General features: G+C 32.8%; 17 protein-coding genes, 1 long non-coding RNA gene and 1 other non-coding gene across 27 annotated transcripts; 4 read left to right on the forward strand and 15 right to left on the reverse strand.

The window, feature by feature from the left end:
• Positions 1-4,553: 4,553 nt before the first annotated feature.
• Positions 4,554-13,529, forward strand: LOC114718207 (protein NARROW LEAF 1). 4 transcript variants are annotated; one of them, XM_028903463.1, is made up of 6 exons: positions 4,554-4,946; positions 5,873-6,407; positions 7,211-7,354; positions 9,633-9,873; positions 11,079-11,579; positions 12,728-13,529. In XM_028903463.1, the coding sequence occupies exons 2-6, from the start codon at positions 5,883-5,885 to the stop codon at positions 13,132-13,134; spliced, it is 1,818 nt and encodes a 605-aa protein (XP_028759296.1). In that variant the 5' UTR covers positions 4,554-4,946; positions 5,873-5,882; the 3' UTR covers positions 13,135-13,529. The 4 variants fall into 4 exon arrangements, with proteins under 4 accessions (XP_028759296.1, XP_028759297.1, XP_028759295.1 ...); XM_028903464.1 differs by having other exon boundaries at positions 4,554-4,942; positions 5,859-6,407; XM_028903462.1 differs by having other exon boundaries at positions 4,556-4,942.
• Positions 13,530-15,352: 1,823 nt separating this feature from the next.
• LOC114718208 (uncharacterized) lies at positions 15,353-17,669 on the reverse strand. Its single transcript, XR_003737798.1, has 2 exons — positions 16,965-17,669; positions 15,353-15,671 (listed from the first exon to the last, which is right to left on the reverse strand). It is a non-coding gene; the product is annotated as an uncharacterized LOC114718208 (long non-coding RNA).
• Positions 17,670-20,541: 2,872 nt separating this feature from the next.
• On the reverse strand, positions 20,542-23,608 carry LOC114718200 (cytochrome c6, chloroplastic). Its single transcript, XM_028903454.1, has 6 exons — positions 23,471-23,608; positions 23,277-23,391; positions 21,905-22,002; positions 21,787-21,818; positions 21,150-21,213; positions 20,542-20,854 (listed from the first exon to the last, which is right to left on the reverse strand). Exons 1-6 carry the CDS (start codon positions 23,528-23,530, stop codon positions 20,714-20,716), a joined length of 510 nt encoding a protein of 169 aa, XP_028759287.1. The 5' UTR covers positions 23,531-23,608; the 3' UTR covers positions 20,542-20,713.
• A 764-nt stretch (positions 23,609-24,372) lies between these two features.
• Positions 24,373-29,904, forward strand: LOC114718194 (phosphatase IMPL1, chloroplastic). Its single transcript, XM_028903447.1, has 10 exons — positions 24,373-24,799; positions 25,256-25,323; positions 25,580-25,713; positions 26,176-26,264; positions 27,477-27,534; positions 27,655-27,707; positions 28,455-28,553; positions 28,653-28,766; positions 29,039-29,140; positions 29,562-29,904. Exons 1-10 carry the CDS (start codon positions 24,530-24,532, stop codon positions 29,658-29,660), a joined length of 1,086 nt encoding a protein of 361 aa, XP_028759280.1. The 5' UTR covers positions 24,373-24,529; the 3' UTR covers positions 29,661-29,904.
• A 139-nt stretch (positions 29,905-30,043) lies between these two features.
• Positions 30,044-31,699, reverse strand: LOC114718195 (uncharacterized protein PHLOEM PROTEIN 2-LIKE A4). 2 transcript variants are annotated; one of them, XM_028903449.1, is made up of 4 exons: positions 31,578-31,699; positions 31,246-31,403; positions 30,977-31,095; positions 30,044-30,589 (listed from the first exon to the last, which is right to left on the reverse strand). In XM_028903449.1, the coding sequence occupies exons 1-4, from the start codon at positions 31,663-31,665 to the stop codon at positions 30,193-30,195; spliced, it is 762 nt and encodes a 253-aa protein (XP_028759282.1). In that variant the 5' UTR covers positions 31,666-31,699; the 3' UTR covers positions 30,044-30,192. The 2 variants fall into 2 exon arrangements, with proteins under 2 accessions (XP_028759282.1, XP_028759281.1); XM_028903448.1 differs by having other exon boundaries at positions 31,246-31,699.
• A 6,267-nt stretch (positions 31,700-37,966) lies between these two features.
• LOC114718185 (protein PHLOEM PROTEIN 2-LIKE A1) lies at positions 37,967-39,564 on the reverse strand. The gene is made up of 3 exons (XM_028903437.1): positions 39,172-39,564; positions 38,903-39,021; positions 37,967-38,511 (listed from the first exon to the last, which is right to left on the reverse strand). The coding sequence occupies exons 1-3, from the start codon at positions 39,562-39,564 to the stop codon at positions 38,115-38,117; spliced, it is 909 nt and encodes a 302-aa protein (XP_028759270.1). The 3' UTR covers positions 37,967-38,114.
• Positions 39,565-45,160: 5,596 nt separating this feature from the next.
• On the reverse strand, positions 45,161-46,716 carry LOC114718186 (protein PHLOEM PROTEIN 2-LIKE A1-like). The gene is made up of 3 exons (XM_028903438.1): positions 46,324-46,716; positions 46,055-46,173; positions 45,161-45,666 (listed from the first exon to the last, which is right to left on the reverse strand). Exons 1-3 carry the CDS (start codon positions 46,714-46,716, stop codon positions 45,270-45,272), a joined length of 909 nt encoding a protein of 302 aa, XP_028759271.1. The 3' UTR covers positions 45,161-45,269.
• Positions 46,717-52,366: 5,650 nt separating this feature from the next.
• On the reverse strand, positions 52,367-53,922 carry LOC114718187 (protein PHLOEM PROTEIN 2-LIKE A1-like). Its single transcript, XM_028903440.1, has 3 exons — positions 53,530-53,922; positions 53,261-53,379; positions 52,367-52,872 (listed from the first exon to the last, which is right to left on the reverse strand). The coding sequence occupies exons 1-3, from the start codon at positions 53,920-53,922 to the stop codon at positions 52,476-52,478; spliced, it is 909 nt and encodes a 302-aa protein (XP_028759273.1). The 3' UTR covers positions 52,367-52,475.
• Positions 53,923-59,392: 5,470 nt separating this feature from the next.
• On the reverse strand, positions 59,393-60,975 carry LOC114718196 (uncharacterized protein PHLOEM PROTEIN 2-LIKE A4). Of its 2 annotated transcripts, XR_003737797.1 has the most exons (4): positions 60,736-60,975; positions 60,467-60,585; positions 59,616-60,078; positions 59,393-59,544 (listed from the first exon to the last, which is right to left on the reverse strand). XR_003737797.1 is itself a non-coding variant. In XM_028903450.1 (3 exons), exons 1-3 carry the CDS (start codon positions 60,958-60,960, stop codon positions 59,682-59,684), a joined length of 741 nt encoding a protein of 246 aa, XP_028759283.1. In that variant the 5' UTR covers positions 60,961-60,975; the 3' UTR covers positions 59,574-59,681. The 2 variants fall into 2 exon arrangements, 1 of the variants encoding a protein (XP_028759283.1); XM_028903450.1 differs by lacking the exon at positions 59,393-59,544 and having other exon boundaries at positions 59,574-60,078.
• Positions 60,976-66,501: 5,526 nt separating this feature from the next.
• Positions 66,502-67,905, reverse strand: LOC114718188 (uncharacterized protein PHLOEM PROTEIN 2-LIKE A4-like). Its single transcript, XM_028903441.1, has 3 exons — positions 67,594-67,905; positions 67,387-67,505; positions 66,502-66,991 (listed from the first exon to the last, which is right to left on the reverse strand). Exons 1-3 carry the CDS (start codon positions 67,903-67,905, stop codon positions 66,595-66,597), a joined length of 828 nt encoding a protein of 275 aa, XP_028759274.1. The 3' UTR covers positions 66,502-66,594.
• A 2,961-nt stretch (positions 67,906-70,866) lies between these two features.
• On the reverse strand, positions 70,867-71,825 carry LOC114718201 (protein PHLOEM PROTEIN 2-LIKE A1-like). The gene is made up of 2 exons (XM_028903455.1): positions 71,693-71,825; positions 70,867-71,293 (listed from the first exon to the last, which is right to left on the reverse strand). Exons 1-2 carry the CDS (start codon positions 71,800-71,802, stop codon positions 70,897-70,899), a joined length of 507 nt encoding a protein of 168 aa, XP_028759288.1. The 5' UTR covers positions 71,803-71,825; the 3' UTR covers positions 70,867-70,896.
• Positions 71,826-74,773: 2,948 nt separating this feature from the next.
• Positions 74,774-76,884, reverse strand: LOC114718197 (F-box protein PP2-B11-like). Of its 2 annotated transcripts, none has more exons than XM_028903451.1 (3): positions 76,615-76,884; positions 75,939-76,063; positions 74,774-75,466 (listed from the first exon to the last, which is right to left on the reverse strand). In XM_028903451.1, the coding sequence occupies exons 1-3, from the start codon at positions 76,720-76,722 to the stop codon at positions 75,019-75,021; spliced, it is 681 nt and encodes a 226-aa protein (XP_028759284.1). In that variant the 5' UTR covers positions 76,723-76,884; the 3' UTR covers positions 74,774-75,018. The 2 variants fall into 2 exon arrangements, with proteins under 2 accessions (XP_028759284.1, XP_028759285.1); XM_028903452.1 differs by having other exon boundaries at positions 76,678-76,875.
• A 2,488-nt stretch (positions 76,885-79,372) lies between these two features.
• On the reverse strand, positions 79,373-81,369 carry LOC114718202 (ribonuclease H2 subunit C-like). Its single transcript, XM_028903456.1, has 4 exons — positions 81,065-81,369; positions 80,892-80,984; positions 80,330-80,514; positions 79,373-79,608 (listed from the first exon to the last, which is right to left on the reverse strand). Exons 1-4 carry the CDS (start codon positions 81,231-81,233, stop codon positions 79,555-79,557), a joined length of 501 nt encoding a protein of 166 aa, XP_028759289.1. The 5' UTR covers positions 81,234-81,369; the 3' UTR covers positions 79,373-79,554.
• Positions 81,370-82,491: 1,122 nt separating this feature from the next.
• Positions 82,492-92,312, reverse strand: LOC114718193 (zinc finger protein ZPR1). The gene is made up of 16 exons (XM_028903446.1): positions 92,030-92,312; positions 91,383-91,427; positions 91,131-91,171; positions 90,946-91,027; positions 88,655-88,699; positions 88,460-88,516; positions 86,876-86,935; positions 86,662-86,789; positions 86,088-86,346; positions 85,897-85,963; positions 84,907-84,977; positions 84,740-84,829; positions 84,243-84,351; positions 83,885-83,976; positions 83,278-83,383; positions 82,492-82,830 (listed from the first exon to the last, which is right to left on the reverse strand). The coding sequence occupies exons 1-16, from the start codon at positions 92,156-92,158 to the stop codon at positions 82,718-82,720; spliced, it is 1,494 nt and encodes a 497-aa protein (XP_028759279.1). The 5' UTR covers positions 92,159-92,312; the 3' UTR covers positions 82,492-82,717.
• On the reverse strand, positions 90,578-90,651 carry TRNAT-AGU (transfer RNA threonine (anticodon AGU)). The gene has a single exon. It is a non-coding gene; the product is annotated as a tRNA-Thr (tRNA).
• A 3,685-nt stretch (positions 92,313-95,997) lies between the features above and the next one.
• LOC114718198 (vesicle-associated membrane protein 721-like) lies at positions 95,998-101,252 on the forward strand. Its single transcript, XM_028903453.1, has 5 exons — positions 95,998-96,325; positions 98,131-98,272; positions 98,360-98,480; positions 99,625-99,687; positions 100,893-101,252. Exons 1-5 carry the CDS (start codon positions 96,136-96,138, stop codon positions 101,040-101,042), a joined length of 666 nt encoding a protein of 221 aa, XP_028759286.1. The 5' UTR covers positions 95,998-96,135; the 3' UTR covers positions 101,043-101,252.
• Positions 101,253-117,637: 16,385 nt separating this feature from the next.
• LOC114718218 (BOI-related E3 ubiquitin-protein ligase 1) lies at positions 117,638-119,185 on the forward strand. The gene is made up of 3 exons (XM_028903476.1): positions 117,638-117,849; positions 117,998-118,355; positions 118,452-119,185. The coding sequence occupies exons 1-3, from the start codon at positions 117,794-117,796 to the stop codon at positions 118,998-119,000; spliced, it is 963 nt and encodes a 320-aa protein (XP_028759309.1). The 5' UTR covers positions 117,638-117,793; the 3' UTR covers positions 119,001-119,185.
• Positions 119,186-124,807: 5,622 nt separating this feature from the next.
• On the reverse strand, positions 124,808-129,468 carry LOC114718221 (uncharacterized). Of its 3 annotated transcripts, none has more exons than XM_028903483.1 (4): positions 129,384-129,468; positions 128,503-129,097; positions 127,040-127,794; positions 124,808-125,857 (listed from the first exon to the last, which is right to left on the reverse strand). In XM_028903483.1, exons 2-4 carry the CDS (start codon positions 128,914-128,916, stop codon positions 125,476-125,478), a joined length of 1,551 nt encoding a protein of 516 aa, XP_028759316.1. In that variant the 5' UTR covers positions 128,917-129,097; positions 129,384-129,468; the 3' UTR covers positions 124,808-125,475. The 3 variants fall into 3 exon arrangements, with proteins under 3 accessions (XP_028759316.1, XP_028759315.1, XP_028759318.1); XM_028903482.1 differs by lacking the exon at positions 129,384-129,468 and adding an exon at positions 129,206-129,351; XM_028903485.1 differs by lacking the exon at positions 129,384-129,468 and adding an exon at positions 129,206-129,351 and having other exon boundaries at positions 128,503-129,102.
• A 5,774-nt stretch (positions 129,469-135,242) lies between these two features.
• Positions 135,243-137,708, reverse strand: LOC114718222 (O-fucosyltransferase 23). The gene is given in 4 exon segments (XM_028903486.1): positions 135,243-135,668; positions 135,671-135,712; positions 135,715-136,948; positions 137,337-137,708. Coding segments are annotated over 3 exon segments (1,323 nt in total). The 5' UTR covers positions 136,829-136,948; positions 137,337-137,708; the 3' UTR covers positions 135,243-135,501.
• Positions 137,709-140,425: the final 2,717 nt, after the last annotated feature.

The raw sequence follows: 140,425 nt of genomic DNA on the forward strand, positions 1-140,425 counted from the left end.
ATTCTGAGAAGTGAGAGTGTTTGGATAGTTGTTATCAAAAGCACTTTTTATATATACAAATTACTAAAAAAAAGCATAAGTTAATATAATAATTACATAAAAGATAGATTTTATGAAATTTTTTAATTTGAAGGAATAAAATTGTCAATGATATATTTTTTTTTACCAACATAATTAATAATACATAAGATAATGTAATTAATAAATAATTAATATGTATATATATTTATAAGATATAAGATTAAATACGTTTATAAAAAATAATTGAGGATGTTAAAGTCATATTATTGTTGAGATCTACTCTGACAGGCACAATCATACTCTCCAATTTGAGTCAAAAGCAGAATAAATTCATTTCTCCTGAAAATCATGGTTTTGGCCCAAACCATGATTTCATATTATTGGCCCAAAATTGATGATGTTTGGGTGACATCTCACCCAAACCATGGTTTTGAGAGGCATCCAAACAGGCCTTAAATCCAAGTATTTAACACTTGAATTTACAGTGTATGTATCTATTTTGATTTTTGACACCCAAGGTCCTTAAGAATAAGTAGTTTTTTTTGAATTTGATTCTTGTAAAAGTATAATAAATTAAATTTCTGTATATAATTTGGAAATCTTTTCTATATTTATTTTATGGCATCCCTTCAAGTAAACATGTGGCCATGTGGTGGGGAGCGTGCGCTAAGGATAACAGCAGCCATTTGAGACTAAGCAGTGGTGGGGTCCACCACCATGTCAATAATTGCTTTTCTTGACAAAAACAGCTTTTCCTTTCTTTCTTTATTTCCTCCAATTTTTGAAATTAAATAATAAAAATTGATATTTTTGTCTGAAAATGACCCTGGGGCTTGCTTTGCTTTGTTTTGGAGGATCTTTAATTTCGTCTTGATGATGCTTTCACTAAGCATTCACAAGTCCACAAAATATTTCACAAAAAAAAAAAATTGTTATCAATCATGGCTTTTATGGGAAGGTGGTGAAATGGAGTGAGATATTGAGAGTATTCTCTCAAACTAAATCATCGTTATTGTTAAGAGCATTTGGTTCAAGTGATACCCACACCCCCAGTTCAATCAGAGTGGTTTGTATGGGAAAATGGCGTGTGTGAATCATTCTTCCCTATGAAAAAGAATTGGGATAGAGAAAGGGGGAAAAAAAAAAAAAAATAAATCACCATCGTTGTGTGGACTAGAAGCAAATTTTACCAACATGTGGTCAGGATGAGGAATAAGCTACATAATTAATTCAGCATCGAACGATGTAAAAAATATGCTGACAAAAAAAGTTACAGAGGAAAAATATAAAAATAATTGGTTCAGTCAACATAACTTGCTTGTTAAAATATAGCACACGAATTATTTACCAATATTATCTCCACCTTAATAAGAAAAGAAGCATTGAATCCACACCCTTATAATGTAGGATACCACTATCTTTACCAATTAGATCGATCTTCGTCCTTTTAAAGAATGCTTCTTTGTATTGTAGAATTTGATACTAGATCCTAATAAAGATTCATTAATAAATTTGATCCACTCAAAATAATTATATCATTGTGATTCTTACCTAATACTAGATGGTTACTTAATATAATAACTAGTTGATTTATTTGGAGAGATTAAGAAAGTTAATAAATTATATCTATCATTTTTCTTCAAACTAATTTGTCATACTTATAAATTGATACATAATCTAATGATACATATTAATATTTGAGAGAGATCATGTAATATATGTTATAATTAAATGCTCCTTTGGTCTTATTTATAGGGCAGAAAGAAAAAATATTTTTTGGTCCTATTTATAGGATATTCAGAAATTTTTTGTATGGATGTACAATTTTACTCTTTATTTATTTAAATAGGGATAAAATTGAAAAATTGTTGAATTTTAAATGAAAGTTAATGAAATTTAAAATTTTTTTAATTTGTATAAAATATGATTATTAGATAGGCTGAAAAAAGTAATCTGATAACTTTTTTAATTTTTTTAGATTAGTCAACTGGTTTTTATATTAAAGATCGGGGTAGTATTTATAGAATAAAATGTTTAGATTTCGTGTTTTTTTTAAGGGTTAACAAAGTGAATAAAATATTATTTTAGATTTAATAAATATTACATGAGATTCATAGTCTACTTAAATTCACATATAGTAGTGTTACTAAAAAAATGTTAACTTTTTCCCTAGTCTCTCTTTTATTCTTTCCGCATACTTGAAAAATGAGGAAATCTTGCTGAGCCAAAAAGATGAAATACTTTTATTTCGATAAAGATGATTAAGATGGATATCTCTTTTCTCTTTTCTCTTTTCTCTTTTCTCTTTTCATCCATTTATTTATTTATTTATTTATATAATTAAATATCCTAATGGCTGAAATTGCAGAGCGAAATTGATTCTTGATTATGTAAGCAAGCGCACCACGTATATAATAATTTAAGTGCTTTCAGTCTTTGCATTTATGATTTAATATTTCATAAGTTGAATGGTATCATGATTTGATGATTGAAAATTTGACAAAAGATAATGTGACTATTTTATTAAATTAATTAATTAATAAAAAGTAGAAGATAATGTTGGATTAGACTAGGGAGAGAGAGAGGGTTGTTGTTGAGTTTCTAGAAATAATAATAATAAAAAAAAGGGATTATCTCCATTTGTGTACAAGATCTTCCTTCCATTTTCATTTGATTTTATTACTTGCAATGGCGTTTATTTTATGGAACAAATTAATTAATTGACCAACACATTACGGCATCGCTTTAATTTTATAAACGCATGTACCATCATATATGATATCACTCTACATATCTATTTATCTCTAAGGTCAAACTTGATATTGTATTTTATTTTTTGTTTGGTTGTTAGGGAATTATTTAAATTATGTGGCATCAAAGTTAACTCCTCAAAGTAATTTCCATCAAGTGATTTAAATAGTAACCCCATTGGTAAAGGTAATAAAGCTCATATATACTAAAATAAAAAGAGGTGTGTGCTTTAATACTTTTAAATGACCTGTGTTATGTGAAGTAAGTATATGAGAAAGATTTTGTAAAAGTACTAAAAAAAGTTGAACAAGCCCTAAAATCAGATTTTGTGTGCAAATATTGTTAATAAAAAAAATCATGTTAAGAGAACTACTAATTTCACACTTATTATGTTTGTGGAGGCTGTGTAACCCAATTAACAGTAAGCACTTTTTTTTTAAATTTTTTTTCAAGTATAAAATTGAGATTTGAGCTTTTGGTAGAAAATATGATCGGTGTGTAAATTATGACAAAAAAAGTCATCATATTTGATTTTGATTAGTGTAATTAAAGGAAAAGACAAAAATATCCCTAACATAAAGGTATAAAACCATTTTTATAATTTTTACACAATGAGTAATTAGAGATATTGTTGCCTTTCATCAACATATTTCTGCCTAATTCCCATCAAAACAATAACTTAGTTTAAAATCAATAAGAAAAAGATGTGGAAGCTATAGATTCTCTCAAGAACGGAAAAAGTAATTTGATGTAACCCTTTATCTGCATTTTAAAACATGACTGAAGAAGGCGAGAGAGCAGAGTAAATGGAAAATAGATGACAGAGCAAGTGAGAAAATGATAGAAATTGGGAAAAACAAGTGAATTGTTGTTGTTGTTGTTATTAAAATTAAAATGAAAAGACTGTGCTCCTTTTAGGGAGCAAACAAGGATGGCCCCTCCCCCTCCAAAGGGCACCCACAAAATAATACAAATTAATAAATCCATTCATATTATTATCATTATTATGAGATCCCATCCCCATCCCCATCTTCATCTTATCGTCATCCAAACATTCACTATTCCTTTTCCTCCCTGGTGCCCCCATCTCCTTCCTCCAAATTTCTATCCCCTCCCCCACTCATTATTGTCGCAATCCATTTCTCTAAAACCCCAACAAAATCATTATTTCTACTTCTATCTCCTTTTCCTTCCCTAAATATTTTTTAGCAAGGACAACTATATAAATATATATATATATATATATCTCAAACATGTAAGCACTACTTTGCAGGTTTGAATCTACGATCGCCTAGGTTTGAGGAGGATTTTCTTGCTACCGTGACACAGTCATTAGACTAATCTCCAGTTGTTCTGTTTGGTCATGTTTGAAAGCTCTGATTTTTTGCATCAAAAAGCTTATGGACTTATCTGAAAATGGCTAGAAAATTGTGTTCGTGTAACAAGGTTAGTATAAATTTTCGATCTTGATATGAATGACTGCTCAAATGTAAGAATATTGGTGGGAGCTGGACAAGGGACAGAGATCAAATTGATTTGGGTACTTTTAACTATGCTTTACATAAATTCCAAAAGAAGCAAAAAATTTTATTGCCAATGACCACGGCAAAAATCTGATTTTGTAAGTATCCATCTTGTCATTAGAAAAGAAGGATACATCAAATTTTCTCTAAATAAACATACGGTGCCCCAACATTACTAGATTTGCAATTTACAATTAAAGTGGGGTGCTCAAATAGATAGCAAATATATCTTCAGTATTTATTTATTTACAAAAATCATTGCTTTCCCACGAAATTGAAATCCGATTCAGTATTAATATGGGAAAGATTGTGGAAGGCTGATATAAAATACTCACTGAGAGCGATCCATAAAGTATATTGCTCTTTCTGGAGCTCCATTAGTATTATTTTCTCGTACGTGCATACAGTTTGAGGCTTTCTCTTCTGTGAGCAGGAGGGGAAGCTTGGCCAAACTCTTGCCTCTATTCACATGACGCGGCCTATCGAACTTGTTCTTCTCAGAAAGTAGAAATCTTTTGCAATCTTAATCTGAGAGACGATTGGTGGTGTTGATGCGGTATAGAGATTCTTCTACATGTACTAGGGCATGATTACCTCTAAGCACCTCTGTTTTGAGTCTATTTCCATAGCTCCAACATTGCTGATCGGTGAGTTTTGTTTGGATAAGCTTGTGAAATTGTACCTCGTTAGACCCCTTTTCACTTGGCTGCGTCTCGTTTTTCCTTAGATTCTGCTCAGGATGAGAGCTTTTTGTGTTGTCGTTTTGTTAGGAGTATATGTCCATTGGTCCATTCTATGCTTACCCATTTCTTAGAATGATTTTTTTGGTTTTGTTCTGTTCCAATCTTGTTCTCTCTTTCTGGTATTAAAGGGTCCGGCTTCCGATATACTTCAGTCTTCTAGGCTGTTCGTGCTGGTAAAGACCTATACTTTTCCTGTCGAGAGTGCCTGATTATTATAAATCTGATTATCTTCTAATCCTTTTCTAGCTTCCTCCTCCTCCTCCTTCTTTTATTCTTTTTTGCATATGACATATGAATTTGTTATAGTTTTTGGACTTATGCACGTTATTGTCATAGTTTCTGATTGCTTGTTGTTGATCTTTGCTATAAATTTTTTATTTTCTGCCATATTTGAAAGCTTATATTTCACATCCTATTTTAGAGTGGCGGTGCTCTTTGTAATGGGATAAGTTGTTAACTAATCTCTTCGCACAATTGTTAGCATTAGCCTGCCTAATAACTTTTTATATGGGAAGTTTTGTTTAGGATTTTCTAGTGACTTACTTTGCACAAACGAATTGTCCAGTTCAGATGTTATGGGACTTACCTGTCGTTGTCTTTAATATGCGCTTATAATTAATTATTCATGTCAGTTTTAATTTGTGCGAATGAATTTACTGTGCGTAAATCTATTCTTTTGATGGATAGACCTATACTTAATTTTGTACATTTTTGCTTTTCTGAAAAATTTGCTCGTTGAAGCTTCTGTTAATTGAAAAATATTTAAAGATCGTGGAGCATAAAAGGCACTGGAGGTTTGTTATATCTTACTTAGCTGCAGTAATTTTGATGTAGGAGCTGAGAGATGGACCGGACTTACTTGGACTTAACAATTCATCACTCTGGGTCAACACAATCAGAGGAGTCATCCCTGGACCTAGAAAGGAACTACTATGGTCATCCTAATCCCTCTTCAAGTCCATTGTCCTTGCAACCTTTTGCATCAGGTGCTCAGCATTCTGAGAGCAATGCTGCCTACTTTTCTTGGCCTACATTGAGTAGGTTAAATGACACTGCAGAAGACAGGGCCAATTATTTTGGAAACCTTCAAAAGGGAGTACTACCTGAAACCTTGGGTGGATTGCCAACAGGACAGCAAGCTACTACCTTGCTTGAACTGATGACTATTAGGGCTTTCCATAGCAAGATCCTGCGTCGATTTAGTCTTGGGACTGCAATTGGCTTTCGGATGAGAGGGGGTGTCTTGACTAATATTCCAGCTATCCTTGTATTCGTTGCCCGTAAAGTTAACAGGCAATGGCTCAGCCATCTCCAATGCCTACCTACTGCACTTGAGGTGGGGACTTTGGTTCTTCTGGCTACGTTGCAGGTTTCTACATGGCTTTAGTGGGTCTTTTTACAATTCATTTGTTTGATTCGGTGCTGGTTGTTTTTGCATTTTCATCTAGGCATATTGCTGCTGTGTTTTGGCTTTATACATTGGAATAGGTGATAAGGGAACTCCTTAACATTCTGGATTGCTTATTTAATTGCTCATTTCTGTGCTTAGTTGATAATAGATCCGTGATTGGCATATGAGCCATGTGCTAGTTTTCTTAAAACTAAATTATGCTTTGTATTTTGGTGGGACTTATGGCAGTGGACAATAAATCAAAATAAAAACGAAATTCCTACCATGCAAAAGTGTGAATCCCTCGAATTTATGGCTACCTTTTCTTTGATCTTTTCTTTCTAACTTAATAATAATCAGTTTGATGCGCCAAATAAGAAAGATTCTATGTTTTATTGTTGCCAAATGCCAACAGTGGTTAGGCTTGTTGGCCTATTTACGATGGTTTCCTTGTTCAATTCAATCATTTTTCTTTTTTTAGGTTGGTGAGCTCGAGTTGTCATCAAAGTAGAACTACATGACATGATGCAATGTGTCTTCTTTTTATTAATAGTATTTTTTTTAAATGAAAAAGTAATTGGACTGGTTGTTCTTTTATGATTATGTGGGAGATAGAACAAATGGTTGTTGTGATAATATGAAAGTAATTACAAAATTATTTTTTATCGAAAAAAAATATTGTCCTAAACTACAAAAAAATATTTCAGTACTCCTTGTGATATAAAAGGTCGTTATAGTCTTTACCTGCAATAATAAAATTGAATATTTAATTTGTAAAGCAGGGGCCTGGGGGTGTTTGGTGTGATGTGGATGTTGTTGAGTTCTCTTATTATGGTGCTCCTGCAGCAACTCCTAAAGAACAATTATACACAGAGCTTGCTGATGGCTTACGGGGAAGTGATCCAATCATTGGCTCTGGGTCTCAGGTACTTTTCCCTGCAGCATTAATATCGTTTATGTTACTTTATGCAAGAGAATGGAAGATAGATTTTCAAACAGGTATTTACTTGATACTAGAATGTTGAGACATATCATATTTGTTTTAATGTTCACCATTCTTATCACTGTTATGGATTTGACTTTAGTCAAATAGGTTATGTTGAAAGTCGGGCGCCTCTCAACTTCTCTGTATTCATTCAGTATTTTAGTTGTTCTTTTTATTTCCTTTCTTTGTCAATGTTACCTTTCTATTTCTGTTTGTCCTTATTTTGATAAATTTATTATCTTTTACCTCACAGTTATGTGGCTGATTTTATGGGATTGAATGGTGGACATGTTGCTTTCCCTCCCTTAATGTATTTGTCCTTTCTTTCATGAATAAATAAGCAATCAGATGCATTACTCTCTGATTTTCCTCTGGTGATATCATTGTCTTCTTGCTGAATAGGTTTGTTTATAAGTTGCAGTTATCTAGTGGGAAATCAAGGCTTTTTGAGATATATTAAATTATCTCGGGTGGTTAAATTTGGGTGTTTAATAGTTTTGTTGTAAACTTGATGTTTTTGTTTGGTTCCATTAATTCATCTGGCATTATATTATATATTACGGAGACATGTTAATTCTAAATAATATCATTCTTCTGTTATTACTTAACTGGTAATTCAATAGGAGGTGAATGGGTTACAAAAATTTTTACCTGCAAACTACATTTATTGCCTATCTGACTTGTGCTCTTTTCATTAAGGGACCAACATAAAAACTTGACTTTATATGCTCAGTAGAATTTCATCCCAACTGTTTTTGGTGCATTTTGGAAGAGTTAATAATAAATGATAAATGATACTACCTCTAATCCTTAGTATAAGACCTTGTTTGACTTTTATTTTGGTCCTAAATACAAGATCCTAATCTACTTTGTCTCTTATATTTATATATTTTTTTTTCCTAAGGTGGTCTTTCTAACAATGATAGTTCTAGCCAATACATTTGATTAGTAAAAATATTTTGGGAAAGACAATACCTATTTACTACAAATAACTAACTTAATTTCTTTCCTTAATCTTCTCAAATTAGTCAACTAGTTTTCATAATTAGGACCGGAGGTAGTATTAAATAATTGGCTTTGAAGATTACGAATAGAAGCTGCAGACCTGCAGTTATGAGGACATTAGATTATGCAGAAGCTGTTAATTTTTTAATCAGCAACTGATAAATTACCAATCATAGTTTGGCTTATGAATGGGAGTTTTCCTTTTATCTTGTAACTGCACCAATTTATTGCATGTAGACTTTATCCCAGCTTAATATGCAAAGCTTTCACGTTGTCATCCTAAGTAATCTCCAATGCCATTTACCAAATGAAATTCTTCAAAACTGAAAGATAAGAATTTGAGATATGCCAAGTTATTTGTTTTCTATTGCTTAAGATGATGCAATAGGTGACTTCTTGCTCTAGTTCTGTAGAATTCAAGCTTTTTTCTTTTATCGTTATGAATATTGTTCCATATGACATATTATTTTAATGACTTTTAAACTACTTGATCTGGAGATGATTTTGTTAAATTATTGATTCACTTGGTAGAGCAATGCTGGCTGATCATTCAATTAGATGCTGATTATTTCACCAAAACAGTTTTGAATGATATATTAAAACACTGATATTCATTAGTTCAATATAAGCATTTCCAGTGAAGTAGTGAATGACCCCTCATATTTTCTTCTGTGACTGGATCTCTTGTACTAAAAAGTTTGTACAGGGGACAAAGACAGGAAATATTCCTTTTTAAAAAGATGGATCAGGTAGTAGCATTTATGATCCATTATTAAAATTTGTTCAGATACTGATTTGAATGCGACTGGTTCTTAATCTCCCTATATTTTCTGTCTCATCTGAAGTCTGATCTAATGCTGCTATCTCTCTGAATGCTTGATAATTTGTCTCTCTATATTCAACATATTTTTCTTACAGTGTGAGATGATAGAATGATTAATTTTTTTTTAACAATGTAACAATGTTATTTGATTTAGGAATCAGGGTTTGTTATTGGGCAGTTCGGGTAATCTAAGATTCAATTAGGCATTTGAATCCTTTTGGGCCTTGGATTATATTAACCCATTTTTTTCTCAAATGTGGGCCTTGTGAGTTGTAGTCAGTACTCATATTATTGATCTTTGAGTCTTGAAATCCTGTTAATTTTGTTTTGTTTTATTTCAACCCATACTGTCGTGCATAATTTTTTCCCTTTAATTGTTTCTTCTCGAAAGGTTGCAAGCCAAGAGACATATGGAACCTTGGGAGCTATTGTAAAAAGCCGAACAGGAAATAAACAGGTTGGTTTCCTTACAAATCGACATGTAGCTGTTGATTTGGACTACCCAAATCAGAAAATGTTTCATCCGTTGCCACCCAGCCTTGGACCAGGTGTTTATCTTGGTGCAGTTGAGAGGGCAACATCATTTATCACTGATGACCTTTGGTATGGCATTTTTGCTGGAACAAACCCAGGTAGCCTAGTCCCATTTGCATTTATCATGAACCAACGGTTGAAAGTTTTCAGTCATGAGTGTTTTTTTTTTTTTTTGGTCGATTTTCAAAATTTTCTCTGGATTTCAAGTTTTTAGTGTTATGAAATAGGTGCTATGTTTCTTTAGTAGGTTACTTGAAGGGGAAATGCACAGTATTGAAAATTTTGAACGCTAAGTCCTATGCCAGGGCTTTAATTCAGTAAGAGGTCTTTGTTTGGAGGATTATCTTAATTGTGATTAATAATCAAAATTATATATCTGGTGCTTTCTCTACAGCGACGGGTAAGTTACCAAACTTTCCCCTTGCGACAAAATTTTTCCGATACTATGTCACTTTTTTTTTTTTAAAAGAAGTTCTGATCTGTTTACCAAAAGATGAAAACTTCCATAGCTGCAGCTACTAGAACTTGAAAATTGTTGAGGAAGAACTATATATATCTCTAGTGATTTCTGTCCAGTTGAGTAAAATCTGTGCTTTTGTTTTTGAAGATAAATAAGGAATTATAGATCAGCTATAAGCTTTGGCCCGCATAATGTCCACCTTCATGATAACAGCATGACCCCAGTTCCATTGCCCTGCCTATGCAAGTTCCATCACCCCATGGGTAACCCATCCTCCGGCAATGAAGCCACCACGGTCACTCCACCACTACCATGATCTCCATTGCCCCATCACATGCCATCAATTTGTAGTCATTTCCAATTAACTTCCATTTTTGTGATTCTCGATTCCCTTGCATACACTGCTACACTGGTCACCATCCTCCCAAGCACACAGCCCCCAATCGCTACCTTTCTGTCATGGTTCTAAGACAAGAAAAATATTTTATAAAAGAACACTTTTATCAATAGTTAATGACCTAGTAAATTTGAAAATGCAAGAATAGAAACTTGCTTCCTGATTGATCTGAACACACAATGAACTGCTTTTTTGCAGTAATGATTTTTCACTAAAACTGATTTTTTTTTTAGGATAAAAAAAAACCGTTTCTTGTGAAAACAACATAATTTTACATTATGGCCAAACAGACATTAAGTTCTCATAACGTGTAAAGATCATACTTGATATGGATGACCGTCTTCCAAGAATGCTTGCAAAGCTCATGATATCTATCACTTCAGATTTGTTGATCATAGTTTTATGTTTTGGTGTATCTCATTTTATCCTGACTTGTAATACTGCAGAGACATTTGTGCGAGCTGATGGAGCCTTCATCCCATTTGCTGAGGATTTCAATATGAATAATGTTACAACATCTATAAAAGGTGTGGGTGAGATTGGCGATGTCAATATCATAGACTTGCAGTCACCAATAAACAGTCTTATTGGAAGGCAGGTGATTAAAGTCGGAAGAAGTTCTGGTTTGACTACAGGGACTATAATGGCCTATGCCCTGGAGTACAATGATGAGAAAGGGATTTGTTTTCTCACCGATTTTCTTGTTGTTGGTGAGAACCAGCAGACATTTGACCTTGAAGGTGACAGTGGAAGCCTCATTCTCTTGACTGGTCAGAATGAGGAGAAGCCACAGCCTGTGGGCATCATCTGGGGTGGGACAGCTAACAGGGGACGTTTGAAATTAAAAGTTGGCCAATCACCAGAGAATTGGACCAGTGGAGTTGATCTCGGTCGACTTCTCGATCTCCTGGAACTTAAACTTATTACAACAAATGAAGCACTTCAAGGTTCGTGTTTTGAAGGATTCAGTTGTTAATCTTTCAATCACTCTAGTCTCTTTCTTTCCAGAATTGTTAGCATCATTATCCTGCAATTTGGTACTATATTGTTTTACAAACAGTGCTGAGGGATGGGTGAAATTTGCTGGCATGCAAACATAGCAAATTCCTGTCTTAGACTACTGATGATCTATTAGATATATGAAAATCGTCTCGAATACTTGATATAGGGATCTAGGGAGGGATGGGGAGTTACTAAATGATGGACCTTGAAGGAATATGTTTAGTTTGATGTGATAGCAGTTCAGCCCAATGTCGTTAAAGGCACTCAGCTTACCGCCTAAGCATATAATTTCTTTATCTTCATATTTTTAATTTTTAGTTTGATATAATAGCAGTTCAGCCCAATGTTGTTGGTTTGGTTGCAGCAACAAGAAGAAACTGTTTTGGCTAGCAGTCTAGGGTAACTAACCCATCATGTTTCAGCCCAAAAATATAGGACCTTAACATTTAAACCTGAGTTAGGGAAAAAGCATCTGGGCGGCTATTAACATGACTAATGCTGATGGATGTTATATTATACCTTGTTAAAGGGTTTCAAAATCCTGCTACATTTATAATAGATAAACTCCACTGGTCTGTTTGTATGGCATGAGTCATGCCTTCTTCAGTGACCTACTCCAATATGATCTGTGGATTTGCAACTGTTGGGCATGGGCCTTTAAGAAGGTTGACTTGTGTTAGGAAGAAGGCCAAGGATTTAGCAAAGCATAATTGAAGTATTTTCTGCATGATCATTGGGGGAAAGAGTGTGTGGAAGGTGTAAAGGCGGTGTTGGTTAGAGGGAGAGGGGTAAGAAAGGTTTTAATAGTGTGTTGGGAGACCCAGTGTCTCTCGAATACGCAGTAGTTGTATCTAGCTGTTTCCAGTTCTCTTTGCCTGGAGTAGTTTCCCTCCATTAGGCCTAAATTCTGGAGGATTTGTGACTGAATAACACAGTTCTGAGATTGTTTTTATCAGGAACACGCGCGCACTCTAAGTGTATTCTTATATATCCGTATTTGGCACAATTATATTTGCAAAAAAATTAGCTGAATATTCAGATGTAAAGCTAAGTTACAGCTGACAAGCCTTTTGTTGTTATTTTGCTTTTATAGCCGCGATCCAGGAACAAAAGAGTGGCTCTACGGTTGGAAATGATTCTACAGTTGGAGAATCCTCTTCCACTGTGCTTACAAAAGATAGGCTTGAAAAGAGTTTTGAGCCTTTTCGCTTTAACAACCAGGGAGTTCCTGTTGAGGACGAACCTTCCCGTGGACTCAACCCCGCATTAAGGCCAAATGAGTTTCATGGGAGAAATGTAGAACACCAGTTCATTCCTAGTTATGGAGGCAAGTCTCCAGTACATAAAAGCTACCAAGAACGAGACCACCTAGACTTAAAAAGTCTTTCAGCATTACGAAACGGCCCGGATGAAGATAGTTTTGTTTCCTTGCGTTTGGGAGAGCCTGAAGCAAAGAGAAGAAAGCAATCAAGCTCTTCTTTTACCATTGAAGAATTATAATCAAGCAATAAGAAATATTACAGTATATTGACTCATTGAAGCAACCGCATGGCTGTAGTCCATCATGCTATAGAAATCACCTTCAACTAGGATGGAGGTGGTTTTTGAAAAGAGAGATTAAATTATCAGCTAATGTCCTTCTGGATAATTCTTATTCTTTTTTCATGTTCTTGCCTAGTGATGATAATAGGTAACATGAGAATTACTATATAATATTTTATAGCGGAGATTTAGCTAGCACTATGTAAGCTGTGATATCTATCTACGCTACTGCTGTAGCATTTGTATCATTAGAACTCCTGAAGGGGAAGAACTATAACCCCTATTGTAATTGTAAGTTAAAGGACTGTAAAATATATCCTTGCCCCTAGCAGCATCATTTTCTTCAGGGTCAATCCTATTCTTGCACTTGGTTTGGTAACAATATGTTCTGTACAAGATTTACTCTGTTCACGTTGTATTACTTCCGATTCTAAATATAAGAGGTTATATTATATAGTGCAATGGTTTTTATATTTAAGATCAGAAGTAGTAAGATTTACTAGTGGCTGCAAATGGGAGTTCCAATTTGTCGATGATGATGAATCGATATTCAATATAAAATTTGGCGCAAGCATATTATTTATAAGTCGTAATTAAAGCATGATAATTTGTGTATTTTAATTATGGAACAGCAAAAATGGATCTAAGTAATCATTTGATGCTACTATTTTGAGGTCAATAAATTGATTGGGTACTCACTTGCCCATTTCTCCATGGTCTGAGGGGGAAAAAGGGATATCAAAGTCAGGAATAAATTATATAATGTTTTTTAGGTTTATTAAAATTACATATTATTTCTAAATTTTACATGGCTATAAAGCTAAAAATATTTCACTTGAGTGAAAATCACTTGTAAACCATGTACCTACTTATTATATATATTCTGCAGTCTTAACCTTGTACTACCTCCGGTCCTTAATATAAGACCCCGTTTGACTTTTTGTTTGGTCCTAATTATAAGATCTCAATCCATTTTGTCTCTCATATTTATACATTTTTTTTCCAAGATAGTCCTTCTAACAATGATAGTTCTAGCCAATACACTTAATTAGCAAGGATATTTTAGGAATGACAACACTTATTTATTACAAATAACGAACTTAACTTACTTCCTTAATCTCCTCAAATAAGTCAACTGGGTCTTATAATTAGGACCGGAAGTAGTATTTTTTATTTAATGCTACCTTTGGCCAATCTAGTTTGTAGTCTATAAATGAGGTTTTATAAATAAGATTGGAAATAGTATTAGAATTGCATGTGAGAGAGGGATGGCTTAATTAATTGGTAAATTAGTGTTGATACAAATGATTATCATTTACAGCATATAATTAAGTCAACAAATGCTTGCATCAATCATAATAAGTTGTGAGCTAACAGTTAGGCAATGAGCTATATTATTTATGATTTAAGAAGATTTTATATACTCCTCCAGGCCTAAATATAAGACCCATAAGGGTCTTATATTTAAGACTGGAGGAGTATATATAAGGATCTTATATTTATGACCGGAGGAGTAATATTTTAACTGAAGAATGTATTATCAGCCCTAATACTTGACAAAGGAGGACTTTAGATTAACCAACAATAATACTCTCTTTTCAAAGTTTAGACTCTGCCTAATAATTGTATCCTTTATTTTTATAAAAATACATGTGCACTAAGAAACAGTTGAAAAAATAAAGATGATGATATTTTTTTGATCTTTTTTTCTCAGTAAATGCATGAATGTATATACTTCATATAATTCTCCCTAATGCCCATATTTTCTTCTTTGTTTAATTGTGCATTAAAAGAAGTCTAGACCTAAATAGAATTCATTAAAATATTTATAAAAAAGAGGGTCAAATTAAGTCGTGCACATGAACAAGCATAATTAAGGCACTAAATCAATAGCCAAATTTTCTCAGTAAGGGAATATGCATGCATATGTGATACTATTAACTGATGAATTTAATATCAGCTAGTACTTCAATTTAATATCCAGTCTGATTTTAAACCGCAGAGAGATGAACATGAACTAACTAGCCTCATACTTGTTTGATAAAATGGAATCTTTCGTGCTTATCTCTTATCTCTTTCAGCTACACACACACACACACACACACACATATTTCAATATGCATGTCTCATATCTTTAATTTTATTTAGCCACTAAACAATAATAATTAATTGTACATATCACACACAAAAAATTAACTTGTGCCTTAATTATTATCTGGTTTTACACTGAAAAATGCCTTGTACAAATCCTTTTCTTCATTAAACAAACTCTTAAACTAATCATTGTCTTCTACTTACACACGTTTTAAGTAATATAAACTTGTGCATCGAGCGAAACAGTTTGAATTTTAATTTTCTTTCTGATTTTTCCCTTTGGACGATCTTTCTTCATTCCTTCAGCTCAAAAAAGGAAAAAAAAAAAAGGACCTTTCTTCATTCCAAGTTATCTCTATATCAGCAAACCAAACTTGCCTCTGCATGCAGCAGAAATCAATCTGCACAAAACTTCAGCTTAAAATGACAAATGTTTAGGAATGTGTTTGGTATTGAGATGATCAAACTATATCAAGTTTAGCTAGGTTCCCCAACAATCGAACCATATGTATACTTTAGGAAGATTAGGTTTTTATCTATATATTTTACTTTTCATTTTAACACATACATATATATGTGGGCAAACTTATTTTCAATAACTTTAATCAAACAAAGTATTTAGTCCTACCTCCAGTCTTAATTATAAGAGCTAATTGACTAATTTGAGGAGATTAAAAAAAGAAATTAAGATAGTTATTTGTAATAAATAAGTGTTGTTTTTTTTAAAATATCCTTACTAATAAAGTGTATTGATTAAAACTACTATTGTTAGAAGAACTACATTGAGAAAAAATGTATAGATATGAGAGACAAAGTGGATTGAGGTTTTATATTTAAGACCAAAATAAAAATCAAATAAGGTCTTATATTAAGGATCGGAGGTAGTAGTATCTTTAAGCCTGTTTATAAGAAACAAATGATAGTTAAATTTTAGCTATCATTCGTTATAATAAGTACACCTGGAGGTAGCATTTGATAGTAACTAATTCAAAATCATCAATTCAAAAAAAGTAATAATCACCCAAGTTTAGCGAAATATACCACACCCAACCCTAAGTTTTCGCTGAACTTGGATGTTAAGGAATTTTGAAATGATAAAAAACTGGCCAAAAACAATGATCGCCATTAATTATTGATAATTGCAAAAGAGAAATTAAAGTAGAATTTTTATTTTTAATTTTTAAGTGATAGGGTAGTGGACCACAAATAATGTAGTTGTACCCAATAAGCGGCTACCAAATTCAAGGTGTCATCTGCGATGAAACAGTTCCTAAAATAGTTAAATAAAGGGTTACTTGAAATCAACAAATATATATATATTTACACACAAACACACATGTGTATCTCTTCTTTGGCTCCCAATTTGTCCTACATATTCTTTTCTCATGCACACACACATATATATCCTCATAATTAATTCTTCAATATATTCTTCTTCGTCAACTAACATTCATCACTTTTCCCCTCAAAAGCATATCGTCTGCTATATATCTAAGTCCGGGTAAAGTACTGCTAAACAGTACTGCAAAAACATGGACACATGAGAAAAGAAGATATATATATATATATATATATGTAAATGTATACAAGCACAGTTCATGGATCTGTGTGCATATATGTCTTCAATCATATATTGCAGAAATTAAAATTTGCTTATAGGAAAAACAATGGCTTGAAGAAGGCATAGTACGTACCTTGAATCTGTAAATTAAACATATATAACCCTGAACAATTCCAGAGTCGGGAGAGAATTGAAATTGGCTGCCTGTTGGTGATTGGGTGATTGAAGCTGCAGGATGATCTGATATATCTGTATGTATCAATGTATATGAAGGTGTGTATCTAATAAGATCTAAAATCCAATTGTTTTCCTGATAGAATTCTATATTTCCAGTTTCAATAACCAGTAAGAAGCCTAATTAAAAGGATTTTTCAGTTTCAGCAACATATGTTCAAGAACCACACCACTATTTTGTTTCTTTCCCACCCATATATATGTATATACACCCACACAAACTCTATAATTTGATTCTAATTGAATTAGAGGCCCCCATGAACTGATGTATAACTCGTGTAGCTACCACCAACATGAGTATTTAGGATTGAAAAAAGGAGCTTTAATTTTGTGCTTGTGTGTGTGTGTGTAGAGGGATGAAAAAAAATGGATGGAGCATATATATATATATATATGTATATATAGAGGAGCTGGTTTGTAATTTACCAGATCATGCTGGCAGCTTCAACCTCTCAAACCAACATATATACTTTCGAGAGTTGTGATGAACATACAGAGAGAGAGAGAGATTGAACTCAGAAACCCTAGTTTGTTGGGAATTCCCATAGAGGTAGATATCCGCAAGCTAGCACACATTTGAACTAGTGCAGAAGGGGATTCGGTTTATATGTAAAAGGACTCATGCATCCATATATATATATATATAGAGAGAGAGAGAGAGAGAGAGAGAGAGCTAAACAGATATGTGTGTGAGCGATATGATAGGATAAAGAGGAAGAGAGGATTAGGAAGAGTTGACAAATAATTAATTAATTAATAATTTAATTATGGCTTTTGGTCCCTCCCTTGCAGGTTACAGCTATTGACAATGACTTGGTAATTGCCCTTCTCTCTCTCTAGGGTTTTCAGTCATTTGCATGGCACATTATACGATAGGGACCACGTATCCTTGAAGAAATAAAAAAGATAAGCAGGAAATTGCCAGAAATTGCACATGTCGGGAACAAGTTGTTACTTGTTAATTGGCCCCGTTTAATTTACTATTTATTTCTTCCTTAAAATATGAAATTACTATAAATTCTTATGCTTTTGCAGTTAGATTCCTCTTTTGATGAAGCAAATTAGTAATCAATCATTCTTCAGTACCAAATAACTTAATGATCCTGCATTAATTGATTGTGAAGTCAATAATTTATAATAGATTCACACCCGATTATCCTGCCATGCTATCTTATACATTTGTGCTCATTTCACCTTGATCCTTTAAATTACAGCCACTTAACGTTGATCTAATATTAGCTAATTTGATTAGATTAAGAAAGTTAGGTAAATTAGTTAATTATAAGAAATATAATATGTTTTTCCTAAAAAACTATAATCATTTTTCTTAATATTCTTTCTCTTTTATTTATTTGATTATGACAGAGAGAGTATTCATAAGGATAATTTAAAAAAATTGTTAAATATGATAAATAGGTTTTATATTTAGTATCAAAATTAACTTAACAAATTAGGTCATATATTAAGGACCAGAGGACTATAAAAAATGCGTAATTTAATAATGTTCTTTTGAAACGATAATATTTAATTACTAACCTACTAATAATTAACAATGTCGAGCTACCAAGGTAAAATTGATTGGCAGCATCATGTGCTACAACTTTCATATATATATATATATTTATATATATATGGTCCTCCTTAGAAAAGATATAATAATTAATTAATGAATTAAAAAACCTATGTCATAATATTTTGGGGCCAATTAACAAAAGAGTCTTGTTGAGATGATCAATCTTACTATAAACAGCTAATGAAGATACTGTTCCCATGTGCTTTAGATAGAGACCGCTTGGTCCCCGCAATCACCCAACCATATAATATTATTCACAATTATTCTTCTGATTTCACGTCATCTTATTTTTTTTGTCCCGTAGACAAAATAATAAGTCATTTCAAAATGTAAATCAAAATCAATATTAACCATCTAATTAATCTGAAGTTTTTAATTTTAATAAATGTTACATAATCTCCTAAATACACTCCTTTTTTTTAATATTAGATTATATCTCAACTTATGAGTTAAATAAATTACTTTAAAAATAATAAACATAAAAGATAAAATAAATTAAATATTTATTATCAAAATTAATTTTCTAACCACCACTTATATTTAGGATCAATATTTATAAGGAAAATACATGTGTAAATATATCTGCTCGTGTATGTGTGTGGATATTCCTATCACTTCATGATGAGATCATCCACGAATCTTGGTAGATGCGTTATGTAAAAGATAATGAATAGGCAGTGCAAGGAGAAGGGCACAAGGCTCAGTTTTGTCTTTAGATTTGGTTGGATTCTGGATGGCAGGGGCCACCTTTATAGACAGATTCCTTATCATAGATTTCTTCTTTCTTTGCCTTCTTTCCTGTGTATGGTTATATATGAATGAAATAAACATTTTTCTGGCAAAAAAGAAGCTTAATGATATAGACTACTTAATTAGATGTCTTTAACCTTGGAAATTGACAGTTCATGTCAAAAGGGCATGTTTTGATCCATGAATGTTTGGAGAACTAAAGTCCGAGGAGATTGATACAATGTTTTGTCTAAAAACAGATTTCTGAGAGATTTATTCCAAGATTAAATTGGGAGGTTTTGCTTTTACCGAACAAGTTAGTTAATTGTGAAGTAACCTTTCACTAATTAAGTCATTACTTTAGTCGTGATTAAATTAATAACTTTTTCCCACTTAATATATAATCTTCGTCTCAATGTTAATGAAATTAGTTTTTTGCAAATGAAAAATGTATGGCATCATTTTTATTTTTTTTCACATAAGGAATTTGACTGTTGATTTTTCAAGTCATTTGGTCAAAACTTTGATCTATCCTCAATATTTAAATATGTTGCAAGTTTGCAACTTTTGGATAATCGCAATAAAAATTGCTCAGCAATACATAGTGGGAAATGATATTTACGTATCTCTTTAGATATGTCGGATTCTTGGTTTTGACAAATGATATTTATAGTTCACACAAAAACATCTAGACTTCTCAGATTTAAATCTACCTACACAGTTAGAATATATTAAAAAAATTAATACCGTTGTTAATCTTTATAATTTGATCAAATTTTGATTTTGATCCTCATACTTTGGAGTTGTCAGTTTCAGTCCTTATAGTTTCATAATTTTTTGGTATGAATTAATGAATGATTCTCATATTTTTAACAAGTTTTGGTTTTGATTCATGTACTTAAATTCACATTGAGTTCTCATGAAATTATAGGGATCAAAACCAAAATTGGACCAAATTGTTAGGAGTTAGGACCAACAATAATGATATTAGACCTTGAAAATTTTTTCAAAAGATTTGTCCAGCAAGTCCCATGCCGACAAAGGCTTGAGTTTGAGTCTTATTATTGGTAAGATGATTTTGGCAACAAGTTATTTATAAATGTTATTCTAAGATCAGCATCTAAAATCTACCTTAACGAAACTTTTAAATAAAAAAAAAAGAAGAAGAGGAAGATAATTCTTCCAAGTAACACATAGGATGTCAAAATACCATAATATGAGAAGAAAGGAAGCAGAATCAGGCAGTAGCATTAAGTAGAGCCTCAAATGAATGAACTTGATAGAATCACTACGCATCTATTTGTTATGATACAGTAAATGAATGCATACATAGGCTAGTATCTGAATCAATCTTGTGGATTTTGTATAGTTGGCCATCCTTGGTCAGCCTGCATCCTCACAAACTCAGCTAAGATCTTTATGTCATCATCGTCCAAACGAGCTCCAAATGTGCACTGGCCTCGGGGCATACATTCCTTACCAAATCCCTGTATATATAAGTATGCAACTATGTACATATCAGACATTCCCAAAATAGAAATTTAGTTTACACAAAACTTAGAATAGTGAAGGACAAATCCGTAAGTGGGCCTATCCCCTTAGAGTTACCCAAAAGAAAAGGACAAATCTGTAAGTGGGGAACGATCAATTTACTGAGACTCCATTCTTTTGTTGAGTATTTGTCAGTTCCCTTTCAGTTCTATTATTAACAGAGACACAAATTTTCATTTTTGTTTCCTTGTCTCAGATTTAGCAAGTCCTGGACTCCACGGGAGAACGCACCGGCATTCTTCCCTTGCCATAGTATGTGATTCGGTAGATCTCTTCTTCTGTGTCAACTCCATTTCTGCAGGGCCAACATTAAAGTTATTTTTAACGAAAGATGGAATCTAAGAAGTATTCTTCAAAACTAGCATGAACAAAATAACTACATGTATAAGACAGCAATTTATCATAAAGATCTAGAACACGAGTCCCAAACTTGACATCATTACTTTTCCTTCAAAATTTGAGCTACGCCAATTGGTCCTCGAATTACTCAAACTTCTTTACTGTAGTCCTTTGTTTTTTAAACCCCCCCCCCAATTTACTTCCTCTGTCTGCTCAAATTAATGTTTTATTTGCCAAATTACTCAAAAAGTCTTTTTCAGCGTATTAATTACTGGACAGTTAGAACAAACACATTGTTTCACTTTTGTCAATAATTTAGCTATGAAAACGAAAATTAAAGATAGCATTGATGAAGAATTAATAAGCGAAATACTATATTTCAAGAGTACCAAAATATTAATTTACCCCATAATTTGTCAAAAATGTGTCCTGAAAATTCAACAATGACTTAGATTTGTAAATCCTTTTGAAATCTTGACGTTTCTATGTTTATCTACATCATAAGAATGCTCAAGAAGTTGTTCATTACCTCTGTAAATCCTTTAGAAATAGTGTTGCTCCCTGGAAGAGAAAGGAATATGAATCAGAGAAATGACATGAAAGAACATACATGTACAACCAGATGTCTTGTGCAAATGGAAGCTCACTGGCTGTATTATGTTCCCACCAGCATCATGGCAACCAATACAAGCTTGACGAAACAATGAGCCTCCTCTCTGGATATCTATCATTTGGCCATTTGAAACTGTGGCATATATTGTAAGAAGTCAACAAGAGTACAAACTGCATGGTTCTGCTGCATTCAGAACAATTGACACGTCTAGAAGTTCTCATTTGTTTGTCAAAATCCTTTTTTCCCCTTAGTAATGAAAATAAGTGTGAAACAAGACCAAGCAAAGGGAAAATTTTGCATTACAATACATTGTAGGCATCCGTGTGCCAACTGGCTCTGTCAAAAACCGTTTCCTCACAAACTTCAACATGTTAAGTGAAGGTCCATCTTGGCTTAATCAAATCTCTAATACATCCTTTTGAAAGAAAGTCCTTCAGACTTGAAAGGTGGGCAATGAATTAATCTGCCATGCCTTGTACCAAAACTTACTTTTAATGAAGAGAATAGGATGAGCAATAATTGAACTCACTGCTTAAAGTGGGAATAGAAAAAAAAATCAAACTCCTGTTCACTTGGTTAGTGAGGCTTAAGGTCGCATGCCAAGTCAATGATCAGTTCATTGAAAGAGTTCAATCTGTTATGCAACATGTTTTATGAGTATTTTTAAAATCACATCAATATGAATTGAACATCAAACATTTTAGTCTGGGCCACATTTTTTCTGGAACAAAAAGCTCGAGTGCAAAAATTAAAAAAGAAAAAGGGAAAAGAAATGCCGAAGTAGAATCCTCAAGAACAGTTTTTTAATCATATTTTCACTATTTAACCTTGTATTCCCTTTCCGTTTCCTTACCAATTCTAACCAGACATAGAAATTCTGCTAATTTTCTCTTCAACCTCTTCTAGAAGAATTTCGTCTCCTTGTATCAAGGCATTTTCATACCTGCATGACTAAAAGTCAAGTGTTGGATTGTTTATCTCCTGTTCAGCATTGGCCATGCCAAGATAAGTCGCATTGGTTTATGATATTCAATTAGAAATTAGATGCTTATAACAGCCTTTTCAAGATTCTATTCATACTTGGCCTAAGAATTAAAGCTCTTAAGACTTAAAGCCCTCCTCTAACAAAACATTCATCATTTAGCGACTCACTCAAAACTAGACGTTAACTAGTAGATGAAATTTAACCAATTTCAGGACCAATGTGATAGAATATGCCAACGTAAGAAAAGACTGAAAGGGAGTTATACCTTTTCTGGTTAACATAGAGGCGAGTAGAAAACGAGGTAAGAAAACAAGCAATGGCATTTATGGAAGTTTGAACCGAAAGCAGGGGCACTTTAGTATTTCAGGAAAAAAAACAAGTGGCGATTCCTCAAAATTCAGATTAGGCTTGAGTGGCTAACCTGGAGTACAGCACAACGGAGATAAGGCCACGAGCGCAGCCACTAAAGGCGGAGCCAAGCTCTTGAAAGAAAACTTCACATTTTCTGCTTTTGCAGGAATGAGATTCTGTTCTCCCTTCACAATTGAATTTTTCCTCAGTCTCGAAAACTGCAGAATGATAAGACAAGAACAGTGTGAGATACAAGAGGCCTACCTTAATCGAGAGGGGATGAGCATAGTTGCTGCAACTAGAAATTAGCGACGCGAGCTTCATCTTCTTTCAGCAAATGTGAACTGAATTATCCCACTCGAGTGAAAGTTCGAACTTCGGATGCCAGCAACAAGGAGTAAACTAAATTTTGATATGTGAAAAAAACTATGAATTTATCCAGTATAGGAAAAAGAAACTTGCGGCAAAAAAAAAGCATTAAAATTAAAACTACTTTTTTCAACATTATATATTTAGGAAAATTTTCAGAAAAAACCCTTAGAATATAAGAAATTCTAGATTGGGTCCTGAATAAAAATATATAAATTATAATTGTATATTATATATAAATATATAAATTAAATATATAGATCCAGAATAAAAAAATAAAGATAATTATCCTATTTAGAAATTACAAATAATATTATCTCATATTCAATGACTTGATTAATCTAAATGTTTTAAAATCATATAATTTATTCACTATTTTCAAATCATAGTGCTTGCCGTCGGCCAAAAGGAAAAATCGAAGTGGCTTCCCTAAATTCTTTTTGATTTGTTGGGATCAACATAAATATCCTATTAATTACATAATTATTAAAGGATAAAATAAATCTAATTTCAGTTACTATTTATAATATTATCCGTTAATTACATTTAAGCATTACAATTACCGATTCAATTATTCAAATGTAGTAGCTTGGTAGTACATATTATCGTTTGCGCGCTCCCGCCCAAAAATAACAATACCAACATAAAACATTTATTTGGCGGGGAAAATATAAAGTAACAGTAATTAAATACGAGCGTTGCATTGCATCCAAAAAAACCCCGAGGGCTGCTTGGCAGAATTCGTACAAGGAGTTGAAGGAGACTGCAAAATCTCGGCCCGAGCTGGTTTTTAATTATTTCAGTCAAAAAAACTATTTTTTCAACTGTTCATTTAATATTGTATATTGGCAATGCATAGTTTTTCATCGAGTCTCCTTCGTTCTCATTTCCCACTTCACAATCTCAAAGCAGAGGTTCACAGCAGAAGAAAGGACGCATTTTGAACTTACATCAATGGTCTTCTCGGCTAGCTTAAACCTTCAACCCGTGTTTTCTGTGGTACCCAGGTCGTCGCTATGCATCCGAAACCAATTTTGTCGGACTTTCCCTCAAGGATTCGGAAAATTCCAACGAAATTGGAGCTCAATATCAACGAGACCCCACTTCATAACAAAATCTTTGATGTCTGAAAGGTTTCCGAAAGTGGGTGCCCAATCAACTGGACCCATTGATCCTGCTGAGCTCATTGAAGTGGTCAAATCAGCTGCTCAGACTGGTGCTGAGGTTTGTCATTTCCTTTACCGCATTTTGAGGCTTTGCATGATCGCCACTTCAATGGCTTATTTTTGTTTTCCCCCCAAATTAGCTTTAGACGAAAAGGAAAAAGGAATTTTTTCTTCTTCTGAGATTTCAAAATGCAAGAGCTTCTATTTTGTAATTAGAAGTCTCACTCTAATCTTTGTGAGCCTTTGATTATCTGCGACAACTCTCAATAAGGGATATCTCCTAACGTATGCAGTGAAATATAATGAAATATTGGTAATTCTTGTGAAAAAATTAATTAACTCGAAGTGAAAACACTGGAAACTGGAATAATGCCGTTGTGGGAAAAGTAGAGTTTCGTTTGATGCATAGAAGCGGAAATAGAGAGGTGATAGATATTAGAAACGGTTGAGTGAATTATCATATTTTTTAACTACATTACCATTTTTTTTATAATATCTATTTTGTTATTTCCAGGTTGTGATGGATGCTGTCAATAAGCCACGGAATATTACGTATAAAGGATTAACTGACTTGGTGACCGAGTAAGGTCTCATTGAATCTCTAATCATGTGGGCTTGGGTATTATATCTCTTTTTCTACAGAAAAGTACCTTTTCTGTCGAGTGTTATTAACTTCAGACATCGATTTTCTTTGAATGTATATAATCTTCAAAGCCTGAACTCCAAGTCTTTTTCCATGGTTGAGCTTCAACTATTTTTTGTTGAATTATTGCATTAACAGATGAAGATTTCTTTGTCTTTCAATCTTATTCTCAGATAAGTTTGTTATTATCTACAGGACAGATAAAACGAGTGAAGCTGCCATATTGCAAGTGGTGAAAAAGCATTTTAAAGATCATCTTATTCTTGGAGAAGAGGGTGGAGTTATAGGAGATTCAGCGTCTGATTATCTCTGGTGCATTGATCCTTTAGGTTTGAAATTTCAGTCCAAACTCATTTTTGCTTGTCATTGTTGAGACAATAAGAAGAGCAAAAGTGAGGTCGGGAAGGGATGGTGAACAAAATATATTAATGAAAGATTCAATGAGTGGATGAATAACCCAATGACTGTCAGCCTCTTCTTTGCTAATAATATAACTAAACAAAGGCACTATGCCTTTTACTATGGGGCCATTACAAGCAAATATTTCCTTAGCCTGGAAGTTTTTCCTAAATTTTCAATACCTCCTTACGCCTATTTTTAAAAGGATGATATCAATGCCCTTCATATGGTTCTCTGTTTTTAATGAAGTTTCTTCTAAAAAAGAGCCCTTTATGTATGCTTGCGTTTATGCACGTCAGACAGCATGTTTGTCAAGCTTTTTTACTTTTTATTGAAATTTATATAGATTTGATACTCAGATAATTCACCTACAATCTTTGATATGTATGTAGATGGGACAACAAACTTTGCACACGGCTATCCTAGCTTTGCAGTGTCTGTTGGAGTTCTCTATCGAGGGAATCCTGCAGCTGCTGCTGTGGTACTTTAACCGTATCTTTAATTTTAATTTTTTGTTATTTGCATGTCTGTTTATGTAATGATGGGATGAAATAAACAAGAATAACTTCAGTACTAATTGACTCTCTAAAAGTTCTTTTTTTTAAAATACTGATATGTAGAAACGAAAACTTGGCTATTGCTTGAATTTGATGAAAACAGGACAGAAAAATTGTTTCTGTTCGATGTACTTAATCTCTACTCTTGTGATTTAAAAGTGGTTTCTCTCAAGTCTAAGTATTGAAATGATGCATGATGTGTGTAGCTATGATTGAATGAAATTTACATATAAGACAACACTTTTTGGATGTTTCTAGTAATGGATTAAAAAAGGATCATTTTCAATTAATTGATTGTGAACGAATCATATACATTGAAACTTATTGAAGGTGTATCAAATGCCATCGTCCATGTAGTCAGAATTGGCAAGTTCAGTAAGTTAAAGCTCCAGTGGTATTTTCTTTGCATGTCGAGAAGAGCTCAAATATAGTTTTAGTGTAATTTTAGTATTACAAATGGCACCATCAAAGGCTTTGAAATTTTTTTTTCCGGTTATAATTTGATTGAACTGTTGATAATGAGGTTTTTGGATTCAAGTTCATGTATGTGATAGTTGCTAGATCTGTAGTAACTTATGTCACCCTGTGGCTTGGAGCTTGTCATGTAGACTTTATGGTTTATGTCAACAAGTTTGGTTGTGCGTCACATTTGAAGGATTTCTGGAACATAACACTGACTGGTTCTAGCAAGAAAAATCGAGTTCCATTGAGATTTTTACATTTGCTGTTGTAAATTATTTTTGTTAATTTACCTTATGGTGGATAGGAGTGTTCGTACTTCTCCATGCTTTTGATCTCATGGTTTATGTAGAAGATTCCTCATGCATTTTGAAAGAGATGGAGGGTGGCATACTGGCTTAACATTTTTCATTTTGTGACGTTTTTTGGTTGTAATGTTGTCTTCTTTTCTTCATTTTTTTTCCAATTTTTATTGCCTTGGAATTCACATCCTTGCTTAGAGTTTGTCTTTTCTTAGTGATATTTTTATTTTGTTTTACAGAAGCATATGGTTTTAGGTTCATAACTGCTCATCAGATATGGAACATCAATCAATCCTTTATTATAGCTTCTACCATGCTGGATAAAACTGGAAGAAATGTCGTTGATTTATTAATATAAATTTTTATCTATTTCAGGTTGAGTTTGTAGGAGGTCCTATGTGTTGGAATACCCGCACTTTCTCTGCAGCTGCTGGTGAAGATTATTTTATTTTAACTTCTATTTGCACCAAAAAGAAATTGAAAATTATTTATCTAATTTATTTGTTTATAAACTTCATATCATTACTCTGCAACCAGTACTTTTACCTTATAGGTGGGGGAGCATTCTGCAACGGACAAAGGATCCACGTTAGTACAAATGATCAGGTGAGTAACACTAGAAGCTACCTTTGATGTGCGATATAGGCTAAAATGGATAAGCGGCTGCAGTAGATGGTCACTGGAGTCTGGAATCTCTTACTGTAGTTTTGTGTAATACTAATGTTGCACAAATCAAGTATTTTTGCTGATGTGTTATGATAATTTTTTAGTATTTTTTGGATTCCATTTTTTGTTTTCTACTTTTCTCATTTGGTGATTAGTGAACTTTTCTCTTCTAACGATGGATTTTCTATATCATTTTCTGTGTCTCACAAGGCTTTGTAATTACTATTGTTGAAGAGTTATCAAAAATTGTTGCAGTAAGTGTCGCAACTTACGAGGAATGGATTATTTAAACTTTCATAATGGATAGTGCTAAGCCAATTAACATGACATGTGATGCTTGGTTTGGTCTTGAGAGTTTGTTCAAGGATATTGTAATTATCCTTGACATAATAGTTTTTTGTCCCCGTTAAGTTTGTCTTTTCAGTTTTATGTTAGTAATGGAGGGTTTTCTACATTATATGTTTATATTCATTCATTCATCTTATTTGATAAGATATTCATTCTTCTTTAATATGTAAACACACTTTGCCCATAATTATTATTTTTGACAAGTTGCGGTTGATTGATTTGGATTTACCAAATATTATTTAATGCTTCATTGTCATTGTAATTTTTAATTTATTCGGGGAAAGTAATCCAATTTCCCCACTGTTCTGTGTAAACTAATCTTCATTTTCCTTTTTTCAGGTGGAGCGATCTCTTCTGGTTACAGGATTTGGGTATGACCACGATGATGCATGGTCTACAAACATAGAATTATTCAAAGAATTTACTGATGTCAGCAGGGTAATCACCTAAATTCTACTCATGTACTCCTCAAGAGTTTGTTCCTCGTTTCTCTGCCTTTCACTTCTCTCTCTCAATTTTTGAATATTTGATGTTCAGGGAGTTAGGCGACTTGGTGCTGCTGCAGTGGATATGTGTCATGTAGCTTTAGGGATTGTAGAAGCATACTGGGAATATCGTCTAAAGCCCTGGGACATGGCTGCTGGCGTGTTGGTAAGCTTTATGAGTTGTACACACTGACCCTCGTTATCACAAGTTAGCCAGCACTGCACCTTTGACTGAGTGTCCCCTAGACAGCAAGGGTGAAATTGTGGTCTAAAATCCACTTGAGTGACTTCAGAGTGAGAAAACAACAAGTACTTCTTATTCCTCAAGCATTTCTTGCATCCAAATTTGTCTTTGACCAACTTGTGGAAGAGCTCAGTCTCCCATGGCCCTAATGAACGTTGTTTACTAGAAGTTCGATTCTATTTTCCTTCTTGTAGATGGTTGAAGAAGCTGGTGGGAGAGTTACTCGGATGGACGGTGGACAATTTTGCGTATTCGATAGATCTGTTTTGGTTTCCAATGGTGTGATCCATACAAAGGTTAGTGCCCTGATTGTTTCGCTCTTAACTTGCTTGATAATTTATTTGCTATGCCTATGTACATTCTCCTAGTACGATATAAATATCTGAAAATAATGAACTGCAAGTTGCATATACCTGGGCCTATTTTCTTTTTCAGCCTTCATTTGGGGGCATCCTTTCTGATCTCGCAAATACCCTGAAGTGTGAAGTTATCTTTAATAGTTGATTATTCCTTATAACCTTCGTGTATATCGCATGCAAGCCTATCGAATTGCTTGTCCTTGAACTTTTGCCACGATATGGAACAAAATGAATGAATTACTTAAGGTTCGTTGAGATTGATCATCATAATTTAGCCAGAATTCTTACATGTTGACATCCTTTTCTTTTATGATTATGATTTTTTTTTTTTTTTTTTTTTTTGCCTTGACGAGTTCAGCTGCTGGAGAAAATTGGACCTGCCACAGAGAAATTAATAAGCAAAGGGATTGATTTTTCATTGTGGTATAAACCTGATGGATACAGAGCAGATGTTTAAAGCACCGACAAATTGCTTTTTCCTATGGAGACGCCGCCACAATTTGAGCATCAATCGAATAAAAGCCATAGATCATTTTTCTTTTCTTTTTCTTGTTTCTTTCATATCTACGAACCTTCCAGCATTTTTGTAAAATTAATAATTACTAGTATGCCTGAATAAACATACTTCTGCTCCAAAAGCAAATATTTGTGAGATGTACTGACATTTGAGTTTCATAAAATTTCTGCACAGATGCATTGAATCAGGGTTTACCTAGTCAAATTAGAATCACAACACTAATTTTGTGAGCCATGCTGCAATCTGCTTTGTTCCATACTAGTCCATAAGCATCTCTCTCTCTCTCTCTCTCTATATATATATATATATATATAAGCTGAAACTAGTACATAAAACTCTACGATCAGTTTTATTATACTCTAGAACAGTACCAGATTATATATAAGCTGAAACTAGTACATAAAACTCCACGATCAGTTTTTATTTTACTCTAGAACATTACCAGATGACCTGTCATAGTGCATGATTTGCATCAATCCGAAGAAATTCTGTAGTCATTGGGATTAGGTTTGATGGAGACTCCTTTGATGACAAGGCCTTGTTTCCAAGCCCCACCTTCAATTTCATACAGAGAGAATTCCATTTCTCCTCCTTCATCATGAGTTGGTGCTACAAATTGCCCTACTGGAATCTCCATCCACTGCACTCTCATCTTGCTGATCAAATTCTCCTTGTGTTCTTGCCTCTTCCCTCCTGGCAGCACAAGCCTGACATTCACAGGAACCTCCCAGCCCTGTGCTGGGTCTTTCAGCATCACATGAAAGCAGACTTGATACATAACTCCTGGTGTCAGCTTCCTTGTGTCTAACCTCCCATGCACTTCTAGCCAACACACTCTTTTCAATTCAGCTGCCTCTATCATTGTCCCACTGCAACACCACACCTCATTGCTCTCATTACTTAAATCAGGGCCTTTTTTCTTTTGCCAACTAAATCAGGGTTTATTTATATTATATAGTTGGTGCATATATTTTAAAAGGTTAGGGTGTTTTTTTCCCTTGAAACATTTGTCAGCAATGTTACACTCTACCGTTAAAAAATTAACGTTGACGATTAAAATAATGACATTGACTGTTAAAATTTAATGGTGGAAGACAATATTGTTGCTATTTTAAATTTTCAGGACAAATTTGCATTAAAAAAACTTAGTTGCCTAACGTGTCTGATTGAAAACTTCCAGAATAAATTTGTACTTTGACCCTGTTTTAAACTGTCTGTGGGAGAGAGAAATATGCTTGTTTGTGTATTGTGTGTACCTTGATTCTTGGATTTGTAACCATTTCCAATAGCGATGATCTTCTCCCCAAGTGATTGAAAGTGCCCTTGCATACAGCATGAAACAGTTGCAATTCGACTTCTTGTTCATCCAGAATTTCTGCAAATCATCATGTTTGTGTGTGTGTATCAGTGTAGTAAGTTGTTTTTTGGGTGAAATTAACCAGACATTCAAGTTCTAAAGAAACTAGCTGGAACTGAGACAACGAATTTATAATTGAAGTCATCGATTAGGTGGGCAGGGACTTGCCTTGGTCTTGTGGGATAAAAAGAGGCCAGAAGAATAAAGCTGGTCGTAGAGCTTGACCGTGGAAGACTTGTCGATGGGAAAGTCAGCTTCCTTCAGTATGTCTTGAAGGTTTTTTGGGAGACTCCCAGCTTCAGGTGGCTTTAAGTTTTGATGATGACCTTGTTTCCCATCTTTCGTGTTCTTTTCAGCTTCTTTTTCCCTCTTGTTCTCTATTTCTGAGGGTTTTCTCTCTCTTACTTGAGTGGCCGCTTGTGGCGGTGGTGGTGGAGTAGCTTCTCTTCTTTGACTGGCCACTGCAGCTGGAGGTGGTGGAGGAGCTTCTCTTCTCTGACCGGCCACTGCTGGTGGAGGTGGTGGCAAAGATGATGGTGGTAGGGGTCGTGGCTGCGGTGGGGCTGGGGTGGAGTTTTCATTCCCCATTATTTCTATGCGTACACTGTAGGCTCACAATTCCACAACGCGCTCATTATACTTATATATGCACAGGTCCTTCAAATCGAAGTGAACTAAACGGATCTCATTTATCAAATTTTTTACATTTAAAAAAAAAATCAAATTCTATGGATTTTATCTATTTTAAATTCTAGATGTCTTTGTTGAAAATGAATAGTAAATTACATCACACTTAAATTTTTTTACAAGACACCTCTATTAAATTTCAATAAAATTACATAGACATCTTTTCTATTTTTAATATGTAGATTTTAAGAATCAAGGACGAATATACTAATGTCAACAAAATTTGTAAAAAAATTGTACAATTCACTCTATTGTTTTATTTTGTGATTTCTTTGTCTCTCCTCCATATCTGTGCACGGGAGAACAGTTAAGTGAGATTTTTCACTCATTTGAATCTAAAAAGAATACTAAATTTAGCTAGTGATGAATTCTGATTCCTGAAGGATGGACAAGGAAAAAAAGTTAAAGTGCATGCTGTATTTTTATATATTAATTAATTAATTAACAGGATAAACACATTGATCTTGTGTATAATGGATTTCTAGCCTCGTGAAAACGTACATGTTCGAGAAAGTGATTATTCTCAAATTTGATTAAGTTCAAGCATGCATCATACATACATACATACATACATATATATTAATGGAATACTATCTTTAGTCCTTAATATAGAATCTCATTTGACTTTTATTTTGGTCCTAAATATAAGACCCAATTCCACCTTGTCTTTAATATTTATGTATTTTTTCGAAAATAGTCCTTATAATAATGGCAGTTTTAGCCACTATTATCAAACTCGCTAGTTGACTTTCTGAGTTTAATATTTTTACGTTTTCAGCCAATAAAATTGTATCGATTCACTCTTAAACTCGTGATAACTGTAAATTTGATTAAACTTATGAGTTCACTTATCGAGTTTATCGTTTTTACGTTTTAAACTTACAAAATCATGTTAACTCGTTCTTAAACTCGTACTAAATTTTTGAATTTGATTATATTTAGTGACTTTATATATGAATTTTATAGAAATTTTTTGGTTGAATGTGATAAATTATAAACATTGATGGATATAATTTCAATTATTTAAATTTAAAATATATTTAAATGAAACTGTGCTCATTTTTTATATATTAATTATTTGATTATATACTTTTAATACTAGTTTATTAATAAAAGTAAATTCTTACTATTCGAGTTTACGATTCGAGTTTATATCATTCTCACGAGTTTGTTTAAACTCGCGAGTTTGACAACCTTGGTTTTAGCTAATACACTTGATTAGTAAGGATATTTTAAGAAAGATAACACCTATTTATGACAAATAACTAACTTAACTTCTTTCCTTAATCTCTTCAAATTGGTCAACTAGCTCTTATAATTAGGACCAGAGGTAATATATTTTTATATATTAATTGTGTGTGTGTGTAGGGAATGTATTTAGAAGAATATGGAGGGAAAAAAGATAAGGGAATATATTCCATAAGAAAAAGTTTTGCAAGATGAAGAGCAAGTGGTGATGTGATTAAATGGGAGGTACACAACTAAAGAAATAGAATTATACGATTATTATTTATAAGGCATCTGGTTCTGCTGCCATTCATAACCTATCATTGTTTTCTTTATTCCTTATCTCCCAAGTTTAAAAGGTGCTCTGAATTCAAAAGTTTTAATTCCATCGCGAGTATATTTTATTATCACTTGATATAAAATATAAAAGATATAGAAAGTAATATTACTTTCAGTCCTAAATATAAAAGATATAGAACAGTATCAATCAACCATATTCTTGAAAACTTGCAATACCCGATTCATTTTAAAATGAGTCAGGTATGACATTATGAGATCCAAATATATTTAATTAATTAGATTTAAATAATATTTTGATTGAGATTTGGGCATATTGAATTAAATGGATAGCATCATTATTAAATGAGATTTTAATTGGAGACTCAAAAGAAATAATTAATAATTAATTTTGAATTTGAATAATATTTTAATTGAAATTTGAATATATTGAATTAAATGGAAAGCATCATTATTAAATAGTATGTCAATTGGAGGCTTAAATAGAAAAATAATTAATTAATTTTGAATTTTGAATTTTCACATGTTCACCCTAAATTCCACACCTCTAATTTAAATCTCATTTGAATAAATAAAAAATAATAATATTACTATAAAAAAAAAGACTTTCAGCTATCTAAAATAATGTAATTTATTAGAATTTAATATCTAATCAAATGCTCTGGTCTGTGCATCGCATGGGCGAAAATTTTCTAATTATTTACAAGTTACGTGACTTTGTTCTATTCTTTCTTTTCTTCTTCTTGTTTCTTTCGTATTTACAAACCCTCCAGCTTTTCTGTAAAATTAGTAATTACTAGTACGCCTGAATGAACATACTTCCGCTCCAAAAGAAAAATTTTGTGAGATCTGCTGAAATTTGAGTTTCATAAAATCTCTGCACAGGTGTACTGTATTGAATCAGGGTTTATCTGGCCAAATTAGAATCACAACACTAATTTTGTGAGCCATGCTGCAATCCACTTTGTTCTGTACTATTCCATAAGCATCTCAACACACACACACACACATATAAGCTGAAACTGGTACATAAAACTCTACGATCAGTTTTATTATACTCTAGAGCAGTACCAGATGACCTATCAAAGTGTGTGATTTGCATCAATCCAGAGAAATTCTGTAGTCATTGGGATTAGGTTTGATGGAGACTCCTTTGATGACAAGGCCTTGTTTCCAAGCCCCACCTTCAATTTCATATAAAAGCTGGTGGTGGTGGTAATTGTTCGGGTGGGGGCAGGGCAGCGGCAGCGGCAGCGGCAGAGGCAGAGGCGGAGGCGGAGGCGGAGGCGGAGGTGAAGGTGGAGGCGACGATGGCGGTGATGGTGTAGAATTAAACAGCCCCATTATTTCAGTGTTTCTACGCACACATTATAGGCTCACAATCCCACATCGCACTCTTTATATATGCACGAGTCCTTGAAATTGAAGTGAACAAAAAGGATCTAATTCATAAAATTTTTACATTAAAAAAAACAAAACTAAATTCTATGGATTTTATCTATTTTCAAGTCAAGATGTCATTGAAAATGAATAGTGAATTACACCATGCTTAGTTTTTTTTTGTTGCAAGACACCTCTATTAAATTTTAATAAAATTACATAGACATCTTTTCTATTTTTAATACTCCTCCGGTCCTTAATATAGGACCCAATTCTTGAGTTGGTTTTGGTCCTAAATATAAGACTCATTTCTCATATTTATCAATTTTCTCTAAATTACCCCTATAGATACTCCCTCAACCATAATCAAATAGAAGAGGGAGATGAGGTATTAAAAAAGATGATCATGGTGTTTTAGGAAAAATGTGTCACTTTTCTTATAATTAACTAACTTCCTTAATCTAATCAAATTAGTTAAACGAGTCCTATATTAAGGACCGGAGGAGTATGTAGATTTTAAGAATCAAGGATGAATATACCAATGTCAACAAAATTTGTAAAAACAATTGCATAATTTACTCTTTTGTTTTATTTTGTGATTTCTTCGTCTCTCCCCCATATATGTTCACCGAAGAACAGTTAAGTGAGATTTTTCACTCATTTGAATCTGGAAAAATAATAAATTTAGTTAATGATGAATTCTGATTACTGAAGGATGTACAAGGGAAAAAAAAAAGTTCAAGTGCATGCTGTATTTTTTTATATTAATTAATTAATTAATGGGATAAACACCTTGATCTTGTGTATAATGGATTTCTAGCCTCATGAAAACGTACATGTTCGAGAAAGTGATTATTCTCAAATTTGATAAGTTCAACCACACACACATACACACATATACATACATCAATGGAATATATTTTTATATATTAATTGTGCGTGTGTAGGGAATTTATTTAGAAGAATATGGAGGGAAAAAAGATAAAGGAATATATTCCATAAGAAAAAGTTTTGAGAGATGAAGAGCAAGTGGTGGTGTGACTAAATGGGAGATATGCAACTAAAGAAATAAAATTATATTATTTATAAGGCATCTGGTTCTGCTGCCATTCATAACCTATTATTGTTCTCTTTATTCCTTATCTCCCGAGTTTAAATGATGCTCGGAATTCATAAGTTTTAATTCCATCGTCGATATATTTTATTATCACTTGATATAAAATATAAAAGATATCGAAAGTAATACTCCCTCTGCCCATATTATAAACAACATTGGAATTCATCACATGGACCAAAATATTAGTTAAAATTTGTTAAAGACAATAAATGTGTAAAAATTAGAAGTTCTTTCACTAAAATGTCTTTATTTATGAGGGGGGAGAATATAAGAGAGATAATAAGAAAATTATTATAATAAAAAGAATTATGTAAGACAAAGAATGTGTGATGGAAAGATGATATTTTGAAAAATGAGATAATAAATATATTGAGTATGAATAAGTAATTAATAGGGGTAAAATAGGAAATTTGCTACAAAAATTTAAGACAACTTGCCAATGTTGCTTATATTTAGAAAGAAGATGGAGATGGAAGTTGTTGCTTATAAAATGAGACGAAAGGAGTACTATTTTCGGTCCTAATTATAAACCTCATTTATAATTTAAAAACGAGGTTTTATAATTAGAACAGTATCAATCAACTATATTTTTGAAAAACTTGCAATGTCCTATTCATTTTAAAATGAGTCAGGTGTGACATTATGAGATCCAAATATATTCAATTAATTAGATTTGAATAATATTTGATTGAGATTTGGATATATTGAATTAAATGGAGAGCATCATTATTAAATGAGATTTTAATTAGAGACTCAAAAGAAATAATTAATAATTAATTTTGAATTTGAATTTGAATAAAATCTTAATTGAAATTTGAATATATTAAATTAAATAGAAAGTATCATTATTAAATAGTATGTCAATTAGGGGCTTAAATCAAAAATAATTAATTAATTTTGAATTTTCACATGTTCACCCTAAATTCCGCACCTTTAATTTAAATCCCATTTAAATGAATAAAAATAATAATATTCTTATAAAAAAAATGACCTTCAGCTATCTTAAATAATGTAATTTATTAGAATTTTAAATCTAATCAAATACCCTGGTCTATGCACCGCATGGGGAAATTTTCTAATTATTTATAAGTTACGTGATTTTGTAGGGCATAATGTATCATAATTTGATAAAGCTTGGGGGAAGAGGTGACGGATACTGGTAATCAAAAAGACAAAAACACTATATTACATACTTCCAATTCTACATATAAAATTCACTTTGTATTTTGTATTACTTACTAAGGGTAGAATTAAGAAAAATCAATTGCCTATTGATATTATAAAATGATAGAACAAAATTTTCAGACTTCGGGTACTTTCTGTGTTGAGCAAAATGATGAATTACTCAAGGTTCGTTGAGATGGATCATCATAATTTAGCCACAATTCTTACATGTTGACATCCTTTTCTTTTATGATTATCATTTTATTTTTGCCTTGATGAGTTCAGCTGCTGGAGAGAATTGGAGCTGCCACAGAGAAATTAATAAGCAAAGGGACTGATTTTTCAATGTGGTATAAACCTGATGGATTCAGAGCTGAAGTTTAAAGCACCGACAAATTGCTTTTTCCTATAGAGACGCTGCCACAATCTGACCATTAATCGAATAAAAGTCATAGATCATTTTTCTTTTCTTCTTCTTGTTTCTTTCATATTTACAAACCTTCCAGCATTTCTGTAAAATTAGTAGTTACTAGTATGCCAGAATGAACATACTTCTGCTCCAAAAGAAAATACTTATGAGATCTACTGAAATTTGAGTTTCATAGAATCTCTGCACAGATGTACTGTATTGAATCAGGGTTTATCTAGCCAAATTAGAATCACAACACTAATTTTGTGAGCCATGCTGCAATCCACTTTGTTCTATACTGTTACTCCCGGTCCTTAATATAAGATCCTGTTTGACTTTTATTTTAGACCTAAATATAAGACCCCAATCTATTTTGTCTCTCATATTTATACATTTTTTTCCAAATAGCTCTTTTAACAATGATAGTTCTAGTCAATACACTTGATTAGCAATGATATTTTAGGAAAGACAACACCTACTTAGGACAAATAACTAACTCAACTTACTTTCTTAATCTTTTCAAACTAGTCAACTAGCTCTTATAATTAGGATCGGAGGTAGTATTCCATAAGCATCTCAATATATATATATATATATATAGCTGAAACTAGTACATAAAACTCTACGATCAGTTTTATTATACTCTAGAACAGTACCAGATTATATATAAGCTGAAACTAGTACATAAAACTCCACGATCAGTTTTATTTTACTCTAGAACAGTACCAGATGACCTGTCATAGTGCATGATTTGCATCAATCCGAAGAAATTCTGTAGTCATTGGGATTAGGTTTGATGGAGACTCCTTTGATGACAAGGCCTTGTTTCCAAGCCCCACCTTCAATTTCATACAGAGAGAATTCCATTTCTCCTCCTTCATCATGAGTTGGTGCTACAAATTGCCCTACTGGAATCTCCATCCACTGCACTCTCATCTTGCTGATCAAATTCTCCTTGTGTTCTTGCCTCTTCCCTCCTGGCAGCACAAGCCTGACATTCACAGGAACCTCCCAGCCCTGTGCTGGGTCTTTCAGCATCACATGAAAGCAGACTTGATACATAACTCCTGGTGTCAGCTTCCTTGTGTCTAACCTCCCATGCACTTCTAGCCAACACACTCTTTTCAATTCAGCTGCCTCTATCATTGTCCCACTGCAACACCACACCTCATTGCTCTCATTACTTAAATCAGGGCCTTTTTTCTTTTGCCAACTAAATCAGGGTTTATTTATATTATATAGTTGGTGCATATATTTTAAAAGGTTAGGGTGTTTTTTCCCTTGAAACATTTGTCAGCAATGTTACACTCTACCGTTAAAAAATTAACGTTGACGATTAAAATAATGACATTGACTGTTAAAATTTAATGGTGGAAGACAATATTGTTGCTATTTTAAATTTTCAGGACAAATTTGCATTCAAAAAAACTTTTAGTTGCCTAACGTGTCTGATTGAAAACTTCCAGAATAAATTTGTACTTTGACCCTGTTTTAAACTGTGCCTGTGGGAGAGAGAAATATGCTTGTTTGTGTATTGTGTGTACCTTGATTCTTGGAGTTGTATCCATTTCCAATAGCGATGATCTTCTCCCCAAGTGATTGAAAGTGCCCTTGCATACAGCATGAAACAGTTGCAATTCGACTTCTTGTTCATCCAGAATTTCTGCAAATCATCATGTTTGTGTGTGTGTATCAGTGTAGTAAGTTGTTTTTTGGGTGAAATTAACCAGACATTCAAGTTCTAAAGAAACTAGCTGGAACTGAGACAACGAATTTATAATTGAAGTCATCGATTAGGTGGGCAGGGACTTGCCTTGGTCTTGTGGGATAAAAAGAGGCCAGAAGAATAAAGCTGGTCGTAGAGCTTGACCGTGGAAGACTTGTCGATGGGAAAGTCAGCTTCCTTCAGTATGTCTTGAAGGTTTTTTGGGAGACTCCCAGCTTCAGGTGGCTTTAAGTTTTGATGATGACCTTGTTTCCCATCTTTCGTGTTCTTTTCAGCTTCTTTTTCCCTCTTGTTCTCTATTTCTGAGGGTTTTCTCTCTCTTACTTGAGTGGCCGCTTGTGGCGATGGTGGTGGAGGAGCTTCTCTTCTTTGACTGGCCACTGCAGCTGTAGGTGGTGGAGGAGCTTCTCTTCTCTGACCGGCCACAGCTGGTGGAGGTGGTGGCTGCGGTGGAGCTGGGATGAAGTTTTTATTCCCCATTATTTCTATGCGTACACTATAGGCTCACTATTCCACAACGCGCTCGTTATATATGCACAGGTCCTTCAAATCGAAGTGAACTAAACGGATCTCATTTATCAAATTTTTTACATTTAAAAAAAATCAAATTCTATGGATTTTATCTATTTTAAATTCTAGATGTCTTTGTTGAAAATGAATAGTAAATTACATCACACTTAAATTTTTTTTGCAAGACACCTCTATTAAATTTCAATGAAATTACATAGGCATCTTTTCTATTTTTAATATGTAGATTTTAAGAATCAAGGACGAATATACTAATGTCAGCAAAATTTGTAAAAAAATTGTATAATTCACTCTATTGTTTTATTTTGTGATTTCTTTGTCTCTCCTCCATATCTGTGCACGGGAGAATAGTTAAGTGAGATTTTTCACTCATTTGAATCTAAAAAAAATACTAAATTTAGCTAGTGATGAATTCTGATTCCTGAAGGATGGGCAAGGAAAAAAAGTTAAAGTGCATGCTGTATTTTTATATATTAATTAATTAATTAACAAACACCTTGATCTTGTGTATAATAGATTTCTAGCCCAGTAAAAACGTACATGTTCGAGAAAGTGATTATTCTTAAATTTGATTAAGTTCAAGCATGCATCATACATACATACATACATATTGTTCAAGCATGCATCATACATACATACATATATATATATATATATTAATGGAATACTACCTTTGGTCCTTAATATAGGATCTCGTTTGACTTTTATTTTGATCCTAAATATAAGACCCAATTCTACCTTGTCTTTAATATTTATGTATTTTTTCGAAAATAGTCCTTATAATAATGGTAGTTTTAGCCACTATTATCAAACTCGCTAGTTGACTTTCTGAGTTTAATATTTTTACGTTTTCAGCCAACAAAATTGTATCGATTCATTTTTAAACTCGTGATAACTGTAAATTTGATTAAACTTATGAGTTCACTTATCGAGTTTGTTGTTTTTACGTTTTAAAATTACAAAATCATGTTAACTCGTTCTTAAACTCGTACTAAATTTTTGAATTTGATTATATTTAGTGACTTTATATATGAATTTTATAGAAATTTTTAAATTTAAAATATATTTAAATGAAACTATTCTCATTTTTTATATATTAATTATTTGATTATATACTTTTAATACTAGTTTATTAATAAAAGTAAATTCTTACGATTTGAGTTTACGATCCGAGTTTATATCATTCTCACGAATTTGTTTAAACTCGCGAGTTTGACAACCTTGGTTTTAGCTAATACACTTGATTAGTAAGGATATTTTAAGAAAGATAACACCTATTTATGACAAATAACTAACTTAACTTCTTTCCTTAATCTCTTCAAATTAGTCAACTAGCTCTTATAATTAGGACCAGAGGTAGTATATTTTTATACATTAATTGTGTGTGTGTAGGGAATTTATTTAGAAGAATATGGAGGGAAAAAAGATAAGGGAATATATTCCATAAGAAAAAGTTTTGCAAGATGAAGAGCAAGTGGTGATGTGATTAAATGGGAGGTACACAACTAAAGAAATAGAATTATACGATTATTATTTATAAGGCATCTGGTTCTGCTGCCATTCATAACCTATCATTGTTTTCTTTATTCCTTATCTCCCAAGTTTAAAAGGTGCTCTCAATTCAAAAGTTTTAATTCCATCGCGAGTATATTTTATTATCACTTGATATAAAATATAAAAGATATAGAAAGTAATATTACTTTCAGTCCTAATTATAAAACATCAATTGTAGTTTACAAACGAGATTTTATAATTAGAACAGTATCAATCAACTATATTCTTGAAAACTTGCAATACCCGATTCATTTTAAAATGAGTCGGGTATGACATTATAAGATCTAAATATATTTAATTAATTAGATTTAAATAATATTTTGATTGAGATTTGGGCATATTGAATTAAATGGATAGCATCATTATTAAATGAGATTTCAATTAGAGGCTCAAATGAAGAAATTAATGATTAATTTTAAATTTGAATAATATTTTAATTGAAATTTGAATATATTGAATTAAATGGAAAGCATCATTATTAAATAGTATGTCAATTGGAGACTTAAATAGAAAAATAATTAATTAATTTTGAATTTTGAGTTTTCACATGTTCACCCTAAATTCCACACCTCTAATTTAAATCTCATTTGAATAAATAAAAAATAATAATATTACTATAAAAAAAAAAGACTTTCAGCTATCTAAAATAATGTAATTTATTAGAATTTAATATCTAATCAAATGCTCTGGTCTGTGCATCGCATGGGCGAAAATTTTCTAATTATTTACAAGTTACGTGACTTTGTTCTATTCTTTCTTTTCTTCTTCTTGTTTCTTTCGTATTTACAAACCCTCCAGCTTTTCTGTAAAATTAGTAATTACTAGTACGCCTGAATGAACATACTTCCGCTCCAAAAGAAAAATTTTGTGAGATCTGCTGAAATTTGAGTTTCATAAAATCTCTGCACAGGTGTACTGTATTGAATCAGGGTTTATCTGGCCAAATTAGAATCACAACACTAATTTTGTGAGCCATGCTGCAATCCACTTTGTTCTGTACTATTCCATAAGCATCTCGACACACACACACACATACATGTAAGCTGAAACTGGTACATAAAACTCTACGATCAGTTTTATTATACTCTAGAGCAGTACCAGATGACCTGTCAAAGTGCGTGATTTACATCAATCCAGAGAAATTCTGTAGTCATTGGGATTAGGTTTGATGGAGACTCCTTTGATGACAAGGCCTTGTTTCCAAGCCCTACCTTCAATTTCATATAAAAGCTGGTGGTGGTGGTAATTGTTCGGGTGGCAGCGGTGGAGGCGGCGGGGGCGGCGGTGGCGTTGGCCGTGACCGCGGCGGTGATGATGAACCAAACATATTCCCCATTATTGCAGTTTTTCTATGCGTAAAATATAGGCTCACAATTCCATATCGCACTCCTCATATATGCGCAAGTCCTTGAAATCGAAGTGAACTAAACGGATCTAATTTACAAAATTTTTACATTAAAAAAAACAAAACTAAATTCTATGGATTTTATCTATTTTCAAGTCAAGATGTCATTGAAAATGAATAGTAAATTACACCACGCTTAGTTTTTTTATTTTTTTGCAAGACACCTCTATTAAATTTTAATAAAATTACATAGACATCTTTTCTATTTTTAATATGTAGATTTTAAGAATCAAGGACAAATATACTGATGTCAACAAAATTTGTAAAAAAAATCGTATAATTTACTCTTTTGTTTTATTTTGTGATTTCTTCGTCTCTCCCCCATATATGTTCACGGGAGAACAGTTAAGTGAGATTTTTCACTTATTTGAATCTGAAAAAATAATAAATTTAGTTAATGATGAATTCTGATTACTGAAGGATGTACAAGGAAAAAAAAAGTTCAAGTGCATGCTGTATTTCTTTTATATTAATTAATTAATTAATGGGATAAACACCTTGATCTTGTGTATAATGGACTTCTAGCCTCATGAAAACGTACATGTTCGAGAAAGTGATTCTTCTCAAATGTATATCAATGGAATATATTTTTATATATTAATTGTGCGTGTGTAGGGAATTTATTTAGAAGAATATGGAGGGAAAAGAGATAAAGGAATATATTCCGAAAGAAAAAGTTTTGAGAGATGAAGAGCAAGTGGTGGTGTGACTAAATGGGAGATATGCAACTAAAGAAATAAAATTATATTATTTATAAGGTATCTGGTTTTACTGCCATTCATAACCTATTATTGTTCTCTTTATTCCTTATCTCCCAAGTTTAAATGGTGCTCGGAATTCATATGTTTTAATTCCATCGTCAATATATTTTATTATCACTTGATATAAATTATAAAAGTTATGGAAAGTAATACTCCCTCCGTCCCATATTATAAACAATATTGGAGTTCATCACATATATCAAAATGTTAGTTAAAATTTGTTAAAGACAATAAATGTGTAAAAATTAGAAGTTCTTTCACTAAAATGTCCTTATTTACTGGGGGAGAAAATATAAAAGAGATAATAAGAAAATTATTATAATAAAAAGAATTATGTAAGACAAAGAATGTGTGCTGGAAAGATGATATTTTGAAAAATGAGATAATAAATAGATTGAGTATGAATAAGTAATTAATAGGGGTAAAATATGAAATTTGCTGCAAAAATTTAAGACAACTTGTAAATGTTGCTTATATTTAGGGAGAAGAGGGAGATAGCAGTTGTTGCTTATAAAATGGGACGAAGGGAGTACTACTTTCGGTCCTAATTATAAAACCTCATTTATAATTTAAAAACGAGGTCTTATAATTAGAACAGTATCAATCAACTATATTTTTGAAAACTTGCAATGTCCTATTCATTTTAAATTGATGGGATGTACAAGGAAAAAAAAAGTTCAAGTGCATGCTGTATTTTTTTTATATTAATTAATTAATTGATGGGATAAACACCTTGATCTTGTGTATAATGGATTTCTAGCCTCATGAAAACGTACATGTTCGAGAAAGTAATTATTCTCAAATTTGACAAGTTCAAGCATGCGTCACACACACACAAAATATATATATATATATATATATCAATGGAATATATTTTTGTATATTAATTGTGCGTGTGTGTAGGGAATTTAGAAGAATATGGAGGGAAAAAAGATAAAGGAATATATTCCGTAAGAACAAGTTTTGAAAGATGAAGAGCAAGTGGTGGTGTGATTAAATGGGAGATACACAACTAAAGAAATAAAATTATATTATTTATAAGGCATCTGGTTCTACTGCCATTCATAATCTATCATTGTTATCTTTATTCCTTATCTCCCCAAGTTTAAATGGTGCTCGGAATTCATAAGTTTTAATTCCATCGTCAATATATTTTATTAATACTTGATATAAAATATAAAAGATATCAAAAGTAATACTCCCTCCGCCCATATTATAAACAACATTGGAATTCATCACATAGACCAAAACATTAGTTAAAATTTGAATCAGGGTTTACCTAGCCAAATTAGAATCACAACACTAATTTTGTGAGCCATGCTGCAATCCACTTTGTTCTATACTGTTACCTCCGATTTTTAATATAAGATTCTGTTTGACTTTTGTTTTAGACCTAAATATAAGATCCCAAAATATTTTGTCTCTCATATTTATAAATTTTTTTCCAAAGTAGCTCTTTTAACAATAATAGTTCTAGTCAATACACTTGATTAGCAAGGATATTTTAGGAAAGACAACACCTACTTAGGACAAATAACTAACTCAACTTACTTTCTTAATCTTTTCAAACTAGTCAACTGGCTCTTATAATTAGGATCGGAGGTAGTATTCCATAAGCATCTCAATATATATATATATAAGCTGAAACTAGTACATAAAACTCTACGATCAGTTTTATTATACTCTAGAACAGTACCAGATTATATATAAGCTGAAACTAGTACATAAACTCCACGATCAATTTTTATTTTACTCTAGAACAGTACCAGATTATATATAAGCTGAAACTAGTACATAAAACTCTACGATGAGTTTTATGATACTCTAGAACAGTACCAAATTATATATAAGCTAAAACTAGTACATAAAACTCCACGATCAGTTTTTATTTTACTCTAGAACAGTACCAGATGACCTGTCATAGTGCATGATTTGCATCAATCCGGAGAAATTCTGTAGTCATTGGGATTAGGTTTGATGGAGACTCCTTTGATGACAAGGCCTTGTTTCCAAGCCCCACCTTCAATTTCATACAAAGAGAATTCCATTTCTCCTCCTTCATCATGAGTTGGTGCTACAAATTGCCCTACTGGAATCTCCATCCACTGCACTCTCATCTTGCTGATCAAATTCTCCTTGTGTTCTTGCCTCTTCCCTCCTGGCAGCACAAGCCTGACATTCACAGGAACCTCCCAGCCCTGTGCTGGGTCTTTCAGCATCACATGAAAGCATACTTGATACATAACTCCTGGTGTCAGCTTCCTTGTGTCTAACCTCCCATGCACTTCTAGCCAACACACTCTTTTCAATTCAGCTGCCTCTATCATTGTCCCACTGCAACACCACACCTCATTGCTCTCATTACTTAAATCAGGGCCTTTTTTCTTTTGCCAACTAAATCAGGGTTTATTTATATTATATAGTTGGTGCATATATTTTAAAAGGTTAGGGTGTTTTTTCCCTTGAAACATTTGTCAGCAATGTTACACTCTACCGTTAAAAAATTAACGTTGACGATTAAAATAATGACATTGACTGTTAAAATTTAATGGTGGAAGACAATATTGTTGCTATTTTAAATTTTCAGGACAAATTTGCATTAAAAAAACTTAGTTGCCTAACGTGTCTGATTGAAAACTTCCAGAATAAATTTGTACTTTGACCCTGTTTTAAACTGTGCCTGTGGGAGAGAGAAATATGCTTGTTTGTGTATTGTGTGTACCTTGATTCTTGGAGTTGTATCCATTTCCAATAGCGATGATCTTCTCCCCAAGTGATTGAAAGTGCCCTTGCATACAGCATGAAACAGTTGCAATTCGACTTCTTGTTCATCCAGAATTTCTGCAAATCATCATGTTTGTGTGTGTGTATCAGTGTAGTAAGTTGTTTTTTGGGTGAAATTAACCAGACATTCAAGTTCTAAAGAAACTAGCTGGAACTGAGACAACGAATTTATAATTGAAGTCATCGATTAGGTGGGCAGGGACTTGCCTTGGTCTTGTGGGATAAAAAGAGGCCAGAAGAATAAAGCTGGTCGTAGAGCTTGACCGTGGAAGACTTGTCGATGGGAAAGTCAGCTTCCTTCAGTATGTCTTGAAGGTTTTTTGGGAGACTCCCAGCTTCAGGTGGCTTTAAGTTTTGATGATGACCTTGTTTCCCATCTTTCGTGTTCTTTTCAGCTTCTTTTTCCCTCTTGTTCTCTATTTCTGAGGGTTTTCTCTCTCTTACTTGAGTGGCCGCTTGTGGCGATGGTGGTGGAGGAGCTTCTCTTCTTTGACTGGCCACTGCAGCTGGAGGTGGTGGAGGAGCTTCTCTTCTCTGACCGGCCACAGCTGGTGGAGGTGGTGGCTGCGGTGGAGCTGGGATGAAGTTTTTATTCCCCATTATTTCTATGCGTACACTATAGGCTCACTATTCCACAACGCGCTCGTTATATATGCACAGGTCCTTCAAATCGAAGTGAACTAAACGGATCTCATTTATCAAATTTTTTACATTTAAAAAAAAATCAAATTCTATGGATTTTATCTATTTTAAATTCTAGATGTCTTTGTTGAAAATGAATAGTAAATTACATCACACTTAAATTTTTTTTGCAAGACACCTCTATTAAATTTCAATGAAATTACATAGGCATCTTTTCTATTTTTAATATGTAGATTTTAAGAATCAAGGACGAATATACTAATGTCAGCAAAATTTGTAAAAAAATTGTATAATTCACTCTATTGTTTTATTTTGTGATTTCTTTGTCTCTCCTCCATATCTGTGCACGGGAGAATAGTTAAGTGAGATTTTTCACTCATTTGAATCTAAAAAAAATACTAAATTTAGCTAGTGATGAATTCTGATTCCTGAAGGATGGGCAAGGAAAAAAAGTTAAAGTGCATGCTGTATTTTTATATATTAATTAATTAATTAACAAACACCTTGATCTTGTGTATAATAGATTTCTAGCCCAGTGAAAACGTACATGTTCGAGAAAGTGATTATTCTTAAATTTGATTAAGTTCAAGCATGCATCATACATACATACATACATACATATTGTTCAAGCATGCATCATACATACATACATATATATATATATATATATTAATGGAATACTACCTTTGGTCCTTAATATAGGATCTCGTTTGACTTTTATTTTGATCCTAAATATAAGACCCAATTCTACCTTGTCTTTAATATTTATGTATTTTTTTCGAAAATAGTCCTTATAATAATGGTAGTTTTAGCCACTATTATCAAACTCGCTAGTTGACTTTCTGAGTTTAATATTTTTACATTTTCAGCCAACAAAATTGTATCGATTCATTTTTAAACTCGTGATAACTGTAAATTTGATTAAACTTATGAGTTCACTTATCGAGTTTGTTGTTTTTACGTTTTAAAATTACAAAATCATGTTAACTCGTTCTTAAACTCGTACTAAATTTTTGAATTTGATTATATTTAGTGACTTTATATATGAATTTTATAGAAATTTTTGGTTGAATGTGATAAATTATAAACATTGATGGATATAATTTCAATTATTTAAATTTAAAATATATTTAAATGAAACTATTCTCATTTTTTATATATTAATTATTTGATTATATACTTTTAATACTAGTTTATTAATAAAAGTAAATTCTTACGATTTGAGTTTACGATCCGAGTTTATATCATTCTCACGAATTTGTTTAAACTCGCGAGTTTGACAACCTTGGTTTTAGCTAATACACTTGATTAGTAAGGATATTTTAAGAAAGATAACACCTATTTATGACAAATAACTAACTTAACTTCTTTCCTTAATCTCTTCAAATTAGTCAACTAGCTCTTATAATTAGGACCAGAGGTAGTATATTTTTATACATTAATTGTGTGTGTGTAGGGAATTTATTTAGAAGAATATGGAGGGAAAAAAGATAAGGGAATATATTCCATAAGAAAAAGTTTTGCAAGATGAAGAGCAAGTGGTGATGTGATTAAATGGGAGGTACACAACTAAAGAAATAGAATTATACGATTATTATTTATAAGGCATCTGGTTCTGCTGCCATTCATAACCTATCATTGTTTTCTTTATTCCTTATCTCCCAAGTTTAAAAGGTGCTCTCAATTCAAAAGTTTTAATTCCATCGCGAGTATATTTTATTATCACTTGATATAAAATATAAAAGATATAGAAAGTAATATTACTTTCAGTCCTAATTATAAAACATCAATTGTAGTTTACAAACGAGATTTTATAATTAGAACAGTATCAATCAACTATATTCTTGAAAACTTGCAATACCCGATTCATTTTAAAATGAGTCGGGTATGACATTATAAGATCTAAATATATTTAATTAATTAGATTTAAATAATATTTTGATTGAGATTTGGGCATATTGAATTAAATGGATAGCATCATTATTAAATGAGATTTCAATTAGAGGCTCAAATGAAGAAATTAATGATTAATTTTAAATTTGAATAATATTTTAATTGAAATTTGAATATATTGAATTAAATGGAAAGCATCATTATTAAATAGTATGTCAATTGGAGACTTAAATAGAAAAATAATTAATTAATTTTGAATTTTGAGTTTTCACATGTTCACCCTAAATTCCACACCTCTAATTTAAATCTCATTTGAATAAATAAAAAATAATAATATTACTATAAAAAAAAAAGACTTTCAGCTATCTAAAATAATGTAATTTATTAGAATTTAATATCTAATCAAATGCTCTGGTCTGTGCATCGCATGGGCGAAAATTTTCTAATTATTTACAAGTTACGTGACTTTGTTCTATTCTTTCTTTTCTTCTTCTTGTTTCTTTCGTATTTACAAACCCTCCAGCTTTTCTGTAAAATTAGTAATTACTAGTACGCCTGAATGAACATACTTCCGCTCCAAAAGAAAAATTTTGTGAGATCTGCTGAAATTTGAGTTTCATAAAATCTCTGCACAGGTGTACTGTATTGAATCAGGGTTTATCTGGCCAAATTAGAATCACAACACTAATTTTGTGAGCCATGCTGCAATCCACTTTGTTCTGTACTATTCCATAAGCATCTCGACACACACACACACATACATGTAAGCTGAAACTGGTACATAAAACTCTACGATCAGTTTTATTATACTCTAGAGCAGTACCAGATGACCTGTCAAAGTGCGTGATTTACATCAATCCAGAGAAATTCTGTAGTCATTGGGATTAGGTTTGATGGAGACTCCTTTGATGACAAGGCCTTGTTTCCAAGCCCTACCTTCAATTTCATATAAAAGCTGGTGGTGGTGGTAATTGTTCGGGTGGCAGCGGTGGAGGCGGCGGGGGCGGCGGTGGCGTTGGCCGTGACCGCGGCGGTGATGATGAACCAAACATATTCCCCATTATTGCAGTTTTTCTATGCGTAAAATATAGGCTCACAATTCCATATCGCACTCCTCATATATGCGCAAGTCCTTGAAATCGAAGTGAACTAAACGGATCTAATTTACAAAATTTTTACATTAAAAAAAAACAAAACTAAATTCTATGGATTTTATCTATTTTCAAGTCAAGATGTCATTGAAAATGAATAGTAAATTACACCACGCTTAGTTTTTTTATTTTTTTGCAAGACACCTCTATTAAATTTTAATAAAATTACATAGACATCTTTTCTATTTTTAATATGTAGATTTTAAGAATCAAGGACAAATATACTGATGTCAACAAAATTTGTAAAAAAAATCGTATAATTTACTCTTTTGTTTTATTTTGTGATTTCTTCGTCTCTCCCCCATATATGTTCACGGGAGAACAGTTAAGTGAGATTTTTCACTTATTTGAATCTGAAAAAATAATAAATTTAGTTAATGATGAATTCTGATTACTGAAGGATGTACAAGGAAAAAAAAGTTCAAGTGCATGCTGTATTTCTTTTATATTAATTAATTAATTAATGGGATAAACACCTTGATCTTGTGTATAATGGACTTCTAGCCTCATGAAAACGTACATGTTCGAGAAAGTGATTCTTCTCAAATGTATATCAATGGAATATATTTTTATATATTAATTGTGCGTGTGTAGGGAATTTATTTAGAAGAATATGGAGGGAAAAGAGATAAAGGAATATATTCCGAAAGAAAAAGTTTTGAGAGATGAAGAGCAAGTGGTGGTGTGACTAAATGGGAGATATGCAACTAAAGAAATAAAATTATATTATTTATAAGGTATCTGGTTTTACTGCCATTCATAACCTATTATTGTTCTCTTTATTCCTTATCTCCCAAGTTTAAATGGTGCTCGGAATTCATATGTTTTAATTCCATCGTCAATATATTTTATTATCACTTGATATAAATTATAAAAGTTATGGAAAGTAATACTCCCTCCGTCCCATATTATAAACAATATTGGAGTTCATCACATATATCAAAATGTTAGTTAAAATTTGTTAAGACAATAAATGTGTAAAATTAGAAGTTCTTTCACTAAAATGTCCTTATTTACTGGGGAGAAAATATAAAAGAGATAATAAGAAAATTATTATAATAAAAAGAATTATGTAAGACAAAGAATGTGTGCTGGAAAGATGATATTTTGAAAAATGAGATAATAAATAGATTGAGTATGAATAAGTAATTAATAGGGGTAAAATATGAAATTTGCTGCAAAAATTTAAGACAACTTGTAAATGTTGCTTATATTTAGGGAGAAGAGGGAGATAGCAGTTGTTGCTTATAAAATGGGACGAAGGGAGTACTACTTTCGGTCCTAATTATAAAACCTCATTTATAATTTAAAAACGAGGTCTTATAATTAGAACAGTATCAATCAACTATATTTTTGAAAACTTGCAATGTCCTATTCATTTTAAATTGATGGGATGTACAAGGAAAAAAAAAGTTCAAGTGCATGCTGTATTTTTTTTATATTAATTAATTAATTGATGGGATAAACACCTTGATCTTGTGTATAATGGATTTCTAGCCTCATGAAAACGTACATGTTCGAGAAAGTAATTATTCTCAAATTTGACAAGTTCAAGCATGCGTCACACACACACAAAATATATATATATATATATATATCAATGGAATATATTTTTGTATATTAATTGTGCGTGTGTGTAGGGAATTTAGAAGAATATGGAGGGAAAAAAGATAAAGGAATATATTCCGTAAGAACAAGTTTTGAAAGATGAAGAGCAAGTGGTGGTGTGATTAAATGGGAGATACACAACTAAAGAAATAAAATTATATTATTTATAAGGCATCTGGTTCTACTGCCATTCATAATCTATCATTGTTATCTTTATTCCTTATCTCCCCAAGTTTAAATGGTGCTCGGAATTCATAAGTTTTAATTCCATCGTCAATATATTTTATTAATACTTGATATAAAATATAAAAGATATCAAAAGTAATACTCCCTCCGCCCATATTATAAACAACATTGGAATTCATCACATAGACCAAAACATTAGTTAAAATTTGAATCAGGGTTTACCTAGCCAAATTAGAATCACAACACTAATTTTGTGAGCCATGCTGCAATCCACTTTGTTCTATACTGTTACCTCCGATTTTTAATATAAGATTCTGTTTGACTTTTGTTTTAGACCTAAATATAAGATCCCAAAATATTTTGTCTCTCATATTTATAAATTTTTTTCCAAAGTAGCTCTTTTAACAATAATAGTTCTAGTCAATACACTTGATTAGCAAGGATATTTTAGGAAAGACAACACCTACTTAGGACAAATAACTAACTCAACTTACTTTCTTAATCTTTTCAAACTAGTCAACTGGCTCTTATAATTAGGATCGGAGGTAGTATTCCATAAGCATCTCAATATATATATATATAAGCTGAAACTAGTACATAAAACTCTACGATCAGTTTTATTATACTCTAGAACAGTACCAGATTATATATAAGCTGAACTAGTACATAAACTCCACGATCAATTTTTATTTTACTCTAGAACAGTACCAGATTATATATAAGCTGAAACTAGTACATAAAACTCTACGATGAGTTTTATGATACTCTAGAACAGTACCAAATTATATATAAGCTAAAACTAGTACATAAAACTCCACGATCAGTTTTTATTTTACTCTAGAACAGTACCAGATGACCTGTCATAGTGCATGATTTGCATCAATCCGGAGAAATTCTGTAGTCATTGGGATTAGGTTTGATGGAGACTCCTTTGATGACAAGGCCTTGTTTCCAAGCCCCACCTTCAATTTCATACAAAGAGAATTCCATTTCTCCTCCTTCATCATGAGTTGGTGCTACAAATTGCCCTACTGGAATCTCCATCCACTGCACTCTCATCTTGCTGATCAAATTCTCCTTGTGTTCTTGCCTCTTCCCTCCTGGCAGCACAAGCCTGACATTCACAGGAACCTCCCAGCCCTGTGCTGGGTCTTTCAGCATCACATGAAAGCATACTTGATACATAACTCCTGGTGTCAGCTTCCTTGTGTCTAACCTCCCATGCACTTCTAGCCAACACACTCTTTTCAATTCAGCTGCCTCTATCATTGTCCCACTGCAACACCACACCTCATTGCTCTCATTACTTAAATCAGGGCCTTTTTTCTTTTGCCAACTAAATCAGGGTTTATTTATATTATATAGTTGGTGCATATATTTTAAAAGGTTAGGGTGTTTTTTCCCTTGAAACATTTGTCAGCAATGTTACACTCTACCGTTAAAAAATTAACGTTGACGATTAAAATAATGACATTGACTGTTAAAATTTAATGGTGGAAGACAATATTGTTGCTATTTTAAATTTTCAGGACAAATTTGCATTAAAAAAACTTAGTTGCCTAACGTGTCTGATTGAAAACTTCCAGAATAAATTTGTACTTTGACCCTGTTTTAAACTGTGCCTGTGGGAGAGAGAAATATGCTTGTTTGTGTATTGTGTGTACCTTGATTCTTGGAGTTGTATCCATTTCCAATAGCGATGATCTTCTCCCCAAGTGATTGAAAGTGCCCTTGCATACAGCATGAAACAGTTGCAATTCGACTTCTTGTTCATCCAGAATTTCTGCAAATCATCATGTTTGTGTGTGTGTATCAGTGTAGTAAGTTGTTTTTTGGGTGAAATTAACCAGACATTCAAGTTCTAAAGAAACTAGCTGGAACTGAGACAACGAATTTATAATTGAAGTCATCGATTAGGTGGGCAGGGACTTGCCTTGGTCTTGTGGGATAAAAAGAGGCCAGAAGAATAAAGCTGGTCGTAGAGCTTGACCGTGGAAGACTTGTCGATGGGAAAGTCAGCTTCCTTCAGTATGTCTTGAAGGTTTTTTGGGAGACTCCCAGCTTCAGGTGGCTTTAAGTTTTGATGATGACCTTGTTTCCCATCTTTCGTGTTCTTTTCAGCTTCTTTTTCCCTCTTGTTCTCTATTTCTGAGGGTTTTCTCTCTCTTACTTGAGTGGCCGCTTGTGGCGATGGTGGTGGAGGAGCTTCTCTTCTTTGACTGGCCACTGCAGCTGGAGGTGGTGGAGGAGCTTCTCTTCTCTGACCGGCCACAGCTGGTGGAGGTGGTGGCTGCGGTGGAGCTGGGATGAAGTTTTTATTCCCCATTATTTCTATGCGTACACTATAGGCTCACTATTCCACAACGCGCTCGTTATATATGCACAGGTCCTTCAAATCGAAGTGAACTAAACGGATCTCATTTATCAAATTTTTTACATTTAAAAAAAATCAAATTCTATGGATTTTATCTATTTTAAATTCTAGATGTCTTTGTTGAAAATGAATAGTAAATTACATCACACTTAAATTTTTTTGCAAGACACCTCTATTAAATTTCAATGAAATTACATAGGCATCTTTTCTATTTTTAATATGTAGATTTTAAGAATCAAGGACGAATATACTAATGTCAGCAAAATTTGTAAAAAAATTGTATAATTCACTCTATTGTTTTATTTTGTGATTTCTTTGTCTCTCCTCCATATCTGTGCACGGGAGAATAGTTAAGTGAGATTTTTCACTCATTTGAATCTAAAAAAAATACTAAATTTAGCTAGTGATGAATTCTGATTCCTGAAGGATGGGCAAGGAAAAAAAGTTAAAGTGCATGCTGTATTTTTATATATTAATTAATTAATTAACAAACACCTTGATCTTGTGTATAATAGATTTCTAGCCCAGTGAAAACGTACATGTTCGAGAAAGTGATTATTCTTAAATTTGATTAAGTTCAAGCATGCATCATACATACATACATACATACATATTGTTCAAGCATGCATCATACATACATACATATATATATATATATATATAATGGAATACTACCTTTGGTCCTTAATATAGGATCTCGTTTGACTTTTATTTTGATCCTAAATATAAGACCCAATTCTACCTTGTCTTTAATATTTATGTATTTTTTTCGAAAATAGTCCTTATAATAATGGTAGTTTTAGCCACTATTATCAAACTCGCTAGTTGACTTTCTGAGTTTAATATTTTTACATTTTCAGCCAACAAAATTGTATCGATTCATTTTTAAACTCGTGATAACTGTAAATTTGATTAAACTTATGAGTTCACTTATCGAGTTTGTTGTTTTTACGTTTTAAAATTACAAAATCATGTTAACTCGTTCTTAAACTCGTACTAAATTTTTGAATTTGATTATATTTAGTGACTTTATATATGAATTTTATAGAAATTTTTTGGTTGAATGTGATAAATTATAAACATTGATGGATATAATTTCAATTATTTAAATTTAAAATATATTTAAATGAAACTATTCTCATTTTTTATATATTAATTATTTGATTATATACTTTTAATACTAGTTTATTAATAAAAGTAAATTCTTACGATTTGAGTTTACGATCCGAGTTTATATCATTCTCACGAATTTGTTTAAACTCGCGAGTTTGACAACCTTGGTTTTAGCTAATACACTTGATTAGTAAGGATATTTTAAGAAAGATAACACCTATTTATGACAAATAACTAACTTAACTTCTTTCCTTAATCTCTTCAAATTAGTCAACTAGCTCTTATAATTAGGACCAGAGGTAGTATATTTTTATACATTAATTGTGTGTGTGTAGGGAATTTATTTAGAAGAATATGGAGGGAAAAAAGATAAGGGAATATATTCCATAAGAAAAAGTTTTGCAAGATGAAGAGCAAGTGGTGATGTGATTAAATGGGAGGTACACAACTAAAGAAATAGAATTATACGATTATTATTTATAAGGCATCTGGTTCTGCTGCCATTCATAACCTATCATTGTTTTCTTTATTCCTTATCTCCCAAGTTTAAAAGGTGCTCTCAATTCAAAAGTTTTAATTCCATCGCGAGTATATTTTATTATCACTTGATATAAAATATAAAAGATATAGAAAGTAATATTACTTTCAGTCCTAATTATAAAACATCAATTGTAGTTTACAAACGAGATTTTATAATTAGAACAGTATCAATCAACTATATTCTTGAAAACTTGCAATACCCGATTCATTTTAAAATGAGTCGGGTATGACATTATAAGATCTAAATATATTTAATTAATTAGATTTAAATAATATTTTGATTGAGATTTGGGCATATTGAATTAAATGGATAGCATCATTATTAAATGAGATTTCAATTAGAGGCTCAAATGAAGAAATTAATGATTAATTTTAAATTTGAATAATATTTTAATTGAAATTTGAATATATTGAATTAAATGGAAAGCATCATTATTAAATAGTATGTCAATTGGAGACTTAAATAGAAAAATAATTAATTAATTTTGAATTTTGAGTTTTCACATGTTCACCCTAAATTCCACACCTCTAATTTAAATCTCATTTGAATAAATAAAAAATAATAATATTACTATAAAAAAAAAAAGACTTTCAGCTATCTAAAATAATGTAATTTATTAGAATTTAATATCTAATCAAATGCTCTGGTCTGTGCATCGCATGGGCGAAAATTTTCTAATTATTTACAAGTTACGTGACTTTGTTCTATTCTTTCTTTTCTTCTTCTTGTTTCTTTCGTATTTACAAACCCTCCAGCTTTTCTGTAAAATTAGTAATTACTAGTACGCCTGAATGAACATACTTCCGCTCCAAAAGAAAAATTTTGTGAGATCTGCTGAAATTTGAGTTTCATAAAATCTCTGCACAGGTGTACTGTATTGAATCAGGGTTTATCTGGCCAAATTAGAATCACAACACTAATTTTGTGAGCCATGCTGCAATCCACTTTGTTCTGTACTATTCCATAAGCATCTCGACACACACACACACATACATGTAAGCTGAAACTGGTACATAAAACTCTACGATCAGTTTTATTATACTCTAGAGCAGTACCAGATGACCTGTCAAAGTGCGTGATTTACATCAATCCAGAGAAATTCTGTAGTCATTGGGATTAGGTTTGATGGAGACTCCTTTGATGACAAGGCCTTGTTTCCAAGCCCTACCTTCAATTTCATATAAAAGCTGGTGGTGGTGGTAATTGTTCGGGTGGCAGCGGTGGAGGCGGCGGGGGCGGCGGTGGCGTTGGCCGTGACCGCGGCGGTGATGATGAACCAAACATATTCCCCATTATTGCAGTTTTTCTATGCGTAAAATATAGGCTCACAATTCCATATCGCACTCCTCATATATGCGCAAGTCCTTGAAATCGAAGTGAACTAAACGGATCTAATTTACAAAATTTTTACATTAAAAAAAAAAAACTAAATTCTATGGATTTTATCTATTTTCAAGTCAAGATGTCATTGAAAATGAATAGTAAATTACACCACGCTTAGTTTTTTTATTTTTTTGCAAGACACCTCTATTAAATTTTAATAAAATTACATAGACATCTTTTCTATTTTTAATATGTAGATTTTAAGAATCAAGGACAAATATACTGATGTCAACAAAATTTGTAAAAAAAATCGTATAATTTACTCTTTTGTTTTATTTTGTGATTTCTTCGTCTCTCCCCCATATATGTTCACGGGAGAACAGTTAAGTGAGATTTTTCACTTATTTGAATCTGAAAAAATAATAAATTTAGTTAATGATGAATTCTGATTACTGAAGGATGTACAAGGAAAAAAAAAGTTCAAGTGCATGCTGTATTTCTTTTATATTAATTAATTAATTAATGGGATAAACACCTTGATCTTGTGTATAATGGACTTCTAGCCTCATGAAAACGTACATGTTCGAGAAAGTGATTCTTCTCAAATGTATATCAATGGAATATATTTTTATATATTAATTGTGCGTGTGTAGGGAATTTATTTAGAAGAATATGGAGGGAAAAGAGATAAAGGAATATATTCCGAAAGAAAAAGTTTTGAGAGATGAAGAGCAAGTGGTGGTGTGACTAAATGGGAGATATGCAACTAAAGAAATAAAATTATATTATTTATAAGGTATCTGGTTTTACTGCCATTCATAACCTATTATTGTTCTCTTTATTCCTTATCTCCCAAGTTTAAATGGTGCTCGGAATTCATATGTTTTAATTCCATCGTCAATATATTTTATTATCACTTGATATAAATTATAAAAGTTATGGAAAGTAATACTCCCTCCGTCCCATATTATAAACAATATTGGAGTTCATCACATATATCAAAATGTTAGTTAAAATTTGTTAAAGACAATAAATGTGTAAAAATTAGAAGTTCTTTCACTAAAATGTCCTTATTTACTGGGGGAGAAAATATAAAAGAGATAATAAGAAAATTATTATAATAAAAAGAATTATGTAAGACAAAGAATGTGTGCTGGAAAGATGATATTTTGAAAAATGAGATAATAAATAGATTGAGTATGAATAAGTAATTAATAGGGGTAAAATATGAAATTTGCTGCAAAAATTTAAGACAACTTGTAAATGTTGCTTATATTTAGGGAGAAGAGGGAGATAGCAGTTGTTGCTTATAAAATGGGACGAAGGGAGTACTACTTTCGGTCCTAATTATAAAACCTCATTTATAATTTAAAAACGAGGTCTTATAATTAGAACAGTATCAATCAACTATATTTTTGAAAACTTGCAATGTCCTATTCATTTTAAATTGATGGGATGTACAAGGAAAAAAAAAGTTCAAGTGCATGCTGTATTTTTTTTATATTAATTAATTAATTGATGGGATAAACACCTTGATCTTGTGTATAATGGATTTCTAGCCTCATGAAAACGTACATGTTCGAGAAAGTAATTATTCTCAAATTTGACAAGTTCAAGCATGCGTCACACACACACAAAATATATATATATATATATATCAATGGAATATATTTTTGTATATTAATTGTGCGTGTGTGTAGGGAATTTAGAAGAATATGGAGGGAAAAAAGATAAAGGAATATATTCCGTAAGAACAAGTTTTGAAAGATGAAGAGCAAGTGGTGGTGTGATTAAATGGGAGATACACAACTAAAGAAATAAAATTATATTATTTATAAGGCATCTGGTTCTACTGCCATTCATAATCTATCATTGTTATCTTTATTCCTTATCTCCCCAAGTTTAAATGGTGCTCGGAATTCATAAGTTTTAATTCCATCGTCAATATATTTTATTAATACTTGATATAAAATATAAAAGATATCAAAAGTAATACTCCCTCCGCCCATATTATAAACAACATTGGAATTCATCACATAGACCAAAACATTAGTTAAAATTTGAATCAGGGTTTACCTAGCCAAATTAGAATCACAACACTAATTTTGTGAGCCATGCTGCAATCCACTTTGTTCTATACTGTTACCTCCGATTTTTAATATAAGATTCTGTTTGACTTTTGTTTTAGACCTAAATATAAGATCCCAAAATATTTTGTCTCTCATATTTATAAATTTTTTTCCAAAGTAGCTCTTTTAACAATAATAGTTCTAGTCAATACACTTGATTAGCAAGGATATTTTAGGAAAGACAACACCTACTTAGGACAAATAACTAACTCAACTTACTTTCTTAATCTTTTCAAACTAGTCAACTGGCTCTTATAATTAGGATCGGAGGTAGTATTCCATAAGCATCTCAATATATATATATATAAGCTGAAACTAGTACATAAAACTCTACGATCAGTTTTATTATACTCTAGAACAGTACCAGATTATATATAAGCTGAAACTAGTACATAAACTCCACGATCAATTTTTATTTTACTCTAGAACAGTACCAGATTATATATAAGCTGAAACTAGTACATAAAACTCTACGATGAGTTTTATGATACTCTAGAACAGTACCAAATTATATATAAGCTAAAACTAGTACATAAAACTCCACGATCAGTTTTTATTTTACTCTAGAACAGTACCAGATGACCTGTCATAGTGCATGATTTGCATCAATCCGGAGAAATTCTGTAGTCATTGGGATTAGGTTTGATGGAGACTCCTTTGATGACAAGGCCTTGTTTCCAAGCCCCACCTTCAATTTCATACAAAGAGAATTCCATTTCTCCTCCTTCATCATGAGTTGGTGCTACAAATTGCCCTACTGGAATCTCCATCCACTGCACTCTCATCTTGCTGATCAAATTCTCCTTGTGTTCTTGCCTCTTCCCTCCTGGCAGCACAAGCCTGACATTCACAGGAACCTCCCAGCCCTGTGCTGGGTCTTTCAGCATCACATGAAAGCATACTTGATACATAACTCCTGGTGTCAGCTTCCTTGTGTCTAACCTCCCATGCACTTCTAGCCAACACACTCTTTTCAATTCAGCTGCCTCTATCATTGTCCCACTGCAACACCACACCTCATTGCTCTCATTACTTAAATCAGGGCCTTTTTTCTTTTGCCAACTAAATCAGGGTTTATTTATATTATATAGTTGGTGCATATATTTTAAAAGGTTAGGGTGTTTTTTCCCTTGAAACATTTGTCAGCAATGTTACACTCTACCGTTAAAAAATTAACGTTGACGATTAAAATAATGACATTGACTGTTAAAATTTAATGGTGGAAGACAATATTGTTGCTATTTTAAATTTTCAGGACAAATTTGCATTAAAAAAACTTAGTTGCCTAACGTGTCTGATTGAAAACTTCCAGAATAAATTTGTACTTTGACCCTGTTTTAAACTGTGCCTGTGGGAGAGAGAAATATGCTTGTTTGTGTATTGTGTGTACCTTGATTCTTGGAGTTGTATCCATTTCCAATAGCGATGATCTTCTCCCCAAGTGATTGAAAGTGCCCTTGCATACAGCATGAAACAGTTGCAATTCGACTTCTTGTTCATCCAGAATTTCTGCAAATCATCATGTTTGTGTGTGTGTATCAGTGTAGTAAGTTGTTTTTTGGGTGAAATTAACCAGACATTCAAGTTCTAAAGAAACTAGCTGGAACTGAGACAACGAATTTATAATTGAAGTCATCGATTAGGTGGGCAGGGACTTGCCTTGGTCTTGTGGGATAAAAAGAGGCCAGAAGAATAAAGCTGGTCGTAGAGCTTGACCGTGGAAGACTTGTCGATGGGAAAGTCAGCTTCCTTCAGTATGTCTTGAAGGTTTTTTGGGAGACTCCCAGCTTCAGGTGGCTTTAAGTTTTGATGATGACCTTGTTTCCCATCTTTCGTGTTCTTTTCAGGTGGCTTTAAGACTGGGGTGGAGTTTTCATTCCCCATTATTTCTATGCGTACACTGTAGGCTCACAATTGCACAACGCGCTCGTTATATATGCACAGGTCCTTCAAATCGAAGTGAACGAAACGAATCTCATTTATCAAATTTTTTACATTAAAAAAAACAAAACTAAATTCTATGGATTTTATCTATTTTAAAATCTAGATGTCTTTGTTGAAAATGAATAGTAAATTACATCACACTTAAATTTTTTTACAAGACACCTCTATTAAATTTCAATAAAATTACATAGACATCTTTTCTATTTTTAATATGTAGATTTTAAGAATCAAGGACGAATATGCTAATGTCAACAAAATTTGTAAAAAAATTGTATAATTCACTCTATTGTTTTATTTTGTGATTTCTTTGTCTCTCCTCCATATCTGTGCACGGGAGAACAGTTAAGTGAGATTTTTCGCTCATTTGAATCTAAAAAGAATACTAAATTTAGCTAGTGATGAATTCTGATTCCTGAAGGATGGATAAGGAAAAAAAGTTAAAGTGCATGCTGTATTTTTATATATTAATTAATTAATTAACAGGATAAACACCTTGATCTTGTGTATAATGGATTTCTAGCCTCGTGAAAACGTACATGTTCGAGAAAGTGATTATTCTTAAATTTGATTAAGTTCAAGCATGCATCATACATACATACATAGATATATATATATTAATGGAATATTACCTTTGGTTCTTAATATACGATCTCGTTTGACTTTTATTTTGGTCCTAAATATAAGACCCAATTCCACCTTGTCTTTAATATTTATAGGATCTCGTTTGACTTTTATTTTGGTCCAAAATATAAGACCCAATTCCACCTTGTCTTTAATATTTATGTATTTTTTCAAAAATAATCCTATAATAATGGTAGTTTTAGCCACTATTATGAAACTCGCTAGTTGACTTTTTGAGTTTAATATTTTTACGTTTTCAGCCAACAAAATTGTATCAATTCACTCTTAAACTCGTGATAACTGTAAATTTGATTAAACTTATGAGTTCACTTATCGAGTTTGTTGTTTTTACGTTTTAAACTTACAAAATCATGTTAACTCGCTCTTAAACTCGTACTAAATTTTTGAATTTGATTATATTTAGTGACTTTATGTATGAATTTTATAGAAATTTTTTGGTTGAATGTGATAAATTATAAACATTGATGGATATAATTTCAATTATTTAAATTTAAAATATATTTAAATGAAACTGTTCTCATTTTTTTATATATTAATTATTTGATTATATATTTTTAATACTAGTTTATTAATAAAAGTAAATTCTTACGATTCGAGTTTACGATCCGAGTTTATATCATTCTCACGAATTTGTTTAAACTCGCAAGTTTGACAACCTTGGTTTTAGCTAATACACTTGATTAGTAAGGATATTTTAAGAAAGATAACACCTATTTATGACAAATAACTAACTTAACTTCTTTCCTTAATCTCTTCAAATTGGTCAACTAGCTCTTATAATTAAGACAAGAGGTAGTATATTTTTATATATTAATTGTGTGTGTGTAGGGAATTTATTTAGAAGAATATGGAGGAAAAAAAGATAAGGGAATATATTCCGTAAGAAAAAGTTTTGCAAGATGAAGAGCAAGTGGTGGTGTGATTAAATGGGAGGTACACAACTAAAGAAATAGAATTATATGATTATTATTTATAAGGCATCTGGTTCTGCTGCCATTCATAACCTATCATTGTTTTCTTTATTCCTTATCTCCCAAGTTTAAAAGGTGCTCTGAATTCAAAAGTTTTAATTCCATCGTGAATATATTTTATTATCACTTGATATAAAATATAAAAGATATAGAAAGTAATATTACTTTCAGTTCTAATTATAAAACCTCATTTGTAGTTTACAAACGAGATCTTATAATTAGATTAATATCAATCAACTATATGCTTGAAAACTTGCAATACCCGATTCATTTTAAAATGAGTCGGGTATGACATTATGAGATCCAAATATATCTAATTAATTAGATTTGAATAATATTTTGATCGAGATTTGGATATATTGAATTAAATGGATAGCATCATTATTAAATGAGATTTCAATTAGAGGCTCAAATGAAGGAATTGATGATTAATTTTAAATTTGAATAATATTTTAATTGAAATTTGAATATATTGAATTAAATGGAAAGCATCATTATTTAATAATATGTTAATTGGAGGCTTAAATAGAAAAATAATTAATTAATTTTGAATTTTGAATTTTGAATTTTCACATGTTCACCCTAAATTCCACACCTCTGATTTAAATCTCATTTGAATAAATAAATAATAATAATATTCCTATAAAAAATGACTTTCAGCTATCTAAAATAATGTAATTTATTAGAATTTAATATCTAATCAAATGCTCTGGTCTGTGCATCGCATGGGCAAAAATTTTCTAATAATTTGCAATTTACGTGACTTTGTTCTATTTTTTCTTTTCTTCTTCTTGTTTCTTTCATATTTACAAACCGTCCAGCATTTCTGTAAAATTAGTAATTACAGTACGCCTGAATGAACATACTTCCGCTCCAAAAGAAAAATTTTGTGAGATCTGCTGAAATTTGAGTTTCATAAAATCTCTGCACAGGTGTACTGTATTGAATCAGGGTTTATCTGGCCAAATTAGAATCACAACACTAATTTTGTGAGCCATGCTGCAATCCACTTTGTTCTGTACTATTCCATAAGCATCTCGACACACACACACACATACATGTAAGCTGAAACTGGTACATAAAACTCTACGATCAGTTTTATTATACTCTAGAGCAGTACCAGATGACCTGTCAAAGTGCGTGATTTGCATCAATCCAGAGAAATTCTGTAGTCATTGGGATTAGGTTTGATGGAGACTCCTTTGATGACAAGGCCTTGTTTCCAAGCCCCACCTTCAATTTCATTCAAAGTAAGGTGGTGGTGGTGGTAATCGTTCAGGTGGCTAAATGGTGGTGTGACTAAATGGGAGATACGCAACTAAAGAAATAAAATTATACTCCTCCGGTCCTAATTATAAGACCTAATTGACTTATTTGAGGAGATTAAGGAAGTAAGTTAAGTTGGTTATTTATAACAAATAAGTGTTGTCATTCCTAAAATATCCTTGCTAATTAAGTATATTGGCTAAAACTATCATTATTAGAAGGATTATCTTGGAAAAAAATGCATAAATATAAGAGACAAAATGAATTGGGGTCTTATAATTAGAACCAAATAAAAAGTCAAATGGGGTCTTATAATAAGGACCGGAGGAGTATTATTTATAAAGCATCTGGTTCTACTGCCATTCATAACCTATTATTGTTCTCTTTATTCCTTATCTCCCGAGTTTAAATGATGCTCAGAATTCATAAGTTTTAATTCCATCGTCGATATATTTTATTATCACTTGATATAAAATATAAAAGTTATAGAAAGTAATACTCCCTCCGTCCCATATTATAAACAGGAGTTCATCACATATATCAAAATGTTAGTTAAAATTTGTTAAAGACAATAAATGTGTAAAAATTAGAAGTTCTTTCACTAAAATGTCCTTATTTACAGGGGGAGAAAATATAAAAGAGATAATAAGAAAATTATTATAATAAAAAGAATTATGTAAGACAAAGAATGTGTGCTGGAAAGATGATATTTTGAAAAATGAGATAATAAATAGATTGAGTATGAATAAGTAATTAATAGGGGTAAAATAGAAAATTTGCTGCAAAAATTTAAGACAACTTGCAAATGTTGCTTATATTTAGGGAGAAGAGGGAGATAGCAGTTGTTGCTTATAAAATGGGACGAAGGGAGTACTACTTTCGGTTCTAATTATAAAACCTCATTTATAATTTAAAAACGAGGTCTTATAATTAGAACAGTATCAATCAACTATATTTTTGAAAACTTGCAATGTTCTATTCATTTTAAAATGAGTCGGGTATGACATTATGAGATCCAAATATATTCAATTAATTAGATTTGAGAATAATATTTGATTGAGATTTGGATATATTGAATTAAATGGAGAGCATCATTATTAAATGAGATTTTAATTGGAGACTCAAAAGAAATAATTAATAATTAATTTTGAATTTGAATTTGAATTTGAACAATATCTTAATTGAAATTTGAATATATTAAATTAAATAGAAAGTATCATTATTAAATAGTATGTCAATTAGGGGCTTAAATCAAAAAATAATTAATTAATTTTGAATTTTCACATGTTCACCCTAAATTCCGCACCTTTAATTTAAATCCCATTTAAATGAATAAAAATAATAATATTCTTATAAAAAATGACCTTCAGCTATCTTAAATAATGTAATTTATTAGAATTTTAAATCTAATCAAATACCCTGGTCAACACATCGCATGGGGAAAATTTCTAATTATTTATAAGTCACGTGATTTTGTAGGGCATAATGTATCATAATTTGATAAAGCTTGGGGGAAGAGATGATGGATACTGGTAACCAAAAAGACAAAAACACTATATTACATACTTCCAATTCTACATATAAAATTCACTTTGTATTTTGTATTACTTACTAAGGGTAGAATTAAGAAAAATCAATTGCCTATTGATATTATAAAATGATAGAACAAAATTTTCAGACTTCGGGTACTTTCTGTGTTGAGCAAAATGATGAATTACTCAAGGTTCGTTGAGATGGATCATCATAATTTAGCCACAATTCTTACATGTTGACATCCTTTTCTATGATTATCATTTTATTTTTGCCTTGATGAGTTCAGCTGCTGGATAGAATTGGACCTGCCACAAAGAAATTAATAAGCAAAGGACTGATTTTTCATTGTGGTATAAACCTGATGGATATATAGCAGAAGTTTAAAGCACCGACAAATTGCTTTTTCCTATGGAGACGCTGCCACAATCTGAACAATAATCGAATAAAAGTCATAGATCATTTTTCTTTTCTTCTTCTTGTTTCTTTCATATTTACAAACCTTCCAGCATTTCTGTAAAATTAGTAGTTACTAGTATGCCAGAATGAACATACTTCTGCTCCAAAAGAAAATACTTATGAGATCTACTGAAATTGGAGTTTCATAGAATCTCTGCACAGATGTACTGTATTGAATCAGGGTTTATCTAGCCAAATTAGAATCACAACACTAATTTTGTGAGCCATGCTGCAATCCACTTTGTTCTAAACTGTTACTCCCGGTCCTTAATATAAGATCCTGTTTGACTTTTATTTTAGACCTAAATATAAGACCCCAATCTATTTTGTCTCTCATATTTATACATTTTTTTTTTCCAAAGTAGCTCTTTTAACAATGATAGTTCTAGTCAATACACTTGATTAGCAATGATATTTTAGGAAAGACAACACCTACTTATGACAAATAACTAACTCAACTTATTTTCTTAATCTTTTTAAACTAGTCAACTGGCTCTTATAATTAGGATCGGAGGTAGTATTCCATAAGCATCTCAATATATATATATAAGCTGAAACTAGTACATAAAACTCTACGATCAGTTTTATTATACTCTAGAACAGTACCAGATTATATATAAGCTGAAACTAGTACATAAAACTCTACGATTAGTTTTATTATACTCTAGAACAGTACCAGATGACCTGTCATAGTGCATGATTTGCATCAATCCAGAGAAATTCTGTAGTCATTGGGATTAGGTTTGATGGAGACTCCTTTGATGACAAGGCCTTGTTTCCAAGCCCCACCTTCAATTTCATACAGAGAGAATTCCATTTCTCCACCTTCATCATGAGCTGGTGCTACAAATCGCCCGACTAGGATCTCCATCCACTGCGCTCTCATCTTGCTAATCAAATTCTCCCTATGTTCTTCCTTCTTCCCTCCTGGCAGCACAAGCCTGACATTCACAGGAACCTCCCCGCCCTCTGCCGGGTTTTTCAGCATCACATCAAAGCAAACTTCATACAAAACTCTTGGTGTCAGCTTCCTTGTGTCTAACCTCCCATGCACTTCCAGCCTACACATTCTTTCCAGTTCAGCTGCCTCTATCATTGTCCCACTGCAACACCACACCTCATTGCTCTCATTACTTCAATCAGGGCTTTTTCCTCTGCCAACTAAATCAGGGTTTATTTATACTATATAGTTGGTGCATATATTTAAAAGGGTCAGGGTGCTTTTTCCCTTAAAACATTTCTCAGTAATGTTGCCTCCAGTGTTAAAAAATTAGCATTGACGGTTAAAAATTAAAATAATGACATTGATCGTTAATATTTTTAACGGTAGAAGACAATATTATTAATATTTTAAATTTTCAGGTCAAATTTGCATTCAAAAATTTTTTTAGTTGGCCAAAGTTTCTGACTCAACTCTCAAAACAAATTTGTATTTTAATCCTGTTTTAAATTGTGCCTGTGGGAGAGAGAAGTATGCTTGTTTGTGAATTGTGTGTACCTTGATTCTGGGAGTTGTATCCATTTCCAATAGCGATTATCTTCTCCCCCACTGATTGAAAGTGCCCTTGCATACAGCATGAAACAGTTGCAATTCAACTTCTTGCTTATCCAGAACTTCTGCAAATCATCATGTTTGTGTGTGTCAGCGTAATAAGTTGTTTTTTGGGTGAAATTAACCAAACATTCAAGTGCTAAAGAGACTCACAGGTTCAAGTGGCTTTGAGTTTGGATGATGACCTTCTTTCCCATCTCTTTTGTTCTCTATTTCTGAGGGTTTTTTTGGTGGCGATGGCGGCGACGACAGCGGTGGAGGCGGCGGCGGCGGTGGCGGTGGCGATGGCGGGGGCGGGGGAGGGGGCGGGGGCGGGGGTGGAGGCGGGGCGGCGGCTGGTGGGGGGGTGGGGTGGGGTGGTGGGGGCGGCGGCGGCGGAGGCGGAGGCGGAGGCGGTGGGGGCGGTGGGGGCGGCGGCGTTGGCCGTGACCGTGGTGGTGATGATGAACCAAACATATTCCCCATTATTGCAGTTTTTCTATGCGTAAAATATAGGCTCACAATTCCATATCGCACTCCTCATATATGCGCAAGTCCTTGAAATCGAAGTGAACTAAACGGATCTAATTTACAAAATTTTTACATTAAAAAAAACAAAACTAAATTCTATGGATTTTATTTATTTTAAAATCAAGATGTCGTTGAAAATGAATAGTAAATTACATCATGCTTAAATTTTTTTTGCAAGACACCTCTATTAAATTATAATAAAATTGCAAAGACATCTTTTCTATTTTTAATATGTAGATTTTAAGAATCAAGAACGAATATACTAATGTCAACAAAATTTATTAAAAAAAATGTATAATTTACTCTTTTGTTTTATTTTGTGATTTCTTTGTCTCTCCCCCATATATGTGCACGAGAAAACGGTTAAGTGAGATTTTTCACTCATTTGGATCTAAAAGAATAATAAATTTAGTTAATGATGAATTCTGATTACTGAAGGATGTACAAGGAAAAAAAAGTTCAAGTGCATGCTGTATTTTTTTTATATTAATTAATTAATTAATGGGATAAACACCTTGATCTTGTGTACAATGGATATCTAGCCTCATGAAGACGTACATGTTCGAGAAAGTGATTATTCTCAAATTTGATAAGTTCACGCATCCATCATACACACATATATATATACCTCCGATACTTAATATATGACTCAATTATTGAGTTAGTTTTGGTCCTAAATATAAAACCTATTTATTATATTTATCAATTTTCTCTAAATTACCCTATGGATACTCCCTCAACCATGTCCATAATCAAGTAGAAAAGGAAGATGAGATATTAAGAAAGATGATTATGGTATTTTAGAAAAAACGTATCACATTTCTTATAATTAACTAACTTACCTAACTTCATTAATATAATCAAATTAGCTAAATAGGTCTTATGTCAAAGACCAGAGAAGTATATATATATACGAATGGAATATATTTTTATATATTAATTGTGTATGTGTAGGGAATTTATTTAGAAGAATATGGGGAAAAAAAGATAAAGGAATATATTCCGTAAGAAAAAGTTTTGAAAGATGAAGAGCAAGTGGTGGTGTGATTAAATGGGAGATGCACAACTAAAGAAATAAAATTATACTCCTCCGCTCTTTAATATAGAACCTGATTCTTAAGTTGGTTTTGGTCTTAAATATAAGACCCATTTCTCATATTTATCAATTTTTTCTAAATTACTCCTATAAATACTCTCTCATCTATAATCAAGTAGAAGAGGGAGATGGAGTATTAAGAAAGATGATTACGATATTTTAAGAAAAATGTTTCACTTTTTTTATAATTAACTAACTTATCTAACTTTATTAATCTAATCAAATTAGTTAAATGGGTTTTATATTAAGGATAAGAGGAGTATTATTTATAAGGCATCTGGTTCTGCTGCCATTCATAACCTATCATTGTTATCTTTATTCCTTATCTCCCAAGTTTAAAAGGTGCTCTGAATTCAAAAGTTTTAATTCCATTGCCAATATATTTTATTATCACTTGATATAAAATATAAAAGATATAGAAAGTAATACTAGTTCCGGTCCTAATTATAAAACCTCACTTGTAGTTTATAAACGAAATCTTATAATTAGAACAGTATCAATCAACTATATTCTTGAAAACTTGCAATGGCCGATTCATTTTAAATGAGTCACATATGACATTATGAAATCCAAATATATCCAATCAATTAGATTTGAATAATATTTTGATTGAGATTTGGGCATATTGAATTAAATGGGAAGCATCATTATTAAATAAGATTTCAATTGGAGGCTCAAATGAAGAAATTAATGATTAATTTTGAATTTGAATAATATCTTAATTGAAATTTGAATATATTAAATTAAATACAAAGAATCATTATTAAATAGCATGTCAATTGGAGGTTAAAAGAGAAAAATAATTGATTAATATTGAATTTCACATGTTCACTCCAAATTCCGCATCTCTAATTTAAATCTCATTTGAATAAATAAATAATAATAATATTCCTATAAAAAATGACTTTCAGCTATCTTAAATAATGTAATTTATTAGAATTTAAAATCTAATCAAATATTCTTGTTTTCTAATTATTTACAAGTTACGTGACTTTATGGGGCATAATGTACCATAATTTGATAAAACTTGAGGGAAGAGGTGATGGATACTGGTAACCAAAAAGAAAAAAACACTATATTACGTACTTCCAATTCTAAATATAAAATTCCCTTTGTATTTTGTATTACCTAGTAAGGATAGAATTAAGAAAAGTCAATTGCCTATTGATATTATAAAATGATAGAACAAAATGTTCAGACTTTGGGTACTTTCTGTGTTGAGCAAAATGAATGAATTACTCAAGGTTCGTTGAGATTGATCATCATAATTTAGCCAGAATTCTTACACGTTGACATCCTTTTCTTTTATGATTATCATTTTATTTTATTTGTTTCTTGCCTTGATGGAAAGAATTGGAGCTGCCACAGAGAAATTAACAAGCAAAGGGATTGATTTTTCATTGTGGTATAACCCTGATGGATACAGAGCAGGTGTTTTAAAGCACCGACAAATTGCTTTTTCCTATAGAGACGCCGCCACAATATGAACATCAACCAAATAAAAGTCATAGATCAGTTTTCTTTTCTTTTTCTTGTTTCTCTCATATTTACAAACCTTCAAGCATTTCTGTAAAATTGGTAATTACTATTATGCCTGAATGAACATACTTCTGCTCCGAAAGCAAATATTTGTGAGATCTACCGAAATTTGAGTTCCGTAAAATCTCTGCACAGATTCACTGTATTGAATCAGCGTTTATCCAGTCAAATTAGAACCCCAACACTAATTTTGTGAGCCATGCTGCAATCTACTTTGTCGTAGAGACTTTTATATTATTCCACAAGTATCTCAATATATAATAAAACTCCATGATCAGTACCAGATGACCAGTCATAGTGCATGATTTGCCTTAATCCAGAGAAATTCTGTAGTCATTGGGATTAGGTTCGATGGAGACTCCTTTGATGACAAGGCCTTTTTTCCAAGCCCCACCTTCAATTTCATACAGAGAGAATTCCATTTCTCCTCCTTCATCATGAGCTGGTGCTACAAATCGCCCTACTGGGATCTCCATCCACTGCGCTCTCATCTTGCTGATCAAATTCTCCTTGTGTTCTTCCTTCTTCCCTCCTGGCAGCACAAGCCTGACATTCACAGGAACCTCCCCGCCCTCTGCCGGGTCTTTCAGCATCACATGAAAGCAGACTTCATACAAAACTCTTGGTGTCAGCTTCCTTGTGTCTAACCTCCCATGCACTTCCAGCCTACACATTCTTTCCAGTTCAGCTGCCTCTATCATTGTCCCACTGCAACACCACACCTCATTGTTCTCATTACTTAAATCAGGGCTTCTTTTTTTTGCCCCCCTTTTGCCAAGTAAATCAGGGTTTATTCATACTATATAGTTGGTGCATATATTTAAAAGGGTTGGGGTGCTTTTTTCCTTAAAACACTTCTTGTCCTCTAGTGTTAAAAAATTAGCATTGACGGTTAAAAATTAAAATAATAACATTGATCGTTAATATTTTTAACGGTAGAAGACAATATTGTTAATATTTTAAAATTTCAGGTCAAATTTGCATTCAAAAATTTTTTTAGTTGGCCAAAGTTTCTGACTCAACTCTCAAAACAAATTTGTATTTTAATCCTGTTTTAAATTGTGCCTGTGGGAGAGAGAAGTATGCTTGTTTGTGAATTGTGTGTACCTTGATTCTTGGTGTTGTATCCATTTCCAATAGCGATTATCTTCTCCCCCAGTGATTGAAAGTGCCCTTGCATACAACATCAAACAGTTGCAATTCAACTTCTCGTTCATCCAGAATTTCTGCAAATCATCAGGTGGTGGTGATGGTGGTGGTGGTAGGGGTGACGGCGGCGGTGATGGTGTAGAATTACAATCCCCCATTATTTCAGTATTTCTATGCACACAACATAGGCTCACAATTCCACATCGCACTCATTATATGTGCACGAGTCCTTGAAATCAAAGTGAACAAAAAGGAACAAAACTAAATTCTATGGATTTTATCTATTTTCAAATCAAGATGTCATTGAAAATGAATAGTAAATTACACCACGCTTAGTTTTTTTTTTTTTTGCAAGACACCTCTATTAAATTTTAATAAAATTACATAGACATCTTTTCTATTTTTAATATGTAGATTTTAAGAATCAAGAACGAATATACTAATGTCAACAAAATTTGTAAAAAAATTGTATAATTTACTCTTTTGTTTTATTTTGTGATTTCTTTGTCTCTCCCCCATATATGTTCACCGGAGAACAGTTAAGTGAGATTTTTCACTCATTTGAATATGAAAAAATAATAAATTTAGTTAATGATGAATTCTGATTACTGAAGGATGTACAAGGGGAAAAAAAAAGTTCAAGTGCATGCTGTATTTTTTTTATATTAATTAATTAATTGATGGGATAAACACCTTGATCTTGTGTATAATGGATTTCTAGCCTCATGAAAACGTACATGTTCGAGAAAGTAATTATTCTCAAATTTGACAAGTTCAAGCATGCGTCACACACACAAATATATATATATATATATATATATATCAATGGAATATATTTTTGTATATTAATTGTGCGTGTGTGTAGGGAATTTAGAAGAATATGGAGGGAAAAAAGATAAAGGAATATATTCCGTAAGAACAAGTTTTGAAAGATGAAGAGCAAGTGGTGGTGTGATTAAATGGAAGATACACAACTAAAGAAAAAAATTATATTATTTATAAGGCATCTGGTTCTGCTGCCATTCATAACCTATCATTGTTATCTTTATTCCTTATCTCCCAAGTTTAAATGGTGCTCGGAATTCATATGTTTTAATTCCATCGTCAATATATTTTATTATCACTTGATATAAATATAAAAGATATCGAAAGTAATACTACTTCCAGTCATAATTATAAAATCCCGTGTGTAGTCTATAAATATGGTCTTATAATTAAGATCAGAAGTAATATTATTTACAAGTTACGTGACTCTGTAGTGCATAATGTACCATAATTTGATAAAGCTTGGGGAAAGAGGTGATGGACGCTGGTGACCAAAAAGAAAAAACACTATGTTTGAATACCATATGCTTTTAGTTCTAAATATTAGGGGTATTCATGATGCCTAATAGCCTGGTATGCCCGCCCGTGCCCGTCAAAAAAATGCTCAACCCAACCCAAAAAAAAGTGGCACAAAGAAAAAATGGACATTTTTAGGCAAGGTTAATCACGGGGAGGGCCAGGCCACAGGCACGGCATGTGGCCCTGCCCATTTAGCCCTGTCCGAAAAAAAATATGTGTTTGTGATTATTTATATTATAATATGTATTTTTTGTCAAAATTATAATAAATATAGTGTAATATTAAGATATTATATTTTAATACAAAGGAAATTGCTCTATGAGACTCTACATTTTTAAAGTTTTAGTTATTTTAGAAATACCACTTTTTTTAACTTTTCTAAATTACTTTGCTGTGTACTATAATTGTCTTTTAACTTTTTTATGTTGATATTACTTCATATATCATGAAATTATACTAATTTGAATGTGACATATAAAATACTATAGATTATATTGAATCATAAGTTAATAATATAATTGAATATGTTAATGTAGCTTGTATTGTGGAGATTAATGCAAATCATTTGAACTTTAAAGCTTTAATTATAATTTTTATTATTGTCTTGTTTTTTTTAAAAAATAAGGATATTGTTTAATTCTTGGAGTATAGATATTAGTTAAAACATATGATAGTATTTTAAATTTCAAACTTAAATTATAACCTTGGGCAAGAAAAGCCCGCCCTACCCAACCCGCATTAGCCCTACCCAAAATGTCTAGGGCTTCTACTAGGTAGGACCGGGCAGTAAGCTGCATTTTATAGCCCGTATATCTTTTGGGCTGTGCATCGGGTAGGGGTCCTGCCCTGCCCAGTCTTGCCCATGCACACCCCTACTAAATATAATATTCATTTGTATTTTGTAGTACTTACTAAGGGTAAAATTTAAAAAAATCAAGGGAGAATAATAGAAAACGAAGCTGAAAATTATAAATCCCAAATCAGATTTGGTAACACAACTTTATTTGGTATTGACAAGTCTGAATTTACAAATGACAACAAATTTTTGTTAACATTCCATATTTGACATTTACAAAATTCCAGCTTTTTTTTTTATCATTGTTCCAAAAATCAATTGCCTACTGATATTATAAAATGATAGAATTTGAGCTATCTTAAATAAAGTAATTTATTACAAGTTAAAATCTAATCAAATACTCTGGTTTGTGCATCGCACGGGAGAAAATTTTCTAATTATTTACAAGTTACATGGCTTTGTAGGGCATAACATACCATAATTTGATAAAGCTTGGGGGAAGAGATGATGGATGCTGGTAACCGAAAAGAAAAAAACACTCTGTTTGAACACCACATACTTTACTTTCGGTTCTAAATATAAGATTTACTCTATATTTTATATTACTTACTAAGGTTAGAATTAAGAAAAATCAATTGCCTATTGATATTATAAAATGATAGAACAAAATTTTCAGACTCGGGTACTTTCTGTGTGTAAAACTTTATCAAATCCTTTTTATTAGTAAAACTTTCAATAAGGGACATATGTTTTTCTAGTTAAAATGGAATGAAATTTTTTTGCTAAAACGTTATTCGTTTTCTTTTTCTCACCCACCAATGAAATTTTTTGCTGAAACGTTATTTAAAAGGAAATGGCAGTGACTATCCTCACTCACATTTTGAACGCAAAAAATTTACATAAGAATGAAACCATTAACATTTCTCATATAAGGTGATCAGTCTTGGACAAATCCAACAACATGATTTATTTCACTGTAACGTTACAAAAGACAAAATGGGGAAATTACACAACAACCTCAGCACAGCTAGAGGATTGTGAAACCAGTGTGCAGATTGAACCAGACCACATTCTTGTCACTTATAATTACAGGAATAAACATTGAGAGAATGGTAGTTAATGATAGATAATGTAATGATTAGGCTTATATGGGCTTGATCTTGACACCTGCAAGGACCATATTGCCCTTCCACCAAGCACTGTCAACTTCAAACATACCAAACTCAAGAAAGCCATCAGAGTTAGAGACAGAGAATTGGCCTGCTGGGATTTCATGCCACACCTCTTGCTTCTCTCTGTAGGGTTCCAGAATGATGCTCTTCTCATCTTCTTTATCAATGGTGAGATTATCATCTGTGCTGTGGTAGTGTGGTTGTGGTTGTTGTTTTGCAGACGTGGTGGTGAGTCTGAATTTGAACTTTATAGGAACAGAGTGCCACCCAAATGCATCAGCCCTGAACTTGATGATGTAAAAGATACCATATTTTGTGACTGAGCCAGGCTCCTTGTGCAGGTCAGACTTTCGCACTTTCCCTGTCACCTCTATCCAATTCACTTGAACCAGCCATGCACTTTCCTTCAACCCTATCATCCTTCAAAATCCCAGACCAAAAATATGTTTAGTTATGTATATATAGTACCTTTTCCGGTTCCTAATATAAAAGCTAGTTAGACGGTTATATTTGGTTCTAAATATAAGATCTCTGTCTATTTTGTCTCCTGTATCTTATTATTTTTGCCCAAACTGATTTACCTAACTTATAAAAATGATATATAATGTAATGTTATACATGATTATTTTGGTAAAATCATACCACATTTGTTATAATTAACTAATTAATTTATCTAACTTCATTGATTTACTCAAACTAGTTAAATACTCTCCCTGGTTATTATTATAAGAACACACTAATAACCAATTTAAAAACAGTTAAAAGTGTTAAATTTGTTATAAAATTCAAATAATTTTCAATATTGCTCTTATTAACTATACGAAATTCTAGCATCGTACTATATATAATCATGATGTATCCCCCCCCCCCCGGGATGTGATGTGAATCTTACATAGTTTCATCCCTTGGAAGGTCCTGGAACCGCCAAAAACGACTATCGTTGCCCCAGATGATGTTTAGAGCTCTCACAGGAACTATAATTGTCCCTGTTTCTGGCTCTTTACCAACACTTGCATCCTTAAAATCATCAAACAAAACAGCAATTGAGCTTCATCATACACACATTAATACAGAATTCAATAATTAATGGGAATTCTTCAAGCCATCAAGAGCCTCTCCGGCGGAGATTCTTGGAAGATTACAATTTGTAATGAATAATTAGCTTCTTACTGAGCTCAACAGCCTATCATTTTCAATTGCAAATAAGTATTTGTCATGTTATTTATCAAACCAAATGTAACTATCACACAAAACATCAATAACAACGAGCTTTATGGGTCAGTTATACGAATTACACGATATTATTATACTCTATTAGCAATCAAAGCCTTAGATAGACAGTTAATTAAAAAAAATTCTGTTCAATAACCTTATTGAACATTTTCTTTGGTTTTTTTTTTCCTGTGCCTAAACCCTAAACCATCACACTCAAACCCTTAATTAAAAGTGTTTTTTGTGTATGATATATTGGAAAAATTGAAACTTTAAACTGGTCTGGTCTGACTAATAATTATAATATAACATTTAATCCAATAATAATATATAAAATAAGCACTTGAACAGATAACCACATTACAGATCGATAAGAGGAAGATAAGAACAAGAGATAGACAGCGAAGAAAGGCACTTACTCCCTTCCAATGGGCATGACTAACAGTGTGGTGATCAGAAGACATATTTTCTTACAAAGGATGTAATGTGAGATTTGCATCAAATGGATAAACTCCAATGTTTGTTACCCACCAGAAATCTTCAAGTTTATAAATATATATGTGAGGCAATGTGAAAAGAATTGCATTGGCAGTCTAGATAGCGTAAAGTGGGAAGAAATCACTCACTTGTCAGCTTTCCATGGATCAATAAGAATCTAAATGCTCTTATATCTTCTTTAGCTTTTGCTTTTGTTTGTGTTCGAACATATAGTCTTGAAGGAGGCAACTGTAAAGCTGCTTGTGAGTGCCTTTAACATTCCCTTCACTTTGGTATTGTTAAGGAGTTTAGTTTTCTTAGATAACACTCACTCTAATCTAATCCCGAGTATAAGAGTTAGATAACAGGTACATAGATCAAGAAAATTACCTACTTTAATGATTTGCATTAGAGATTATTCTCATGGAGGAGAAAACTCTTTAGTATGTGCAATTTATAGGATTATCTGATAAAAGAATTATAAAGTTGCAAGGCCAAATATATTACGATATTATATTTAGAATCAAAACCAACCTCTTAATTGAATTAGTTCTTACGTTTAGTATCGAAAGGAGTATTATTAATAATGGTATTATAAAACAAGAAATGTGAAAAGTTCAAAGCTGAAACCGTGTAACACGAAAGATCAAGGATTCTGAGTTGGCATTTGATAAGATTCTCTCTGCTTTTTAACCAACGGGCAGAAGATAAAGAGTGACATAAACAGTTTACTCGTAGAAGCATTTATTCCAGAAGCAACAGTGCTTTTTCTCTGCTGCTTTATTAGCAAGTAGTTCAAAGTGCGCGTACGTGTTTTCTTCGCAGAAGCAGCTATTCCAAAAATATGACTGAATTTTCTTTGCCGACTTGTTTCCAAGAAGCAGAGCCTCAGTGCACGTTTGTACAGACATGCGTGTTTTTGTGAGTGTACACATATTCGTACAGATGGGACATTGTTTGGTTGTACACATTCATTTGAGAGATTAGAGACAGTTTAAATTGATCGATTATATATCTTTTTTTCAGCTGTCCAAGTCATATTTGGATTATCTAAATTTGATTTGGGTATGATTTTATGAAACTCCCATAAATTTTAAATAAGTTACATATAACCTTCCTGAAATTTTATAAAACTGCTCTAAACTTCCAAAAAAATGCTGTGTATATAAGTTATCTTTTATTAATTTGACGTGGTAATTTCTGTCAACAAAATAACGGCCAGTTAATTATAAAAAAAATCCATAATATTTAAAAAAAAGTTAAAGATTAAATTTACATTTTGAAATGTCATAGACTTAAGGGGTGTTTGAATAAAATCAAACCACTTTTTGAAAAACAGCTTCTAAGACAAAAGTTATTTTAAAAATAGATTTTGTAAAAAAAAATAATTTTGATCAAGTGAGATTATTTAAATAGTTGTTATCAGAAAAACTTTTTCATGTGCAAATTGCTAAAAAAAAAATAAGTTAATATAATATGATGATTACATAAAGATATATTTATATTTATATTTTTATTTGAAGTAATAAATTTGTTAATAATATATTTTTTCAAAGTAATGAATAATATATAAAAAATCTAATTAATTAATAATTAATATGTATATATTTTTATAACATACAAGATTAAATATGTTTTTAGAAAAATGATTATTTTTTGCCAACAAAAAAAATATCATTTTTACCCTAAAGATTTTAAACATGAAATCTCATAATATTTTTTTTTATAAAATTGAATAAACATATATGAAAACAATTTATTAATTATATAACTAATTCATAATTGGTGTGTGTATAAAGTAAAAGATTAAATAATCAAGTGTCATGATAATTGTGAGGTAACTAGTTTCTTTTTTTTTTTAACAACATATTACTTCCAATTTTTAATATAAGAATTAGTTTGACATTCAATTTGATCCTAAATATAAAATCCCAATTCACTTTGTTTATCATATTTATCTATTTTTTCCAAAAGTAGTCCTTGTAATAGTTACACTTATTAAATATTTCATCAAATGATACTTCTAGCTAATACTCATAATTAGTAAAGATATTTTAGAAAAGACAACACATATTTATTATAAATAACTAATTTAATTAATTTTCCTAATCCACTCAAATTAATTAACTAACTCTTATATTAAGCACTAGAGGTACTATTACAATGTAGAGGTACCATTACAATGTAGAAAAGAAAAGGACCAGCTTTAACCCTCCAAGAAGCAAAATTTGTTTGCTTTACATGAAACCATGGTTTAGGTGAACCAAACTATGGTTTCAATAAAATGCGGGTGTTTGGTAACTCTTTGGACAACACCCCGGTTTGGGCTTCAAAAATGTTTTTTGTGAAATGTTAGTCATCTAAATCAAATGTGAATTGTCTGCATCAAATATGCACATGGCACTCCCTACGCTGGATCTCCTTCCAACTAAAGTGTGCGGACACACCCATGCATATGGCAAAGATAAAGATGAAGAAATGGAGTTACCACCATGCAAATTGCCATAAAAAATTAAGATATTACTTATGGTCCTTGATATAAGATCTTAATTAAGAACTGTAGGTAGTACCTCAAAGCAGATTTTAAGCACAGTGACCAGACATGATGGCTAACTAAGCAGCAAGCACCCTATATCATTTTTCCAAGCTAGAAGATAAGAAACTGAAATTTACTATTGACGGAGATAGGTATGCAGATACATAAAAGTAAAATGTCCCAACAAACTAACATTGAAGATTACATATATCCATAAATTACGTCAATAGATAGGCAGAAAGTTTATATGCTCACAACACTTCCTACCAGACCAGCTGCGTCTCTAGAGAGCGGACGATGTTGAAGCTAAATCCTCAGATGTTACAGGAGTGTGCAGCTGCAGTTACAGGCAAACGTATAGTGAAGTTTAGATACTTGGGCAGCAAAATATTATACTTTCATTGTCTTTCAGAATTGGCTGAATCAATTTTAACTTCCATATTTTACACATTATCAGTAACAGGGGATATATTGAAAACGAATAGATGACACATACGAGAGGAGTCGGCGAACATGGTACAAATAGTCTCATATTCCCATCCAAACGTATAATGTCTCGCCCCAAGATAAAAACTACTGCATCAATTTGAATGTTTTTGGTTTCACATTAGAAGGGGGAATCATGGTTTTGGTGGTTTCGAATGTGAACCCAAACATGCACTGGATATGGATTGATAATCTGGTTGGCAAAAATGAAGAGAAAATACCAGTGTGTCCTAACGCCTTATCACAATTCAAATTATAATGATAGAGTTTCTTCGCTAAGGAATTTATACCCAGGCAGCAACGAGATCTGCGTGTATAACTATTGTGTTTTATTGCTATCAGAATATGTAATACAGTAATAGATTAATCCACATATTCTGTCCAATTGAATAGCGATATCCACATTGATTTTCATGCATCAAGGAATCAGAGGCATCTGTCGTCTCTATTTTCAAGCATTTAACCCAATGTATTTATCATAGATAAAATTGAATAATCTGCAAGAAAAACAAAGCCTTTTATATAAGAATCAAAATGGAGTCCCAATTCCAATAATTGAGCTAAAAACTTACAGCCTTTGCAATAGTAAGCCAATGGAAAGCACGCATGAAATCATCGTTCTGTGAAGGAAGGCAATCATGGTTCCAGTATGTAATGTTTTGAAACGTTGCCTTCATCTCCCAGGAATTTGAGTTTTCAGAGTAAGAAGCAGCAGATGAATTCTTCTCATCCTGGCTTTTCTTTCCTAATACAAAGCCTGCAGAACCATATTCAGAAAATATATATATATATATATATATATATATATCAGAGAAATCCCACCTATAATGACTAGTGAGCATGCAACTAATAAAGTACAGGAAGACAAATTCATGTCAATCATTAAAACTGCATATTTTGGTTCTTATAATTATTTAATGAGATGTCAATCTACAAATAATATAAACGTCAACAGCAATTTTCAGTCAGATTTTAGGGAGTCGAAATTCCAATAAGAGAAAGAAAGTTGACCCATTCCTCGAAAGACCAACAGCAACTGAATACAGTATAAAGACAGTGCTAAAACAAGTAGATTGTGGATACTTAGGAATGTAGCAAAGATTTCTTAATTTTAAAACAAAGAAGATTTCATACCGCGATATCCACTGGGGAGAAGGATCGTTGTTCCATCTAACTTCCTGCCTCTGAAGTACGCTTCCTGTAGCGGTAAGCCCTCGACTTCAATCCCTACCCCAAGACATGAAAAACGCAATCAGCAAGAAAAACGCAGAATTGACCACAATGGTGGGAGCAAGAGTGGGAAATACCAGTAGACTTGGGTTTGAAATAGTGCGAAACGGAGGCAGGACCGGTGGATTTGATGCAGCAGGGAAGGTGATGAAGTTGGTCTGTAAGATCCTGAACACCATCTCGCTTCAGATCTATGGTAACTAGGGCTCCCCTTTCCATTTCCGATAAGGATTCGCTGTTGTTCATCGTCGTTGCAGGCAATAATCCACCGTCACCAACCCGCCATCGAACCTCTGGTTCCCGCGCTTTCTCTCCGACGTTCCCAACAGTGGAGTCCAGCAGTTACCTACAGCAGTTAGCAGATGGGCCCTTTTTTTTCCCACTTTTTTTTTGTTTTTTAACTGAAACAAATTTTTAAGATTTAAACTTGCTTAATACTCCCCTAAGCCCACACTACAAAATGAGTTCTGTATTTAGGATTAGAGGAGTATAATTTTTAGTCTTTCAAGTTTGCTATCATTTTTATTTTAGTTCCTCAACTTTCAAATTATAAACTTTGATTTCTTAGGTTTCTTTTCATTTATAATATTAGTCCCTGTATTATTATTTTATCTTTTGAGGGACTAAAACTTATGATTTAAAACTTGAGAAACCAAAATTAAAATAAGAACAAATTTAAAAGGCCAAAAATTTTATTTACCCTTTAAACTTTAAAGGGCCTCAATTTTTTTGTGACCTCTGAGTGAGCACCAGAATTGAGAAATAAATGTGACAAAACACCGTAATTTAATGATAATGCCCTCTTTCTAAATGTTCTTTGATTGAAACTAAAACACTTTAATGGTAAAAAAATATTTTCATCTGTTTAATAAAAATAATCAAGATTTTGGAAATTATCACTTTTTGCCCCTATTTTTCAATCCCCCTGCGCTTTTAAGTTCCAAACTTAATCAATAATTCAGAATTAAAATGTTAATGTCCTTTATGGCCAAATTTTTTTTCTGGTTTACAACATGTTTTAAACTGAAAAAGTGGCACAGTGACGGTACAATCATGAGCTTTCGTCTCCAAAATCCCAAGTCAAGGCAGATTTATATACTCAGCCGGGACATCACAATATTTGCCCATTTGGAAGTTTTGTTGAGTTCACAAATATAGATATATACATACATATATATATGTGTGTGTAAACAAGCTTCCTTCTTTTCTTTCTCTTTTTTTTTTCCTTGGGACCAACGTAATATGTCCCTCTTTAGATTCTCATTTAGCTACGCAAAATAGATTTAAAAAGCTAAATAAATTATTTAATTTTAATATGACTTAATCTCCCTATCATATTGGTTTATATATCATTTTATAAATTAAAAAAATTAGCTTGAAAAATGCTAGATATGATAGATAAAATTGATTAAGATCTTACATTTAGGATGCAAACTAACCAAGTAATTTCCCCATTTAGGATGGAAGGAGTAATATTAAAAAAAAAAAAATTTAGGAAAGAAGATCACAAGGAAAAGACTGCGTCTTCATGCCAAAACCATACCATAGGGATTATAGAAGTTGCATGCAAATTAACAACAAAAAGCCATTACAACAAGAGGTATTAAGGATAAATAAATAAATAAAAATACAGATTGTTATCCAACACAAACGCACATTTTTCCTTTTCTCTCTCACCATCACAAACATTCTTCCATTCCCCCCAGAAAGCAGTGTAAAACAAAATGTGGTCACTCAGTTTTGGCATCATTTCCTGCTTCATAAGCTCCATCAGCAGAAGAGGTGTCAATATCATTCAGACCCAATGCTTCATTTTGCTCCCACGACCTCTCGTATTCCTCAACTGCAAATTCATGTTTTGATAAAAATTGCCAAAAATGAAAATCACGAGCATAGAAAATTATGCAGAAAAGAAAAATGCCTCACTTTTGGCAAAAGGTCAAAAAAGTCAACATACAGGCCACCATACAGCTTGATGCTGATTACTAACCTTTAAAAGGACATGCAGAAATTATATCAATGAGTTAACTGCTTGTAAGAACTTATAAGTATTGCCAATGAAGACATTATCCGTTATTACTACTCATTGGGCCCTAAACATAATATCCATTTTATAGTGCAAATTGTATTATAAAATAGGTCTTATGTCAAGAATCGGAGGAGTATATGACAAAAGACATTGAAACTACTTCACTGCACGGTTAAACTGCTTGTAAGAAAGTTTATATCACTTCAATTTCAACTGCATTTACCACAACTTTATGAGCTGAGGTTGTTCAAGAACACTTACATGTCAATTGGTTGTCGTCTTTTAGATCATCAGTGGCTGGCGCTATGAACGAATTGGATAATGCATCATCAAGAATTAAGGTCCACGGTTCTTCCAAGCTAAGAAGCTTCATAAAATCAACAGAAGTAGATCAGATTAATGGGCTCAAAGCACACCAAACAGAGGCTTTAAAAAGGCCAGGTCAAACGAAAGTGTCCATAGTCAGTAAGACAAGATTGTACAATAACTTCTTTTTCTTAATAAAGCATTAATGTTAGAGGAGGCATCTTATATGCAACGTCTTGCAACTCTATAAGTAGCATGCTTTGCAAATAACCATTTTAGTCCAATGTTAGGTGATCTTCCTGCACATGAGCATTTCTCAATAATACCTAAACTAACTATAAGGAAGGACCGGTGAGCAAAAATGTTAACGTGACATGAGTGGCCTTCTGTCTCATATCCATCATGTGAATGAGACATGACTGGCCCATCGTCATCATTAGTTCATTACATTACCATTTTAACTCACCCTTAAACTACAAAGTGAAAAATCGCAAGAGTTTTATTATGACCTCGACACATAAAAGAGAAAATTATGTGAACTGCTCATACAATCAGGTGTTACCTTTTTTAGCCTTGCTCTGAAGTCTAGCCATTTGCTCCTTCTATTTTCGTCAAGACTGTCTCCAAAAGTAAATCCATGCACCCTCTCAAGGCCTGTACATAAAATCACATCAAATCATATTGGATTCATACAATGATCTGTGAATTAAAGCCAAACCTAAAAAAATAAATCATAGTATCATGTAAAATCAGCTGGAAAGACCAATAAATTTATAGATGAAAGGAAGAAGAAGAAATCAACTGCAGTGAAAGCCAGACATCTACAAAGCCAAATACTCCTATAATGGATGGCAGTAGGTCTTGATGATTGTCTCATATCCAAAAGTATTTACTCCACGGGAGAGAGTTTCTGCACTTACTTTCACTAATTTTTGTGATTAGACCTTCAACAGTCGTAACAATTCCTCCTAGAGTGCCACTTGCTAGCTCCAAGTCGAGTTCAGGAACTTTTACACTAGCAGTATCAGACTAATCAAACCGGAAAGAAATGTGCAGATGGTCAGACAACAAAAAAGCAACTAATCTACTCTGGGAGGGGGAGCCGAAACAAGAGGAAGTTAAAGCAACTTGACATGTGTCTTTATAGGTTTATCATTTTTAACCAAAGGTATATCAGTAATTGATTCTTATAGCAACCTTCCATTGCATGCAGTGGCATAAGAAATCCAAGAACCATGCTTTGTTGCCCTTCTATTATTGCTATTGCAAGTCCATAGTCATTATCCACAGAGACTAGAACACATGATCCATTGAACAAGGAGTAACAAGAAACAAGATTAAATCAACGTTGAAGATCAACTTATCCAACTTAATATTTTAAGATTTAATCAAGATTCAAATAGGAAAGATGACAAACCTTTATCACATCACGGCTTAAATCTTTAACATTTTTCACGGTAAGAGTAATCTTCTTTCCTTTTTCAGGAATCCGTCCACCAGGTTTCAACTGCATGATAAAAAAAAGTAATTACTCTGACTCAAAAGAAATAATCACACAATAGAAATCACTCAATCAGCATATACCTCGGAGTTGCGGTAACCACAAGCATCACAGGTGGATGCCATAACAATAACTTCCTGGAAATATGGAATTTCTGAATGCCGTTAAGCACAACAAAGTGCTGATATGACAAGATGCAAAGCTGATTCAGACTGTGTTGAGAATAAATTATAATTGATTCACTGAAGATTTCATAAATGTCAGGCTCTAACACAGCTGAATAATTTAAAGTTATTCCGTCTCAGCATACTAGTCAATCTTTTAAACAGAAGTTCACCTCTTCTACAATTTAATAATCTCTGAAACCCGACAATGATATTGAATAGGCAGCCTAGCTCTATACCTGCGTTTACTAAAATATACTGCAAATATTATTCCAAGAATTTTCTTATTTGACATGATTTTCATCAATTATTTACCTCAATTATTGCATCAAATAACAAAAATGATATTTACTTTGATAGGTGGCTAGGAGAAGAATAGAGGTAAGAGCAGAAAAAAAAATCCGCTAGTCTTTCTTGAGCAGGAATCTCACTCAAAAGAGAACTAATTCCAATAGTGAAATAATTCAGACTAATTATCAAGATGATTTCCATAAGCTGTATAAATTAGGCAGAAAAATCCACCTAACTCCAAAAATAACGGACACACTAATAACTGACTCAGGTAATAGGAAATAACAAACCTGAAGCTATTTATTTTAGGTAGAAAATATCTCAAAAATGAGATAATTGACTTAACCAATAAGCATTGATCAAAAGAAGGACTTAACAAATACAACAGACTCCGGCTTCTCCTAAACTCTAGCAACACTTAAGCTGACCCTAAAAAATTTGTGCTAATCATTTATCGCTGAATCAGCACAATTTTGCTGCTAACTGTGCCGTATACATGGCCTCCTGTGTGTACAGGTGAATAAAGGCTTATCATAATTATATTATCCCCCTTAGAAAGTACATGTCAAAAACATAAGACAGGAACAGAGGGTAAAATAGAAAACATTGAAAGGATACTAGTGACGAACATTCGAGTCTCGCACCTAGTAGCACAAGCACCACAAGTTGATGGGAAAGTCATCACCTGTCACAAGCAAGCACTATCATGATGCTGAACATAAACAAGCAATTGTCACCCAAAAAAGAAAATAAACAGACAAAATGGATCAAACTAAAGTAATATTTAGTTCAGCTTCAACATCACCCACCTCTTCTGGGGCAGTATATCTAAATAAGGCTTCTGCAATTTCAGCACTATTACTCTGTGCAATGGCTCGATGACCAGCAGCTGCCCCTATTGACCCATGTGGTTCTCTCCTCCCTTGATCAGCAACCCCAGCTTCTTCCACTGCTGCATGACCCGCTCCAATTTGTGATGAGTCAACAAGATATCCTAATGATGCTTGCTGCTCAGGAGTACGCTCATAGAATTTGATACTCAATGATGGATCAGATGATGGAGCACACCTATCCACACATAGTTATTCCGTCTAATTAAATACGAAACAGCTATAATTATTCAACTTACACATATACAACTGTTTATAGTGCATTTGAAAATGTAAGATGCAACGGGACAATTTAAACAACAGTCCAATCCAACTGTTCTTTAAGCACTTAAAGGGTAGGTTTGAAACAAATAAACTTCTTGATTGACATTCTTTATGCTGTGTTATCTTCTCTTTAGGACACACCCTACCCTCCTCTCCAGAATACTTCTTTCCTAAAAATTTAGCACTTTGTCACAGCAACAAAGCCCTCCAACAAGAAATAATCTCTTACGGATTTTCAATGAAGCTGTTTCCAGCAGGGTCATCAAGAATAAATGTGAATGAAAGCTCTCCAGCCGTGCAAGCTCTCAATTTCATCAAGAACTGGTCAATTGCTTCAGCCGTCTGTGGGTCAACTTTCTACAAGTTTTAAAAGATAAAATTCAATTACCATACAGGGAATTACACTCCAGCAAATAATAAACCAAGGTAAGAGCAAAATTTACTTTGCGCTCATCTTGAAGGGCCTGAAGTTCATCAGCAGCTCGTACTAGTATACCTTCCACCTATAGTTACAGCAAAGATTATTTTCTCAATTCACATCACACCAAACATTCAACCACGCACGACTTAAATTTGGATATATGAGGAGGGATCAATTGATGCCAGCATCAATCAAAATTAATCTTACACATTCAAAAAACATTTTATAAGATAATTGTTTAACAAAATCCAGCATTAGATTATTAGTTATTATAGTGAAGATTATCCTCAATTCCTCACAAAATTTAACAATCCATTCTCAGTAGTTCTATACCCAGGTGTTGTGAGAACCAGACCAAATCAACCAGTTCAACCAAGAACCAGTCTCAGATCCAGTCCAATCATGAGAGGAAACCAACCAAAAAACTGGTCAGCCGGCAGAATTGGCCTCAAACCGGCCAAAACCGGAGGTTGAACTAGTTGAACTCGTCACATTTAAGGAAAAGAAATATTTTTTAAAATTTTATTCTATATTTCTAAACTACAATTTATACATATCTATACCTAATAAGCATTTTAAAATCAAGAAAAATGAACAAATATGCAAGAAATATGCATGCATGCATGTATTCTAGAATTAAAAGCTATAAATCAAGAAATAACTACATACATATTTTGGATGTAGACAATGGAATATTGATAGATATTATCTTTTTTTTATTATATATTACTTTCTTTGAGGTTTGAACATTCATTTTTATTATTATATATAATTATTTCTTTTTATTTTAAGCATATATTATTTAAAATACGTCAATTTATTCATGACTGGTTCGACCACCATTTAGATCACGCTCTAACAATTGAATCGTTAGCCAGTGCATCAACCGGTTCAATAGTAGGTCTGGTTTTCTCAACATTGTTATACCCTAACAGCCAATAAAAATAAAAAAAATTTAAGGTACATGATATATTTCGAAGATATGAATTAACTGTCTGCGTGCTCGCCTATAATCATTCAATTATTTATAAATTTGACATGAAAAATCAATGTAGTAATTATAATTCTAATCCAATGATTCAATCAATGAAAGTCCTATTCCAACGCAAATTAAATAGAGGGGTAAAAGTGCCAAACTTTAAACTGATCCCTTACACATGTGCAGGCGCACAAATTACACTTGGGGCCATATATAATGAGTGTCATAAAGGGGAGAACTATTCAAGTTTTGGGTGAAGAGACCAACCTACATAAATCAATCAGAAATTCTTGGTTCTAAGTTCTAATCAACGCTGCAATAAATTGTAGTACATAATCATCCTTAAATTTATATTTGAAATATTTTTAAGCTAAGAAATTACATGTTTATTTGCCCCTTATGACTAACAGATCAATAAAAGTTATTGATATCAGATAATTTTTAATTCTATATGAGCTGAGATATGTACACATGACAAATAAAAGGATTGAATAAGGTTGTTTATTTATACAAGAAACGAAATATACAAGAGTACATGACATAGGGGAAAAAATGAAGAACAGGAAGCCACTTTCTACACAATGATTGAGAACAGAACAAGGGAAGTAAAGTATTTGAAAGAAATACCGTTGAAAGAGTTCCACGTTGAGCCTCAGGAGGTATCTCAAAATCCAACTCTGGTATCTTCATACATCATAAGCAGCCCATTAGATAAAGAATGCAAATAGAATTTCAAATATAGAAACAAAGATATTGCTTAATTGTAACTTACAATGAAATGCCACTATGGACATAAGTGCATAAACAGAAACAGTCAAGTACCTTAATAGTAGCAGATTCTGATTTTACCACTTGTCGATCTAGCATCTGCATTCATCAAAACTCATCAAAATGACAATATAAGGCAGCAAAAAAGACAAAAGAAATTAAGAGTACATTTGTTGACCAAGATAAGCAACACAAGCATCCTGTGCAAGCATACATTGGTAATTCATTTGTTATAATGCTGCGCGCTGCTTGGTAATCCCAATGTCTTAAATGTCCTGTTTCGTATCAATTCCCCCAAGGTGTGATCCGCACAATGAATTTCATTTTCCACACTCTTTCCTTTGTCTTCTCACAAAGTGTTTACGTTTAATCATGGGCTATTAATTCCATTACATTTCAAACATGTTCATTGTTGATTTCCCAAAATGTCTTTGTTGCAGAGTGGTAGTGTGAGAGTGTGTGTGTGTGTGTGTGTGTGTAGAGAGAGAGAGAGAGACAAGGCAGACCGCAAAACTGAAATTCTATTAGGCATAGTTCTGAATTTCCTCCTACGATCCCTTATATAGACTATTAATCCCTATGACCCCAATACTAACCAACTCACTCACAACTAACCTATAATTATTAATTTACAGTTTATATATCACCCTTGTTGCTTCCTGTTCCTGTTCATGCTTAGTATTTGACATTCATGTCACCAAAAGCTGAACGGAAAAGAGAGATAAGATCGCATCATTCTTTCAATTCATGTCACCAAAAGCTGAACGGAAAAGAGAGATAAGATCGCATCATTCTTTCAACTAGTATGACAATTATTCTTTCTTGAAGAAATGTAAAGAAAGCGCCACCCATGTCAGCTGCACTGGTGTGAACTACAAAATGCAGCCTAAAGGGCTAAGGCCACAAAAAGCCACAAGCAGCAAGGACGGAGGCAGAGCAACTATCTAAATGAAGCCATTATAAAAGTGCATAAAACTAATAATGCATTTTGTAGAAGTGAAATAGGATAAATCACTGAAAAAACTTTCAAAGCACATTAGGTCATCACAAAGCCTTAGACATTATAGCAGCCAAAAGAAGGCAATGTCTTCCTAGTAAAAATCATACAACAATCTGCATAGTAATGGTCTATAGGAGTTGATAATCTTGGGATTGTACGTTCGGGAAAAATCAATAATAGGTTGGGTTGATTGGCTTTCATTATTGAGTTCTCCAAAACCAAAACCACCATGAGCCCCCATATGCTTCCCCACCCCCTTACCAACATGCCCATTAAGGTCCCGAACAATAAATATCTTCTCGTCAAGTGGTATGCCTTGGACCAACCCCTCTATGTCTTCCCAAAACTTTTCTCTGAGATGTGCTTCTGCCCCTATTTGGGGTACATAAGCACTAACAATGTTGATAATATCATTTCCAGCAATTATTCTTAAAGATATGATTATATCCTTAATCCTTTTAACTTCTACCACATTCTTCATCCACTCGTCATCAACAATGACACCAACAACATTTCTTGTACTTTTCCCAAGTACGAAAGTATGAAATCAGCAATTTTTCAAGAATTTTCTCCAACACACTTAGTTTTAGAGGCACAAAGTGTTAATTTTTCTCTATTCCATTATTCCCACCACTTCCCTAGATTTTCCAGACAAGGTCCCAATATTCAAAGTAATAAATCTAATAATGTTCTCATGAACTAACTTCTTTAGCTGCCTATAGTAGCCCTTTGCTCATTTAACATTATACTCGAGCAATGATGCAATAGCTCTCACTCATTTCTCACTATACTCAAGTCATACAACGTGTTACTTTTGGGCAATGACCAAGCATTAACAAATTTCTTTGCTGATCCATGTCATAAAAAAATTCAACATAGTTACGTTAACTATCAAGGGCCTAACACAACCCTCCTCCTTTATCCGAGCTTGGGTCCGGCTATAAAACATACTGGAGTTAAAAAAAGAATTCTCCAGTTGCTTTCATTGAGAATCGAACTCAAGACCTCCCGCTTACTAAACGGGTGCTCTACCCAACTGAGCTATGAAAGCAGTTTCAATAAGCAAAAGAAAATGGAAATATTTCAAATCATTTGGTGTAATATTGATTAGTCAAGATCAACCAAGAATTAAAACATTCCACATTCCCCTCCCCCCCCCCCCAAAAAAAAAGAAAAGAAAAGAAAAGAAGTAAATCTGCTCTCCCTGTCCATTACTAGACTATAATACCAAGTTTAATACATCAGGGTCTAGTTGCAGCTACATAAATTTGCTTAAATCAATCAATAAGCAAAAGAAAACGGTAATATTTCAAATGATTTGGTTAACAAGTCCAATTGATCCTACCTTCGGATTGCCTGGTGGGATCTCCAAACTGTAGCAGCAACCACGTGGTTGGATTTCTCCTGCAAACTGTACTTCATTGTTCCTATTCAATAAACATGCGTTGGTTTATAATAGCTAATCAAGAAGATCAAGAAGGATATTTATATTCAAAATCCTCACATTTTGTAGAGGAGGGTGCAGCTTACCTCTCACCACAATGAGGACATTCAAAAGCTGACAGCAAAATCTGCGCAAAATGCAAATTTTGCAGTACATTTGATGGTCAGAAAACTAGTGGACAAAGTGATAGGAATAAGAGACAGAAAATAACCATATTTCATAAGACTGATCTATTTCATGGAATTATATAAATATATAAAAATAAAATTCAAGCCTGCGAGTAAAACACAACAATGATCCATTAAAACAGTATAAGGGACCATGAAGAAAGAATATACCTTTCTGAAGTGCGGAATTAAAGTCAGTAAAAATCTTGTCGTCCCCTGACAGACACAATACAATTTCAGGTCAGACGACAATTAAAATTAAAACATTGAATGAAGCAAGAAAATAAGATTCTAAAGAGAGTTTCCAGAGCTGATAGCAGAATCGTTAAATGCATCATTTATATCCCCTTTGAGCCTAATCGAGGTCCAATGACTATCTTTTCCAAGTCCGACATTAGTCAATTCAATATTCAATAGTACTCCATAAGAGAAGAATGTAACTAGCTCGAAGTCACGAAAAAAGTAGCATACGGTATAAAAACCCGAATTCCAATATCCATGGATAAATAATAAACTCATAACATACAAGAGACGTGTCCTGATCAGTCGAACATATCAAGTCACCGCGATCAAAAGAGAGAGCACTGGTTTAAGCAAACATAGAGTGAAACGAGAACAAAACCAGTTTGAAATTTAAATCACATGTTAAAGAATGTTCTTTAGGAACGGATGAGATATACATACACCAATTCATAAAACCAGGAGAAAGGCAAGACTAGTGAAACCCAATGAAATTCGTAAACTCGGTCTTCTTTGAAAAAGATCCCAAAACTAAATTTTTCAACGTCTGTTGGAAACTAAAGGGTGAGATACCATACATTTTCACCGCAGCGCATGCACAGGCTTTCAACCTGGTACACAGGGACGTCTCCATCTTCTACAGAAACAGCTTCAACCACCGACCGAACATCAACAATCTGCTCTTTATTTCCATCATTGCCTTCCATGACTTCAAATTGCAGACTTGGAATCCCTTCAGAGCTTCCTTTTGTTTCTTAGAGGTAACACACTTCCGAACGTTTGCGTACACAGTGCTTGTGTTTGAAGGCTTTAATGGAATAACGCACCAATACTAAAATGGAAAGTAGCTTCAAGAGAGTTGCAGATGATGCCTTACGTCCCGAGCTGCATATGAAACCGTTGGAAGAAGGCGCTAGAAAGAAATAGAACACAATCGGGTCGGACTTCGGATGTCCAGCAGGTAGGGTAAGCAAAAGAAAATGGACCAATGATATATTGGCCACGTTTGGATTGGCGATTGTGATGGTAAAAACACGTGGAAAAATGTGAAACTTAGGTTTGTGGTTTATTTGGGTATAATTAGTTGTTTAGATGGGCTTCTACACTAACAAATTTATGGGGGAAAATGGCATTTAGCTCCCATGATGGGCAAAGTAACTTCTCGACAGTTTGAAAATGCAATCTACTGTTAAATTGCATTAAATGGGCATTGAAATTTATACCTATCAAATTTACCCCTCACATTTTCCTCTTTAGTTTTGACCATGCTCTTATCCTCTTCAATGTTCTCGTGCTGCTCTCCCTCAGAACAGAAAGCATTACATTAGGCCGCTGTTCTCCCTCTCTCACTCTCGCCAGGTCCTCTCTGTTCGTCACTCTCGTCGGCACTTCTCCGTCCGTTGCTCTTGCCAACTCTTCTCCCCCCGTCATTGTCACCGCAACACATGTCAAAAACATATCTCCCTTTCTCTTCTTCCCTCCAGCTGCTCTTCTCCCTCTATCACTGTCGCCTACACTTTGGGTCTTCTTGCAGCTGGCACACTTGAAAAAGGGCTCCTTTTCTTCTTCCGTCAGCATGGCATGTAGTTCGTTCAATCTGCGTCAACTCCCTTTATCCAATCCAGATCGGTGTTCTCCTCCCTTTCTCTTCTTCTGTTAGCATGGCTGCCGATCTTCCTGATTCTTCAACATTGCTCAATCGTGGTGTGCTCTATAGTGTTAGAATATAGGTACATAGTTAAATAGATCTGGACCTTTGTTCTTCAATTGATCAATTTCCCTTCTGGCTGTCTGATTTGTCGATCTAGCCGTTTGAGTATGGTTTTTCCTAATTGCATGTGTGATTTGTGGATCTGGTTATATAGAACAGTTACCAAATGTAATGCTTGATTCTGTTATGGCTTTAAATTAATCAAAGGATATGGTTATATGGCTTCATTTCCTGCGTGTTAATGAACTAGAGATCAAATTGTGCAAAACTTACGATCTAATTGTAATAAAACATCCTCATCAAATTTAACATCTGCTGCACAAATGAATCGTGTTCGTGACTTCATTAAAAAGCAAATTATACAAAGCTTACGAGCTAATTAGTTATGTGATTTTATTTATTTTAATTAAAGATCGAATGAATTTTAATTTTTATTCATGTTTGTTCATTATATATGTTTAATTAATTATCTACAATGTGCTTTCAAATTTTTTTCAATAACAAATATTTTTATTTTATAATTTCACAAATAAACTATTTTTATTTTATCATAATAATTTTAGGTTTTTTAAACTATTATCACATTAAAAACATAAAATATCAAACACTACTATTCAATAAAGTTTATACCATTTTCAGTCATTTTACAACTACATTTACTTTTCTATTAATCATCCAAACAACTTTTAACTTTTTCAACTGATTTTGTATAAACACTTATTCAAACATAAATTATATTAAACTGATTAACTTTTACTGTAACTTTAGTTTACAAGAACTAGTTAGAATAGAAATCAGTTTTGACACCTCAATCCAAATACACCCATTAAGAGGTATGTATACAAAGGGTTTATTATAATAACAAAACTACCCTCGGTCTTATTCTAAAATATTCGCCCCATCTCCTTTCCTCATCGGTCTCGCAGCTCGTTGCAATACTCTCTCCATCCCGCCGTCTGGTAATCGCAGCCTCGCTCGCTCGCTGATCTGTCGTTCGGCCTTATTCTCCCTCTCCTGCCGTTTGACCGCCCTCTGATGATTAGAAAAGATTTTGGACAAACGCTTTTATCGATAAAATTAATCCGCACGTCTTGGGTAATTTACCCCCATTTTAAATTAAGTTCTACCATTTATTTTGTTTAATTCATTCATCATAATTTGACGAGATACATGCATTAACTCCATAATTTATGCTTTGTGAAATTTCATTTTTATTCAGTTTGTAAATTAAAAGTGTAGGATAAAACAATGAGAACCCACTTCAAATAGATGGCCAAAAAAAAAAACCCCACTTCAAATAAAATAAATTACAACAACCTTGATCAAAATTAAAGTAAAATATGAATACATGTGCATTACATTTTATTATGCGGGATAAATACTTTATTTTCTCCGGTGAGATGAGTTCTTATAGCAGTCTTCAAGCAGCTCTCTCTTGGATTCTGAATGTGTATAAATCATTATTTATGTATTGATTTAAAAAAAATTATAATTTATGCCAATTCATTCCAATCCCTTAACTTGCATCATTTGTCATGTATCAATAAATTACTACCCCTGATTTTAATTATAAAACGCTGTTTATAGACTATAAACGGGTCTTATAATTAGAACTGAAAGTAGTATATGTTATTGCTTTGTAAGATCACTGAAGGAAAGTTGGTCATAAATTTGGAGAGTTTGCTTCTACACGGAATGAAGCGAAGACTTTCAAGAACAAATATTATTCTCAATAGAATCAACTCTTCTTATGTTACAAGTAACATACCTTGAATTACATGTAAAAGAATTTAGGCAAAAAAAAAAAAGGAATTGCATGTAAAAGAAGACATACACAAATGGTTGAAGAAGAATTAGTCTGCCGAAAATGGGCTGTAATTGTTCAAGCATTCGAGTCCTTAAAATACTTTTAAGCAGTAAATTTTGTAACAAGAACATTTTCAACAAATTTCGCAAAATGTAATCTTTAAAATATTAAAATAATGCATAGTCATTTGGATAGATTACAATCTATATATCATTCAAGAAATAAAATAAAATCTATGCAAGTTTTAATTTAATCGTGAAGTGTACTTCTATCGATTCTATTTATAAGTTTTAAAATTGAGAAGGAGTATGATCCATTTTATAAACTTTAATTTAGTGTTTGTCTTAACATTTAATTTTTGTTAATTTTATCCTTAATTATTTTTCTCTCTCTTTGGTCGTAATCTCTTTTATCATTTTTTTCACACATTCTATTTCATACCTTTTTTCATTTATTACAACATGTTTAGAAACAAAAATATATTTTTAATATATTAATTATTTTTAATTATTTTTAATTAATTATTTATTATTCATAAATTAGTTATTTAAAATTTATAATAAAAAAGAGGGAGTATCTTTTTAGTTTTTAGTCATTTAATTGAATTGTAACGCTTGTTCTATTAATGAGATGCTATATTTTAAATGATAATAGAAATGATCTTTCATCCACTTATTTTTATATTTTAAATTAAAATGAATATATCATTACTCATGAATATTTTGTCAGAATTAAATTATAAATTCAATATCTATGAATTTTGTGTTCGGAAAAAAATCAATATTTGCTTATTAATGTCCTAAATTAAAATTTTATATGAAGTTAGACAATTAAGCTGTACTTTTCACTGTAGTAAATGATGCATCACTATTATTGCTTCGGTTTCTTTCTTTTGTTTTTTCTTTTTTTTTTTTGGGGCCAAAATTGCCTTGGTAAAATCACTTGTCGCTAAAACCACAAAGCCTTGGAAATGGAAAAATTTTCAAACTTGCGAATTAAACCCCTCCTTTCTCTTTTACTTTCCACTTCCCCCAGGCAAGAAAAGAAGCAAGGCCGGAGGAGATAAAGACTCGTCTCCTTACAACACAAGAACTGTTTCACCAACAAATCTGATCTCCGATCGATCTCTCTTTCGGATCCCTTGCAAGCTATTCAGAGACGACAAGATGAGCCAGAAGCCTCTGATCTATGCCTTCGTTTCTCGAGGAACTCTGATTCTTGCCGAATACACCGAATTCAGTGGCAACTTCAATTCCATCGCCTTTCAGTGCCTCCAGAAGCTTCCAGCTACCAACAACAAGTTCACTTACAACTGTGATGGTCACACCTTCAACTACCTCGTTGATAATGGCCACAGTAGGTCTTCCTTCCTTAATTTCATTTCTACTCTTCTGACTAGATTTGGTTTGATGTGCGATGTGAATGTAATTTATCCCTATTTAGAGAGGATTGTGTAGATAGATATGATAGTTTCTGAATATAGGGTTCTCAGACGAAAAGTTCAAGTGCGATTAGGTGGTTTGCGAAATCTCCTTTTGCTAATTCTTCACAGATAACTTCGTCATAGTGATATATTGGTTTTATGTTTATTTTCTTTGCGCCCGATGGTTTCTGTTTTCCTTGATTCAAAACACATCAGGTTGAGCTGTAATATGTTGATAGTTTCCAAGTGTCCTGCTCTTAGCGTGCTTTTTAATATCTCCATGCTAAAAATAGATAATCTTAAAATACATTAGATCACGCCACGCCATGTGTATTGGAGCCCACATTTTCCGAGATTAGGAGTTAAAGAGTGAATAATTTAAGGATGCTGTTAACTCTCAAAGGTACCTCTCTCGGATCCTCGAGTTATTCAAACCAACTACCTTGCTTGATGGTGGCTTGGTTTATTTTAGATATTCTAGTTCCTCTTTTAGCGCTGGCAATGTTGAAACGGCGAGAAAGAGAGATCAATCGTCCATCTCAGTTGTTGCCCATAGATACTTCCATTCTTCAAGTCATGCTATGTCTTGTTTTGAGAAATAATTCATAGGTCTAAATATAAAACAGATGGTAGTAAAACAAAAGAACTAGAACAAGGTTTTCAGATATGGAATCTGAAACCTATAGTTAAGTTATATTCCATACTAGTGATCATCAAATGTCTCTCCATCAAAGAGACGCCTTGTAACCCAATCAACAAAACATATTTAGAGAAAAAGGGAGTTGGAGCTTTTGCTCTTGTGGACATGAAATGTGACACAAAGGGTCTTCACGTGCAATGCTTTGGCTGATCATAATTGCGTAAATCCATTTATCGTCTTTTTTGTGGACTTATTGGCCATAAACAAGAGGAAAATCCTGTTGGTATTGAAATTGCTTTTACATCTCACTGGATTGTATACTCTAATTTCTTTTTAAAAAAATGCTGCTTTCAAATTCCTCCAATGATAGGCTAGCCAGAATTAAAGGAGAAGAACTATGTTTGGAATCCTCAGAATGCTTTATTTATTATTATTTTTCACACTATATAATGATTATGCATGTTTGTCTTTTTTCAATCTTTTAACATTTACAAATTCGCTTAATTTGATGATATATGTATTGCTGGGAGGACAAAAGTCGTATTCTGGCGTTGTTGGACATAGATGGCATGAACTAATGCCTGTTTTAGGGAAGGAAAGAAAGAAAAACAATATTAGGGTTTATATCTGGGTTGTAAGATTTGAAACTGAGTCAACTTTTCATGATAATTCACAGTTTTAACCAATATGTATAGAAGAAGGAAAGAAACAGAAACAATATTGGGCTTTCTGGCCCAAAAAAAAACACAATATTGGGATTTATATCTGGGTTGTAAGATTTGAAACTGAGTCAACGTTTCACGATAATTCACAGTTTTAACCAATAAAGTTTGAAAACCACTGTGCTTGGATGAGCCTCTCATGATTGGTCAAATGTGATAGGAATCCCTGCCTATAGGGTGGTCAATAAATAAGCCATTAGACCAATACATTCTTCTTAAGTTTATGCTTTAACTCAGGCTGGGTTGAGATTGTTCTTGAAAGAAACTCATCTTTGCAATCATAATGCCAACTGTGCATGCAATTTTGTTAGAGGCTATTGTAAATCTTGAAGGTCGTTATTCTGCTGACAGATGACTGACATTTGGAATGTTGTAGCATATTGTGTTGTTGCAGATGAGTCGATTGGAAGACAGGTACCCATGGCTTTTCTCGAGCGTGTCAAGGATGATTTTGTGGCCAAATATGGTGGTGGAAAAGCTGCTACTGCTACTGCCAACAGCCTTAACAAGGAGTTTGGGTATTTTGCTTTTGTTTAAAATTAATAAATTAAATGTTGGAGGACTTTTCCTGTGTATGCGCTGGTATAAGAGGGTCTTTAATGCAGGCCAAAATTGAAGGAACATATGCAGTACTGTGTTGAGCACCCTGAAGAGATAAGCAAGCTTGCAAAGGTGAAAGCTCAGGTTTCAGAAGTTAAAGGTGTCATGATGGAGAATATTGAAAAGGTAGAAATTTAGTAGTTAGCAGCATTGCTTTTAGGGTATAATACAAAGATTCTGCATTATGTTGGAACATACGAATTTGTTCAATTATTTATGAACAATAATGACTATAGAATACAGAGAGTGACGCATCAGAGCTACATGCGCATAAACCTCATAGCTAAGATGAATACGTTAATCTTGGCTAGCATTTTATAAAATCAACCACAAATCTGCTAAAACTATTTTAATTCGTTTTATCATTTTTGGGTTTGGTTCAGTGGTTGGTCAGCAAAAAATTCCAACTCCGCTCACCAACTAGTATAACTTTGGACATTTTAGATGCAAATCGATTACTTCTTTGTTTGTGAAACTGCCTGTTATTATGCACCATCTAACGTGCCTTTTCCTTTGAAGTCTGATCCAATCCCATGCCTCTCTTGATATCATTCCGTCACCTAAGTTTAGTTCCGGAATGATCACTGAATCAGTCCTTACCCCTAAGGCCCAAATACTCCCACATGAAGCCACTTTGTGTGATAGATCTTAAATGCAAGGCCACTCACCATCTCATCTAAATTGGGGCTTCATTTTTCGAGGTTGACAGATCCTGCTCTTCTCTTCTTATAGGTAAACAATTGACATGTTCAGTTACGAGTGTCAAAATTGACTAAACTTAACTGGTGGACCATGAACAGTGGAACTACCCAAATGAGGTTGAATTACAACTTTGATTTCAAATTTTCTGGGATACAACTTGAAAGAAAAAGGATTCTGTGGCATAGCTTGAAGTAGCTTGACAGCCTAATTTGAGAAAGAAAAGTGAGGGAGAGTGTAGAGAAATAATTTAGAACTTAGATGTCCTCAATTGTCATTTTGTCAGAGCTTCAGTGATTGAGGCCAATACCATAAATGTTAATTTGAGTATTATTGTAATGCTTCTTTGAACTTCTTTTATTCTAGTTGCATAAATGGTACTTTCAAGTCCACGTATTTTTATTTTAGTTACATAAATGTGAACTTTTTGCTGTTTCTTTATCCCAAAGTCCGCAGAGAAGAAGCAAAAATGTAGCTATACATTTCACATTCTTAAACTCAAGTGGATGAAGAAGTATTATGCATGCAAGGACATTTATTCATATTAAGTTGTGTTTATAATCTTATGTAGGTTCTGGATAGGGGGGAAAAGATAGAGCTTCTGGTAGACAAGACTGAGAATCTTCATCACCAGGTTAGTGTGTATTAGTGTGCTATGTGGATCTGCCTGTCTTTGAGTGCTTGAAGGTTTATTTATGTGCATTCTTTGGCGAATATGCGAGTATTCTGCTTTCTTGAATATTTCCGTTAGTTTCTACCGGTATAATGAAAATTGGATTGAACTGACGAAGCCGTAAACTGTTGTTTGAACCATTCCAGAATTTTACAAGATTGGTCAAAAAAGAGGACAAGTTAAGCCAGTCAAAAATGGGGAAAAAATAAAGAAAACCAGCCAAGTTATTGGTTTGACTTAGTTCGAACCCTTGTTTTGTTTTTAGCTCTTGGCACAAAATAGTATACTTTCCGGATAAGCTTTTCTTCCTATAGTTAACTGGTATGCTAGCATTATTATTTCATATAATTACTATCTCCATTCCTTAATACAAGACCTAATTGATTAATTTGGGTAAATTAAGGAAATTAGTTAAATTAATTATTTATAGTAAACAGATGTTTTTCCTAAAATACCCTTATTAATCATAGGTGTTTGAATTATTCATTGATAGTAATTTCTTAACATATGCAACTACTATAGGGATTACTTGAGGGCAAAGTAGATAAATATTTGAGACAAAGTGGGTTGAAATTTTATATTTAGAACTATGTCAAACTAGCTTTTATATTAAGGATCCGGAGGTAATATTAGTAATTAGGGACTTAATAATCTGACAATGGATTTAGTTTTCTATCTTAAGTTTGATATGTGATTATGAATGAATATTAACTTATTTACATTTGGATGCTAACTTGTGAATTTTGTTTAACTAATAGCTTTTAATTTTTTCCTACATAGTTTTTTAATGTCCAGTGCAGATTTTAAAACATTGGTTCCTGCTGAATCTCTGGTACTGGTTTGATGCTCAAGGATTAAAGTTGAACAGTAAAACAGTCCTGCTATTTAATGTCCCACTGAATCTTGCAACTAGAAAACCTAATCACATTACACAAATCTACAACTAAGAAGATATTTAACACTATTTATCACTTAGGCAACATAAATTTACAAGTGAAACAATAGCCATTTATCATTAGGAGTCGTTAGGAATCAAAGATCTGTGAATGTGGTCCTCAAGCGTAATTCTTCCAAAAGAAAATAGAATTAGAGTAGTATGCATCTAGATTCCAATTTTAACTGCTTGCCCCCTTGTCTTTTGATGCCAAAAACCAATTTCATTTCAGGCACAAGACTTCAGAAATTCAGGGACCAAAATCCGTCGGAAAATGTGGTTACAAAACATGAAGATCAAGCTGATTGTATTGGGAATTTTGATAGCACTCATTCTCATAATCGTCCTATCTGTCTGTCATGGGTTCAACTGTGGAAAATGAGCACCACTCTCCTTGAAACATTTTATATTGTTATCTGAAACGTTTTGTGATTATGTATGAGGCAAAATATCACTTCTTGTTATGACTGTTATGTAGTAAAGTTAGCTAGGCCCATATATCGGTTACTTCTTTGCAGTCCCTAGATCTCACAATATGATGGAATTCTCTGACGAATATTAAATTCTGTTAAAATCTACCTTCCATTCTCTATATTCTTGCATCTCCATTATCTGTTTCCTCCATTTGTTAGAAGGGAGATGGATCTAGAACCCTAGCCGAATATTAGCTTAAGATATGGGAAGACTGGCATTCTTAGTTAAACTTGGTTTAGTGGTTTGCCAAACATAAATAAATCAAGTAAATATTGAAAAAAAATGTATTTTGTGATGTGTGAATAATAAAATAGTTAGTTAAGGGGAAATCAGTAAAGAAGTAGCCGTTAGAGCAGTCGTTATTCTTAGTCATTCCTAATCTCTACATGTGTGGGGTAAGTGGTGATTGTAATTCCTTATGTTGATTCTCTCTTGATTTCTCTCAATCTCTCTCTCTCTCTCTGGTTCTTTCCTCTCTGAGTCTCTTCTCTCTCCATTTTTGTATTCCTTTTCTACAAACCTCCACCTAATGGGATAAGGCTTGTTGTTTGTTGTTTGTTTGTTTGTTTTCTACAAACCTCTACCAATTTGATAAGTTTATCGCTTCAACCTGCCATGATATATTGTCAATAAGGGCAACATCAAAGTCCATACTTGACTAGTGATCACGCGATTTCTCACATACCTATATGTAGTGTATCAAGATGTTTTTTTTTGGGGGTACAATATCAAGGTTTTAGGTTGAATTAAAGAAGCTAACCGTGTATCTTTTCTAGTTGCCAAAAATCATGTATCAAGGTTTTTAAGTTGAATTAAAGAAGCTAACCATGTATCTTTTCTAGTGACCAAAAATCCGAAAAAGCATGTATACCTTTCCATCCTAAATATAGGATCTAATTAAGAAGTAAATTTTGTACTAGATGTGAGGTCTAAATTCATTATGTCTCCCATATTTATTGTTTTTTCCCAAACTATCTCCAATAGTTTTTAGAAAAGGATATTTTAAAATATTATAGAGTGAACAGGAAAATAATATTAGGTTTATCAGGTGTTCTGTTCAGAAAGTTGCCCATGAAATCATATAGTTTTTTCAATTGTCGGTTGAGGTTTTCTCATAGGGAGTCAAAATGAAATTAATTACCTTTCTTCTTGTTGGTTGAGTTAATTATTCGTGTGCAGAGTAAAATTGTTCATGCTTGATCCCAGAGGCCTTTTTTTCTCCAGATACACAGGCAAACTTTTGTTTTTGGCACATAATACATAGGCAAGCTAAAGCTTGAGAAAGAGTCTTCTTATTCAGCCCATGTTTTAGAAGTTTGGGTCCAGTTTTTAGACCCATTTCGCAATGAGGTTAAAATCAAATGCGGCTCATATTACTTGGAGTTACGGCCCTTACTTCTCTAATTAATTGGAAAAATGAAGGAAAAAAATTCAAGGGAAAATGATAGACAAAGACCATAAAAATTAGAAAATCTCAGATCAAGATTCGTTATAATACTTTAGCAGATTTTTTTTTTTTTACAACAATTGACTTATAAATAATAACATATTTTTATGAGAATTCTTAATTTAAGATTTTGTAATCTCTATGATTTTTCCTGTCATTTTAGCAAAATTCAATAATTTATTTTTTAGAAAGTACTCCCTCCGTTCCTTATTATAAGAGACATTTGATGCTTATGGGATGTTCCTATATATAAGAGACACTTACAAGTTGTCTCTACTTTTTTGTGTTGATTTACTATTTTACCCATATTTATTATCTCCAACTCACACTCCCTCTCCCTCTCACTTCTCTTTCTTTTAATAATTTAATTGTTCTCTCTCATGCTTTCTCTCCTTATTAATGAGGGCATTTTTGGAAAAAAAATTATACTTTTTACACATTAATTGTTCTTAACTAATTTTAACTGTTTTTTTGATCAACGTACTTTGGTTATTTGTCTCTTATAATAAGGAACGGAGGGAGTATATTAATTAAAATTATAAAAAAGAGTATCTTAATTAATATAAATGATGTTATAAAATATCCAGCACCTCGCATCTATTCAATTATAACTTACAAGACATCGGCCATTCCAATTCAGCCATTCAGAATTAAAATGTTTTACTAGTTTAGACAGAGAACTTTGCCTGTCTTCCCTTTAAAAAAAAAAAAAACGAAGAGCTTTCTCTTGAATATACTATTTCCAGTCCTAATTATAATACCTCGTTTGTAGTACAAACGAGGTCTTATAATTAGAACTGTGGGTAGAATTAATTTTTGAGACCAGTCATGCATATATAAATCCATTTTGTATTGTGTCTGTGAACTTGCTTTAAGCTAAAATCATTGTGCCATGACATATACATGGTTGGAAATGCTATTAAAAATTAAAGCTTCAGTGCCATGACACGGGCGGGGTATTCTAGTTTATGAGATTTTGAGGGTTTAATTGGTGGAAGTGTGAGATTGAATTAGCAACATGACTCTTGCATTTCCCAAGGGGTGTTTAACTGTGACGGCTTTCAACCACAATATTTCATATTTTTTCATGGCTCAAATGTTACTGATTTTGAATTCTATTCTGTTATTAATTTCATTGATCAATTTAAAACTCTTTAAATATTGGTGCAATTTGATGGTGCTATACTATTATACTCACTATATATAAATATATTCTCCAATTATATATATAAGATATTTTAAACATTTTTCACGCAGATTAAAAAAAATTGTTCAATTACTTTATTTGTTTGAAAATATCCTAGTATTCTAATTATGCCCCCCAATGGTTAAAAAAGAGACCTTATAATACCCCCTAAAGTTATAAAAAAAAAAGCTAGAAAAAGAATAAGGTTAAGAATCAGACCTCATTTAATGTTTTAACTAATAACTTTTTAATTTGGATCAATTTTTGTTTTTAGAAGACAATTTATATAAACAACTTGAGAACGCATACCACAAAAAACTCTTACTTCTCTGGTCTTATTTATAAATCACTTCCAACATGTTTTACATAGACTAAGAACAACCTTCAACTTCATTAACTCTCATTTAAAATTCAATAACTTTTTACTTTTATTTCTATTTAATATACACTATACCTCATGTAAACAAAGTCAAAACAATAATAAATGAAGGTTAAAATTGTACATATGTACAAAAAATTTCTCTCAATGCTTATAAATAGGATCAAAATATATTTTTTTCTCTGTCCTATAAATAGGACCAAAAGAGTACTTTAATTTGACTTCTGCGAATTTATAGCATTAATTAATTACACACAAGTAAATGTTTTTTTTAAATTACCACAACTTTTGGGAAATGGAAAGTTAATCGTCTCCCCATCTCTAATAAGGTAGTCGATTATCAAAACACTTTTGAGTCTGATATAGAATCTCACTCTAGCATGGTAATAGCTTGTCATTTGGGCACAACGTTCTAGTTTTTTTTTTTGCCAAAATCTCTACTCTGGTACCAAAATAAAAGCTCATTTTAGGGTCTCTTACTAGAACTGTTTAGTTAATTATGAACCAGTAACCAACAAGTTAATAGATAAAAGAATTGAACTTTTTAAACTGATACTTACAAAAAGCCGGACGATGTCCAAAACTAATTGTCAATTGACTTATATCATACATAAATTAATTCAAATATATATTTCATTGGAAAAAATACTTTACATGTTTATAACTGGTTCCTTGTAATAAATTATATGGTGGCCTAGGAATGCCATGCAATTTTCACAGAGATTAAGAACAATTCAAACTTATTATGAACGGTTAAGCCATTATAACTTTTATATTATATGTAATAATTTTTCACTGATGTTATTGATTAATCTATTTAATAATGGAAAGTGAGAGATTGGTTAGTGACTGGATTTTAATACAAAAGTTTCTCAAGCGATTAAATTTATCTATTTTTTCAAATCATCAAACTTTAATTCATCTTTTTTTTTTATTTTGAAAAAATACTGACATTTTGAAATTATAAATATCATGGGATTCATTATTTTTAGCTATAGAAGAGCTTTTATACTATTATACTATAAAAGTTATAAAGTCATCAATAATACCAACCCATCGTTACTTGGTGAACTTCTGAAGTTATCCAAAAGCTTACAAGAGGAAGAGACGTACAAGTCTGTGAAGGTTCCGATAATTTGAAATGGTCTGAAGTCGAGATTTTTACTTCCACATGCATCCACCTTTTCTGAATATTTTAATTTATTCACGTTTTATATATTCAGTTTTAAATATCCTTTGGACAGCTTATATATATTAATAATTTTATTATTTTCTATTTTTGTGGCTACGTAACGGTTTTATAACTCACCACTCCTCAACTAATCCAATATATATTATCATGTCAAAGAAAGGCATGGATTTGAATTTTCTTAAATCAGTAAAAACAATTAGAAAATTATTAGATGCTGACCTATATTATTATTTTAATTTATTCATTTGTCCACCGTCACGGATAATAAATCAAAATGATTTTTGAGAAAGTCAAGATGTTGTGTTCATCTTTTATATAATTAGAGGCTGGCAGCTTCACGAGTCATGTAAGGCCAAAGAAGAAAAAACTGAAGATGGTTATAAGCACAAGAGGTTAGATGGGATAATACTCTTATCTAATCCTATACTTACACATGTATTAACTACATATATTAATCAATTAATGGATTACAAAATTCAAAAAGAAAAAGAAAAAGAAAAAAAATTGAAGAGCAACGATCAAATCGGGCGGCAGTTTTAAACAATTAATTATTCAAAGCACATTGGATCAGCAGATTCATATATTTTAATTGTAGTTGTCTTTTCACTGATCAACGTTTCACCTAACATTATGAATGGCAGAATTCTGGGTTTTGATGATCTTAATGCATGATTTGATTTGATTCCTTTCTTCTAAGTTAGGTTATATAAATATAAAAATATATGTATATAAATGTGTGAGTATGTATATAAGATCTTTTTAGTTAATTATTTAATTACGTATGATAATTACAATAAAATAGGTCGACAAGTTGTGAGGAAGCATGGTGGCGGTGCAGTTATTGAAAATGATTAATTAATGTATTAATTATTGCCTCCCAATGCATTATCTTTAATTTGTTCCTAAATTACAGTGTTAATTATCCTGTTAATTATTTAATCTGACATGACAGGCCCAATTGCAACTTTTTTTCAATTAAAATATTTGAATATTTTTAATTAATTATTTAGGTGAATATAAATATACATACATATATATATAGAGAGAGAGAGAGAGCAGGCCAAAAGTAATCAAACGTGCATGTTGGGTAAAAAGCAGTAATAGTAGTAAGTAATAATAAATATATGGATTTTTGTCACCTGAAAGCAGCTTTATTATATATATGAATGTAGGACCAAATCAAAAATATGATTAATTAAATATATATGAACCCTCCATCTCTTTTATGTGTTGGATGATTATCTCTTTCGGCTTAAATTCTCTGTTGAAGAATTGTCATCATTAGCTGTTTCTTGTACTGTAATTAATAATTATTAATAATAAAATTTTAGATAAACTTGGTCTGTAATTGACCCCAAAAAAAAAACTTGGTCTGCAAGAATCATGATCTTCTAAAGGCCAAAGGGGTTATAAATAATTTCTTAAGTTTTGCATTAAAAACATATTATTAATTTGTAGCAATATTATTCAGCTTTGAAGATTCCTTAGTACTCAAAACAGATGACACGCATAATTATGCCTTGTCATTTTGCCTCACAACAAACCAATCATACTATTTTTATTTATTTTATAAATATAATAACCTTTACCTCGTAATGAAAGTTATATTATTTGAAGAGTTTCTTCCTCCATTAAATAATATTCTAGTCTAAATACTTAAAATATCCATTAAAATTAAACAGCAGGCAAAAATTAAGATGTTTTTGGCTTAATTTTCCCCCTTGTTTAGTAATCAAATATATAATATTGGGCGTATTTCCCTTCATTTATTATCAAATGCTCAACTTTATATTTTTCGCTCGATCTGATTTTTTTTAATTATTTAACTAAAACTCTTAAAACGCCTCTAGTTAATAACAGAAAGACTAAACTTCATAAATGATCAAAATGTCTACTGATTTCAAATTAATTAACATATCATGGTCTCTAGAGTCACGTACATGCATATGAATAATATACTACCATATGATATTGTCAATTTGTCACCTGATGATTAAATAAAACAGTAGCCTCAAATTAATTAATTGCATTATTGTTACATTACTTACATAAGTGAAACGTATTAATATTAAACTTCTGATAACGCATGCATGCCATGTGGTGGCTCTTACCACGCTGATTATGCGATTAAACAAATAATTAAAGCCCTCGATTGAGAGATTATGTTAATATATGTAATTAAGAATTAAGAAGTAGACGTATACAATAAGTTGGGAGTGAGCTAATCAAACCTTTAAAAAAAAAATTAAACCCATTTAAGGGTGGTGGAGTTTTAATTTAAATTAATATTATGGGATTCCACCATTTGTCAAACACTCGTGCATTATTAAATCATGCTAAGCTTTATTGCATTGATTGAATTGTTTATGATCATAAGATTAAGTATTTAAAGATAATGACAAAGAAAATATATATATAATTTGTCTGTAAAATAGATAAATAAAAGAAGACAAAGAATCAATCAGCCATCTACGTCACGATAAGAGATTGATGTTTAAAGATACTGGTTGGCTCATACACAACCTCTATCGTGTGGGCCTCCATAATTAATGGTTTTGATAAAGTACTACGTGACTCATGACAACACTAAAGAGATTTTCATTATTTATTATTATCATTAATTAATTATATAATTCATTCAATTTATATTATACAGACTTAATTAATTTCGAGTCATTCGTTCCGTTGGTGGCTATCCGCCAGCAGCCTCCGTTAGAGAAATTCTAAGAAAATGACGCAACCCAATCTCCATTTCTCCATCAGTTTGGTTTCTCATTTATTGCGCTGTTAATTATTAATTAACTAACTATTTTGCCATGCATAATCAAATCTGGCTCCATTAATGTCAATGGGGAATTAATTAGTCATCCTCAATTATACATTTTCATATTAATAAGTGCGCTAGTCATGATGTATAGATGATGATACTACCTCCGGTCCTTAATATAAGACCCCATTTGACTTTTTGTTTGGTCCTAATTATAAGACCCCAATTCATTTTTTCTCTTATATTTATTTATTTTTTCCAAGATAGTCCTTCTAATAATGATAGTTCTAACCAATACACTTAATTAGCAAGGATATTTTAGGAATGACAACACTTATTTATTACAAATAACTAACTTAACTTACTTTCTTAATCTCCTCAAATAAATCAACTGGGTCTTATAATTAGGACTGGAGGTAGTAAGAACAATGAATACATAATTAATCATGGGAGTTTAAATAATTAGAAGAGGGAAAAAAAGGTAAGTAAAGAAACAATGAATGTCATTGTCAATTTGTATATTGCGGAGTGGACGTTGGGGCTGATTTTGAAAGTGCAGCTAGACATACGCGTGAAGGACCAAACACCGATGAACTGTGCTTGAAATGAAAGAAAGTGACCAAACACGATTATTAGCAGTACATATAAATGTATAGATAATTAATAAAAATAAAATTTTCAAAGGTCTAATCATAATTTTGTTGTCGTGCCACTTTGTTGGAATTGATTTGTTTGACAAATACGGTAAGGGATTGTCGAGCTGCAAGAAACTTCTGGGTGGGCATAAAAGCAGCTCAGGTCAGGTTTACACACTACCTTCGTCATATTTATATCCCCATCATCATTATCGTTTCCGACTAAAGCTTTCAACAAGACATAGTCAAAATTAACGTGTGTGTGTGTGGGGAGAGAGAGAGAGAGAGAGAGAGAGTTTTAAGGGGCCCACACGATATGATAATTTAAGGAATAATAGTACCGATTAAAATGAAGATAACCCCTCTAGAGTCAGGGATGTGATCCTATACTTAATAATATCAGGGTGTCTGTCCCTCAAGTGAAAAAAAGTGAAGATAATTACTCTTATAATCTTATTTATAGCCCGCAGCAACTATTAAGTATGAATAAAATTGAAAAAGTTATTGACCTTCAGAATATGATTAACTAACAAGAATTATGATTTTTTTTAAATTATAACAAGACTTGTTGAAAATATTTTATAAATAGAATCAGGATGATCATGAAGATAATAAGAATACTTACAAAAATAATGAGATAATGAAAGGATGATGAGGAAGCAGGTTGGGAAATGGAAGCTATATGGGTAGACCCCACAAACATTGAAAGAGGAAGCTAGGTGGGTGTGAATTTTTGGGTAGGGACAAACAAAGTTGTCACATGGGGATAGTGTACAAATGTTTCAAGATGGTACATGAAAGCATTTTATGACAAAGTTGAAATTGAAACAGAATAACATTATTATATGTGTGCGTGTCTACTGGTTTTATCCTTCCATCCATCCATCCATCAACCTTTTCCTTCTTTTGTTCTTTTCCCTCTTTGTGGATTTTATCTTAATTGGTCCTCCACCACCACTTGGCTGTCTTCTTCATAATGATGCTTCTTCATCCGTCTACATGCACCTTCTCTAACCCTAAGACCCAACAAATTATTGCAGTGTTCACATTCCATCATCATCATTCACAATATGTATCTTTAATAATTCCCAATTCCAATAATAATAATAATCTGACCATTCAATGTTCCCAATATATATGCTCACTTATTCAAAATACTTTCTAAGTGATCTATCCATAGGGTACATTCAAGATCTAATTTAGTTTTAGAACATTATGAATTTAATTGTCTTATATGTGAACCGCACTTATATATATATAGAGTGGCTAATTAATTGCTCATTAATTTTTTTTTGGTTGCATGCATATATGCGCATAGAGAGGATAATACATCTACAAGGCCAGCTATATATGCACTATCTCCAAAATTAGGCCCTATCTAGTAGGCTAGGGAGTGTCTGGAGTAATTAAATAGACATAATTACTGGTACAGTGAATTAATGTGAATCCATTGAACTACCTTTGGGAAGATTCTAGCTAGCTTGTAACATAGTTAGTGGAACGAAATGACTAGGAAGGTTATATTATTAAATAATTATTATTATATATATATAGATATATATATAGATTCATGTATGCAGCACAAGCTAGCACACTGGTTTGTTTCTATGTGCACAATAATTGAATCACATGGTTATAAATTTGCCTTTTTCCTCTCAGCTTGTTTCTCTTCGTCCTTTCTGCTGGCTTTAGGACAAAACAAAATCAAGGCATAATTTAATGAAGTCCCATCATTAAATAATTGAGATCTAGATCTTTTCCCTGAAGCAACACAGCAAAACAAATACCAAACAAAGCATCTTCCTTGAACTAGATTTAACTAATATTAATTGTTTAATTTTTTTGTGCCCCAGTTACTTAGGTTTCTTTCTTCATACACTCGGGTAGCTTCGCATCATGCATTATTATATTGTGGAAAAAAAAACATACATGAGACTTTTCTTGGTGTCGTTATTTTATTAATTAATTGGTGTTATATTAAATAAATATTTAACTCTTTGGAGACAGGTTTGATATCATGTGAAAGCAATGAAGATTTGTGCACTGCACTTAATATAGAATTAACTTTAGCTCAAAGCAATCTATATAATATCCAAGGCTTATTATCAACGAATAAGACACAATGGGGTCAAATCACTTAATCTTGATCAGGTGTTGGGATTAAAAATAATCGGATGATCTGTTTCTTTCTTTTTAATTTCTATTAGGTCAATAATCACCCACGTTAAGAATCTGAAACTTTAAAAAATTTTAATTATTGTTGTGGGGCCCCCTTTGATATCTACTTTTGCGTTTTTTGCTATTAAAGCATGAGCACTTTATAATTAGTTTCCATTTAACTATAATTGAGACGCCCACTTGGAATGCTATATGCATAGGTCCAAATCTGCACCAACTAATCAAAGTAATCCACTTCCAAACCAATGTGGGTTTCACAGTATGTCGTCGTCAAGGAAAATTTTTAATTTCATTGGAGGTTAGGAGAGAGGGAAAAAATAATAATATCCTAGCTTTACTTAAAATTAAAGTATAGAATTAATTAGAAATAAATAAGTATTGATATTTAGTTTTTACATCGTACAGCATCGATTATTTTAATCATGGGTACGTAAATCTTGTCCTAACCAATTAATAAAAAGGAAAAACAACATATTAATTAATTAAAACTAATTCAAGATTAAATATACATATATAACCAAATTAAAAAAAAGGGAAATTTCCCCCACCTAATTGTCTTAATTGGATATCTGAATTTTCTACACGCGGTTCATAACTTTGACAAACTTTTTGAATCGTGGAAGGATCTTTTCAAACTGGGTTGGCATGGAAATTCAACCTTCTAAAGATATGAAAGATAAAAGCGAGACATCAATTAACGATGTCTATTATAATAATGCTGATTCTTGGAAAGCAATTATCATCAATAGGATGTTATTGGAAGCTACAAGGAAAGTGGGGGGACAATAATTTAATTAATTATCATATCAATTAAGCTGGCCAATTGGGAAAGTCGTGAGTGATATTTACACGTTAAATGGACATCGAAATCATAGTAGTCATCATCATCGATTTCCAAAACAAATGGCATTTTGTGTCAAAATTGTCCATATTTGCATAGTCCTAATTTCAAGCCCACATGTAACAACCAAATACAACCAAAACTGTCTCTGCAGTTACGTTTGGAGCCTTTCACCATAAAACGACAACCCTCGCACATCCATCGGTCCTCTCCACACACACACGTTTCTTCTTTTTATATGTGCGTGTCATCATTAGGGTTAGGGTTAGGGTTAGGGTTAGGGTTTCACTCACATCACTTTGTCCAACAAGGTTTGGTTTTTATAATGTTTCATACTATAATCCTAAGACCACGTTCTCTCTTTGTCTTGAAGAGCCGACCCAATGGCTTTTTCAAACAACAAATAGCTAGCTATCTAGCTAGAGATACGCATACACGTTTCAAGCTTAGAATTTCTTCTTCTTTTTAAATCTGCGGGCAAGATTGGAATTTGAATATCGAACTTATCTTCATCAGATTTCCAGGACATTGAGATTTGGCCCACACAAAGACACTCAAAAATAGAATATAGAATAACTTAGTAATAAGGACGCAGCATCCGCCAGAGGGAAGGCCGGGGGGAGAGAGAATTAAATAGAAGTCAATGTTTTGATAAAGGTCATTATCTATAGTATAACCTGCTTTTATCTAGATAGATGTGTACTTTCTTTTAAGTACAATGACTTTTTTATGCTTTTTTAATTAAAAAATAATAAAGGAAAAAGGAAAAAAGAAGAAGCGTTGGGGGTGCTTTCGTTGTTGTTGATGCATGATACCTTTGTTTTCTTCTAAGGTGGTTAAAGGTTAAGTATAGCTGGTTTTGAAGGTATCTATGATATGATGGCAGCAAGCAATAATAGAGGCAGAAAAAGGTTAAAGTTTATCTTGTTTTAGAACATGTATTTATTTAATTGAAGCATATTAATTAGAAAATGGAGTAGTGGGAAAAGGAAGAAAAGAAAAGAACAATAATGACGGAGAGGTGAACATATATATATATATATATATATATATATATATGGGAATCAATCTGTGTACATCAATTAATGTTCTTTATGCATATCTTTTTCGGGTGGCCGCTCCTTTTCTTTTCATCTAAATGGGCATACCTTGTGCTTGTGCGTGCTTCTCAGGGAATATTTAACACTTGAAAGAAATTTGAAAAAAGCTAATAAATCAAATCATATTGAATATATGTAGCTTATTAGCTTTGGGATGAGTCACATATATAGTGGGGCAGGTACGCTACCTTTATATTCAAGCTGGCTAAAGATGAAGAGGCACCTTACTAAAGGAAATCGATCACCTACTTTAGTAGTTGAAATTTTTGATGTCAAGTTAATGCCATGTGCATAAGGGAGGTATTATTCTCTCACAAATATATGCCCATTGGAAGTGACAATCCAAGCTAATTAAGGAAATGTCTGTGTGTGACAATATATATTATAAGCACAAACCTTAAAACAGAGTTCATCCTAGAATACTGGCCTATTGTGTAGGAGAGCTCCTTAAAGTAACGCTTTATAAACCATACTTAATTTGAAAGGCTTATTAACAATATATGTGTTTTCCCCACTTTTCAAGCTATAAATATATTAATTGTACTTAGAAAACCCTAAATTTTAAATTGGGTGGTGTATTTTTCTCACATGGATGAAAAATACGATCATGTTACAAATATGCAATTGAATGAATCCGCGAAAAGGATATATCGGTGAATATTAGAATTAAGATTAATTATGTAATCTCTTTAGTCTGTCAAGATGATTGATTATCCTTTTTTAATTATTCAATTAGCCACGGGGAAATCCTCCTTTGAATTGTGTGTTAATTAAGGAATTACTTTATCGTTACTCAACAATACGTATATACAAAACCTTAATTTTAACTTAAATGCCAAATTCGTTTAATTTGTACAATTATTCATATTTTTCCAAATGAAATTATAATACTTTGACTTGTGAATAAAATAGGAAGTTTGATTCATACTGGTTAGTTCTCTGACTTCTGAATGCATAATTAAGGTCATGGGACAAACATGAAGATCACAAAGCATAACATAAGAAGTTGAAATTATAGTGCTATATATATAGTAAAATTAAATTATTAAAGATGGCATCTTTGAAAATTAGGATTTGCTTGCTTGAATGGGGTGGAAACGGAATCAAAGGGAAAATAAACCCCCTCAACCCTGAAGGATCAGATTTTCTCGCCTGAAACTCCGCAAACAAATATGACCATGTTTTCTTTTCTCGTTTATTTTCTTTGATCAACCAAAATATTGACTAAATTAACACTGTGCAGTCAATGACGTGAAGTTAATGAACTATATAGCATTTTTCATGTCTATATTTGATATTTCACAAATCTTAAGTTAGTGCACGTGGTTGGCAAAAAAAATAATAATAATAATGCACGTATTGGAATATTAGGCCTTTGAAATTCCAAGCAATTGATATATACACCAAAATTTCAAAATTCTTTCCCTTTGAATCATATACGTACACCAGTTCGTTTGATTTGTGATAGGAAATAAATTTGGGTCTTTCACTAACTCTAGATATGATATAATATATACCAACTTTTTGGGAAAAAGGCCTCGAATTTTCAAATACTTGCCAATAAGAATTAAATTAATACGCAAAATTAGGTCTCTTGATAGGGTCTTTGTTAAGTTAAACAAATCCCCCTTGTTAATTCCAAAATCAAAATTAATCGTGCTCACTAAATCAGAATAACGAGCAAATTTAACCAAGTTACGGTTAATAATCCTCTTTTTGCCCCCTAAAATGTGTGTGTGTGTGTGTGTGTTTTCTTATTGTGGACCATATCATCAAAATATATGTGTAAGAGGTACATAAATATTTTCAATCGAGCTATGGAATAATATTAAGGAGAGTTACTATATATGAACAACTTTGCATGATATATATATATATATATATATGTATAAATATTATGAGATATCCCCTAAATCTTTTCGTTTACTATTAGATTAAATAATGGTTTGCTTGCATGCCATTTATATCTATATATATATATATATATATATATAAGAGTTTGGCAGGGAATGGTTTTGAAGTCAAGTTTCTTAAAGCTTGAAGCTCTCGAAAGTTAACCTAAAAAGCTCCAATCACAGAGAAAAATAATGGAGAAGACGGGGAAGGTATATAGTAAAGTGGCAAGTATATAATGCAACACTATATATGGCACTAAGCAGGAAGATGTGCTTTTTACTTTTCGTTTATATATATATAGATAGATTTTTAGGGCTTTGAAAAGTGAAATTATTCTATACTTCCTTTCGTTTTATTTATCACCCAAGTGATTCTGCACGACATGGTTTATGCCTTGCACATTTTCAGGTAAAAGCCAAACATGAGCATCTTGTATAATCAATTGCACTTTAACAATTTGATGTTATTTTAATCATAATTATATCAAAGCCTGTCTGCAACCAGGAAAAGTAATTTAAACTAAGAATATCTCCATAAATGGACGCACGTACTAATCGACCAGCCAATTAAGTTATCGTTTTGTTTTTTTTATAATAATGACCTAACTTTTTAATTAAGCACGAAGAATCATTAAAGTTGTGAGCATATGTAGAGAGAAGAACACACACACACACACACAAATAAAATAATTACTTTAATTATGATCATTGGTTAATTGTAATTAGTGGTTGCATGTGTTATGATGAGAACTTTAGGTATAGTGTGGGAATATCAATCGAACATGCATAGACATATATATAATTACATGTGACAAGTTTGTCACAGATCTTGTATATATATTAAACAGAAATCATTCACCATTTATTTAATTTGAGTTTTCTAAAAAAAATATGTGAGATACATATATAGATATATTGAAATAATATTGTTGTATACATGTGCATGTGATAAGATGGCATTTATTCTTATTTTGGAAAACTATATCTCTTAGATTCCCCATTTAATGTCTGACAACTTTGATCGACAAATCAATTATCATATTCATGGATAGTATCTAGACACAAAGTTTAGTGGCAAGCAGGGGCAGCTATATATACATAATATAATTATCCATGTATCTGCCTGGCACTATTTTCAAATATGATTTTAAATGAAATTATTTCGTTTCAATGGTTTCAATGGAGTAACATAAAGATCATGATAAAATCAATTTTTTTTTATAAGTAATGATCTAGTTTTAAATTTAATTTTAATTACTATGACTATCTCCATTGAATAATTGCCTAGAAATGAGAAATCTATTAGCCAAAACATTGCTCAAGAATTGTATCCATTTCCTTGAATATTATTAAGATTTTATTAATTACCAAAGGGTATGATATTTTTTTTAAAAAAATTATGATTTACTGATATTATATTCTTGATACATTAATTAACTAAATTTCATTTATGTTTATATGTATAATAAAAAAAGAGAATTATTGATGGGGTGTTGTCTAGTTGTCCACAGAATATGAAACATTGACTGAACCATGGAAAATGGGGAGAAATTGCATACTTTTATTGTTTTGAGGATTAAATTAAGCTGCGAAACTGTGCTCCGGATTTAATTAATTGAATAATAACTCCATTGTTGACTCGGATGCAGCGCATCCACATGCGCTGGATCTGCCACGCACCGGATAACTCTCCCTCCCTCCCTCTCTCCCACGCATCCTTATTTGTCCGTACACAGACCCAACAGTTAAGGAAGGAGACAAAGGTAGCGGAACAGGGAAACCGCTCCCCAACAAATCTGGGTCCCACCACTCCCATCCCTCGCGGGCCCCCCACTCCCTTCCGACGTGTCTGCCAAACCTCACGCCCCCTGCACGAGCATGCGTGGGCCCATTTTCAGGGCCCACCTCTGCCACTTTGCAGTATCTGGCATTGCCACATTTCACCAGCCCCCTGGAAGAGGCCACGTGTCGTCCGATGAGGGAGCACTGCGGCCGCCTCAGCAGCATTGGACAGCTCAAGTACACAAGAAGAGTACACAAACAAAATTATACAATCCTTCACAATCACGTAATTTTACAATTAAAATAAGAAAATGATATACTACCTCCTATTCTAATTATAAGATCCAATTGACTAATTTAAAGAGATTAAAAAAGCAAGTTAAATTAGTTATTTGTAATAAATAAGTGTTGTCATTTCTAAAATATCTTTGCTAATTAAATGTATTAGCTAGAACTATCATTATTAGAAAGACTATCTTGAAAAAAAAAATACATAAATTAAAAGACAAAATAGATTGGAGTCTTATAATTAAGACCAAACAAAAAATTAAACAGAGTCTTATATTAAGTACCGGAGGCAGTATATTACATCTGAAAAGATGCATATTATGGTAGAGTATGGGTTGGGTGGTGGGGGGGACCTGAAATGCCGAAACTGTCCTTGTAAGAAAGAGAGGGACAATTGCGTGAGGCCAAGGGAACATGAAAAAGGCAAAGAGAAAGAAAACAAAGTGGGGGGGCTGGAGGTAAAATTAAGAGGGTGGTGATTTTCTTGGTTGGAAAGAGAAAGATGATGTTGATGACGGGGGAAATTAATTATTAATTATTAAAGAGAGGGAGGTAAAAAAAAAAAACATAGGAATCCCAAATTCCCAAAACGAGAGAAAAGGTCAAAAGCCAATCTCATACACACCCCCCAAAATCTGCCACCCCCTATGGCCCCATGACATGATTTACCTTTTCCTTTTATTTTCTGTTGCAATTTAAATTTTCCTTTTTTTTAATTTATTAAATTATATTACCTGTTCCTTCTCTGTCTAGAAAGATGCGTTTGACTTTCTCTCTCTTTCTCAATAGAATTCCGCACAAAACCAAAGCCTAAATAAACCCGACTCATTCATTCAAGCCTCCCCTACTCCTCGGCTCCTCGCCACCTCTATTGCATGCTCTGCTGCCTTCTTCCTCTTCCTCTTCCTCTTCTTCACGCCAAGAACAATCTACTCATTACAGGCAAGCTAACACCAATCAAACCTTTTCATGGCAGTGGAAGCTCGCCACATGAGTCTCTTCCCTCCTCCGTTCCTCCCAAACAGGTGTGTGTATATATATATCGATACACACATACACAAACACTTCAGTGTCTATATATACACTGTAATCTCTTCTGGGTTTTTCCATTCTGAGTTTCTTGATTGTTCTCAACATTTGGTGATATTTATGAGTTATTGGTTCTTGTTGCAGTGATGTATGCAATGGCCAGATGGATTCGGCTCTTCCTCTTCCGCTTCCTCTGTCTTCTGCCATGGCTGATCCTTTCTTGCCGTTTTATAATCAATCATCAACTCTCTGTGATTTAGCCTCCGCCAAAACTTCCATCAACAAGGCTGACAGTGGCCTCACATGCCACGTCCCCGCCGCCGCCGCCGCACCGATCAGGAAGCGTCCAAGGGATCAGTTTATTGCCGCCGAATCCAATGCTCTTCCGATCCCTCACAAGATTAACAAATTGTCCTCTCAATCTTCTTCGTTTCTCGCCCAAGACATTCTCTGCCAACTCCAGAACCAGCAATCCGAGATCGACCACTTCATCTCGCAACATGTAAAAACCACCCTCTTCATCTTGCCTTTTTGTTATCACCTGTTTGAATTGGGATTTCGTGATTGACTGATTCATCTCTGTATTGATCTGAACCAGACGGAGAAAGTGAGGATGGAGTTACAAAAGCAGAGGGTGAGGCAATCGACGGCGCTAATATCGGGAATCCAAGAGGCAATGACGAAGAAGCTGAAGGAGAAAGACGACGAGATCCAGCGGATGGGGAAAGTGAATTGGATGCTTGAAGAAAGAGTGAAAAGCCTGTGTGTGGAGAATCAAATCTGGAGAGAACTGGCTCAGACCAACGAAGCCACAGCAAATTCCCTACGCAGCAATCTGGAACAAGTTCTTGCCCACGTCGCCGAGGACCGCCACGTCGCCGGCACCTACGAGGCTCAGGCAGACGATGCCGAGTCAAGTTGCGGGAGCAACGATGAGGACGAAGAAGAACGACGGTGGACGAACGCGGCGGCGGAGTCGTCGGCGGCGGGGGGAAGGATGTGTAAGAAGTGTGGGGTGAGAGAATCGATAGTGCTGTTGCTGCCATGTAGGCATCTGTGTCTGTGTACAGCGTGTGGGTCCACAGTTCGGAACTGTCCAGTATGCCATTCCAGCATGAACGCCAGTGTTCATGTTAATTTCTCTTAACACAGACTTCTCTTCTCTTTTAATTTTTGCTTTTATCTGTTCAAAGAACAGATTTAGAAAAATGTTAAACAAAAAAAAAATAGAACTTGAAAATTCTTTTATTGATACACACCTGCTCCTGCTCCCCTCCTCATTCTCATCTGGCTGATGTAGATATTTGGTTAATTAATTTTTACTCACATTACTTACAAGTATGGTACTTTCAATCGTGGGATCTTTTTTTGTTGGTTATGTCTCATCTTTTTTTGGGATTGGAATGGAATGCAACTATAATTTTCTTTAAAAAAAATTCATTATAATTCATGCATTTATTATACCTTTTGTCAGAGGTGATGATTCGTAGAAGGCTCCAATTATAAGACTGATTCATAAACCATAAATTAGTATAATTTAAAGTGATTTGAGGATATTCTGAGTTATAAAAAAAAAAATTATGGAGGGTAGATTAAAAAAAGAGAGGAATACATGAAAGCAAAATAAAAGACGGGTGGGGGAGGCGTATACTCTTCTGGTTTTAAATATAAGACTTCTTTTATAGTGTAAATTAGTATAATTTATACTATGAAAGGGGTCTTATATTTAGGATCGAACGATCTCTGATTGGATTATATATTCTTGTTCCCTACCTCTCCTTCCCATGCCCATCCTTCCTACATGTGCTTCATACGTTTTGTAGTGGCAGTAAAAATGCTTATCTACGTCACATACCAAAATATCAACACAAACAGTTGCTTATATCCATACTGGTTTTTCCAGAACAACGGATCTAAAAAGTCTCTTTTTTTCCCCCTAAAAAACAATTTTTCTGTATTTTTATATACAACCTGAACCTACATTTTAGTTGTTGTACATATATCCAGCACACCAATTGTACTGTGTACTATCAAAACCAACATTCTGAACTTATTAAACAGTACTGCTTAAATGTACTACAATAATCACTAACTATAACTAACATTACAAGAAACTACATAATGATAAATTTAATTCTTTAACTTACCATCTTAAAGCTTAAAGCTAACGTCCTAATTCCTTGAACAATAACCTAAAGCAACGTAAGGCTCTCAAGACCCACTTTGAGACAGCAACACTGCTAAACAAATTGTTTTGTGCCAAAGCATCAACATACATTGGTGGAGCAAATATTTTATTTCATTTTTAAATATAAGATCTAATTTGTAATGCAATTTATTTACATTACAAACTAAATTTTATATTAAAATTAGATTGATGGATTAGAAGGTTATATATGGATATATGAAAAGGAAAGGGGAGGTGATAAAGTGTGAAGATGGCATAATGGTTTGGTTGTTGCACAGCACCATTGCTTGAAACACTTCCCTCTTTCTCTTTTCTACTCTCCAATGTCCCAAGCAAAGTATACATTCAAATCCTTGATTTACTATCATGCTCTATTATTGTTAATTAACATCCAAGTTCATCTACTTAATCCCCATTCCCATCAACTTAGTTTTTTTCAAAAGAAAATAAAATTTAAGAAACTTTTTTCCTCAAAAACAAGCTACTACCTCCGGTCCTAATTATAAGAGCCAGTTGACTAATTTGAGAAGATTAAGGAAGTAAATTGAGTTAGTTATGTGTCCTAAATAGGTGTTGTCTTTCTGAAAATATCCTTGCTAATCAAGTGTATTGATTAAAACTATTATTGTTAGAAAAGCTACTTTGGAAAAAAATGTACTCCTCCGGTTCTTAATATAAGACCTATTTAACTAATTTGATTAGATTAAGAAAGTTAGGTAAATTAGTTAATTATAAGAAAAATGACACATTTTTCCTAAAACACCATAATTATCTTTATTAATACCCCATTTTCATCTTCTACTTGATTATAGTTGAGAGAGTATCTATAGGGGTAATTTAGAGAAAATTGATAAATATGAGAAATGGGTCTTATATTTAGGACCAAAACCAACTCAAGAATTGGGTCCTATATTAAGAACCGGAGGAGTATAATATGATAGACAAAGTGGATTGGGGTCTTATATTTAGGATCAAAATAAAAATCAAATAGAGTATTATATTAAGGACCGGAGGTAGTAATATGTAAATCCTGATTCAATTCATCAAATTATTCACTTCTCTAATAAATCCCAAGTTGACTACTATATGAATTTAAATATACAGCTCCGATGCTTTCGTTGATACTAAATCCTCGACAGCTCAATGCCACAAAATTCAGCCATGTTTAAGGAATCATATGTAGCTGTTCACCAATCACTGTATATGTTCATATTACAATTTAATAAGAATTCACCGAAATTCATGCCCCTCCAAATAATTAAGAATCTCCCTTTCATTTATATATATATATATATATATATATATATATATATAGGGGCTCCTATATTTAAGAGGCACAGTGATGTCTCTGTTAAATTAAGCAGGTCAAACATTAATTAATTAACCTAAAATAATATACAACATATATATATATATATATATCATCACCCATGCATCGTCCTTATAGCTTACCCCAGACTTTAATTTCAGCAAAAATTGTTAGTCTGTTTAATTTCTGTAAATCTTTGCCGCATTCTTATCCTTGACCTTTAAATTGGCATTACTTCCTTATTATCTATAATATTCATTTCTTTCTTGTGCCTTACTGTTTCAACCGTAAATCAGAGATCTGCTTCTTTATTTTAGCTCCATATAGCCTGGTCCTCCAGATTGACATAATGGAAGTGGTCTCACACACACACGCACAATAAGGGATATGCCTTTCATTTGTGATGTGTTTCTTTTCAATTTAATTAATGAGTGTGTGGGGGGAACTATTACTTAATGTGACTGCCTAATTCTGTTTACGCTGCAACTAATGAAATCGTCTGGGAATGCCAATTGCCCAACCCACTTAACTTGTAAGAGAATTAAAGAAACAAAATAAGAAGAATAGAATCGTTTTCGAAATGGATTGGAAGTCACCTCAGATACTGATGCCAATGCCACTATGTATATATTAATAGGGTTTCAGTTTGTCAAGAGATCCATGATTGCTGTCTATCATTGTGAGAGTGTTTCCCTTAAGATATAATGATAATATGGGTTCAGTGGCCCCACATTTTATGTGTTATTACCTTAGCAAACAATCTTTAATATGATATAGAGAGAAAAACTAGGAAGATACATAGTGCAGCAGAATGGGGAAAAAGAAAAGAAAAAAGAGAAGGCATGTGTAATAAGTGATGAGGGGGGTGTACTTGTGTTTCACAATAATGCTTTGCTTTTATTTTTCTTTAGGGAATTCAAAATAGCTTTTTTTTTTTTGTGTGCTAAAGTATAGGTATCCTCTTATTAGAAGTAATCCTATTCGAGACACTGTCAAGCATTAAATGTAGGCACTTCTTTCAGTGGGAATTTAAACTTTGATTCGCTATGTTGTGAGGGACTAACCTCTTCTGCTAGACCCAACCCTTGTTGGTAATTCAAAATAGCTTTTGATTCAAATTGGGTTGGAGTGCAGTAGCACCGGCAAGGTTTCATGTGAGCATAAATGGCCTTTTTCTTTTTGCAAAAGGGGAAAAAGACACTCTTTTTTTCTCACGTAAGTACTACCAACCAAACCATCCAATTCAATTCAATTCTCCCACTCTACTCCATCTCACATGCTCCCTTTTACTTTCTCTCTCTCTACTTTTTAATTTACCCCTAAACCACCCATCCAATGAGACTGACAAACAGATGAATTGAGACAAATTAGCCAAATAAAAGGGTAACTAAGAGAGATTACTTTTGAGTACACATTACACTGCAATTAATTATAAATTGATGACACCCACCATTACCAAATTGCCGCCCTCATGCCTCCCACTACTTTAAGGCTCTTTTCCCCTTGGAAACCCACCAAACAAAGTCACTGCCTCACGTACAACTCCCACACAACATTATAACTGGCCTAACTCACTTCAATGCTTCCCCCAAATAGTAGTATATGTATAGGAGCGAGATTACAAGTTATATTTGGTGTTAAATATAACATTTCAATTCACTTTGTATTACACACACACGGATAAAGTGCTTAAATATTTAGAAAGTGAATATGAAGAAACACTAGCACCTGAAATATTTTTTTTTGGCTCTTGTATGCCTTAGAATTTTTATTTCATTGCATTTTGCCTTGAATTATTATTCACTGTTAAGTTTGATTATTAAAAGTATTAGTCAAATTTAACGGCAGATAACAGTCATGATATTTTTGCTAAGAAGATAAACTTTCAAGGTATATAAAAGGAAAAAAAAAAACTTACAGGTTTATGTATACTTCCAGGATGTTTAAGCACCTTATCCTGCTCTCTCTCTCTCTCTATGTATATAACTATTCATCCAGATTGTACACATTAAAATATTTTCATTAAAAGGTAGTTTTAATACAAATAATTAAAGAGAATATGTTTAAGAAAATTAACACACATTTTTACAAATAATAAATTTAACTAATTATCTTAATCTGTACAAATTAGTTGTTTATCTAAGTCTTATTTTAAAAATAAGAAGGAGTAGTAGGCGTGTCTAAAATTATGATTTATTTTAAGTTATAATTTATTCATCGAACTCTATGTAATGCATAGAATTCATGTTTAATTTGCTATGGTAAGTATATGGTTGTTGCCCCGCGCTTCTGTGCATCCCAACTCATTTTGATTCATGCCTTCGTCCCCTCCCCCTACTTTTTGCACTCTTGAAGTTTATTAACCTGAGATGCTCCACACGCACACACACCAAAAAAAAAAAGAAAAAGAAACAAGAAGTTTATTAGCCAGGGATGACAGATATATGATATTACCTTTGTGTAATTTTTCAGGTTCAAGATTTTTTATTTTAACCTAAGTTGTTTACTGACTGTGACTTATTTTGTTTCCGAACAACCGAATACATTATGAACAAATTTTAATACTACATTCAGTCCTAATTATAAGAGCTAGTTGACTAATTTGAAAAGATTAAGAAAAGAAGTTAAGCTAGTTATTTGTAATAAATAGGTGGTCTTTTTTAAAATATCCTTACCAATCAAGTGTGTTAGTTAAAAATACAATTATTAGAAGTACTATCTTAAAAAAAATTGTATAAATTTAAGAGCCAAAATAAATTGAGGTCTTATATTTAGAACCAAAATAAAAAATAAACAAGATCTTATATTAAAAACTGGAAGTCGGATTTAATACATTAAGTTGAAGTGTCATGGTTTTAGTAATTTAGGCAATTTTAAATTTTTTTAAACAATTTTTTGGGTTTGCAAGAATCTAATGGGCCAGAGTTTTATTTTTGCTTTGGGCCTTTTTCCAGAGGACGCAATTGCTCTTTTGGACTTGGGCTCGTTTTTTAATTGGAGCTTAAAGTAGAAACACAAGAACATGAAAGATGGCAAATCAATCGAAGATTTTGATGTACCAAAAAGAAATTGAAGAAACATCAACAACAGCTTTAAACAACAATGAATTCTCGAAATAGCATGTCAGCATTAAATATTTCTTAAGTCTGAATTTTTACCCTTGTCCAAGATTAAATGTGCTAAAAATGACTCGATATTTAATAATTAAGTAAATAAATTACGCAAGAATTCCACGTCAACAATGACTATTTCATGCTGACCCAAAATCATGTTATCCAAAATAAGGTCAAAAGATGTTCCCCGAATACCATGTTTTCCAAAGCACACAATATTGATTAAACTGAATAGAATGCAGTTATTTGTTTGGGCAAAAATGGAAAAGAAACAGCTCATATCATAACACCTTCTAGCCTAGGCACCTAACAACTATCATTCTAACAACGAAATGCTCAGAAAATATCATACATCTCTTTCAAATGAGCAACAGAACTAACACAGGCAAATCACTGGATTTCACATTCAATTTTTTTTTCTTTCTTTTACTCTCCATAAAGAGAATTATCATGAATGGTCTTTGCCATGTAACATCCAAGGATAAACATTACAGTAACACAAACACAAGTAACATGAAAGAAATGTGAATCGCTATTTCTGATATAGAGCGAGAAACTCTATCCACCTTCGGGGTTGCTGGGCAAATTATTTTTTTCTCCACAGCAAGGTCTTTCTCAATTTGATCCTCCACATCGAGTTTCTCAATCTACTCCTGGCTCCCAAAACCAGCAGTGCAAGTGACTCGAACAATGAATGGCAGTGTTGAATCATACAGAACAATGTGCTATCTGTCACTGACTAAAGAAATCCATGTGCAGCCTCTATTAAGCCTAAAAGCATGTATTTAAGGTATTTCTAAGTGAAAATAATACCAAATAGGCAGTGAACAATCACACTTCATCATTACTAATCCAAGCCACTCATACGATTGAGACGTTATCAAAGTGGGGAGGACTAGTTTAGGATTTATGTTGTCTTGGAAAAGTGAGAAGACCACATTGAGATGACCTCTTCTAGGGAGGACCATTTTTGGACTAAATCTATTTGGCAGTCTAAGATGGTGGTGATGTTTTACTGAATATAGTCTTCATAGTAGTTGTCACTTATCACAGAGACAAATCGCTCGAGCCACGGAAGCTGATGTAGATCCTTCATGGCGTCACCATAGGAGTCTGTACAACGGGGAGGGGATTGGCAAGGATGATGGTCACTCAGACTGAAACCCCCGGCAAGGAATCGTTGTATAAGTGCAAGCTGTGAACGTTCTTGGTCTGAGTATGCATCCATGATCATGGGGAGAGAATTAAAAGTCTCCCATGCCCATTGTTCTGATTCTTGAAGAGAGTGAGTCACTGAGTCTTCAGAGTTGTTTTCATCCCAAAACACACACTGACACGTCTGTTGGCCATCCCTGTATTCCGCTCCACAGGAATAGCAGAACTCATGACCACACCTGAAATGAAGACAACAGAGAATTAATTTTAAAAATAAAATAAAAGGTTGCAGAACAGGCGAAGAAAAATACACCATTAAAGTTCTGAATTACAGGCCATCTTAAATTTCACAAAAGCATATGTTACAGTGCAAAGTAGAAGGAGCATTTTTCATTAGACTACCCATTTCTTCACGATCAAGTTACTCCCATAATTCTTGCTTCTCAGACAAATTTTTATTTGGCTACCCATTTCTCCACGATTAAGTTACTCCCATAATTCCTGCTTCTCAGACAAATAGGACTTACATCTTATCAACTATATCACAGCAGATCATCTTCTAGCTGTGCCTTTGCATTGAAACTTGAAAGATTTTCATTCCTCTCAGACCATTTTTGATAACCATACTTCCCAATGTTTTTCCTCCATTAAATAATTAACTAAAAGTGAAAAGGAATACCATAAAGAAGGACCATGAATTTTTAATCCATGTTATTAAATTCATAAAAAGGGAATGTCCATCTAATTCAAGATCTACCTCAGAATGGAACACAAGTCTGGTCCAATTTTCGAAGTTTACAAAAGCATCCCATATTCTTTTAAGATACTACAACAATTTACAGGGAACAAATATTTTAGAAGTCCCAGACTTCCCAAAAATCTTGTCACTGTCTAAGAGATAGTCATGCATAAAATGCTTTGGTTAAACATCAAGACAATTTAAAAAGGCCAGAAAGATCACCCAGGTTCAACATATTAAAAGACCACCACCACCAAGTACCTATCCAGATATTATGACTCAGCTTAACATCCTACTAAAGACCTACTTTCTAGACCCTTGTGTACAATCAGGATAACTTTGTGACAGAAAGCCATAACTGTATCGCCATCCAGAAACATCCCGCTCATATATCGTGATATCTTGAGCTTTTTTGTTGAGTTAGAAAAACATCAAACATCAAACCAAACAGATATTTGATTCACACATATCCTTTACTACCATCCCTTCTTTGCAACAAACTCAGGAGACAGTGTAACTGACACAAGCAAGCAGCAGAGGATTCACAGAACAGACTGAACATTAAAAGACTGCAGGGGAAGGAACAAATTGAAAGCAGACACATGCTTCACACATCCAATAAATAAGCTACTAAATGAAATTTCTACTTTCTATAGAACCAGAAAGCAGTTGAATATCTTACCAGCATGTCATGTGATAGCAACCATGAGTAAGTTCAATCATCCGACGACACTGCTGACAACGCTTCCATCGTTTATTTTGAGCTAGGCGATGCAAGGTAATGTCAGAAGCATCTCTTTCCTCCTCCGGTAAATTCTGGTACTCTTCACAGCTCATAGAAGAATGCCAAGGAACCTCGCAGTCCACACAGATAAACCTCTCACAAACAGGACACTCAACACAAGAATTGTCTGATTGGCTAGATGAACTTGCCCTAGCTGATAAACATTCACGAGGGTCAAGGAGAACGGAACAATTTGGAAATGGGCAGTAAATTCTATCTGACACATTTGCTTCTGCAAGGGCTTTCTCCAAAGATTCAAAAGAGGTCAATGGAAGAAAAGACCTGCATTCTGCAGTAGAGACGTAATATTTGCATCTTGGTTGAGGGCATCTTATAGGTACTTGACAAGACTGTACCTTTCCATCAATATAAGCTCTCAAACAATGCGAACAAAACTTGTGCGAACATTTCATGGCGATCATTATTGCCAATGGCTTGTCCTCACAACAAATAGAACAGCTTTCAAGCACTTTCCCACCATCTATAGGAAGAGAGACAAGGCCAATAGCTACTTTAGCTAATTGCAGCGGTTTCTCAAGATCAATGCTGGGAACAAGATTAAGGACAAATGATTCAAAATTATTAGCATGCTCCAGAGCCCTCTCTCTCAGTGCTTTCAAAAGTGGCATTTCAAGATTCTTCTCAAATGTTATCTGCCAAGATTGTTTTTGCCATAAAAAAGCAGTTAAAAAACAGACACAAATACAAACATCAGATGAAGCATTAAAGACCAGTGGCAAACATCAGAGAAGCTTTAATCTCAGTGTTGATAAACCCGATCTTGAAAAGCAGTTATAATACAGGTTTACACAGTCAGCTGAGCTCAACCTTCTCTGTAAAAGTACTCCCATTGTGCTCAAGGAGGCTGATATATGCATGATAATTAAGCAAAGCCAACCCTTATTATTGAAAGCGAATGATATATGGGCTGCAGGCATATACAACCTAAAATCTCTCTACATGGTGCATACTGACGAAGCAAAAACCGGGGGGGGGGGGGGGGAAGCGAGCAAAAAAAAAACAGCGTGGATACTCAAAAGTAGACATGGCATGCTACAGAAATTAAGAAAATACAAAATGGTGCTTTTTGCACATCCCAGAGGGTTGGGATAAATAAGTAAAGTGCTTTTCACAAATTTTTATCCACAAGGGTGGATGAGAAGTATATATAAAGAACTCTAAAAACCCGCCTCACATGGTGGAAAACCAATACAAGAAAGTATTTCAAAAGGCATGCCTAAAGACTACAAAAAATTTTAGCGCAAACGAATTTTGACACCCCATATTCACTATATTCACCTGGATCTTCATCAATTTATATAAAATGTGGAAATGTCGATTCTATATTTGGAATTTCTAACCTGATCGTACAATAACTCAGAATCTGTAAAAGCGTAAACCCGGTGGATGTTATTCTGCATAGCTTCCAGCAAGCCATCGATGAGAGCCAAGTATTCAGCTAATAGCTTTTCTGCATAAAAATCGAGTTTTTTCTGCACCTGGATAGGTGGAAGACCAGATGGTCTTTCCATGACCACTCCAATTCCAGAATACCCCGAAGTGGAATTTTCAACACCAGCTATAGACAAGCCCTTGAAGAACATTTTTACTGAAGATTCATCACAGTCCTCCTTCGATTTTTCTACCACCGGCTGCTCAGATTCTTTCCATAATTCTTCTTCTTCTTCACAACAACAACTGCAAAATTCATCTTCTTCCTCTTCCCTTCCGATATTGACAGAGGCTCCACCTCCTAAACCCGCCTGATCCTCCATTATTCCCCCCAATAAAATTACCAGGATCCTCAAACTACAAGACTTTAAGCAGTAATTATAACAGAATCTTAGCAGAATACATCCACGAATGGATCTTAAGAAAGACGATTAGGTCATCAATATCAGAAAATGTTCAGTCAACCCTCGGAGACCCACCAGGGAATTTGTTCAAACACGGAACCTGCACTGACAAAATTCGTCGAAAAATTAAAGAAATTTCGCGGAAGAAATAAAATCCAAAATTGACAATCAAATTTTACACAATGCAATTCTAATCCCATCTTCCTACCTAAAATCGAATTGTTTACCCAAAAAGGGCAAGAGAAAGAGGGGACTCTGAAACCCAAAACACGAATTTTTGGAAGAGGAAACTAACAAAAATCAGCCCCACAAACGTCATTAACTTCATAGAATACGAGACATAACTAGAGAATTAAAATACTTGGGGGGGGGGGGGAGTAGGGTACCAAATGAAAGAACCGAATATCTGGTGGGAAATTGGATTGGAAGTGAATCTTAATATTCCCGGAAGCTCTGAACACTGCAAAGGAATAAAACCCTAATCGATAGACAACAAATCTGCCTATTCCCTTCCTTTCTTAGAAAATTTAGTCATTTTTGTGCGGATCTTAGAAAATTAAGCCTAAGATACTGCCAAAGGAAAATAATGAAAAAGATTAACGTCGCGTTTGGTGGCGTGAAAATGGTTGGGAATGAGTGAAGTAATCAAGCAGAATAATTCTGGTCCCAAAAAAAAAAAAGCAGAATCAATAAATTAGTAAATAAAGTTTTTTGAAAAATGTTGTTCTAGTATTCCTCTGCTTTTCTAATAGAAATTATTGAAAAATATTTTTTAAAAAATCAAGACACACATTTGAATAAAAAATTAATTTTTTAACTTTTATATATTAATTATTTTATTCTTATATTAAGACGGAGTATTACGTTATTGTTATAAATAATCTTTTTTATTAAAATAAGTGTCATATGATTACAAGAAGTTGAAAAATGATCTGGCCGAATTGGCATCCCATTATTATTTTTTAATACAATCCCATTATCTATTTTAGATGCTTATGAATTAATTTTTTTTTTTTGCCAAGCTTATAAATTAAAAATAAAGATCTATATGTAATAAAGAGAGCCAATGATTGCCTTTCAAAAGATCAGCCGGAAAAAACAATGCGTAAGATAGAGGAAATAGGTGCAGCTGTTCACATGGGTGTCCATGGTAGCTGAGACCGTTTGACGAACTTAGGACTCACATTTTCCTAACTTCTATCGAATAAAATATAATACTCTTCAGTCATAAATATAAGATTTTTTTAGTGTAATTTATACTATAAAAAAATTTATATTTAGAATCGGAGGAATATTAACTATTACATCATTAATTTATACATTACCGAGAGGAAGATGGGGTTGATTTGAAAAGAAATAAGGTATTTAAATATATGAGAAGTACTTATGAGGGAGCATCTTGAAAGTTTTTTTTTACGCTTATATGTTCTAAAAATTTTATTTTGTAACATTGCTGTCCTAATTGTTATTCATTGTTAAGTTTAACATTTAAAAGACACTAATCAAATATATAATTTAATAATCAAACTTAATAGCGGATAACAGTCATAGTATTTTCGCTATGAAAACAACTTTCAAATACTTTCAAAACAAAAAATATAAAACAAAAAAAAATTATAATATCGAGTGCTCTTTTATAAATAGTTTTAGAATATTTAAGCATCTTGTCTCAAAAAAAAAAAAATCACCAGTGACCTGGGAAGTTTGGCTTGGCTCACCTTATCGAAATTTCCTTTAATTTATACACCATAATTGGAATATTAAACGAAAAGGGTAAAAAGAACCATGTTCACTCACAACAAACAACTTATTTTCTAGACACACTTACCACGATAGAGAAAATTATGTGTCTGTTTATGGCATGCTGTATAAATTGCGCGAGATTGAGAAAGAGAGGGATATAATATTCGGAAGCTTCCAATTCTCTTTTTTTTTTTAATTGTTAAAAAAACTCGTAGTTGTAAAATTTATATCCAAAAATACCTAAAATCTAGGTTCCTAAACGACATAACTCTCATCGACCATATGCAAATGTATTCTGTTTTCCATAAAATTAAAAATAAATTTCAAGTGCTTTTGAACAATAAATTTTACAACAAAACCGCAATTTTTTCTTCTTGTTTTTTTATTATACATTCTTTACTTTTACGCAAGCTTTAGGAGCCCCCCCCCCCCCAAAAAAAAAAGAAGCTCTACAAATTGACCCAATGTGGGAGTGTGGGTTTTTTCTAAAATTATTTTGAATTTTTTTTTACTTTTTTTTTTTTTTGCTAAAAAAGTTTTTTATGCTGTGCTCATCATTTTATCTGTAATAATGAATATTGACCTTTAATTTCTTGCCAAAAAAAAAAAGCGCACCTTTTGCTTATTCTGTACTCCATTGAAAACGCATTCCTGCCTCTCCATTGAAAACAATTCCGATGCCACTGAGTGGAAGCTGGAAAATCATTGGTAGCATTCTTCTCCAGGCAAGCCCTGCAAACCCCGATGCTAACAGTTTTGGTTAATTATATTTCACACCACCCTTTTTCATATTGGGCCAACATCTGCTGGCCCAATGTTTTCTTGACAAAGTGTAGGCCCAAATTCTTTTTTTCCCCCCAAACAGACCAATGCTTCACTTGTATTATGAAAAAAAAAACCAGTTGAAAAGGGCAAATGGATAAATCAGCTTACGTATATTTTATGTAAAGCAAACTTTGGTTTAGAGGTTTGAGCTGAGTTTAATAAAATTTAGGAAGAATTATAATTAGGTCCCAAGAAAAGGATTTAATTACCTTAAAATCAATTGACAAATGAAGAGTAAGCAAGCAGTGACAAATTTCAGAGCAGGGAATGACAATAAGTTTAGATTGATCACTTGTTATTAAGACATTTTAATAATTAAATTTATTTTTTTAGAACATCTTAGTAATTCTCCTTAAAATTTAATGATACATGAACTAAACAGAATTGCTTAATGCTACTAATTTGAACATTATAAATTTAAACTACAATATAAATGTGGAAGCCAAGATAAATACAGACTTCTGCTGAAAAGCTTCAAAATATTGCATCGACAATTTCCCACAAACATATTTAAAATCTGAAAAGTGCCAGACATAACTCTGGTTGTCCTTCGTCTGTTCATATGATAATTGTTTTTATTTTATTTTGTTTTATTAACAATTAAGGACTATGTTTCAGCGCTGGGATTATTTTCTGTCAAGAATGAAGAACTAATCCAAAGGCCAGTACTCCTTCGATAACCCTTTATTTCAAGGAACGTCAGGAATAAACTTAACTGAAGAGGCTTTTAAAATAATGGGAAAACCATTTTACAGGTACCTATAGTTTCACTCAATTTTTAATTTGATACCTTTACTTTTTTTTCTTTTTTGAAAATCCTTCAACTTTACACGGTTAACACCGTTAGCTCCTATATTTGAAAACTACACTCAAGGACCAACGAAAAAATAGACGGCGTTAAAATACAAAAGGGAGGGAAAAATTGAGACCCACAAATGCGCACGATCAGTTCTGAAACAAGGTCATCTTCTCTCTTAGTTGAGCATTGTAGGCAAGCACACTATCAAAGACGCATGGTCGCTATTCCATTGCAAGGAGTTCGATCAGTCCAAAACATTTTTCTGGCGAAGGGAGAAGATGAATAGCTGTGGCTAATGGATAAGAAAATTTATTGTGTAGAAGTCGATTCAATCCAAGCAAAACGAAGAAGCCCTCTTCGAAATCGAATCCATCAAAGCAAATCGAATTCCTCCACAAACAAGTCGCCTTCCCCCTATTGCGTTCACTTCTGATGAAGATCTCTAATTTTAACACCATCTATTTTTCCGTTGGCCCTTCAGCGTGGTTCTCAAAATATAGGGGCTAACGGTGTTAACCGTGTAAAGTTGAAGGATTTTCAAAAAAGAAAAAAAAGTAGAAGTACCAAATTAAAAATTGAGTGAAAGTATATGTACCTGTAAAATAGTTTTCTCTAAAATAATTTTTAAATATCTCAAAATTATAATTTCTTTTTTGCCCCAAAAACTCCTCTCTCTTTTTTTTCAATTTTTTTTTGGGTGAAAAACCGGGTCGAAAATGACAATAGCAGTGATCTGGCAGGCAAGGAGAGAGTGGGATGAGAACAACCCCCTCCCCTTGTAGGACTGTGACTTCATAACTACGATTGCGGCTCTTGCTTGTGGTCCCATCTCCACAGTCATTCCATGACCCACCGCCCTCTCTCTCTCCCTAAAGTAATTGAATGGAGGAGAAAGGATTTTGATTTCAACATCCGAATGGATTTAGATTTACATTTACGATACTACTTCCCCATCCTAAAAGCAGGGCCTTTTAGAAGAAATTCTTAATCTGTGTAGGATTTTCTATACTCTTGAGCATAGGCAAAGATGAAATAATTGTCTCGTTTTCAGAAAAAGTTAATGCCTCAATCACCTTTTTTTTAAAATTCCTATGAAATGATTAGAAGTGACTTATAATATGAATTGAACAAGCATAATATACTTCCTTCTATTTTATAAGAATCACTTTATAGTTTAATACTCCTCTGGTCTTTAATATAGGACCCAATTTTTAAATTGGTTTTGGTCCTAAATATAGGACCCATTTCTCATATTTATTAATTTTCTCTAAATACCCCTATAGATACTCCCTTAACCATAATCAAATAGAAGAAGGAGATGGGGTATATTAAGAAAGATGATTGTGGTATTTAGAAAAAATGTGTTACTTTTCTTATAATTAACTAACTTACCTAACTTCCTTAATCTAATCAAATTAGTTAAATGGGTCTTATATTAAGGACGGAGGAGTACTATCTCTATTTCTAATTATAAGAGTAGTTGACTGATTTGAGGAGATTAATGTTAGAAATAAAATAGTTATTTGCAATAAATAAGTATTATCTTTTCTAAAATATTCTTGCTAATGAAGTGTATTGGTCAGAACTACCATTGTTAGAGGGACTATCTTAAAATAAAAAATACATAAATATAAGAAACAAAGTGGATTAAGATCTTATATTTAAGATTAAAATTAAAATCAAATAAAATTTTATATTAAAAACCGGAGTTAGTATGTTTCATTAAAGATTTAAAGTCCTACTAGGGAGCAAGAAGAATTCGGTAAGGGGGGAATAAAAAGGGCAAGTGGCAAGAAGAAGATGCATGGGTAAAGCAAGACCCCACTTCAATAAAAGCAAACACTGTTACAACTCAATTGTACCTTCCTTCTGCTGCTTATAGTTATATCGATTCTCTCCTGCCCTCATACAATCATGGAAATTTACCTTAAATTGTACTCTTCCTTACTCTCTTTTTGCCCAACTACTCTTTTCCAACTCCTTAATTCATTGCTCAGACCCTAACGAAACCCCACAACTTTTGGGGAGGAAACCTTTCTGCCTTCAAATATAATATATATAATATATATATTAAATATATATGTACAAAACTTTTCTTCAAACAACTTCTGACAGCCATTTCTTTTAGACATTTAAATTTAAATTCATATAAATAATTCTGCTCACCGGTTTTAAATTCTCCAGTATGTGTGCGCGCGCCCCTGAGCCACCAGAGAAACAAACTCATGTGAAAAGTCACGAGTCAAGTGAGTGAAGCGCGTCAGTAGAAATCTGAAGTTCAAAGTATATATAAATTTTATATTATGTTTATGCCAATGAAATGAAAAGTTAATTATGAAAATACACACCTTAATATTAACCTCTGAAAGCCCAAATGCCTGCGAAGCTGCAGTCATTTCTTGGCAAAAAGCAACGTGAAGAAGACGATTTGTGGTGTGTGCGTGCATATGTGGATAAAGAAGAAGAAGAAGATGATGGTGTCAAAGAAGGTGCTTAGTTACTAACATTATTGGAGAGACACAAGAATGTTGTTAAATACTGAAACTAAAGCCTGGCTCTGAGTACCAGAAAACAAATGCAGAGACAGCAGTCAGAAGCAGGCCCCACTTACCCAGATAACCATCTCTCCAGTCCCCAGAAAAAATAAATGGACAAGATTACATACCTAAGTAGGTCCCACATGTCTGGACCCAATCTCACCCGTCTATTGTACCTCCAGGTGACATCCAAGAACTTGCTCCAAAATGCACGAAAATCCAAAGCCATCCAACAAACTCCGGCGGTTGGTGGGAGAAATTCAGATGGCAAGTGCTTAGCTAATCTCTTTTCTATATAATATAATAACATATTTACAAAGGGGGAAAATGGGAAAACAGAATTATTACAAAAGTGAAACATTGATTTCAACATGCATACAAAATATTTGATTTATTTTTCCGCACCAAAGAAAAAGGACTCAGCAAGAAGAAAAGATGCACTAGTTCCTCAACCTCCCAAGTCATACGACCCCCTTCCAAAAGGGAATACAAGGGAAGAATAAATATAAACAAAAGAACAAAAAAAAAAATCCTTTCTACCTTTTTCTTTTTCTTTGCTAATCTACTCTACATTTTGAAGTTGCAGAGACATAGTACATGTCAACAAGATAAGTGACTGGTGCCATAGCTCACAGCTTGAAGACTTGCATCAGACATATTAGTGATCCATTTCATTGGACCACTTGATTCTCCAGCTATATTATAGGCATAAGAAGGCCATCTTAGATCAGTTTTACACATACCACTGCTAGACGCACCCATTCTAATATCTTCTGTGTTCTTTCCAGCACAATCAGGCTTGAAAATGTGAGAAACTGTTCCCCACAAAGATATCAGCCCTTGAGCAAACTTCATAGTCAATTGCAGACTGAATCAGATACGGATACTTGCTGTAAATTCCATCAACCCCAAGTTTCTTCTTCTCATAAGGAAGAAATCCTTCTCCCCAACCTTCCAGTAGGGATGAATCGTTAAGAAGCTTATCAGCCACTGCAAGATAAACAACAACTGGAGTCTCGAGGTCCGCAGTGTTCCTGAGATTCCCAACTCTGTCCATAATCTCTATCTTGCTACTGCAGATTTGATTCGTGTTTAATCTTTGCTCTACTTTTTTACAGTGAATCATCCAATCTATCTCTATCCTCATGTGGACAGCTATATATGGCAGAGGCTTTAACAAAGAGCTATCAGTTTCACCTCTCACTTCTTTTCCAATTGTTTTGATCTTCGACACAACCCTATCTGCCTCCTTTGCAATCTCATCTACCCAAACCAAGCACTCAAAAACACTTGCATAATCCTTCACTGGCCAATGATCATGCCACAGGAAAGGGTTTTTTCCCACAATTCGAATTACCTCGTGTTGATCAAACGGGTCTCTGCTATATTGTATCAATTGATCCATGTCCCTCTCCAATGTCCACTTCCTTCCACTTCCCTTTTGCATTTCAAGCACTTGGGTTTGGTTTAGAAGATCAGAGTAGCGACCCAACCTTACAAACCCACTACAGAGTGAATTAAACTTCTCAAATTGGAAAACCTTGTCAAAGGAAATGGGTTGTAGAAGGTCAATTTCTTTGTAAAACAAGGAGGCGCTAAGGCTAGGCATCAATAGAGTTCGATTGAGCATTCTGGCAGTAAGACAAGCCCTTGCAAATGCTATCTTCTGGTTGTTTAATCCCCATACAATCTGAGGGACCTCCAAAAACTTATCTTGCCTGATCCCAGATGCAGAACTCGATGACAAAGAAAGGGTAGGGATATAAACAAGATCAGTCCATTCAATCCCACCGAAGGCAGGGGCTGGAGGAAGCAAAAGAGCTCTAAGAATCAAAACAGCAACCGCCAGGAACATACATTTGCAAGTTATTGACTTAAAAGTGGTGCCGAAGAAGTTTGACAGCTTGCAATTAGAAAACACCTCCATCTAAAGATGTTTTGAGCTCCTAAAATCACTTACAAAGGATCAACATCAGTGGAGAGATCCAATGGGCTCACGTAGCCAGTGTCCAAATTGAAAGCAGAGTCTCCCATTTTGCAAGAAAATCTGCATGACCTGCATCAAAGAGAGAAGCACCATCAATTTCAGCTGAAATTACCAAAAGTTTCCATTCTAAAATCACATATGATGTCTCGATGCTATCATGTTTTTTCCACTGCGTTTGATAAAGTGAAAACTCAGGGGGAAAGAAAAATGAAGGATCCTTCACCAATTCAGAATCCAATGCAATTCAGAATACGCCAAAAATTGGCACCCATGTGATTCTTGGTAATTATAGCATGTCTATCATAGATATGAGCCCAAAAGCATAAGGAGATAGGGAAAAACAGCAGATATTATCCCAAGAAGAACGCAGAGCAAGTCAGTAAAAACAAAAAACATTTAATTAAAAAGTGCTTAGTGGTAAACCAGACTTGCTAATCAATCCGTTAACCTTCGAAAATTTGGAAACACGGAGAAAATGAAAACCCCTTCATGCAGTGTCTCCAAGATATTCAAATCTGAATAGAGATTCTGACGAAATAATTCGAATTGAAAAACCTGAGAGACAAAACCCAGAAAGCAAATGGGAGAAGAATAATCAGTGTATAAGAAGGAATCCAGGAAAGCCAAAATCCCCGCCAAAGCAAAATCCAATAGCAGCCCCACCTGGCAAATCCCTCACAGTCTAAAACCAAGGCGGGTGGGTATTTGAGAAAAAGGGGAAGAAAACAGAGATAAGAGGGAGAAGCACGCAAAAAAGGACGATGGGTTAGGAAACAAAAGCGACGAAAATGAGAAAGGAAATAATCCGGTGCGGATGATCGTTGAGAATCCAAAAAAAACTGGGGGGCCCAAAGGAGTGGGGAATCACAATCATGTGCGCAGAGAGAGAGAGAGAGAGATGAACGAAACGAGAAAGAGGCAGAAGGACAAAGAAAGGGATATCCGAGGCAGCAGAGGCATGCACTGTCCAACAACTAAAGGTGGGGCCAGAGATGGTTGGGTACAACCCAGCAACCTCAGCTTCGATAAACGTTTTTTTTCAACAAAAAAAAAAATGGCCAACTTTTTAAAATACTGACCGAAAATTTTTTTAAAAAATATTCTTCATATTATTTTATTGTCCTGTGACAACTCAAGTTTTATTTTTTAAGTCAACTAGTTTTGGTCATTGACCATATCACATAAAGCGCGTGAAGCGTTTAATTATCAATAACGTTGTAAGCCGTATTTAATTTTGCATTATAAACTATTGAGATAATGGTTTTGCTATTTAACATTGACCACACTATTATACCACCTTCGGTCCTTAGTATAAGAGTCAGTTTGATTTCTATCTTAATCATAAATGTAAGACCTCAATCTAATTTATCTTTCATATTTATCTATTTTTTTAAGTGAGTTCTTATAATAATGATAGTTTCAATTAATACATTTGATTAGTAAGGATAATTTAGAAAAAACAGCGTATATTTATTATAAATAACTAATTTAACTAGTTTTCTTAATTTACTCAAATTAGTGAACTAAATCTTGTATTAAGGACCGAAAATAATAATTTAAGTTGTTTTTAACATAAAATGAAACACACACTGTACTACAACGCATCAAATCAAATTATAATATAATACTACCTTCACTTGTAAATATAAAATCTACTTTATATTATATCTAGGATTGGTATAGTATAATGTATATCCGCAAATTATTTTAAAGGAGCAGCATGCATTTTGAATAGATAATCATTTGTCACGTTTTAAGACCACAAATTGTTAACCCTTTTTTGGTGTCAAGTGTCAGTTCAATAGGCATTAATGTAACAGCTAACATATATATATATAGAGAGAGAGAACACTAGAAATAGCAGTGGTTTACCACTAATGCGAAGTTTTTAATTGCAGGAGCCAATATTCGGCCTTATCATCAACGCTGCTCAGGAATAAGCAAATGCAAGAGGGCAATATAATTATTAATTTCTCGCATCCTAACAGAATGCTATCATGTTTTGACTCTAGTTTTATCATTCGTGGCAGTTTATGACCACTAACATTTCCATCTAGAACGGGTCACAATGTAATATATTCTAATGAAGTTTTTGAAAAAAAAAAAAAGGCGATTTGGTCAGACCTTGTAAAAACACTTAAATTCATTCGAGATTTAATAAGTTGATATTTCTCCGGTTTTAAATATAAAACCCTTATATATACAGTTGCAAAATACCGGAGGAGTAACACACAATTCAACGCTTAAACTGAGACGAAGCCAGAAGGGAGAAGGCTATGTACAGGATTAATGGACAAAAAGGAAGAACAAACCTGAAGGCCAAATAAGTGCTATGCTTTTAGTTTGTGCAGTAATGACAAATTGCCAAAAAAAAAAACACTTTATTATTATATTAAACTGATTTATAATACATGGGGCACATGGGATAATAAATTCTAGAATAAAATATAAAAATAGTTTTTTATTGCTTTTGTATATACTCCTCTAGTCTTATTTATAAGTCACTTCTAACATGTTTCACAGAGATCAAGAAAAATCTTAAATTTCATTAACTTTCATTTAAAATTCAATAACTCTTTAACTTTATCTCTATTTAATATATATTATATCTCATATAAATAATGTCAACATAATAATGAATAAAGGGTAAAATTGTATATCCATACAAAACTTTTTTCTCTCAATGCCCTCTAAATAAAACCAAAAAAATGTTTTCTCTTCCTGTCCTATAAATAGGACTAGAGGAGTATTTATTACTTTAATGATAACATTTTTTTTTACCATTTATTATGAGTATTGCAATAATAAATAGGGATGTTTGTTATTCTACCCTGAAATCTACAGTACTTGCAACATGAATATAGGTTTTTTTTTTTGGGAGTTTTACATTATCATTATTATTAATACATCTAAACTCCAGATATTATTTACTTTAACAGATATTTCTGTACAATCATCTCCTATGTTCTCTATTTTCCTCCCTCAACCTCATTTCTTTTATTTTCCTATTTTCATAATAAATGTCAAATCCTTTGATCAAGAATAACATGGAAAAGGAATGCAGCGGGCAACATGATTATTAATGATTTTTTTTGCCGTCGTATTAAATTTCAATTATTTTCATATCTCTGTAAGCTGAAGCTGTAACTTAATTTTTTATTTTTTTTGTTATAATCGATGGTAACTTTTTCATTCAAAACAGGTCAAAAGGGCATATTTGATATAGTTTTTTGAAAAACAAAAGGCAGTGTGGTTAGAAGATGACATTATGAAATAGATGGATGCGTATTAAAAACATTTATTTTGATCATGTCCATCACGAATTATCAATTATGATCAATTTATAAAATACAAAAATATTTTTCCTTTTTAAAGGATAATGTGAATAAGTTCATAAATATTATACAAACCTTTTTATATTGTTATTGTCAAATTTTCCAATAAGTGAGTAATGTGGACTTGTTTAACTAAAACTTCACACTTTAAATTAAAAAGAAAGTCACTGTTTTTTATGCTATGTTTGGATGGAGAGAAAAT

This window comes from Neltuma alba, unplaced genomic scaffold (assembly GCF_004799145.2).
Source record: "Neltuma alba isolate B1F8T4 unplaced genomic scaffold, ASM479914v2 tig00011820_pilon, whole genome shotgun sequence".
Taxonomy (NCBI): domain Eukaryota; kingdom Viridiplantae; phylum Streptophyta; class Magnoliopsida; order Fabales; family Fabaceae; genus Neltuma; species Neltuma alba.

Bases quoted from the DNA above. Each gene is read 5' to 3' on its own strand.
- LOC114718200 (XM_028903454.1), bottom strand. From the start codon at position 23,530: ATGAAGCTCGCGTCGCTAATTTCTAGTTGCAGCAACTATGCTCATCCC. The intron at 22,003-23,276 runs GTTAGCCACTCA...TATATGCCACAG, and splicing joins TCCGTTGTGCTGTACTCCAG to TTTCAAATGGCCAAATGATA. The intron at 20,855-21,149 runs GTGCGTTCTCCC...TTATATATACAG, and splicing joins ATGGCAAGGGAAGAATGCCG to GGATTTGGTAAGGAATGTAT.
- LOC114718196 (XM_028903450.1), bottom strand. From the start codon at position 60,960: ATGGGGAATGAAAACTCCACCCCAGTCTTAAAGCCACCTGAAAAGAAC. The intron at 60,586-60,735 runs GCAAGTCCCTGC...GATGATTTGCAG, and splicing joins TTTTATCCCACAAGACCAAG to AAATTCTGGATGAACAAGAA. The intron at 60,079-60,466 runs GTACACACAATA...GTGGTGTTGCAG, and splicing joins ATACAACTCCAAGAATCAAG to TGGGACAATGATAGAGGCAG.
- LOC114718221 (XM_028903483.1), bottom strand. From the start codon at position 128,916: ATGGAGGATCAGGCGGGTTTAGGAGGTGGAGCCTCTGTCAATATCGGA. The intron at 127,795-128,502 runs GTTAGAAATTCC...CAATCTTGGCAG, and splicing joins CTGAGTTATTGTACGATCAG to ATAACATTTGAGAAGAATCT. The intron at 125,858-127,039 runs GTAAGATATTCA...TCTTCATTTCAG, and splicing joins TGCTATCACATGACATGCTG to GTGTGGTCATGAGTTCTGCT.
- LOC114718207 (XM_028903463.1), top strand. From the start codon at position 5,883: ATGGACCGGACTTACTTGGACTTAACAATTCATCACTCTGGGTCAACA. The intron at 7,355-9,632 runs GTACTTTTCCCT...TCTTCTCGAAAG, and splicing joins TCATTGGCTCTGGGTCTCAG to GTTGCAAGCCAAGAGACATA. The intron at 11,580-12,727 runs GTTCGTGTTTTG...TTGCTTTTATAG, and splicing joins AACAAATGAAGCACTTCAAG to CCGCGATCCAGGAACAAAAG.
- LOC114718186 (XM_028903438.1), bottom strand. From the start codon at position 46,716: ATGGGGAATAAAAACTTCATCCCAGCTCCACCGCAGCCACCACCTCCA. The intron at 46,174-46,323 runs GCAAGTCCCTGC...GATGATTTGCAG, and splicing joins TTTTATCCCACAAGACCAAG to AAATTCTGGATGAACAAGAA. The intron at 45,667-46,054 runs GTACACACAATA...GTGGTGTTGCAG, and splicing joins ATACAACTCCAAGAATCAAG to TGGGACAATGATAGAGGCAG.
- LOC114718187 (XM_028903440.1), bottom strand. From the start codon at position 53,922: ATGGGGAATAAAAACTTCATCCCAGCTCCACCGCAGCCACCACCTCCA. The intron at 53,380-53,529 runs GCAAGTCCCTGC...GATGATTTGCAG, and splicing joins TTTTATCCCACAAGACCAAG to AAATTCTGGATGAACAAGAA. The intron at 52,873-53,260 runs GTACACACAATA...GTGGTGTTGCAG, and splicing joins ATACAACTCCAAGAATCAAG to TGGGACAATGATAGAGGCAG.
- LOC114718198 (XM_028903453.1), top strand. From the start codon at position 96,136: ATGAGCCAGAAGCCTCTGATCTATGCCTTCGTTTCTCGAGGAACTCTG. The intron at 98,481-99,624 runs GTAGAAATTTAG...AATCTTATGTAG, and splicing joins TGATGGAGAATATTGAAAAG to GTTCTGGATAGGGGGGAAAA. The intron at 99,688-100,892 runs GTTAGTGTGTAT...ATTTCATTTCAG, and splicing joins CTGAGAATCTTCATCACCAG to GCACAAGACTTCAGAAATTC.
- LOC114718194 (XM_028903447.1), top strand. From the start codon at position 24,530: ATGGTCTTCTCGGCTAGCTTAAACCTTCAACCCGTGTTTTCTGTGGTA. The intron at 24,800-25,255 runs GTTTGTCATTTC...TGTTATTTCCAG, and splicing joins CTGCTCAGACTGGTGCTGAG to GTTGTGATGGATGCTGTCAA. The intron at 28,554-28,652 runs GTAATCACCTAA...TTTGATGTTCAG, and splicing joins AATTTACTGATGTCAGCAGG to GGAGTTAGGCGACTTGGTGC.
- LOC114718185 (XM_028903437.1), bottom strand. From the start codon at position 39,564: ATGGGGAATAAAAACTTCATCCCAGCTCCACCGCAGCCACCACCTCCA. The intron at 39,022-39,171 runs GCAAGTCCCTGC...GATGATTTGCAG, and splicing joins TTTTATCCCACAAGACCAAG to AAATTCTGGATGAACAAGAA. The intron at 38,512-38,902 runs GTACACACAATA...GTGGTGTTGCAG, and splicing joins ATACAACTCCAAGAATCAAG to TGGGACAATGATAGAGGCAG.
- LOC114718197 (XM_028903451.1), bottom strand. From the start codon at position 76,722: ATGTCTTCTGATCACCACACTGTTAGTCATGCCCATTGGAAGGGAGTA. The intron at 76,064-76,614 runs GTTATCTGTTCA...GATGATTTTAAG, and splicing joins TCTTATCGATCTGTAATGTG to GATGCAAGTGTTGGTAAAGA. The intron at 75,467-75,938 runs GTAAGATTCACA...GGGATTTTGAAG, and splicing joins CTTCCAAGGGATGAAACTAT to GATGATAGGGTTGAAGGAAA.
- LOC114718188 (XM_028903441.1), bottom strand. From the start codon at position 67,905: ATGGGGAATATGTTTGGTTCATCATCACCACCACGGTCACGGCCAACG. The intron at 67,506-67,593 runs GTGAGTCTCTTT...GATGATTTGCAG, and splicing joins ACTCAAAGCCACTTGAACCT to AAGTTCTGGATAAGCAAGAA. The intron at 66,992-67,386 runs GTACACACAATT...GTGGTGTTGCAG, and splicing joins ATACAACTCCCAGAATCAAG to TGGGACAATGATAGAGGCAG.
- LOC114718195 (XM_028903448.1), bottom strand. From the start codon at position 31,665: ATGGGGAATGAAAACTCCACCCCAGCCCCACCGCAGCCACGACCCCTA. The intron at 31,096-31,245 runs GCAAGTCCCTGC...GATGATTTGCAG, and splicing joins TTTTATCCCACAAGACCAAG to AAATTCTGGATGAACAAGAA. The intron at 30,590-30,976 runs GTACACACAATA...GTGGTGTTGCAG, and splicing joins TTACAAATCCAAGAATCAAG to TGGGACAATGATAGAGGCAG.
- LOC114718201 (XM_028903455.1), bottom strand. From the start codon at position 71,802: ATGAACGAGAAGTTGAATTGCAACTGTTTGATGTTGTATGCAAGGGCA. The intron at 71,294-71,692 runs GTACACACAATT...GTGGTGTTGCAG, and splicing joins ATACAACACCAAGAATCAAG to TGGGACAATGATAGAGGCAG.
- LOC114718193 (XM_028903446.1), bottom strand. From the start codon at position 92,158: ATGGAAGGCAATGATGGAAATAAAGAGCAGATTGTTGATGTTCGGTCG. The intron at 91,428-92,029 runs GTATGGTATCTC...TGTGTCTGTCAG, and splicing joins GCATGCGCTGCGGTGAAAAT to GGGACGACAAGATTTTTACT. The intron at 83,384-83,884 runs GTAACACCTGAT...GATTTTATGAAG, and splicing joins TCAGAGCAAGGCTAAAAAAG to CTTCTTAGCTTGGAAGAACC.
- LOC114718218 (XM_028903476.1), top strand. From the start codon at position 117,794: ATGGCAGTGGAAGCTCGCCACATGAGTCTCTTCCCTCCTCCGTTCCTC. The intron at 117,850-117,997 runs GTGTGTGTATAT...TTCTTGTTGCAG, and splicing joins CCTCCGTTCCTCCCAAACAG to TGATGTATGCAATGGCCAGA. The intron at 118,356-118,451 runs GTAAAAACCACC...GATCTGAACCAG, and splicing joins ACCACTTCATCTCGCAACAT to ACGGAGAAAGTGAGGATGGA.
- LOC114718202 (XM_028903456.1), bottom strand. From the start codon at position 81,233: ATGAACAACAGCGAATCCTTATCGGAAATGGAAAGGGGAGCCCTAGTT. The intron at 80,985-81,064 runs GTATTTCCCACT...GTCTTGGGGTAG, and splicing joins TTTCAAACCCAAGTCTACTG to GGATTGAAGTCGAGGGCTTA. The intron at 79,609-80,329 runs GTAAGTTTTTAG...CTGTAACTGCAG, and splicing joins GGCTTACTATTGCAAAGGCT to CTGCACACTCCTGTAACATC.